The 114,528-nt window shown below is 41.6% G+C and overlaps 1 protein-coding gene across 1 annotated transcript; it reads right to left on the minus strand.

Annotated features, from left to right (window-relative positions):
* Positions 1-10,796: 10,796 nt before the first annotated feature.
* On the minus strand, positions 10,797-80,130 carry CLMN (calmin; the record flags this gene model as incomplete). The annotated part of the gene is made up of 13 exons (XM_082283192.1): positions 80,025-80,130; positions 30,034-30,095; positions 27,421-27,516; positions 25,838-25,921; positions 23,178-23,270; positions 21,742-21,929; positions 19,771-19,964; positions 18,731-18,813; positions 16,241-17,554; positions 14,902-15,080; positions 13,562-13,625; positions 12,481-12,542; positions 10,797-10,950 (listed from the first exon to the last, which is right to left on the minus strand). The coding sequence occupies exons 1-13, from the start codon at positions 80,104-80,106 to the stop codon at positions 10,797-10,799; spliced, it is 2,655 nt and encodes an 884-aa protein (XP_082139318.1). The 5' UTR covers positions 80,107-80,130.
* Between the last annotated feature and the right edge of the window lie 34,398 nt (positions 80,131-114,528).

The raw sequence follows: 114,528 nt of genomic DNA on the forward strand, positions 1-114,528 counted from the left end.
CATTCTAAGAAACAGATATTTGATGTCATATATTTGTGTAATCAGACCTAACCTTCACAGTTTAAGCCCAAATTAAAAATTTACTTTTAGGTTGATTTCACAAATTCCTTACAAAGATTTTTAAAGTAAAATGAACTCATCAATGCAAGATGCAACTCTGAAAAATTCCACATATTTCAAACTGGTTGGCATTCAGAATTTGGTAAAAAAACACACAACCAACCGTAAAAGCAAAGCAAACAGGCTGTGGGATGAAGAGGATACACTGCCCAACTATTAAAATCTGGACAAGAGTAAGTAACAATGTACCAAGTAACAGCCTTCCCCATATCTTTAGTACTAGAAATACTGATATTTGCTCTATGGGGTAACTTATTAGACAACAAGAAAATAGAGGCATTTATCTCCCTTTAAAAAAATCAGTAATGGATGGGAGGCTTTTCTGTTTTTTTCTGTTGACTATGATTAAAAAAAGATTCTGTTTGGGTTAGAAAAGAGGAAAACTGACATTAAAAATCACTTTGTCACAATGAATTGTCTTTGTTCATGCTACAGAACGCTGTAATCACACCAGTGGAAACCAGGCTCCATCAGGTTCTAAAATGGACTCTGAAGAGATTCCTTCCTGCAAGACAATGGTGACCTCTGTTGTTCCCTGCTGTTGGTACCAGCCGTGATGTCTTCTGGTCTTGTGTCACCCACTGGTTCAGTAAGGCACTTTGAAACAAGCTGGCAGTTACTGAGGAAATACGTGCCCAAGTGTTGCATTCTAGTTTCTGGCCAGGAAAAGATGTGTCTATTCTGTACTCCACTTGGGAAACTTTTCCTTGAGGCTTTCCTCTCAAGAAGCCCCTAGTCTGACTACCAGGTTTTCCAGCTCATAGCTGGGAATCACTGCAGGAAAGAACAGTTGCAAACATTAGACCAGAGTGCTAATAATAACACCTGCAATGTGTTATGAGAAAAAGCTGCAGGTATGATTATAGAGAAGGAAGTTGGAAGAAAGAAAGAACCTATTTTGAACAGATTTCATTCTAAAACTGAAGCTTAGATTTTAACAAGGTGTTGGGTTGCATGAATCTTTGTCTCACCCTAAAATGCATTTAAAAAAAAAAAAATTTGGCATGCTTTCCCACTTTAGTGACCCAGACTTCATAATTCCAAGGGTATTTTCCCTAGTCCAAGAGAAACTTCAGTAATTTTTTTTTTTTAAAACCTCTTTAAATTGCTGACATGAGGATATGAGCTGACATAGTTTGGAAACTGACTCCTTTCTCTCTTGGCAACATTTCCCAGGCAAAGTTCCCTGCTTTTTCCTTGGGTTTCTCCAGACTGATGATGTCCTCCATCATCTACTTACTGTCTCTAGAGTGTCTCTATCATAGGTAGACACATCACTAAAGAAAGCACACAAATTCAAATCACTGGTAAGGAAGAAGGATGGAATAAAATAAATGTTCTGTTAGGAAATAAATCCCTTTTTGACCTCCTATAGTTACCAGTGGATGAAAAAAAAATGGGGAACAAAATTCAGCTCAGCCACAAGATTTGTATTCAGCTCTGAGCTTGTTAATTGTATTGGCTGTTCTGGAATGTCTCACAGAGAGAGAATATTTTGAAACCAAAATTGGCTTCCAACTCTTCTAGAAATAATTTTTGGCTTATTTTGATGCCATCAAACCTACAATGGTTTTGGATGCCGTGGTTAATTTTCCTATAAATTTAGAAATACATCAGAAGTAGAAAAAGGAGAGCACCACAAAAGCCTTCGGTGTGACTAAAAACATCTCCTGAATATGGGCGGCAAGAAGGAAGAATTTTGCCCAGGTTTACTGGTGATGTCAGCCCTTGAAGAACTGAGACTGCACTGTTTCCTTTCAGGTTTGTGCCAGTAGGGAACCAGGGAAAGGCTCTTCCTTTCTACCCTTTTCTAAAAATGCGTGCAAGGTTTCCCTTTTTCCAGTCACTTTGGACTTCACCGGATGGGTTTTTTTTACTGAAAGATGGGAGCAATTTCACAAGCAGCTGCAATGGCACAGTGCAAAAGATCCGTCATACAACAGTTAACAGAAGTTCATAATATCCTTGAGATATACCCTTTTTAATGCTCATTGTTTGCCTGAGAACCAAGAAATACCACTTGACAATGTATAAATCTATATTTATGTCAATTCTTGATAACAAGCAGAAAATACATATCAGCAGAGTGATAAATCAGTTCCCCAGGGCACAGAGCAGCCATAAAAAAAAAAAGTAAAAATAATCAATTCAAAGTATTTACAGCAGATGGAGCTATATATTTTGCTTTGATCATATGCTATATGATAATCCAAGATAAAGTGTAGTTTGGCAAGGACTGTGGTAAGCCAGTGGTACTGTCTCACCAAGGAATGGATTTAGTCACAGAAGGCATCTCATAAATTGCTGCAATTAGCTCTCCTGGAAATCATCCTTGTAACATCAGTAGAAATAGCAACTCAAGAAAAGATTATTGCTGTATATTGGTGTCTTAATAAAGATCACAGCTCAAGTCTGAGGCTTTGCTATATCCACTCACCAGTTTGAAGGTTCTCCTGCCCCAGCTGGCTTTTGTTTACCAACCAGGTAAAATGAGCACTGAGGAGAGGATGAAGGTTTCAGTTTACACTACCAACAAGAATATGTGTGATGGCCACAGGTTATCCTTAGGAGGTCCAGGCTCCTGCACAACCAAAGTGCATACTCAGTGTGTATACTTGTGTAGGGCTTCTTGTTTGAAATGAACCCTGTGCTTGTCTTTGCTGCTGCTAAGATCCAGATGGATCCAGCATCTTTCCTATGCTACATGTGCATCATCTTCAAGCTAAGAAATTGTGATTACACAGCAAGGATAAGGGAGATTACTTTTGAGTTTCTATCAGAATTACTTTTGTCCTAGAGTAGTTAAAAGAAAACCAACAGTTCCTGTCTTACTATGTTTGAATTTGAACTAAAGTTTGGATCTCATACCATTGTAAAAGTTTACTCTGCTTCCACACACTGAGATGACCTATCTTGCCTGTTTGAACTTTACACCTCCCCAGTGCACTTCCAAATTCCTAACCATCGTGTCAGTAGCCAAAAAAAAAAAAAAAAAGAACCCAATTAAAAAAAAAAATCACCAAAGTGTATTTAGAGATTTTAAAGTTTTGGTAATGAAAAGTGCTAGATGCCCTATCCCTGTAAACATTCTGTCAGACTGGACAGGGCTCCGAGCAATCTGATTTTGGTGGAGGTGCCCATTGCAGAGGAGTTAGACTGGATGACATTTAAAGACTCTTCCAGCCCAAACCATTCTATGATTCTGGAAATTGCATTGTTAACAGGACTGGACCCAAATATCCCAAGTTCTCAACAGCACCATGAGTATTCTCTTGCTATGTATGCTTAGGTGTGGGGGAGGATGGTCCAATAGGCAGGTACAGCTACTCCAGGACTGGCTAGAAACACTATGAAAGCATGTGAGATAATTTGATTTTGTAGAAGGATTAGAGGAATATTTACAAGTCCTAAAGTGTGATACCCATGAAGCTTTTAGAGAAGAAGCACTCCTATGCCTTTCACATATGCCATTTTTTTTCTCTGTGTTTATCCAATTTAGATATATTTTTCAGGAGACTCCATCATAGGGCTGATTCTGAATTGTATTGCAACTCTATTGTACTTTATTTTCTTTTTCTCATATACTGCAAAAGGAATTAAGGTGTAGGGAGAAGTACATAGTAAATATGAAATGGTACTGCAACTAGTAATTTGCTAATCCACAAGTCTAAACATGTACAGAGAAACAGCCCAGATAAACTAATTATAAGAATAGTAAATAATTAAGCACAACTGTTTTTGTAAGCTTTCCCATGGCTTGCCTTTATAATGCCAATTTCTATGTGTTAATAAATTAGTAATTCTTCATCTTTAAAAAAATTAAAAATCAGTTTGTTTATTGACCGGAAAAAAAGTTTAGATTCATCCTCCAAAATGAAAAGTCACTTTCTGGGTAAGTGGGAAACTATGCACTTTATGAATTTGCAGTCTTTACTGAGGTCTTCTCTCCTAAAAAGTGCATTTAGTTTCTGGGCACGAAAATGTGTAAATAGAAAAAAATAATACACATATATATATATATAAAATAGATAAAATACATAATAATAACAATTAAATTAAACAAAGAATCCACAAGGACGAACCCACAGGTAACAGATTAGATACAGGAAGCCTGTCCATTTATTTCAAAATTGGAGATTCTGTAAAATAAATTGGAGCTATTCACTAGTAAATACTACTCTTCTTACAGCATAACAGTTTCTAAAAACATTTTCTTCTGGTGTACCAGCTATACAGAAGAATGTAGTTTTTTCTCACAAAAATTAGCTATGAGCAACTAGTGCAAACATCCAATACAAGCCCCTCACTGAAAGTGTTCAGAAGAAATGTATTTAAAAGTACACAAAAATGCATTTCCTTCAGTTTATCTGGACACCACTCAAATCCTCCCAGCATTTGTTCTCATTTTAAAAAGTCATCATTCCTCACCACTTGCCAAAGAGAAACATGTATTTTAAATATTACATTCCTTACTTACAATGATTTATTTACTATGAAGTCCCTCATTAACTCTTTAGCCATCTAGTACTTTACATTTTAAACTAGAGAATTTAAACAAGAAAGGTAAAACAGTTTATTCAGCTTTTTACACAGCGGTATACAATAGCGCAAAGTGGTATGCCTACTAAAATGTTTTGTTCAAGACAAAAGTACAAGTTGAATTTTTTATTACAGTAAAAATACTTATTTGACTTGTGTAATTTTTTTGGCATTAAAATGTGACTGCATTGTTTCTCTCAAGAACTGAGCAGCATATATGTTGAAATTTACTTGATTCACAGTAATTTTGAAATAAACGAGAGTGATTTTCTGTTACAGTCTTAATAATGGCCATGGACCAGGGACATCCCTGTACAAACTGGTCCTTGGACACAGCAAATCTATTCTGTGAATCAAAGAGATTCCAGGAAGGCCCAGTGAAAATCATGAAAAATAAATTACTTACTTGGGGAATAAGATATTACCTGGCCTGAAAATAGCAGTGATGGCCAGGAACTAGCCTTTCTTGGAATGGTAGGTTTTAGTATTTCTCACTAAGGTAAAATAATTTTTATTGGTCCTTCTAACCTTTTCATGAAGAAAAAAATATATTAATCACTCAGGGGCCAATTTTATGTTCCAGATACATAAACTTAGACATTTCCCCCACTATGGGGAGAAAGTAAGATGGTTCTCATTTTCCAGTATCAGCAGTAGCAGCTGCTTGGAATGGAATTGTCAAAAGTGCCACTGATGTGGAAGGAGGTTTTCCATGTCTTACATTTAGTGGAGGAAAGAAATCCTTTGATGCTCCACAATTTCAGTTAAGATAACCCTGCAATGACTATGGCACTTGAAAAAATAAGGGTTAATTTTTCACCCTTTGTGAGCTTGAGTTGTGTGAAGCAATGGACAGAGTAAGTGAGCTACTCCACAGAGAACATGACTTTTCTGTATCATTTAATGTGTGTGTATCCCATCCTCCTGCATGAATGGCTTGATGATCTTGGGCTGGTATGGGTGAGGACAAGCCATACTGTGTATCCTGTTTATATACAAACCTGGAAAGTGAACAATCCTAAATTGGGCAGCTGTAAATTAGTGTTATCAGTGGTGTGCCAGGGGACGTTATTTACCTGACAAAAACCTGCACAATGCAGAAATACAAAGGATTTAGTGGGTTTTACCTCCATTCAGATCTGTTGCCTATTTGCTCAAAGGAAACAGCAGGCAACCTAAGCAGGGTATGAGCTTTCAGCTGTAGCAGTTTGGGAACTTCCACGGCCATATTCCAGCCTGGAACCTCACCCTTGTTTTCCAGTTATTTGTTCCCTACTGCTGTTCTCTTAATTCAAGATGGAAGTAGATGTTAACTTCCTCTCTTTGGAGGGTTGATTCTGCAGAATTTAGGCAAACAAATGCTCTGTGTAAAATGGAGGTAACTGAAGTGAGTGGTGTATGGTTGGTGTACATTGGATTTGCATGGGCATTGCATAGGCTTCAGTGACTTCCTGGCCTATGTGGTTGATGTTGATTTAAGTGCTCTCAGGGCCAGATCTGGTAGTGTGTGCTTAGCACACAGATGTGTTGCACTGACTTCCACAGAAGTAGAGGAACTGAACACATCTCTGGATGCATTCATGTTTGTGCTTGGCAAGAAGGGACTCCCAAGTATTTAAAGCTAGCATAAGTGATAAAGCACTATTACAATTATTATCATGTTAGATGGCTGAATGTGATACCACATACAGTGGCCAAATTAATCTCCTAAAGCTCAGGTTCTGTGAGGGTTAGTGTAGAGAACCCTAAAAACCCCCATTGGATATGGCATGGTACCCCTGTAAACTCAATGGAGCACTACTTGAATAAAGAAGTTACAGTCATACTGAGCAGGAGTAAACTGAGAGTGTCCAGAAAACGTAGGGGATTTAAGTGTGTTTAGACACCAAATATCAACATGTAGAAATTTCAGCCTCAGGAAGTTTTAATGGAAGAAAGTAGCTCACTCACTCAGTATATTTTGCAACTTTAGCTGAAAGTTTAACATCACAAAATGACATATTGCTATGCAGCTTTAAGAATCACACAAATGTATTCAATCATTTCCCCCACTTTTCAAATCTCCTGTTCATTAAAAGCTCTCCTCCTGTTTGCAGTTTCCAGTTTTCAAATGGATGACACAACCGATGCATAGCTTAATGTTCATTCTCATGAGTCATAATTAATAAATAATTGTATCACATACATAGAATTTTACAGGTACTCTTAAAATGGTTTTACAGTTCTATTAAATATATAGATAAAATAATCACTGCTATATAAAAAAAAATCATTTTAAAACAGCTGAACTCTCAAGCTTTGCATAAAATTCTGTAGACACATTCATTACAATCTAGAAACTCAATAAAAATACATTTTAGAGCTCAATCTCTCAAAAATATTCATGGCATTGAAAATTGATTGTCATTTTTTACTGTAGTCTGTGCTTGCCCTGCCTTTGCACTGATAATTTCCTACAGTTTGGCAAAAGCTATATTCCGGTCAGTTTGTAGATTATGTGACTGTTTAACTCATTTCCTCAACTCTAAGTCATCTGCCCCATAAATGTTTAGCGGGGTTCTGTCTTTAATAGTGTATCTTTCCTTGCACTTTCTATAAAATCACAATGAAACACTTTGCAGTTAAGTTACATGACTACGATGACATTGAACCATCCTATTACAGTTGCCACTCAGTCTTTAATGCTGCTTCTGTGAACACCAAACATCCTTTATCCAGTGATCCTCAAGGCACTTCCTGATGCTTACACTTCACAATGCTCTGCTACCCACATTTGCTCAAAACAGGTAGGTTTTAGAAAGAGTCTTAACAGATCAGTACCCCTGTGTATCTGAATTCAGCCACTAAATCAATATACCAAATGTGGTCAGTTCAAGCTTAGCATTTTTCAAAAACCCAGGCAAAAAATCAGGAAAAATTTCCTGTATTCAGACAGTGCACAGATCTGTTGGAAAATGGGTAGACAATAGATTGCCCGCCAGCCTTTAAACCCTCCACTACCGCCAGCCAGTCCCCTGGGCAGCGAATTAAAACAGGCTTTGCCATAGTGAGTATTTCAGAATCAGGCTTTTAGGCAGTAGCTCAGAGTAGGCCACAAACCCCAAAACGAAGCAGTGTTTTGAGAACAGGGCACTTGCATTAAGGGATTGGATCTTGCACTGTGGAAGAAGAGATGCAGACTCACGAGTCAGTTTAACTGAGGGAAGCTGCTGCTTATGCAGATGTCACTCTTTACTGTTCCAGGTAAAGGCAAAACTCTGAAGAGTTCAGTCTTTTTTTTAAGCAAAGTTGACAACATCAGTATAATCACTTTTTTTAGTGCTTCACCCTGGATCTTCTCACCCATGGAATGGCTGGGTAAGGTACACTGCTTCTGTTATAGCACACCCACAATAAAACAAACCCAAAAAATTGAAAGCAATGTAATACCCACTATCATGGAATGACTTAGTATTTTTTTAATTTCATCTATTTTGAATGGAAGAAGCAGTCTCTCAATGGGATAGGCTGGAAAGTGTACATCAACTGAAACACTGGCTGAGATGACCACTACAATTGCTGGATGCTGTCTGACATTTAAACTGCTCATTTCAATGTTTCAGTTACTGTTCATCAGTGGGAGGTAACAAAGAAAACCTTGGGTTTTCTCCTTCTTGGACAAAAATAACAGTGTAATGACATTTCCGGCATCAGTGCATTCCTGTTCACCTTTCCATTCTTCATGGATGTCAGTTGTTTAGATAAGACATCCAAAGAGCTCCTCATCCTGATTAATTTTCTTAGGAGGAAGGAAAGAAGACAGAAGGGAGCATATTTTACTTGATTGAACTTTGATAGCTGTAAAGCCCTATAAAGAAACTGTAATCCAACTCCAAATAGCCTCTGCTGAAGATTAATAAACATGGAAGAACCAGCGTAAAGATACAAAGGGTCAGAAAAAGTTATCATAAACCAAAGAAGCCTATGAAGAGTGGAACATAATGAAAAGCTGTCAACAGTTTTGCTCCAAACTAGTGTAGTACACCGCTGCTTGCTGCTATTAGATAGATGCTGTACCCCAGCCTGGTATTCCCTGGTTTTCAGGATAAGCATAAAATGTTTCTTGTTCTAAGTTTTATTCTTTCAGAGGAAAAAGCACTAACCCTTCAGCTTTTTATTTTAGCCTACTTCCAGAAAGCACCTTCAAAAATTCTAATATAGGTTTTCTTTTGGAAGAAAGTATCACTGTCTTCTACAACAAGCACAAAAAGGTTCATGAATCACAAAATCAGATGACTCAAAATGTTGATTGCTTTCATGAACAAGATGAAAGAAATGTCTTTTTTTTACTTACACTGATTTAAACCAAATTAAGTTGGGACATTTGGATCTCCTCCTCCCAAGAACAATGGATCATGTTTCTGGGTTCATGGGGTGAATCCAGCTCTAGTCAACAGTGACAGGACAGAATAGGAAAGATTTCAGCTTTGTTGAAAGGTGTTCATAATTTTATCTTCAATGTTTAAGATCTCCTGACATTCCTGATTTCTATTGAATTCTAACTGCAGCTCAGGAGAAAAATCCCAGGGGAACAAAAAGCTTATGAAGAAGAATGAAGTGTGGTGGATGGTTACGATTACCCCAGCAGATAACATAACTACAGACAGGTTTCTAATACCTGCAAATAAATTGCTATATATTCTGATGTATCTTGATCCCAGGTACTATTAGTTCATCTGAAAACTTAGCCAGGGTAGGGATACATCTTATGCTACATAAAATATGTAAAACTTATAGCCACGTGATTTAATTTTCACTCAGTGTAAAATTATGAAACCCTTCATTTAAGGAAGTACATTGCAGTCAACCTTCCAAATTTTCAGGTGGAAGCAGCAATGTGATGTAGTCTCATAAAGCATACTGTGAAACTAAAAATGTGCCAATGAGAAGTAGTGACTTCACTAAAAGTCGCATGGAGAAAAGTTAACTGCTATTGAATTGAAGACTTCTCTTTTGTCCTACAAAGCATGGATTACACCTTCTCTGGCAAAAATCCTCTACCAAATATCCTAAAGTGATCATTGATGTGGCCAAAAATTACAAGAGGGAGAAGTAGCTCAGCTGTGCCCATGGACAAGCCACAGGAGTCTCTTCAGTTGTGCTAGGACGTCAATACTGGTTGTCAGCATTTCTCTGTATTTAGTTTTACATCTGTCATTTCTTTCTCAATTGATTTAGACATTTAAAAGATATTTCTAATTCTTTTACCATGCCCTGGTGCCTTAAGAGTAGCCTCAGCAAAGAAGGCACCTATTATTTTTTGTATCTGCAAAAGAGAGAAATCGTTATGCAATCTGTAAGTAAAAGCAGCAGAGAAATTAAAGCAGAAGCAGACTCAGAAGCACTGAGGTACCTTTAAAAAACTTTAGTTTCTGGCCTGAGATTTCCCATATAAACTCTCCTAAGAAGCAGCTAGCATGTATGTTCTTCGCATTTCTCCATACCCAATTTACTCCTGCAATCAAACATACCAAAAGTTGCAGGAGAAAAATGACTTTAAATCCTGAAAAAAATCAAACTTCCCTACCCCAAAACCCTTAACCTGATTTTGTTGTCCACTGGATTTGCTACTGGAACTGTAATCAAGTCTTGATGTGTGTTAGCTACCTGTAGTTCTGCTCTGCCTCCAACTCTTTCAAATAATTCCATGGAAAATGTGAAGAAGCATTTCTAGCCTTGCCCTTGCAGGTGGTCAGATCCAGAGGTAACTCAACACCATCCCTCTTCCGCAGCTGTCAGGCCCTACATAAGAAAATTAAGCCAGAAGAATAATTTTTGAAGACTAGAGCTCTGAATTGTTCATACTTCTACTGATAATTATCTGGTTTTATTTAGCATCTTATAAAGCAAGGCACAAATGTACAAAATTGCATCTACTAAATCGGATAATTTTTATATATATTTACACAATTACCATAATATAAAACGTGCTTTGACACTGTCATAGCACAACAGTAGTGGAATTGAGGACAACCTGATAATAAATACAAATACCAGGTCCTGGATTTCTGTTTGTGCTTCACCTGAAGGAACATATTCATATGCAGGTACACAAAGCAATCCAGCCACCATCCTTTATTTTCCACACCTCACACAGATCAAACTTTGTTGCTAAGAAGCTGTGGAAGGAGTAAAAGGCAGTAGACCAGCACCCAGAAGAAAATGACGAAGTAGAATAGCTCTGGCTGCTCAAAAATAGTCATCTCATGAGTTGGTGCTGGAGTCTCGCTTTCTTCCAAGTCCTTTTTCTTCCTGAAAATGGGAGAATTCAGTAAGAGGCAAGGAAAAGAAGAAAAAGCCTTCAGTGTTAATAATTACTGTGAAGATCACAGGGTGGACTAAAAGACAACAGTTTAATGAACCTTTTCAGTCTAGTCAGTTGGAGGGCCCCAGCTGGACTAGGAGGGGCATACTGGGTGTTAGCAGTGTGTTCCTTCCACAGTCAACATATGTAAGAATCCATCTTCTGAAAACTCCAGACAAATTCTCAGATAGTTTAAGTACATGCCATTATACCACAGCCGTCTGATTTAAGATTTCCACCAGTCAAAAAGATACCCTTTTATTTTCAGAACAGTAAACAGAGTGCTGGGCAACATGTCACACTTCCACAATTTCGTTTATACACTGGATCTGAGTTGATATATTTTCCCCAAATCATCTACTTTCAGAGTTCCTCATACTAGGCACTAGAATATTAAACAGAAAAAGCCCAAGACTTCCAACCAAGAAACCAGCTAGCAGTTGGGGGTTTGCAGGACAACTCCAAAATGTCAACTTTCCAAATTTCCAGCTGTGGTTCATAAGAGCAAAGCCCAATGGATTCTGCCAGCACCACTGAGCTCTCACCATGACAAGGAAAGGTCTTATTTGAAAAGGCACAGGATGATACAGTCATTTTATAATTTTATATTACTGTAAGAAAAACACTCTGGTAAACTGTTTTTAATCTACTTTTGGAGAAAATTTGTGTTTTTCTGGCTTGGGGCATCTGACTGGATATATACCTGAGTATTACACAAAATTAGCTTAATATCAGCAAATTGTACAACTGATACAACTGTAGCCAGCTATTTGTGTGGGTTTTTTTTAACAGAAGCATAAGTGAGACCAGGCCAGTGGATCCTGATAATATTTTGTATGTTTTCTGTATCTAAATATAGCAACCATTTTACCTAGAAGTTCTGAGAGGTACTATTCATACCATGTATACTATTAGTATCAGCTAAGAGGCAAAACCTAAAGCGATCCTTGTTTCTTATAGATATTTAGACCCTAATACCAAAGGGATGCACACTCTGTGTTCATGACGTGTCACCCTAAGTCTAAACTAAACACACATAAAAATTATCAAAACTCATAGATGCTCCAGCAGAGGCCAGACCTTCACTGAAGTAATTGACTTTCCCTGGCACTGATCTCACTAAACATTGTTTTGACAGTCTTCCAAACCTGGAAGGAGTCATCGCTGCCAGAGGGCCTAACATTTGAAGTTTGCCCACTCTTTTCTCAGCCTGAGATAACCACCACGTGGGGAAAACGCTCAGAATCTTGCTTAGACAGCTGAATCTTTCAGGTCAAGAAAAAGCAGTTTAGTCAAGGGACAGATTGAGCAATAGCGAAATTTTGTATCTTACACCTATGGGAAATGTGGACTCTGAGCCATTACAGAAGACAGTTGCTACCACTGTAATTAATTTCCAGCTCCCTTTGTATCACTGCTAGTAGTACCTAGGAGTTATGGATTCCTTGAAAAAGTCTGTCTGAATAAGAACCACTCACCCAATGATTAATGGATTTTCACCCATATCTGTCATCTTCTGCTCGTTTACACCATAGGTTTCCTTAAACAGACCAGGAATAGATTAGATAACAAAAATAAAATTCAGCATCTCACAAAGGTGGTAACTGTGTATTTTATGCAAATTGTATCTAATGTTTGCTCAAATAAAATGAAAGTGTGCTTATAAACATATTCCCCGTCAGAACATCCAGTACTGCAGTCTGGTGCACACACAGAAAAGGAAAAAAGTTGTGAAATAAGATTTTTTTGCTTTCAACTGCTTTCATCAGTTGAATAAAGCTCCCCTCATTCATATGTATTTCTACTAGCTCTGACAGTAGTGCAAAACTGAAGCATCTGTGTAAAACCTCCCTTTCATTGAACACTGGTGGCAGCATTTTTTTTTTAAAACTCCTACATGGTCAGAATTTTATTTTTGTGTTGAAAAAAGCCATATTCCTACCCTTGCTCAGCATGACCAGATTGCTGATGCTGTCCCTTCCTTCTGACTTTAAAAACAAAACTCCAGACCTCAGCTGTATAGAGTGCTCTCAAGAAACCAGTATGAATCGCATCTGTCGTTAGGGGCGCAGTTGCATGTTACAACTAAAATTCTTTTAGGGTTAGCTGCTGATAATGTAATACACTGCTACTGTGAGGAAAAGGGACGGAGCCCAGTTTTTCAAAAACAGTGCTCTTCAGGAGACCCCCAGCATTTTTGCAGGGCTGAGACCAGGGCACCAACATCATACAAAGAATTAAAGACTAAAAGAAACTGGGGCAGCAAACAAAGGCAGCTTCAAACAAGCAAAATGTTGCAGTTATACAGTTATGATGAAGTAAGATTTAAAGTTACAATAGATTTAACTGTAGTATTAGGTACTCCTTTGTGAATTTGTTCAACGTTCAGTTTAGTATGTATTTAGGAGAGTTCAGTAAAACTTTGCAACTATGCCTGGTTTTAGCACTAAAATTAGAAGTCACAAGACTTTCATACTGTCACAGGCCTTTTTACAGTGTGTGAACTTCTGGAGTTTAAGAGAACCAGAGAAACAGCAATAAATCAATGTCCACACTCACCTCCTCAGAAGCATTATGAGAAAACCTTTTTCGGAGATGAATGTTGGCATCACTGTCACTGCTTCTGAAATGTATGTAAAAGCAAAGTTTTTAAATTCATAAAGCTAAGTTAAAAAGAGACACTGCAAATGGACATGACAGGTTTAAGCTACACAAAACCACAAATATGCATTGTTGCATGTATTAGAATATGGACTGGAATTTATCAGTAACATGATAAAAGTGGCTTTGGGAAAATCCGACCCACAATAAAAAATTCATATGCTCAAAAAGAAATCTTTTCCGAAAAATTGTATCTGAGAGCATTTTTGCACCTTTGACATCATTAAGAGAGAGTATACCCAAGTTTTACAGCCATTGATATAAAAAAAATTTGGACTGACAGGGAACAGAAAGCTTGAAGGGGAGAACAAGTTTTTCTAAGCAAACTCTCAAATTCATTAGAGTGCTCCAGTGCTATGTTCATGGTTCATGAATAATAATTATGGTTCATGTCCCACTCTAATAGATTACCTAAGAATAAATTAGAACATAAGAAAAAACAGAAGTGAATGGTCCAAAATTAGCTGAGTGTCTCTGTACTGGGCCTGGCTGGGCTGCAGTTAAATTTTCCTAGAGCAGCCCCTCTAGTGCTGTGCTTTGTACTTGAACCTAGAACAGTGCCAGTCCCACCCCAGTGGGCCGGGGCTGGGCAAGAGGCTGGGAGGGGACACCGCCAGGAGAGCTGACCCAAACTGACCAAAGGGCAGTGACACACACACACGTTCTTATATCTGTCTTCTGAAGCAGCCACTACACCCTGCTTCCCAGAAAGTGGCTGGACATTCCCTGCTGATGAGAAGCAGAGAACAAATAAATTTTTTTTGGTCTTCTTCTAATTTGCTTCCTTTTGCTTTGCCTTTTCATTGAAATGCCTTTACCTCAACCCATGAGTTCTTCGTCTTATTTTCTCTCTAACACCTCATTTACTTGTTCATAACCAGAAAAAACATCCAAAAAGTATCTACTGGAATCAATCAGTGTCATGCTTCCACATAGTGTCACAATGCACATAGACTGTTTCATCTACATTACAAAATAATCTCTCTGTTGGAAAAGCAGTTATAACACTTCCATGCTTAAAATGCACTGGGCTTCCACTTGGGTTTTATGTGGCAAAGTTTGTAGCACAGTCAAATCAAGTCCCACTGACTCACTCAACATGTTTAAGAGAAACACAGAAAGAAGCCAAGGAATCCCAATACTTCTTCCTAAAACAAGACTACAAGAAACATCCAATGGACAGGGCACATTTCAAAAGACCTGTCAGGTGTATTTAAGACTAAATTAATGTAAAATACCTGGTAAAGTCCTGGAATTCAGCATTTTGTTCCAGGTTATCTTGTGATAGAGTAGTAGTGGCAACTTCTGAGATCTGCAAATCTTCTTCAATCATATTTTTCCCTTCCTCCTCCTTATTACTATTTTCTTCCGGTGTCTTTATGGCTATTGGTAAATCCTCTAGATGTTCTTCTACGGCCTGTTGAAATTAAGAAACGTTTTGCATTAGACAACAAGACTGATTCCCCACCCTTCCAAATATCTTAGTGGTGCAGCCTACTCAGATGTTCAACTGCAGGTAGTATGAGACTGAAAGTCTCACTGAAGAGAATAAAAAAGCAATGCATTTCTTGAGAATCTTTTGGAATACACTGAGCTATAAAGTATCATCAGTCTGACATACATACATACATACATACAGTTGGAAAGTCAGATCTTTCTATTAAAAAGTCATGTCATGCCATGGCTCTTTGAGGCAATTCACGACTTTTTTAAATCTACCCCCAAATAGTCTTTCAAGTTAACAGCAAACTGACTTCATTACTGTAGTTAGTGTCAGGACCAAAACATGTTCAAGCAACGTGTCTAAGCAACATGTAGAGCAGCATTAAATGGACACTCATTACTGAAAGACACTGTCAAAAATTACTGCACTGGAAAACATGTAAGGCACTTCAAAGCTGGTGTCTGCAAGAGGACATGCAGGAGAAAACTGCCTAAACCAAATACCCTCAAAGTGCCCACTTCTTTCTCCTCCTCTAGTGCAGACAAGCCTTCATTTTACTGACGTAACATATGCTACTCAAATTGGTTTTTCAAGTTTTTGTAAGCAAACTTACTTGGATTGAGACAAAAATTATCATTGCCTGTATCCTTTCTTTAGAAACCATACTAATTTCTGTTCATCTCATTACGGATTATTAAAAATACCCTCTCTGGTAATCTTTTATGCCTATGGATTATACAGTAACCTCAAACTATTTAAAAACATAATAAAAATTCACACTTTTGCCATACTATTAGCTCATCTTTTATGCTTAGGGATTACAGAAGCCTCAAATTATTTTAAAACATAATATAAATTCACTTTTTTGCAGTGCCGTTAGTACTAGGGTTTATTTTCTCTTTTAATGTCAGATCTTCTCAGGGATCTGCAATTCCATTCATACCAGTAGGGGGCTGTGGCAAACAGTGTAATGGAATGGGAAACCAAGTACATTTTAAATATTTCTTCCAAACACTGCAAAATGAAAGCAAATGAAAACCACTGGAATCTGATGCTAAGCCCACATATGTACACAAATAAATGCTGGTAATAAAATAAAATAAAATAAAATAAAATAAAATAAAATAAAATACCTCAGGATCTTGTGGAGTAGTGGAATCTTGATAGTTGGTGGCCTTACTACCATCTTCTTCTATTTCTGACTCTTCTACTAGTAATGGCACTTCTTTTTCATCAGAAAAATTCACGTGACTGCTTGTTTTTGTAGTTTCCTCCTCGCTGTTCTCAGTACCTATTTCTGATGGAGGGGTACCTAGCTTATTCTCCAAGTCTGGCTCTGGAGCGTCTTCCTTGTAGTCCTGTTCTGGTAAGTTCTCGTCATGTAAAACATCTGTTACGGCTTCAGAAGTAGCTTTTTCATTTCCTGTATCATAACCTTCGATACAAGGCTCGAGGTAAGCATTCAGAACTGCTGATATGGGAACATTATAATGTGGATAATAAAACAGATCATGGGGGATCACGGATACTTTTGAAGAACTGGGTAGCGCTTTAGCTGCAGACTCAACTTCATCACAGCTGTCCAGGTCCTCTGGAGTTTTAGGTACATCTGAGAGAGAGTCATCAGATGTTTCATGCTGTGCAGATAGTTCTTGGCTTTCGAGATTAGAACCATTCAGTGAACAAGGGTTCGTTTCTATTGTCTCAAGGACAGGTGATTCCTTTATATGTTCATCTTGTGGAAGTGTCTGTATTTCCTCATCTAGGAGATGGAGAACATACTTCTGCGTATCTTCTTGTTTTGAGGTATCTTCTGGTAAAAGAATTGAAGACTGGGGTTTGCTCTCTTCTACTTTATTAATAGAATCATCTGTAAGTATACCTGAAGTCCAGGATAATGGACTCAAAGAAGAAGTATTGGCTGAAAGGCTCTTGGTTTCATTGTCATATTCAGTAGGGGTTTCCTTAGTTAATTCTTCAGAGTATTCTTCAAAAGAGTCAATGGAATTTTTCTGATCTGTCAGAACAGCTCGAGAAAGGTCATTGTTCTCTTTCAGTGGATCATCAGAGATGCTCCCTTCACCTGGCATGAATTTATCGTTTGGAACCTCCCAAGAGGAATTGGATTCAAAACTGACAGATCCTATAATTTTCAGTGAGGTAGGCCTTTGAGGCTCCTCTTCAGACATTCCCTGTAAATCACCAAACACTTGACTTGGTTTCCCATTACAATTTTCAGAAACGGTTTCTGATGGGATTCTCTCAGGGATATCAGGAATATGGACCTTTGGCGGAGCTGGATGACTCCTTTCATGATTAACAGTATACATATTTTCTTCGCTTTCGCTTAAAATCAAGATTTTGCCTTCCTTTTCTGATGGTGTGTCTTTGATGTGGACATACGTGGACTCAATTGGAAGCTCCTTGTCAGGATCTGTAAAGTCTTCCTGTAAGTGATGATATACCATTAGAAGACAAATCCTAACTCAGGTACCATTTTACATTTCCCAAACACTATGGAAAGAATAAATACCTAGTCTTTCACTCCATTACCTTGCGAATGGCCAATTAATAACTCACTTATTTTGAAAGTAGGATTTTTTTTTTTTTTTGGCAAGTGCCTTAAACAAAGCTCAATGTCAACAACGCACTTGTATAGGAAGATCAAAACGCAGACAAGCCTACTCTTCAGTTGTTAATGTATTCATCTCTCCCTGCTGCACCTGTGAAGACAACTGACTTGGCTTTTTGACATCCCAAACCCTGGGAATAACATAAATCTAACAACTCCAATAAATCCATTGTGAAATATATTGATATACCAGCTTATTTCCTTCCAACACTCTATTAAAAGAAAGTCAGTTTTTTACTTTGTCCATTAAAATGCCAACAAGTCCTAAAGTCAACCAATCTTATTGCTCATCTAATCTAATAATAATAATTAGATTATTACAATAATTTTAATTCCAATTACTTTAGTAATGCCTACCAATTTTATCAGCTACAAAATATATCCCAACTGTAACTTTCAGTCAAGAAATGAGAGAAAATGCCTGATTCTCCAAAAGGCCTTTACCAATTCTTGACACTGTCAGTCCTTGCTTAATCCTCAATTCGTTATTTTTGCATCAAAGTACTGGTCATTTCAGGTGCAGTTTATTTCATGCTTATAATGAGTGCTTTTTACTGTTGTATTGACAAGGTTCAGATTTTGGTATCTTGTGTCTCATACCTGCTAAATTCAGACTGATCATGGCCCTCAAACTTGAGAAGATAAAAGTAAAAATTGAATTTGAAGTCCAATAGATCACAATAGACAAAGGAATAAATTTCAGCCTTATTTAAAACCAATATAGCAAAGCAGTAGAGTCCTATGAAACCAGTTCTAACCTCTGAAAGTTATAATTGGATGTAAATGTATAAAAGCACTGTTCTACCTAAAGCATTTTAGCAATCACCAATGAAAGCCCACTCCACTGGATTTAACAAAAACATGAAAAATTAAATCCAGGTTTGCTGTTTATTTTAGATAGCTTAGAAAGAAACCTAGAAAATAAATCTGACTTTATTACGTACACCAAAGCAAATTAAAGAAATGACAGGAGATAGGAGTAAACACATACCCCTTCCAGCTCTGGGAAGTGCTCCAGAAATTGTGCCACATATGTCACAATTGACTGTTCATCGGGTGACTCCACCATGATATCTGCGGAGACAGACGCAAGGGGCTTGAGCACACACACAGCTTTGGAATGCTCTTGCAGAGGAACAGATTGTCAGACATTTATCCTGCCACTATGGTCACAGAAATAACTTTTTTTCTGACAGATAAGAGAGATGCTCTTCACTGCTGATGGCACTTGACAGAGTTCTCAACATCCTATTCACATTCATTTTTTCCTATTTCCAAACACATACTGAACCCTGATCAGGGTTCCTTCTCATCCACTTTCATACTGCCATTTATGCTGTTGTCACTAGACAGTTGAGTGGTTTTGAGCAATAACACAGAGATTTATTTTTATCAGGATGTCCCAGTCTTCTAATAGGTGATGAAAGTGCAATTGTGCTTTCAATCATGCCATCAAGGCCTAACACTGGTCTAGTAGAGTTCAGTAAAAAGAACTACAAGAAGTCCATTTATACATACTTTATATACACATACACACTTAGGTTTATATTATAAATACGTGTGTGTATATATATGCACTGTAAAGGGAAAACTGGGAGATGCAAATGCATTTGAATGGGTATCTCTCCATTTGCCTGCTATGGCAGCCTCGCACACTTCATCCTGGAGTGACATTTAGTCTCTGCAGATTAGGTGTTACAGAACAGTGCTAATGCACTGAGACACCCCTCAGCACAACAATTAATGCCCTCTAGGAATGCAGATGTCAAAAAGCATCTAAGCATGAACCAGGACCAGTGTACATAGCTAAAAACATGGTAAGATCTCTGTCCCCAAAGAACTTACAAATATGACTGGAAGCATACAACGGCAAGCCACTGACCATTTTTATTTTTCTTATCAACAAGCTCAATACACTAATCACATCAGCAGCCTAATCACTGGGAGGTTTTTGGTAGGTATCACAATGCAATATTAATGAATTCATTATAGTCTGAGTGTTACCCAACAAAGCTGATATAAGCATTTTACCTTCTGGTTCGAGGAGCCGAGGAACACCCAGTTTATTCTGTGCTATGCTGAAAGCATCCTCCAGGTTTTCTCGTGCTGATTTCTCTAGTGCATGTTTCATGTCTACCAAAGTACAATCTATGGCTTTTATGACAGCTAAGAAAGCAAGGCCACTCCTCCAACTACTTGTAAAGTCCTGGACTGCAACGCCATACCTAAATAGAAATACATACATTTTACATGGGTGGTTTGCTAGAAAATCCAAAGTAAAGGCATCATCATTTTCAGACTCCTGAAAGTTAAAACGTAAGGTTGCTGAGTAGCACCTGTCACATCTGAGATATTTTTGGATTTCAAAATCTAGAAATACATTCAGAAAACACATGGTTTCACAAACTGATGTGGCTAACAGCTGACATCAACCTGCTTGTAGGAAGTAGTTAGTGAAAACAAAGCCCTCAAGAATTCAGCAACCACATTTAACATTCACAAAACCAAATGTCTCTGTGATTCCTGTTTCTGTTGCTCTCCAGCATTTTAATGCCATAGCTTGGGAAAACTTCCAAGATTTAAACATTTAAACACACAAGCATATATTATTCACATTCCTGTGTACTTGGCCTTCTATAGCAGAAAATCTGCCAAATGAAAATGGTGTCAGCATATGCATAAACCACAAGAGTTTTAGATGCCCAAAGTTTTGGAGGAAAAAACAGCCATCAAACTTGCAATGGAATACAGCCCCAGAAGAGAAAATTCTGCACAGATCGCGGGGTAACAGGATTACAGTGATGCTATTATGTTTTTAATACTGCAGTTGCAACAACAATTTTCTCTTATTAGATCTTTTCAATTTGCACTCTTTGACTGGGCTGAAAAGTCTTCGGCCTTTACTTCTCAGGTCCTCACTTTTGTTGTACCACCTGTTAATGATGACTTCAGCCTTATTTTGGACTAAAATTGTGCTTCCTCTATGGTCTGTCCTGGCAGCAGTGAACTACAGATCTCAATGGAAGAAGTTTATCTGCTCAACAAGCACCCTTAGTTTCACTGGAGATAACCAAAGGATGATGTGGTCCACAGGACCAAGTATTTAAGATGTAAATTTTTGTCTTCAACACTAGACACAGAAAATTTGCGTTCAAAGGCAGATTTGGACATATAAATCAACAGACAAAAAAGCCAAATATTCAGCTAACCAACCTGTACAAGTAACTTTAACACATGCCCTCTTTAAAACTCTCTGCCAGTCACTACTTCAAATAACAATATATGTAAAATACACTCGAAGTATTTGCATGTGCATGAGACATCTTACACTGCAGTTTTTTAACCTGACAGTAATTCTGCCAGGATAAAGCATTACTACACAAAATGCTTTGGTGAAAGAACCACTTTTTTATTAAAGAGGAGAGAGATGTGTTGTGCAATGGAAATGCACTCATATGTTACAAGTTCAAGAGAAGTGACTTAAGTTTCACCCCCTTCCCCTCTTTAATTCTGAGGAAAGAGGAACTCTAGTAGGGGTTCTGTCCTTCAAGGCACTTTGCAGTACACAGAGAAGCTTCCTCAGGGCTGCTGCTTAATTTAAAAGGCTGCTGATAAAGTCTTTCAGTACATCTGTTTTTTTGGTTCATCCCTTGGTTATACCTAACCTTTAATTAGCAAAAGATGTCAAATAGACTGCATGAAAGCTGGGGTCTGGGGAGTAGAGAATGATCCTGTTTTAAACAGCACCAAGCAGGTTAGTGCAAGTTAACATTTAACACTCAAACCATGGAGCCAGCAGCGGCCTTCAAGGTCAGATGGTTGCTGTAAACACATGGCCATAGTGAAATACCCCCCTGCAGAGACCCTGTGCTCCCAAACTTCAAAAGCAGAAGAAGCCACAGCACATGGTAACATACCCATGGGGCAGGACAGAGAAAAGAGACTCAGCTTCAAAAGGGCAGGTAGCAAGACACTCTTTTGTTCAAGGGTTTGTTAGCTTACTTTCTGGTTTTCCTCTGAACCCAGATTAGAAGGGCCCTGATGGCTTTCCGCTGATCCTTCACTGTAATGGACATGTTTCTCTCCACGCTGGGAGTGCTGGGGGATGTGTCTGATTCTGGACCACTGGGCCCAGAGGACAGGCTGGAGGAGGAGGAGTTCCTGTTGAGGTTGCCTGTCAGCTCCTTAATCTGTAATAAAAGATGAAATACACAGTGTTCTGCTTTATCACTGGCTGCATCATGTCCTTGTTTTCATGCAAACTTTAGAGATCAGTGCCATAACTGAATTTTAAGTGATAATTATAAACCTGTTCATTTTAACTCTCAACTTGTATTTTACAAGCATGGCAGCCAGCAGCAGCCCAGGCAACAGAAAGGGCAAGCAACCAGTTTGGGCTGAACTACGCCAATTAAACAAAAAGCAAAGAAACATGTCCTTGAAAGAAAAATTAGTTTAACTGAAACTGTTCTCTTCACAGGAGTTGCTTGAGTGAAATGTTTTTAGCAAAGAAATGGTGACCTGCAGCAGCATTCCTGTCCTTGATCAGTGCTGACATTTGAGACTCTGCTGCTTTTTGGGCCCCCTGTGCCCTCTGCTGCCAGGGTGACAGGTCCTGGTCACACCATCTTTGCCTGTGAGTCTGCCTGGCCAAACTGGTTCTGTGCAGCACTGTTCAGCCTGAGGAGCTCAGCCAGGGAGAAAAGCCCCAGTGCAACTTTGAGATTTTTTTTTAACCTTATAGCCATTTTTTAAATCAGACCAAGAGATTGAAAGGGCCTCACAGTCTTACAAGAGTTGCAGAACCCTCCCTCCATCTCCCTCTGTCCATTAGAATTTGCATTGTCTAGAAGGTAATTTTCAAACTATGTGTAGGTTAGGGAGCAGTTTTAATCTAAGCCTGGGGATAAATAAACTTTCAGGCTCAAATATGTTTTATCAGTTCCAAGTCCTTTGAGATCTTTCATATGACCATGTACATCAGTTGCAAATTTTTGCCATGTTGAGTAAGTCTCCAGAGAACAGTGATTCTAAATGGAATTTCCCACCACACTGGACTAAATCCAGAAAAGGTAATTGAAAATAAACTGTGACCTGGAACCAAACCCAGGACATTGGTTCAGATCCAGGGAATCTGGAACAGAACCCTGAGAAGGCACAGGAAAGAAGGGAAAGTAGTAATCTGAAGCTCTAATTCAGGTCCAAGTTAAATGAGGGCTTAAATTGTCTCCAATTTACATCAAAATAGGTCCAATGAAGTAAAATGAAAGCAGCTGCAAGTATAAAATTAGTGTATATTAGGAGGGAAAAGCTCAGGTTTAGCATGATTAATTATGTTCTTTAGGATTAAAAATCAATTTAAAAATCACTATTCAGCTGGAACAGATGGATACCATGAAGACCGATTACTTATGGTTAAAGTGTTCAAATTTTATTACCTGAAAAAACAAGATTATATTCCATATTAGTCCAAGTACCAGAGAGGAATTTCCATCTGCTATTTCTGCTGCATCGATGCTAACAAGCTTTACCTGTAGAAGAGATCATAAATTCAGAGCCAAATTCAAAGCAGCAAGCTATATGCAAAAAATGCACTGAGACTGCTGGATATGTCCATACCACTTCTGGCACTGACAGGCCAGCAAAAAAGCAATACTGAAATCTTGTATCAATGAAAATTTGCCCTGATCACAATCACCCTTCTCCTGGAACTCCTATCTGAAACCCCCAGCATAGTCTGCAGAACAGAAGTGGACTCAGCTCTGCATTTTTGGGACTACAAATGCATTTTCTCCATACAAAAATGGAAGACGATGGGGCCTCCTCCAGTGGACCCCACTCATAAAAAGGAGAGTCATTTCTCATACAAAAATCGAAAATCCTAGTAAGTTCTGCTTACTTCTTTTCTCCTATGCATCTCCTTTCTCCTTCCTTATCCCACCTTACAGAGCTTGTCACAGAGTTCTAATTAAATCAGTTAGCAGGGTTGCCTAATCCAAGCAAACTCTAGGCTTTCCCACACTGAGGTTCCTTCCAGCTGATAACACCAGGATGTTATTCTCTTAGACAACACGGACTTGGTTTTGGCAAAGGTCACAGAGGAGGGAGGAAACAAGGAAGCTGTCAGTACTGCACATGGCACCCAGACCGAGTTAAAGCCCAGCAGCCCATTTATCACTGAGAAGTCCCAGACACGGTGAATCACTCAGCAGGGCTCTACCCTGCTGGCCCAGTTCCATAGGAATGGACACTGTCGGGTTCCACCCACTGTGGTTTAATATCTAACCCTGAAGCTCTTGGCAGCCAAGGCATTTTGCCAACACTTCCATCACCACCCTTCACTAACCGGTTTGGTTAAGCTGAAAAAAGGAAAGCAAAATAACTTTTTATCTAGTGGTTTGCACAACATTTTCAGTCTTAGGAAGAAGACACCTCTAGTTGTCATATTTCAAGGATCAGATTTCTTGCTAGTTCCAAAGTATTTGGCATGGGAAAACCTTTGAGACTTAGTACATTTGAATAGCAGTTTCTCCAAAATGGGGAGCAAGTCACATTTATCATTACACTGCTCAGTGTGAGCTCTGTCGTCTTACTGCTGCTTATGTTTGTCACCCAGCCTAGCAGAGATAGTCAGCTAGAAGATACTGGCTGCTTACTCTTGAGGTAACAGGAAATCCATAGGAAAGTGCTTTTTAGCACCACTGATTTAAAAAGCCACTGGCATTCAAGGTTCCTCCTGCCTGGCCTTGCTGATTGAGGACCTAGTAAGATCCTGGCAACCAGATATGCTTCAGCTGCAGCTCTGCCAAGTGCTGGTACCAACAGAGAGAAATAATCTCATCTGCAAGTGGGCCTTAGCTGGATTTGGGTAAAAAGCATCAACTGGGAAACTGTTAAGAAATATGTAAATATGTAAAATATTTCTTAGCAGTTCTACAGCAGGACGTGTAGACGTACACATTTAGGGCTAGATCAGCCCCTACTGATGGAGTTTCCATAGGGAGGCTGGAACACCTGGAAGTTACTGGACAACTTCTTGACCTTTCACATCCTCTCCTGGGGAAAAAGGCAAAGGATGTTAAACCTCCTGCATCTACAAAGTCATAAGAGATGTGCTAAGACCTCACATCATGCTCATTTCTGCACTGGGGTTTGCAACAACTCTCCTGCATGACAACCACTGCTGCTGGAGCAGGAGCTAAGCTCAGTGCAGGGAAGCAGCAAAGTGACATCAGTTGCTGTTGTAGCATCCCATACAAGGCAGGGTTTTGCACACACTGATCCCTCCTCACCCATAAAGTTTAACTTTACTGAAGTCCTTTAGAGGAAATAGCCCAATACTTGTTTTTCTGGAAGTTCTAGGTATACCATGTATATGAGTTGTTACATGGCTGGGGCTTCTCTTGACCCCATTACTCTCAACATTTTTTAAAATCAGGGAGTTTTCAACACACAGGCCACTTCTACAGGGCTTTGGAATAAACCCATCACAGGAGAGACAAAAAAAAGAATGAATCATTTCCAGCTACAGGGTCTGATCACACTTGGTCACGTACAACTGTAGGCAGTGATGCTGTGGTAGTACAACACTGGCTATGAGGGAAGTTATATCCATGTAAGGCTTTGATTCCTGGAATTATGCATTTATATCATGTTCCTGGATTTCACTTTCTCTTACCTTTGACTCATGATCAGCTGCTGCAGCAATCAGTTTACCAGATAAATACATGATTTCTAATAGTGAAAGTATTTCTGAGAAAAGAAAGTCATCTACCATCAGTGTAACTGAAGTAAGGCCACTAAGACCCAGATCATAAAAATTACTTGCACTTCTTTTTATTTTCTTTTAATATTGGGTTCCTGATCCTTTAATCCCATTGAACTTTAACATATAAAATGATCAAATAATCCTTGCTTTAGACTCCGTAGGTGTTCTTGCTGTGCATTTTTATGTGGCTTTTCAGCCTTGCTGCTAAGTCACAGCCTCTTTAAGCAGTACACTCCTCTTACATACATGCAGCACATCAGATTAGCAACAACTACAACTTGCAGCATACATCAAGAGAAAATATTAAGACCAGTCTTTGAAAATACTCACATTACTGTCCTCCAAGAACTTAAGTGCTTTGGCTATGTTGTTCAAACGAAAAATGCGATGGGTCGAAGATTTGTATTCGTGCATCTAGATAAAAGAAGTGCCACACTGTTTTTAAAACAGAAATCACTCACCACATTATACAAAGCTTAAAACACTACAAGCACTGAGGCAAAATAAAGCTAAGGAAATCTATCTATGAAAAATTATTGCCATCTTTTGTGAGCAGTAAAATGTTTCAACTACACGATAGTAGCAAACCGGGTTAGCAACCAGTTTTACTGCTCTCCAGATGTTATCACTCTCTTGGACCTGCCACATTGATTATTTATGTAATCACTCCCCAAGCATGTTTGGTCACAGGATCAGATTTGCCTGAAAATTCATAGTAATAGATTTTCTTTTGTCTTGAATTAAATGAAATTATCCTAATTAGGAAGCATGAGCAATTTTAATAGCAGGCACAGGCAGGTGGGAGGCAAAAACCTTCCCTTTGGCAGAAATGAAAGATTTTGCATGTCTGTCTCCCTGCAATTCTACTTCAGCACACTGTTTTTATCCCATGTGTGCAGAAACAGCTAACAAGAAATTTGGCCAGCTGACCTTACCCCCTTCTCTGACCTCCTCCCTGACCTCCCAGGGCATAGCCTATGGTTTACCATGATGTGTCTTCCCCTTCAATTCCTTCCAAGCCTGGCCCTCAATGCAATCTGTGTGAATGCACATAGAGACACTGCTGCTTCTGCTGCAGCTCTGCCAGACTTTAAGAGTATTAAAAAATACTCTTGACTCTGAATGTGTGAGCACACATTCAGGGGCCATTCCTGCTGCAGGGGTATGCAGGTGGTCAGCCACTACAGAGCATCATCACCAGGTGCATCTGCAGTGGTGAGACAGCTGCTTCTCTTACCCAAGTGTGATAGCCACACACGGGAGAGTTCTTGATGACAAGACTGATGGAGAAAGAAAACATTAAAGTCAACTGTAACTGGGCATTTATATTTGCACTGGGTGTTCCATTTCTGGTACGTGGAACTTTACAGAGCTCTTACAAAGAAAGGAGGAGAGAAGAAGTTTCTGATTAGTAAACCTTTGCCCTGCTGATTTAGACCACCATATTCGTAAGACTAATGAAACCTGAGCCAGGATACCAGAATTAAACTCAGACCTACAGCAGGCATCAGAAGACCTATTGAGTGTCATAATGATCTTAGACAAAATAGAAACAGAAGTTACGGATTAAAAAAATGATACAGCAAATATGTGTTTTCTTGGTAATGTGACTTGGGTAATCTCCAGATGGAATGTGTGAGCATTAAAGTATTAAAGCCTTAAAAACCCTGAGGGGTAGGAACATTAACACTGATCACACACCATTTACACCTCATTGTTATATATTTCCTTGAAATCTACATTACAGCTCAGGACACCTGCCTGTAAGGAAATGACAACAAAGTTGCTGAAATTCTTACTACTTTATGCAAGGCATGGGCCCAAATTCACCCTTATTCCTTGGATTACCGGACACTGTTGCTTGTAAGATACTGAGCTCCTATGTGTGGAGGTTTCTCCCTGTCTGTACATACCAACTTTTGTCCTGAAAGGACTTCCAGGAGTGCCATCAGGATTTTGCCATCTTGTATATCAATAAACAAGTCTTTCACTTTCAAAGGGGGCTTGCACTGTGAAGAAAAGAAACCAGGTAATTTTTAAAGCAGTACTGTTTGATAAATCACCATGATTTCAGAGAGATGGAAGGAGAATTTTACAAGACGGAGATACAAGAAGTAAATCATAGCCTGCAGGGAGAAAGAGCTGACTGTTCTTCACATCTGTGGCAATTCTGTCCTATGAATGTTGGAGCTAAAACTGAAATCATTCAAGGACTAATTCCAGATTTCCCATAACAGAACCTAACCCTAAATACTCTGCCTAAGAAATAATCACCCAAGAGTTGGGTGCTGATCCCTCAGACTAAGACATGTCCAGCAGAAGCAAATACCACTTTATGCCCATGATCCAGCCAGCCACAATGTCCTTCTCATGTGAAAGGCTTCTGGTGGTTTCATTCTGTCTCCCAGCATTTTTTAAGTACTTTAAAAAGCAACTTCTTATATTGTGTGTCTCTTTTCTCAGCAAACTCCTCCAAAAGGAACCATCTCCTCCCTTCACCACGGTGTTGGTCGATGTGTGCACTTCAAGGCACACAGCCAAGTCAGTTCAGCCCTTAGGGGTATTCCCAACTGCAGCAATTACACTCTGCTCAGGTGTCCCTCACTCAGGTATCCCTAAAGAGCCCAATCTTTTCATCTTTGGTTGGGAAACACACTTCTGTTTGATTAAGCACTGCTCCTGGCAAATGGGGCCACACATTTTCATTACTGGTCTTCAATCTAGCCAAGAGTACTAAACAATGCTCCATGAGAGAAAGCAAAGTATCTTTCATTTCAAAATTAAATAACTTCTCTGAAAGACTAAAATGCAAACACTTTCTATTCTTTCAGTACTTAAAGCAAGAACAAACAGAACTCAGAAATTCAGACTACTCCCAATTATCCCATGACCAGCAGAGCCAGAGCTTCTCAAAAGATGACCCAAGTGGGATCACACCAAAAGTTTCTTGAAGAAGTACAAGAAGACTTCATTGCTGTCTTTAAAAAAAACAAGCCACTCTGCAAGAAGTGCTTCTTTGAGGATAAAGGCAGAAGCCACCTTTCTCAGTGCGTGTCCTCAGGGAATCACCCGTAATTAGAGACAGCTTTGGTGAAGCTCTCATTGTTTACATGGTTATGTTTATTATGCCACTTCCAGGAAAAAACATTAATATAGCAGAAGGCTTTTGGTCGTTCTCCAGAAAAGCATTTTTATTTGTTGAATCAGAGAGGAAAAAAATTTGTATGCACCCCAGAGAAAGCTGACCTGCCCACAAAGGTTCTAAGACTTCACATGCCTGGCACAGCAGAATTAACAGCACCCTACAGCCTTTTTCATGATATAATTCCTTCTGTAAATCAAAGACCTTCTTTACAGTCACATATTTGACAGCCCTTTCTGACAAGTTCCAAAACTGCAGTTAGTTCAAAGCCCTAGAGCCTGATTCATGAAGGCATCATGTAACACTGTCTTCATTCTGAGAGGCCTTCGGGAGCAATTGCTAGTCAAAACGTTTCCAACTAGCCTTATTCTGATTTTCCAGTGAGATTTAAGAGGATCCCTTTATGCCTTCAAAAACACTCACTGCAGAGTAGTGGACTTAAGCAACGATAGATGTGATGCCTTTCTTCTAAAACCCCTTTACTTTACTGTGTCTGAAATGCAATCACTTCTCAAGAACTACAGGAGCTAAACTGAGAGTGAGCCCAAACCTAGTCCCAATCTGTACTTTTTGAAATTTAGCCACACATACTAAGGCATTGTGAAGATTAAGCACCAGTCCAAGTTAGGGCTTCATCTAGATCAGGAAGCTGGTCTCATTCCTTGATCCTGCACTAAGCATTGCTGCTGTCTCAGTAATATTAGGAATTTTTTTTTGCTCTTTTCAACCTTAACAGCAAGAAAAATGTTCTCTGCCTGACACACTACTCAGGAGAGGTAGTCCTTATCAACTATCAATAAGAACAGTAAATTAGGTTTAAAAGCTATATTATGGTGTCATTAAGAAACAATTGCAACTTAAAGATATGATGTCCACACATTAGTTCTCTGATGTAAGTGTATATGTGAAGATCCCATCATATTGCCCCCCATAACATGTCTGACAAGAAATTACTGTCTTCCATCTTCAAATCTGGGATGAAGACAAGTTCTGAAGAACACCTGTCTTTGGCCTTGATTCCTCAGATGCTCAGACTTCCAGTCCAGGGAAGAACACAAACATCGTCACCTCAGAACCTCAACCTATTTGATTTTATGTGGGTGCATTCTGTGGGAATATTCTACCCTTATGGTAACAGTCAGTAGCATTAAAGATTTAAATGGACCTGAGATGATAAATGCTGGTCAAGCATTCATTGTGCCCGAAAACAAATTTTAATTAATCCAGAAACAGGCTTTGAGCTTCCCCTCATTCTCCTCCAAATGTCCCTATGCACAGAAGTCAACTTTGTTTCCAAATTTTAACTGCTTGAAAGGGAGTTAACTGCAATCTGTCTATGGCTATGTCCTTGTATCCCAATATCAAGATTGTTTGTCAGTCTTACCTTTCCCAAATGCAGGTTTATCCATCTGGTAAAGGTCCTCTTCTGTACATTTTCGCGTTCGACTACAAATATCAAAAACAAAAAACAGCATTTAAGCTTCCAGAAGAGGGAAAGCTGGTAGGAAATTTCAGAAACTGTTGCACGAAATAGTTAGAATTCATGAGAACTCTGTGAATAAGACAAATACATTCTAAATCAGGAGATACAAGGTTGAATTTCAATGTTTTATTCAGTTTCTTTGCCCAGACATGAGCTATATATTTGTAGATGCATTTTAAAGGCAGGAGGAAGGAATTTCTCTTAGTTTTGAAGTCTTCAGTGTTCAGCTTCTGAGAGGTGAGCATTTATGTGCTGTGCACAGCTCTCCGCTGTTGTCACCCTCTGAGCAGGCAGCTTGACCCTTTTATGTCAATTTAGAGGATTGTTGCTCTGACACCCTCTTGCAAATTGGGCTGGCGTGGATTCCAGTCTACTTACTTGCATGCAAAAGGAAACAGGACCAACACAACAATTTTGTCTTCATATTTATAAATGAATGGAAAAGCTTCATGAAATCCCATCTTCCCAGTCTCCTAACTAGTGCATTTAAAATCAGAATTCCAAGTCCCTAGACTGAAGAATCATTTTATTTATATTGCAATAAGTCTAGGAGTGCTTGTTCTTTGCCAGAAGTGCTGTGCACTAGGTGCTGTACAAACAGCTCGTGGGCCAGCTGAAGAGTTTTTAATCACATCTGCCATTTCCTGAATCCATTTCCATACTGAACTACGGCAAGAGTGTAAGGGGAATCATATTACTGACCAGCTTTCATTTACCTTCTAATATAAAAAAGTAAACCATATATTTAATATAAACGAAGTAGACTGTCAAAGTAATATTTCACTTTAAAGACAATTATTCTCAAGTGGTTCTCAAGTTTCACTTGAATTAAGGAAATCTGGCAATTTATGAACAGAACCCATTAAAACTAGTTATATGCTGTATTTCAATTTACTCATAGAGCGTATCAAATATATTTTAAAACCATTTTGTTTCTTCAGCCCTACAAAAACAGCTAACCTATCTACTGGGAAATCACATTCTGTAAAAGTCTGGGTTGTTTTCATTGGTCAGACTGATTATAGGCCAAGCAGTAGCTTCCGTAAATCAAATTTTAATATTGTTCTTTTTGATCATTTTAACCAAAGGGTCAGCAGCCTCCAATTATATGTATAATTGTTTTCCTTATTTTGATGCATTGGAATAGAGCTTTTCAGCATGAAGTACATCTGTCACTGATGGCCATTCAGGCCTTTTAAGTCATCTTATTCCATAAAACCTGATTTTCTCCAAGATTGGTTAAAAAAAAGTCATTACCCTTTAAGTGCTTTCGAAAACATAGAAAATGCCAAACTAATTATTGCTGTTGGCTTTTCTTTTAAAATGTCTTAGAAGAATGTGCAAAGATTTGAAACAGCTCTCTACAAATGAAACTGTAAATTATATTAGGATTCCAGAGTATCTGTAAAACACCCACAGCATTTACCACCTACAAATCCCAAAGTACAATAAACTGAGAGATGTGTCACATATTTCTTGGGCTTTGCTTCCTTCAGCACCTCAGCCCAGAACTGGCTTTCCATGCGCTCACTCCCACAGCCATGGCTGAGCAGCACAAGTGCTGCGTGTCACCCAGGGTGTAACTTCCACAATCGAGCTGTTAAAATTAACCTTTGACAGTGGGTGGAGGTTAAGCCAGAATCATTCCCAGATATACTTCTTTCTGTTCAAATACAGGTGCTGGTGCAAAGGGGAAGGCAGAACAGGCACAGGAGCTAGCAGCAGGTAACAGGGCCACCTATTAAACTTGTCTGAAATGCTCAGGAATGCTTCAGTGGGCACCAGTGCCAGGCTTCAGAAAAGAAAAAGGAGACCTTATCCAATGGGCTGGATATACAGACTTGCAATGTCAACTAAAATCAAAAAGGAAACACAGAAAGTTCACAGAAGCAAATTTAATGTTTTCTGGTATCATCAGAGGCTTGGTTTCTTGTCATATTTTTCACTAGTCACTCTGGCAACCTTCACTTTCAGTGTAAAGAAGGATGCAAAAGAGAGCTGTGTTTATTTACAGATCATCCATAAAACTGAGCACATGCTGGCTCCTAATTTTGCTGCAGAAATTCTGCCATAATGCAAATTAGGAGCTGCACATATGCCTCAAAGGATGGGTGAGCCGGTATTACTGCTTCGGGAAGCTCACACACCAAACATAAAAAAAAGGCGCATTCAGGAAAGCACTTGCATACATAGACAGTTTTCTGAGATGAATCTGTCTCTATGGCAAACAGCTTCTTTCCAGGAAGAGTGATGACCCCAGAATAGGCACTATTTGATTCTATAAAATTCTAAAGCAACAGTAACTGGAAGGGGAAGAGGAAAGGAGAGGAAATGTGTTTATAAAATCCCTAAGGCAGACAAACCCCTAATGCAGTCCATATGCTCGATGGCAGAGTTAACGTGAAAAGTTCAGCACAGGTATTTACTGATGTGTGCCTTTAACTGCTGTTCTGCTCCGACCTTGTGGACCTCCCAGTTTCAGTACAGCCCCTCTTCTCCACAATCTTTTCATTTAAGACGATTGTAGAGACTCTATAAACTTTATGCAGTTTCTATAAATTAAATCAAATCTTTTTTTCTCCTTCACACCTACTATTATATAAAAGTGAAGAAAATCATTCAAGTCCAAAGTTCCTATGCTTACGTATATAGTTTACTAAAACTGCACTGTGTTTACTGGGCAGCTAGAGAGCAATAACACTATTATAAAATAATAATTACACCCACCATATGGCTGGCCTGCACACAAATCCTACAGTGGAAAAGAAGGATGCCTGCTGTGAGGGTTGAATTGAAAGATGTAATGCTGGAAGGTAGTAAAAAGTCAGGAATTGCCTTTTTGATTCAGCTCAGCTCAGACCTTGACATAAGAGAAAAATTATAGAGACAAATTCTGACCACACACAGAAGCTGGGTCTTCTACACTCTTCCAGTAAGTCCACCTACAACACGCTTTCACAGGAGGGTGTAAGAGGCACAGCATTTGTATCAAAGCGCATGGGTATCAAAGTGCATGGGCTGAGACAGGCATCAACTGCAATAGTTTAGAGGGAAAGAAGGCACTGGAGAAGGAGAATGTGTACTGTTAGGATGAGGAGCCTATTGTATAACCCACACAGTTCTCTGCCCCACAACTGTGTCCTAGAGGACAGCAGAATTTGTCAGAATTTGGCTCAGCCCCAGTAACTGCACCCTAGTCAGTATTCAATATTCACAAAAATATACTGCTTTGTAAAATCTTACGGCAAAGGCAACTAATTCCTTAAAGAGTAAAATTAAGATAGTTCAAAAACCACTTAGGCAAAATTCAAGGTTAAACTGCTAATGCACAAGGGAGCTCAGCTGCTTTCCTGTGTGGCACTATTTCCTTCCCCACCAGTCTAGAAACTCCTCTGGCATTTACTAATGCCATTTCTCCCCCTCTCAAATCTCCTCAAAGGTCACCACTGTTTGCATCACTTGCAGGAAGCTGATCCCTAAGAGCCTCTACGTTCAACAGCAAATTTGAGATAGCAAATATTGATTTGCTTTTAAATACTATTTATTCTGTTGTTGTAGAACCAGTTATGAATAATCCTCTGAGGCACACCACCATGGGGCTGGGCACTTCAAGGAACTATGAAATATGGAAGCTGATTTGAGTAGAACACTTGTCAGTGTGTAATTACATAGCTTGAGGAAACTGCTTGATTTGCATGTATGGATATTACTCCCAAAGCAAAGCAGAAGGTGACTTAAACTTGCTTCTAAACCTATTAGCATTTCACCTAGGATACATCATCAAGTGATGTTACAGGCCAAGCTGGCCTGTAGATCCACTTACAACTTACCTTCTGGACATCTTGCCAAGTTCCAGTTTTGTAATAAGCACAGAATCCAGCTTCCTTGTTTCTACCACAAGCTCAGCCTCTCTATAGATATGCTTGCTATTACCCAGAAGCAAGTCTTCAAGATGGAAAGCTGGTGTTGGCCACCTAACTGTGATAGAGGGTGCTTTAACCACCCTTGGCTTCAGAGGCAATAAATTGCCAGGATAATCGCCCCATATTCACTTCGTAAGTACCCAGTGGCCACCACAGAACCAGTTCATAATGTGCACAGCTCTGGATGTATCCCAACATTTACCAAAGTCTTTGATCTGGAGAAAATGACACTTCTTATTACACAACAAAAATATATGGGAAAATGTATGGTAATTAAATACTACAGCCTAACTCTAAAGTGCAACATGATTCAGACAACCGAGGTCTTGGGAAATGCAAATTCCTCTCCTTCTGCCTTCCTCACCCCCAAGCCCCCACTCACAGAGTTAAGCAATCAATCGGTCTCTAATGAACACCTATTGAACAATCCACTTTTGAACTCCAGGCCACTAAACAAAATGAGAACTGGGATTTTAAACTGGGCTTCCTGGTGTTCCTGCACTGTGGTGCAGCCTAGGTATTTCTGATTACCAGGCATCATACTAACAAATCTGAATACTCCTTTCTCTGCAAACAGTGTTCACAAAGGAAGCCTGACTGACATCTTAAAACTTGGATTTTACCTAAAATTGCTCATTTGAGATGATGATAGATGCAAGCAGTTGCCTACAGGCAAATAAAGACCATGCCATTAGTTACAGTACATGGTCAGGCACATACAGGATGTTGATGACAGATACCGGATACTGACAACCCTAAGGAAGCTTGGATCGTTGTCTGGGAGACCTTCTACTGTTCAAACACGATAGGTGGGACAAAGTTCAGGTGCACAGCCCAAGGACAGAGCACATGCAAGCAACATGTCTGACATGGGAAGGATGATTAAAGGTGTACTGTAACAGAAGTAAAAATGGGGTGAGCAAGGGAGACTGGGTGCAGGGTGCAACTGACAGCAAAAGAACTGGAGAGTTTAAGATAAAATGTGTAAAGTAGGGCAGGGGAAAGTGCAATTAAATTTTGTACTTTTGTCTCATCTCAACACAGAGTTACATTAAACACATTGAACTATGAATGCTCAGAGACATAATCTCTATTATATGTTTTCACAAGAGAAAGAAAAAATAGTTCACAACATTCCTCTCATGTATATGGTGCAGTCCAGCAACACTGCTCTGTGAGCACTCAGTACTTGCACATAAAAATCTCCATATTTGTAGGAGTGTGAATTTTAAAGGCTTAATCAAAATATAAGGAATAATTTTAGCCAAATTGCCCACAAAATTAATTTTATAAGCTTATGAATTCCTGCAAATTCTCTATTTTCCTTATGCTTAAGAAACCCCCAAACAGCTTAGAAGATTAATATAAATTTTCTGTTTGATCTATACAGGGGTTGAAGGCTTTGTTGTGTACCATATGCCAATTTGATGTAATCTGGAGCACATGAAATATTAAATCTTAAAAACTCTGGTTTTCTAAAGGAAACATTAACTACACTATATAACATGAGTATGCTCTCAAGTTACCTCTTATAAACAGGGCCTCTAAGCCCTCCAGATGAAGTTGTTAATTGTTTGTTGAAACTGACCCATTTATTAGGGTCCTTATTAAATTTCTATGGCAGGTGTTGAAAGCTTGAGGCTTTTTCATTCCATCAAAGTTGCAGAGTCCAAGTCTTATTGGTTCAAAATTCTTTAAAACTCAGGTTGGTGCTGCAGAACACATTGTAAGATCCCAAGCGTTACATTTTCATTAGCTGCAGCTAAACATGTTTCTTTTGGACTTCAGTGTCTGGTTATAGCAAAATATTTACTGCTGCAATTGGTATATTAAGATTACATGCACCAGACAAATATTACAGGATGAATATGAGATTTCTAAAAAACTCTTAGTGCTTCAATCCTCATAATGTCTGAGACAGATGTTTCTCTTACCAAAGAATTAGATGAATTTACTTGTAAATTCTACTGGGCTTTGGAAGAGAAATCCTACATAAAATATTACTATTAGAGCTGATCAAAATAGCTTCCAATAAGAGGGATTTATATTTTCCCTTGAAAACTAATTTAGTTGTGGCAGATGGTAAAGATTCCCCTCCATGTACCCTTCAATCACAAAGCAAACATCTTTGTTCGCACGACTCTTTATAGACATGGGAAATGTTATTGAACAGATTAACAAAATTTCTCATTTACATACCAGGAATGTTATGAAACAAAATCTGACAAGGTTAAAAAAGAGAAATATAATCCTGTTCTGAACACAGAATGAAACAGACATCACTGTTTACTGTGAACATTGCTGGACCCAAATAAAGTGTTAATTAGGTTAAATTCAATGGGTTTGAAATTGATCTAACAAGTGACTTAAGTGTTGATCCAGCTAGGGATTTTCAGGCTGTGCAGAGTACCTCTTGTGGTTTATTACACACTGTTCGAGGATCATAATATCTCCTTCTGTATATGAAAAGAAACAGGACTTGCTGTTACCAGAAATTGCCATTAGGAGAAACGCAACAACAACTAATACTGTTGCGGTTCAAGAGCTGTTCCTCATGCAGCTCATGATGTTCCAGTCCTGTTTGCTGCACTAGTACAGATTTCTCCAAATGGTTCACCTCCTGTGATTGCTGATGTTTCCTGAAGGGACTGTGGTCCCCAGCTCTGCAGTGGGCAAAATATCCCATCCCTATCACTGCTGGCATACTGAACTCCACTTGAAAGCACAATGCTTAACTTCAATTTCAACCTTTTGCACCTTGTCTACCTACTTGAGTATAGCTGGTCCAATTCTCTGCACTCTGCACACTCAAAAATAAAATCAGGAGCATCCTTCTGAAACTAACAAAATCATAGTTGCCACATTCAGCCAGGTTCCAGTTAGTCCTATCTTATCAGTCAGAGAAATGGCTCTTGAATCAAGTTCACATTGACATGGTTTTACTAGCACAGTTTTTTCCTCCCACATGGAGAAGAATGTCCCACAGCCATATCAGTATCTGCACCAGTATCTATGTATCACTTCTAAGTGGTTTCTGGCAAGATCTCCATTCTCATCCTGTGGCATCTAAAATGAAAAATACATCAGAAACCATCCTACATCCCGCAAATAAGGGCTAGTCACAGAGTCCAGTCCATTCCATCTCCACTTTGCATTTACCTTTACTTGTTACGGCAAACATAGAAAGCTTAAACTGTGAAGCATTCCTTATTCTTCACATTTTTTCATTTCCAGAGAGGAAAAAAACTCCTTTTGGCTGGTTAACTTTGTTGAGACATCACAATCTGAAATGCAGTGAGATATTCTGCTATACATCAGATCTGACAACAGTGCTAAAGCCTGAATAATTTGAGATGAGCAAAGAAGCCAAACAAAACCCACGTTATATGTCAGGGTTATTTCTTGACATTCAGAATCAGATGAGAACTAGCACGTGCCCAGAGTCCCACTGTTTCCTATATTTGTCAGTTAATAGGGTGGTGGTTAACTGTACTTTTATGTATTTGAAACCACTGTAATTGAACTTGCGAGTAGAATGAAGAAAATGCAGGCGCAGGGGACCAGCAACGCATCCACTTTCCACAGAAGAGTCCCAGGCAGTTTCCTGGGCTTCTTTAGACAAACCAGTCTCTAATACAAAATTTGAACTTTCGCTATTATTAACCAGGATCTTTAAACCACCACAGGATGGTACAGAAAGGCTGAGAAGACAACTGCCAGAGGCATATAATCTTCTTTGGAATTTGCCTTTACCTGTGGGAAACTTAGAAGACAGTAGTTTCATTTTCTCAAATCAGGTAAGGAAAGGCAACAACAAATGTGTCACAGAACTACCTTGCAGAAGCCCTGAAATCACAAGGGTGGGGTGCTGATGGCTTCTGGATTTCTCTTTTCTGCTTTCCCCACTATCCCCAAACACCTTGAGATTACCCAGCCAGTACATTATTCAAACCAAGGAATGCTTATGAAGCCTTCTGGACACCATAGCACTAGAAGAGGTTCAGAAGTAAAACTTAATTATATGTGTGTAGTACTGCAAGAGCAGTAATAAAAGCCAGAAAGAGTAACCCAGTTCAGGGACCACCAAAACCTACTGGTGTGCTCAGGAAATGGAGCAGCCATGGATGGGTCTCCCAGGCGAGAAATACACAGAATCCAGAGTCACACTGCCTTTTGCCTCTCTCCCACTTATTCATCCTTTTAATTTCTCTTATCAAAGCCAATAAGAGCACAGAAGAAATAGAGTGAGTATCATGGTAATCAGGTGAATATTAGAAACATGCAGAAATACATGCAACTCTAAGAGCAAAAGATTGAAGAGATTTATGGAGATTAATATTAACTAGAAAAAAATCCTCTGGCTTTGGAGGAATAAGCAGATGCTTTGTTCATTGTGGGCCAGACACATGATCTGAAGTAGAGGGTACAAGACTCTTTTGGAGGGACAGAGAGGAAAACAAAACCAAAAGCAACATAAGAGGCAGGAGCTACACTATATAAGGTGCTGTATTGCAGGGCAAAGCAACCACCATTCAAAAATGGATGAAGGCAGACTGTAGGCTGCCACAGTTAGATTAAAATGGATAAAAAGCTGAACCACAGTAGAAATCCTTCTTAAGATGCATTTTACAAAATGCAACAGCCTAGCAGTGATCAGTGCATGCTCCTAAGGAGCTGCCATTTGACGTAAATGACCTGTTGGGAGGTATTCCAGGAGGCTTCAGGAGAGATACTCCTTCTTTTCTATGAAAGGGTGGCTGCCACAGAAGAACTTAAGGGCAGACCAAGGATGGCAAAATTCTGAGCGTTCAGTGAAGTCAGTCATGTAGTCTCCCCCACAAGACCCCAAGCCTGGCCCCTCTAGCACTAACACAGGCTTTGTGGGCAGCACAGCAGAAAGCCTGGTCCCCTCTGCACCCAGGTGAACACTGCTTTAGCACAGAGAACTGTGAGCTGCAAGTCCTGGGCATTATTCTGGGTGATGCTATCCAGCTATCAAAACTGAGCAGAGAAATTATTTTTCTGAGATCAGTAGCAGTCTTTCTTTTGCTCTAGCAGGCTTTAAGACCAGGTTATAATGTAAGAAGATAGTTCAGAAATAGTATTGGCACAGCTTACCAACTAGTCAAAGCTAGAAAGCATCAGACAAAATCTTGGACTGGGTTTGGATTAAGGCCTGCAGTAACACTCAGAATCCCAGTTTTTCCTGAGTCTCCCAGAATGCAGAAATGCAGCCCTCAAGTGACTGACTGATGCTCTTGATGGAGCTCCACATTTTTAGCTATATGCCTGAAGGCAGGTTTCAACAAATCTGCCAGGATGAAAATCCAAGGAAGAGCAATGTGTATATGAACTCTCTTGTTCTGAGGATCCAACAGTAAAACAGTACCATTTTAGGGCATTAAACCAGTGAGCTGTAGACATTTCATGCATCTTCAACACCGACACTGACATGCCTCCTCCCTTTGTTATTAAATAATTCACCTGTAGCTTCCAGGACAACTATCACCTCTTTACCTTGCTATTTTTTGCAACTCTTTTTCCAAATTTCAAATGAGAACATGGCAGGAACCATGAAAATTCACACTCTGTCCTTCATAGCCAACATGGAACATCCACTCAAAAGGAAAGGCAAACATAAAAGGATTTGGATTTAAGTGCCAAGCAAATATTTGTGTTGTTTATGGCCATTTCCAGAAACAAAATTTATCAGAAAGACATTCCTCATGTACAATATTACCCATAGCAAGAAAAACTTCTTTCAAGCAAAAACCTGTTACGACATAACTATACTCTGTGTTTGCACTGTACCTTCAACCTAATCAGCTCTGTCATCCTCCTTAACAGACTTTTCCATCCTTGGGGACAAGACACAGCAGTGTCTTCTGTTACAAAGAAGCAAATAGGAGCAGCAAGAACTTCAGGGACCAATTACCACACAAGCAACAAGCCCTTCCTTTAATACACTCCACAGTGCTCATATGGCATCATCACATCTTTCCAAAAGCCCAATTAAAAAAAACCAAACCAAACAAACTTATGGAAAGAACATGTATTTTGTTGCTTTGAACTGTGCCCAACATGTGTAACAGTCCCTCCTGAGATGTGTTTAAGAGATACACTTCAAAACAGGACTCAAGCCTTTTATTTGCTACATTAGCTTGTACTCAGAAGTTAATCTGATATTCCAGAGAAAGGTAGACCTTCCAATATATGTCATAGTCCCTGGCGAGAGGAATAAAGGTATTTTGGCAAGAGAGGAGGGCTAGCATAAGGGAGGGTATCAAGCCATGTTTTGGCAGCAGAGCTGGCCCAAGAGCACTGACACATACCAACACTATCACATGAGCTCACTCTTGCTCCCCATGTTGCACTGCCTTGCATCTCTCACCCCAAGCTCTAACAACAGGATTCTGGTTAGTGCATGTTCCTCCTGGTTTTTTATCCATTTGCCGAATCAAATCAGGAATGTTGTGCAATGGGAATAATGCAGAGCATGAAGGCTGACAGCATTCCTGATGCTGTAGGAGTCAGAAGAGCTCTAATCAGTCAGCTTCTGTTCTGCCTCTTTTTCCTCTCTCTGACAGGCACACCTGCCAATTTCAGCCCAGAGGAATGCCAGTATGTGCTGGATATGGTTAACAGGTGATACCTCCACCTTCTTTAGGCCTCCAGTTACCTTGAGAGCTGGAATGTGTATGCTCTCCAACAGGAAAAAATCAGTACCTTAGCCTCCATTTTTCTTGATCCATAGGACATAAGATGGATGGATGAACAACAGAAGAGGACAGTGAGGACGCTGCCACTGTCAGGACTACACACTCCAGTTCCTTATGGCAACTGAGCTGGACAATCCAGTAAAATAGGAAAAGACACCAAAAGCATAAGGAAGGCTTCACTGCACACAGACCCCGATGTCTGAACATCTTGTCACCAACACTGAGATCAGGTGAGCTAGTACAAGCACGGGCATTGCACTGCGGGTGACGGGATGACAAGATTTCCTCACTCAGGCCCTGTCTATGCTCAGGCCTAGAGACTTCAAAGCTGTTTTAGGACTGTTTGTACATGACTTGTATAAGATTCTTTTATAAGAAGCCCAGGTATCTCACAGAGCTGTGTTAGAGCCAGGACAGAGCCATTCTGCCTTTGCGTGGTGCTTTCAGCTGAGAAGCCTCTGCAGGTGGTCATGGTCCTGTGCAGCAATCAGTGCCTTGCCTTGCTCATGCCATCCAGCAACTGCTTAGTTTTGAGAGCCTGGTTTTAAGTTGAGAAGTTTAACTCTTGTGAGGAGTTGCTACTCTTTATAGCTGTATGAAATTATTTAAGGCAAACGAAACATTTCAGAAATATGAGACATGATTCATGGATTTTGAGAGACAGAGTTCACATAAATCTAGTGTGTGTCATTTTGAGATCATGGAAAGACTTACATTAAGTATTCCAAGGACTCTGGCAGGCTTGAAGTGTGTATGGCAATGAGCACCATCAAAGCACTTGCAGCACCCATAGTACAAGCCAAGTCAGACCAGAGAATTGAGTAATCATGACTAAAATATGATCATACAGTCAGTTCCCCTCAGGATTAGAAACACAGTGGAATCTTCACAGAGAAAATAAATCAGGAATGCAACAACCTGATTGCAGCCTCTTGCATGGCAACAGGAAAACAAGAAGTCTTTAAGCAAAAGATGCTACTTTGAAACTGAGGTATCATTAAAAAAATAAAATTACTCTCAATGCAAAACAGCATTTAGACTCTGCTACAAAATCTTGCTAGGAAGGTCATGGATACCAGAGTACAACCTCTATCAAAAAATCCTATGTAAAGTACGTCAAGAAGGCTCAAAATCTTAAATGCCTGCAGGAATTCCTTTCAAACCTTGGGCAAATTTTAATGCTCTGTGCTTCTCATCTGTAACAGTGGAATCATTCACACTTTGAAGCCAACTTGAAATCGAACCCACAAACACTGACTGCAAAGTCAGGCCCTAATGTTTAGAAAATAAGGAATTCATAAGATGATTTTCATGATGCATCTATCCAACAATACCACAACTGCTGATCAATAACATCATTTGCACAGCCAACAAAGGAATGCCAACAGGACTTGACAAAACAGTGTGCCTCTCTTGTGCTAGTTTTGTTTGCATCTGGATAAAGATTGACCCCAGTGCAGTAAAGCTGTAAAGACAGAAACACGTTTTACCTACTAACCCTGGAAGTTACTGATACTGGAAGTAACAGAAGAGAAAATGTTACAACTGAACTTCATCAGCAGGCCATTCTTCCCTTGCTCACCAACATGACATTCATGAGAAAGTCACCAGAAAAGTCAGGATTGGAATTTTGTTTTAGTGTAACTTCACAGAGACTTTTCATGGTTACCCTTTAGTTTATTTTTTCCATTAGTAATTATGACTGCAATTTAGCTGTAAGAATGGCTTTGAAAATATACCTCCTCTATTTCAATTTTTTTCTACAGCTGCAGAATGACACTGTTTAACTTTTCTAAGTGGATTTCCTTTGGCTTTGGCTCCCATTTAATAAAGCGACGAGTTTGCTGAAAACAGCCTTTGCAGTTTCAGTGGATTAGTATGGTAAAGCCTAACTTGATTGAAAAATAACTTTGCTCCATGTTGCTTTACTGCCAGTCAGCTCACGCTGTTGCCTACAGCTGTGTCTGGCCGAGAGACTGGCAATTTCACTTTTTGTTTGTTTTCAAATGGTCAGCAACAGCAACACCAATAACATGCACACTCTTCATTTTCACGTTCTGTGGTGTGTGCAGAGTAGGTGGGAATCCTCGAAGTGGAGACGCATTGTCAGAAGAGAGTTTTGCTACTCTGCTGGAGATCAGCAGTTGATAAAAGCAAAGAAAGTGTGCATGGACCAAAGAAAGCAATATAATTACTTACAATTCTATGCCAGATGAAACACGTGGGTGGCAATTAAGTACAAAAAGCTTGTCAGAAATCCCTAAGCACATAATTTAATCAGGATTTGATGCTATGACACCACTACATGCTGCACACCTCTTTAAGGCCTGCAGAGCCTTCATCCCTCACTCATGTCAGATCCTGCAGCATTCTGGGCACAGCTGTGTCTCACAGAGGCTCTTCCTTGACAGCACCCACGGATCAAGATAAGCATCAGGATTTAGCTTTCATTTGTCTGCTAAAACAAACAGATTTACTCTGTAGATCATGTCATTATAAATAAAATAATAAATAATAGTTACTTTGTTCTTTCAACACTGAAAAGGTTTAATTTTATAGCTGTTTTTTGTAGGATGGTCACATTAAACCTCACACGTGTAAGCAAACAAAGACTCTTTGACATTAACAGATGAGAAGAAAGGACCATGGATCATTCAAATTCTCAAGACAAATCTTGTATGCCTTTCCTACCTTGGCCAGAAAATTAAAAATGGAGATAACTGTTGACTCTTACAAATGACAGTATTGGCTCATATGTCTCTGCTGGAAAAACAATAACCAATTGATTTACTTCTGTGACCACTGAACATAGGATTTCAAAACTTAATTATATAAATCCTTCCACTTATACACTTTCAGACAACTTTCTCCATTGAAAAAAAAATTTAAAAGATACCATCAGGTATAGAAGTACAATTATATAGCAAAGGACATATTTTTGTCACAGACAACATCCAGAGAAGTAAAAACTTCGAGTTTTTGAACAGATTAAAATTCACAAACTAATGACAAAAAGTACTTAGACAAGTTCATAGTATTTACAACTTCAACAGAGATCTCCTTGCATAAAGAACATAAACTTTGCTCACTGAGATACAGCAGTCTTCCAGAGAACTTCCCTGGTAAGGAAGCTGCCAAGGGGTTAAGAGATGAAGTCATCCAGTTTCAGAAGGAATTACCAGTCAAAGGAAAAACTTTCTGCTGGTATAAACTGACCATTTTCCCCTGGATTTTTAGACTCTTATAAAACTGATCCATGCAATTTCAGGGCCAAACGTAAGAAATTATCACTATACTGATTTTACAAACAAGTTACATTTGATGGATTTGTCTGATGTCATACAAGAAGCCAAGTTACATCTCAAGCCTTGCTCTTTTAAATCACACTTTGCATGGTATGCCAGGATATGCTTTGAAAGCTCTGATTTAATTTGATTTGATTTGAGTTGAGTTGCTGTGCAAGAGATGGATCTTTAAAATGCAGCTTGTGTGGGCCCTTTTCTTAATGAAATCCACTGAGATACTGAACTCCACAGTTAAAATAGGTTTTACCATATAGGTTTGAAGCAAATGAATTTGGAGCAGAATGTACTTGCTATAAAAAGTAAGGGGAAAAAAAAGTCTTCAAACTTAACATTTGTCCCAAGAGTCACATAAAATTTCAAGTCTCAGGGTTGTCTTCCAGGGAAACTAATGTTTCCCTGGAAACATGTTTCTAAATACAGCTGCTCACTCACATCTTGTATTAACAGTTTGTTCAAGTACAGAGATGGGCTAATCAATGCTGAGTTAGTATCCCTGAAACTTGCCCACTCTAGTCAAATCCTCCAATTTCTCAGGATCCACCTATTTTTAATAACATAACAACATTATGTAACAAACCTAACCTGTGGTTTAAGTTACTTCCAAAACTCAATGCATGCAAATCCTCATCTCATATTTTTGCAGTAGCCCTAACACGTTTTTAACCTCTGGCATAAAAATAGAGATGCCCTACTGCTAATTACTCTTCAAGTCTGAGACAGCTGGTGCTCAGCCAGGTACCAGCATTCCAGGCATTCCAGGAAAGGGACTGTATCCTGACTTCATATCATGCCTGGCACACTGGAGCACCAATCACTTCTACAAGAAATATCCAGAGCTGTTCCAGCTAAGCTACGATGAATTAAACATTTTGAGGAGCTCCTGGGAACCAGTGGGGGAAATCTGTGAAGTCACCATGGTATGTGGTTTCAGGAAGAGGAAATCTGTGAAGTCACCATGGTGTATGGTTTCCCTCCTTACCCAGGCACTAATATAAGTATTAGTCCCGGTTTCCTCATGGATAAAGCATAAATGCTGGTGAATATTTCACTTCTAGAGTGCAAGAAGAAGGAGCTGCATACTTCCAGCATTCCTTCTGGTTACCCTGCATTGAACTTCTTGCCAATATCCACCTACAACTAGGAGGCAATGCTGGTCCTGGCATGTTTCCTAACAAGATCTCCAAGTTGCAGTGGGTTTGGCAGAGTTTAATTGCTGTCTTGTGTCTCTGCCTAGGAAGAGCTGGCTCTGAAAATAAGTGGATGGGTGATACCAACCTTTGCCCTGTCATCTTTATGCTTTACCAGAACAGAGGCTCTAGAACACATCATGCTAATCTCTTGTGACTACTTACCTGGCAGATGGATATTTTTGACGACAAACAATTCTTTTATCTTTTGATGCAAGAGTGGTGGCAAGAATAAGATTACTTGATCTGAAGAAATGAAGACTTAAGATTTGACAGAATAATTTTTTCTCTTTGTGTGAGGTGTCTCATGAGTGGCACTGAGAGACTAATTTGCTGTCTTTCCCAGCAAAAGAACTAAGGAACATCTGATGAAAACACCAGGACACAGGTTTAAAAACAAAACTAAGGGAATAGCCTCTTCACATAGTTGCACTGTTGAAGTCCTCACAGCCAGACGCTGAGGATTCAACACATTAAGTGAGAGCTTCAGGGGAGACACAGTCACAGAAGGAAAATTCTCCAACAAATTCCCTCCTGGCTCTGGAAGTCCCTGTTTTGCAAATGGTTGCAGACTAGATGAGTTAACTAGGTACCCCTTTGACAATCCTCAGAGAGAGATACTTGGCTGAGCAGACCTTTGCGTGAGTCCATGCCTCCAGCACATTCTCCTGTAAGGTACTGCAGTGGATGAGTCTCAGCTGTGGGACAGGTCAAAAGAGAACCTGGACTGAAGGCACTCTGACATATTCTAGGCTGAAGCAAAAGACCACTTTGGATAAAAGGCCCTGGGAGGTAGAGAAAGAGTGAGAAACCTTTGCATTTTCATGCTCATATAGCAATGGGAAGGCAAGAGGCTTGGGTTTGGTTTTCCTTTTCACTATTGCCTGCTCTGTCCACTCTAGAGTAGGACTTCCACTGCTGCAGATAAGTAGATGATTGTTACCATACTTGACACCTATTTGCAGTCTTCTTTGCATGACCTTGTACGGTCCCACCCTTAGATGGACTGAAACATAAAAAAAAAAAAAATCAGGGAGAAGGAAGGACCTGGATAAAACACCCCTTTTGGCTACCTGCTCCAAGAGCCTTTCACTCACCTTTACTGATAAAATGTAACACGCCTTGCTAAAGTCAACTGCTTTAACAAATTACTTTATTAATTTAAAATGTACTAACCTACTTATAAAACAGCTGGCCTTGTTAAACCCGCTGTCTGTTAATAAAACAGCCCTGAAAAATTTCTGCAGTGTATGTCTTAGAGGGTCTGTCTAGCTATCACAGAGCCCATGGGCGGGAGAGAAGTATTGTCATCTCAAGCTGGACACACAGAAAAACCCCTACAGTAAGCATAAGAACCAAAGTAAATAAACAGATCTCCTATCACACCCTGAAGGTTGCCACCACCCAGTGCTTGCCAAGGAAAGCACATTCCAGATACAGGGCCCTTCCTGACTGCCACAATTACTCCCAGAAACAGGTCTAATTCATCAGACTCCAGATCTCTATGGGAAATCAAAAGCCAGAAATAAAGTCAGGAAAGTAACACAAAATTATTCTCAGACAGGTCACCACAGAGAATATTTTTACCAGAAACAGTCTGCTCAATGTGGACTAGAAGCAAAGAGCAGTTACTTTCTCTTACCCTCATAGTGAGCACTATTTCACTGATGCCAACATCCTCTGGAGATTCATTTCTCCATCTCCTTGCAGATCTGTTTATCTTAGCCTGACCCCTAATTGCTTCCTGGAGATCAGAAAATGCCACTTCTGCCTGCTTTGCCTGGGGCTGTCCCTGCTTTCCCTTGGGCTGACTAGGTTGTATGAACACCCCTCTTCTTTCCCTCCCTTCATCAGGAGAGCCTCTTGTAGTGAAGTGCAGGTTTGCTGAGCAGCTAGGGATATGTAAAATGCTGCTATTAAAGGTTTTCCTAACAATGTAATTGCTTGACAGACAAGGTCACTTGCTTTACACATCAAATGAGTGTTTCGAAAGAAACCTGCTGCTTGCAGGGATGTCAGCACCTACTGTCCGATGTTCTTGCCTTTGGCCTGTAAAAGCATCCTGGGACTTTTGGAATAAGCTCTGGGCAGAGAAGTTATCAGTCAAAGACAAGAAGAAAGAATTTTAAGCAAAGAATTTGACTCATAAAGTCAGTGGGTGTGGTGATATATGAGAATGTTCTTTAAATTCAAAGCATCTCATTGCTGCCTCTGTTCTTTTCTGAGAGGGAAAAACGTGGTGTTTCTTAGCTGGTATTTTTTTCAAGAATTGCACCTGGAGCAAAAGAGAATACCACAGTTATCCAAAAGGACTCTGTGTTCTTACTGAGGAAGCAGCTCAGTCCCCAAGCACTACAACTACTCATGACCTACACACAAGGTGCATATCCAAGCACTTTTCCCACAAAGCCACCTGTGCTGCACTCCCAAGGACACATTCCCTTCAGTCTGTCTGCCACCCCTTGCAGTTCCTGGGCAGGAACTTCTCATGCTGTAGTCCTTAAACCTCAAACGATCTCCACTGGTCTCGGCACACTCATCAGCAGTTTCTTACGGCTTGGAGACTTGGTATTCACTTCAGACATAGAGGTGAGAAGGTAGAATTGTTTTGCACTAAGGAATACTGTCAGCAATCCATTTTGAAGAAGTCCTTTCTTTAAAAAGTTTATAGTTTCTCAAGTTGTAACACAGATCAATGAGAAGTTGTGCCAATTATGGCACACCTGAATTTTTGCCTTCAGTTTGGAAGCACTAACTCATGCTTTACCTTTAAATGCCCTTCTGGTTCTTGCTTGAAATTGTACAAAAACGTTCCTGAAATCAAGTTAGACTGTCTGCAGTTGTCTGTACTGAAGAGCTTCACAGGTGTCTAGCTAGCTCTGCACACCAGTATGCTCATTCTGGGTAAATGCTCATTCCAGTGAAACCCTCTGCTCTGAATAGAGCTGGTGATATTAGTAGTATCAGACATATCAGTCCTTGGAAAGGCTCCATTTTGTCTTCTACACTGCTGCTTTAGAGAAAAAAGGAATCTCCTTCCTCATTATGAAGTTACAGGCCCAGTGAGGCCTAATTCAAACCCACACATCTTCTGGGTGCCTGTTTGCAGATGCACGTCCTTGTGCTCCACATGGCCCCTGCCAGCGTCCCACATCACCGTCCCAGATTTGTACCCTCCTGCCAATTCTTCTCAAAACTCAGAGGTGCTCACAGGTAACCCAGTTCTGTCTAAATGATCCCCATTTGCTGAATGAACCTGTGCAGCCACAGCAGCCAAGCCATGGCAGGAGGTCCCGGGGTGCAGCAGCAAAGCGGCTCCCGGAGCAGCAATGGAGAACCAGCCTGCCCCGAGCCCAGCATCCTGGAGCCTGCAGGCACCAGGGCTGTCCCACGGGACTCCTGCCAGCCTCTTCCTTCCTTCCCCTTTGCCCCAGCTTGCAAGGAGTTTGACTCGATACTTCGTGTGCCACTGTTTAACACATGCACACTGGATAAGATGCTACTTTTTCTGTCTTTATTAATCCCTTCAAGCTCCTTTAATTGCAGCCTGGAAGCTTTTTCCAGACTAGTGGCTGGCATTATTTTATCCTTTCCCTGAAGAGTTCAGCTGCCTTTGCAATTTACAGGCACTTCTCTAGGGCTGAATCTCAATATTTCCTGGGATATGGAGTCACATGTTCCAGAGATTATCCCACCATCCATCCTCCTTCTGCTTCTTGAGTCAAGTCAGAAAAGAAAAAACAATATGCATACTTCTCTCTCCCCAAAAAGTATATTCTATCCCATTAAAAATTTATGCAGCATGTACTTCGAACAGCAGAAATAAGTCCTGCAGATTCACCAGCTTGTCATTTGCTCCCCCATTCTACCACTAGACAATAATATTAAGTGAGGTTTTCTAATTATTTTCTTTGCCATGGTCCTCTCTGCAATCAGGCTCTGTACTTTCTCCACATGCAAGCAAGGATTATTTGCCAAGGAGCGTCTTTTTCCACATAGTTTCTTCGGGATGCACAGCCCTTCTAGCTATTGTTACTTTGCTTTCCTATTCTATTCCTTACTTGTTAAATTGATTATTTGATTCTGTTACACATATCAATTACCAGAAAATATAATGTTGCAGAAAAGATCAGAAAAAGCTGGTTTCAGAAACACCTCGGCTAATCCCAAGACCATCTTGTCTTGTGTCTCACTAGGTGCACGCAGACTTGTGGGGCTCTCCAAATTCCTCCCCTCTGAAACCTGAGTTTCTTCCTCAAAGATGAACGCAAGCTGCTCCATGTTGCTTTTGAGGAGTTCTTGTGTTTCCTCATAAACACACTACATCTCTGTTTCTTATCCAGGTTTGATAATTTGACATTCAGTAGGAATGTAACTTCACACCATTGTATCAAAAATTCACCTCCTTTTATTTGAAGGGCAAGGAAAAAGCGTGGGTGAAAATCACAGGCACTTTTATTTTTTTCTTCATGCGTATGAAAGGCAGATGGAACATCAAGCACAGCAGACCAATATTGTAAATAATTCAGGGACATGAAAGGTTCCTCTACAGAAGCATCATTATGTTTTAAACTGCTTTCAGTTTAAATGTTTTCAACAATTAGGAAACAGCTGTGCAGGCCACTTCCTTTAAAAGCATCACTCTCATCAATAAGCACAGTATCCCTCAGCTGATTAAATGCTGTTTGTTAGGATTTCCAAGAGGACCACTGACTCCTGTTGTATAATTTTGGTATGACTCCTTAACAAGATTAATCAGCAGCTCAGAGCTTGTGGGAAGTGTGCAAGTGTGATACATCAAAAAGAACCATGCAACTGCAATGTGATAGCCACTTTCCATGCCAAAAGGATTCTGGGTGAAAGGAAGGAAGGAAAAAAGAGAAGGATTCATGTACATTATTAAGCAAATATCAGGCTGTAGATTTTATCTTTGGAGTAATGTCAGCATCTCAAGATATTTTTGTAGCTCCAAAGACATAGCATCAAATTCAATTCACTGAAGCATTAAGCTTCTGTAAGTTTTGGTTAAAGTCACACTGAGCTGTCAGTTGTTTTTTGAAAATGCAGAATGTACTGAGTTTTACTGAATCATAATCCATTAGATCTGTTGATTTTCTAAACTAGTTCATTCTCTCTACCTATCAGAATGAATGTTTTTATTACAAACCCCCAAATCTAATACTATTACGTGCAAAATATCCTTAAACTGTGACTAGGATATAAGACCTGCAGCCACATCTGCAGAGAGACACCTGAGACTCCTCTCCTGGCACAGAAGCAGGAACACGATAAGGAGGTGCCACAGGGAGACTCGTGGTGTTCACAGGAAAGGACAGGTATCCTGATGTACCTCTGGAGCATTATTTGAAGATTTCAGGTTACCTACATGTTAGGAGCCCAAGCAATATACCTGTTGTCTAGCAAACCATTGACATTACTCACTGGGTATTTCTTTAGTAAGCTGCCAGTGTTTTCTGGATGTGTTTGTTTAATTTTTTTAAATAGGATTACTTTGATCATCTTCTATTCCTTTGTCAGTGTAGCTTTCATGCTGCATTCTGAAACATCTGAAGTACTTGCTTAAAGCTTTCAGAAAAATGCACTCCTACTCTTTCAAAAAATGTCATTTTTAAACATTTATTGATGTTCCAAGACACATGACAAGAAATGCAATTAGAGACACTGTGATTTTCCCCCATGCATTCAATTTCTCTATTCCCCACCATAACTTGCGTCCCAAGTGTAGGTTATGTAATTTTCCCAGAAAATCATTCAAAAAGATACTCTTAATGCTGGGTTGAGGCTGTTTTCTCCTGCCAAGAGTTTGCCTCCTAAAACCTTTTCAAAGCAAAGTCAATTTTTAGTTCATTATCTTCAGAGATAACCATAATAACTTAGTAACATAAGCAGCAAAGAACACCACTGTATTTCAACAGTACAGTAAATCCATGCTAAAGCTTGTTGGAACCAAATTTTTTTTAAAACCCACATCATACAAAATGCCAAACTAATACAATATTAACCTAGCAGCTTTATTATGTAAAAAAAGTTGCAAGTTAATTTCGTATCTCCAAGTTTTAGATCACATCAGTCATTGTCTGGTGTTCTGCAGCCAGCAGGTCAGCGCAGAGTTGTCAAACTCTTCACTGCACATTCTGGCAAATGCAGCAAAGTAAATGTGATGCCACATGTGATCTCGATTACTTCTGCATTGTTTTATTGCACAGTAAATTATTACAGTAAATTATTGTACAGTATTGTGTTTCCTCATAAACACACTACATCTCTGTCTCTTTTCCAGGTTTGATAATTTGACATTCAGTAGGAACGTAACTTAAGACCATTGTGTCAAAAATTCACCTCCTTTTACTTGAAGGGCAAGGAAAAAACGTGGGTGCAAATCACAAGCACTTTCATTTTTTCTTCATGGATATGAAAGACATATGACAACATATAATCAATATTAACAGCAATGGGCTAGGTAGTGTTAAAATAACTCCTGGTTTTAATGAGCTGGGACAGTAGGATACACTTCCCTCATGAGTTAGGCTGCCACCCGTCAGCCTGTGCATCACATCTGGGCACCCACCAAAAGGAGGGGAACACTTAATAACAAGTCTGCTCTTGGCTCATCATGTATTTTAGCACAGACAGTTGCAATCCAACCCAGGAGAGCCTCAGATTCACTTTTACACACACTGGGGGGACCTGAATGCACAGCAAGAAGAGCAGATTCTGCTTGTCCCATTTTGCCCTTAATTCCTTCCCCATGAGGGTCTGTAAGCAAACTAAAGCCCTTATGCCTGTAAATGGAGTGGCTGTGGAATGCCTGGATCAGTGCTTATTTGCAAGGGAAGTGATATTCTCACAGTCTTCAAAAGCAAAAAATGTTTTGTTTGCTACTTTTAATGTGAATATCGTATTTGAATACGTTTATAACTCAATCACATAATTTATTATAGCCTATTCTTGGAAACAGAGGTTGTAACTAAAATACTACTATTTCTTTAACTTAGAAGCATTCATGTAGATGGATTCAAATCTCCATCCTACAAAGCAATCAAAAGCAGAAATGCAGAAATGGAGAAATGCCTGCCGACAGCAGGCTTCATCAGCCGCATAACATGTATCTCATGACAGAGCTGCAAGTTTGCAACACCCCATCAGGTAGGAAAGACCCAGAATGACAATTTCCTTTCTTCTTCATCCTTTAGTGCTACATGACTAAACATGACGTGTAGTGCCATACCTATTTTTCCTTACCTTTATCATGGATTCACAGTTTACACACCCAGTGAGAGCATGCAGATAGCTCTTCTGCAAAGATTTGCTTAATGTTCTCCATCAGCTCACAGACTCAAATGGCTGGGAGTTGGAGATAGGGAAGAGCTGTCTAAATCCTTCTGTAATTCTATGGGAAACCAGATGCAGGATCTGATGCCAGCTAAAGTTAACCTGATGGACAAAAGGGTTTATTTTAACTTGGTCACTCAATCCAATTCACTGCACAGTGACACAAACACTTGTGCCTGTATGAGCCAAGGGGGAAAAGGGTGTGTTATAGCTCTGCCTGTCTTGGCAGCAGCACTGGCTTATTTCTATTTAAACTGTATGTTAAAGTATGTCTTAAGAGCCCTTGAGCCATTTTATTTAGTCTCTTGAGTCACACATACATCACACAGATTTTTGCTGCTGTCCAGACTGGAGACACTTCATAAACAAAGCATGAGTCCTCATACAGGAGGGAAAATTATGGCATGTCTAACAAAATACTCAGTGATCCAATGGCTGCATACAATGGTTGTATTTTCAGAAATAGTTGCAGTTTGGTAGTTAAAGCAAAGGATTGCTGAGGTATGCCACCATCATAAGAGAAGCAAACAAATGAATTTGTTTTCATGTCTCAGTCTCCCTACCTTCCATAAGCACTTTGTAAGGTTTCAGGATGAGAACTAGCATTTTGATTGTGCGTATATGAAAAAAACAGCTGACAAAACCTTTTGATTCTCAAGATTTTTAAAAGCATTTTAAAATGTAACATAAAGCTGTGATAAAAACCAGGTATGTCTGTCAACAGGTTGACTGTCCATTCTCTCCTGTGTATTTGCAGGGCCTGCACTACAAGAAAAGTCCTTATCTTAAGAGTTTGTTCATTTTCTCTCTCCCTACTACATACCTTTACCTATGCAGTGATAAGCCACAGAAAAAAGCACATGTACTGTTGATTTATAACATTTAAATTTTGCATTTTGTTAGCTGCTCATCCCAGTCCTACTCCCAATGATGTAAATGAATTAATTTGTTTTGCACAAGTGGCTGGAGACATAAGGATCAATAACCACCTTCCTCCTTGACTGCTTTGCATTTATCATTCCTACCTCTCTGTTTTGCTGGTGCTGATTTCCCCATTCAGTCTTTGATCTTGGCTGTAATCTTGGCACACAGTTATTTGTTCCTCTTCCCTTCTCTGTTCATTCTTTCCATCTCACAGCTGATAAGTGGCGCAGCTCTATAGAGGTAGTTCCCTTCCTTACCAGACAACAATTTGGAAAACCAGAGCAATCACAACCCATTCCTGATGCTGCTCTGTGATAGCTGCGGTTAGGGAAGCATTACATATACCTAGTCACTCCAGCTATAACATTTCAGGCCAGCACAAGATGAACACAACACCCCTCAGGCATCTCTGCATTATGCTGCCCAAAGGCAGCAGCTGATGCACCATCTCAGGAGGCCTGATAGCAGCATTCAGTCCTCGCTCATGCATTAAATATCAGAATCACAAGGGGCTGCTACCTTTTAAATCCAGCTCACCATAAAAGGATCCTCTCTGTTGGTTATTTCATAGCTGAAGGAATGAATAATTAGAAGGCAGTAGGTATTCTTCACCAGAACTAAATCTTTAGTTAGGAGCAGAACAACATCCAGCAGATCCAGACTTTCATTTATAAGAGCTTAGAGGAGTCAAAGGTCCCTTGGGCATATGCAGAGCAGGCTGGCAGCAAAGGTCTGATGTGCAGAGCGCACACCAACTGATCCTGAGACACTATGGCTCTCAGCTGGGGAATGTGTTTGTCACACAGGCATCCCTGCCTTCTGCAGGACTTGCACAACTGTCCTGTTTACACCATGCTGGTGGCAAATTACAAGCAAATGAAGATTCCCTCCTTTTCAGTTTAATTTTACAAGCTGCTCCAGGATGAAATGCGCCACATGGTTAAACAAGAGCTGGGCTCGGGGTGTGGGATTTGACTGGCATTAGCTGCAAGGTGCCATACCAGTGGAAATGAAACAAACTCATCTTGTTCCAGTGACTTAATGCTGCACAAACAGAAGCTAGTTAAATATAGACCATGGCTGAAAAATCATTTTCCATAGGTGAAGCCTACTAAAATCCGTGCTCTCAGCAAAGCTGCAAAGCTTGCTGCTAGCTGATGTCCCTCGTAGCTTCTCCAAGGGGCCTTGGTGCTGCCAGCTATGCTGGAGCACACTGGGATGGACTGGGCACACATGGCACGATCCACACCTACCCAGGTAGGATGGGAGGTGCAACAAATGCTTCTCCAGCCCAGAAATCTCTGTGTTACAGCCCCACGATGGAGGCTGACTCTGCTGCCCACAGACACGTGCGAGGTCTGTAGTAGAGCTGGCAGCTGCACTTTCCTCCTTAACAGCCTAATGGCCCTGAAGTGCCAGTGGCACAGTCAGGAGTCCTCTTACCCTTATTAGTGCAGGAAAAGTACTATGGATATATCTCAGGCTAAGAGGTGGATATATCTTTTGAGGTAAGGATGTAAAAACAAGAAAAATAAGAGAATAGCTTTTGATGACAGGGTCCCTTTGAATACTCAGCTTGCTAAACAGAACTAAAACACCTGAAGGCTTGGATCATGAAAGAGTCCTGTCTGCCTCCACTTGGGAGTCCTTGCTACTGTAGGATGAAGTGTTGCAGCATCAGTCACAACCAATATTCTCCAAGGAGCGACCACATTGCAGTTGGCATTTGCAGGCTGTGGAAGGGCAGCCCAAAGGGCAGTGGGCACGGGGCTCAGCTGCAGGTCCTGGGCTCTAAAAAGAAATTTCTGAACACTTGCAGTACTGTATATCTTCCAAAGAGGGCAGGAAGTTCTGTAACACTAAGAATAGCATAAAAATCACTTTTATTTTCTCCTTCAGTTCTTTTTATAAGCTGGGCTATTTTAGACAGAGAAAAGCCATTGTTTTAATGATTGGTCAATACCCAGGCATTCCTGCCTTAGCATATTCATCTTTTTTCAGGTCTCCAATGGAACGGCAAACAGGCACACCTCAAGTAAAACTTCAAGGTAAAAACAGACAAATGCAAGTGCTCAGAGAAATGCAAGTGTTCTGGAATGCACCATCTCTCAGGCAAGTGCCCTTCCACAGCCAGTAAACGTCAACTGCAGTATGATCGCTCTTCGGAGAAGATTGGCTGGAACTAACACTGAAACACAGAAGGCAATGACCTTCCCAATGTAACCTAGAAGAGGGCTTCACTTATTTGCAGTCAGGGTGCATTGTTGGGTTGTTTTCAACTTTCAGATCTACTGGCATTTTTTGGCATTCATGGTAACACCCACATCCATATCAGCTGGACTACAAGTCACACACAGTTGCTTCCCAGCCTCTACCACTGCGAGGGGTTGGTCCGGACAAGGTGCAGACCGTTTTGCTTCCTGAACTTCACAAGCTTTCTGTTGGCCTAGTGACCAAGTTTATCCCTGTGGATTTAGGTTCTCTCATTTGATGTTGCTACCCCTAATTTAGTGTCGTTCACACATCTGAATAAGACACACTCTGTGGTGATCAAAATGTTGAGCAACGTGGACTCCAGCAGAGTACCCTGCGCACTACTTGGTGCCAGCTGGATGTGAGCTCTTTGATCTCCTGAAGTCCAGCAGAAGGTGGTCCCAGCAGATTTCAACCCACCTAACAATCTGTTCCACCAGATTGTAACTGAAGTACCAGAAAGGCCATTTCCCACTGGCAGAATTTGGCAGCTTCGAATCTTTCCTACACTGGCAAGGATGAAAATATGCAGATGGAAAGAGAAGCCATGGTATCTCTGAATTAAATTTTTAAAGTCCATCTGAGACCTGGGATTGCAAAGGTCAGCATTGAACTGTACCACAAATTTATTAGCACAAGAACAGCCGCCTTTGTGGCCTTTAGCTTACTGAAAAAAGATGGTAATGTTCACAGATGAAATTGAGATCCAGCACAAATTCAAGCGCATGTGAGGCACAACTTGCAAGAACTGATTAATTCCCAATGTCAGTGACTGTGATTTAAGCATTCTTCCAAAACCAAAGAACATCTCTTTAGTGGGGCCTCCTTAACAGTTAACAAGATCATGCTTTCCAGAAGATCACAGAACCTGTGCGAAGAGATTTTGTAGCTTTCAGTGAAGCCATTAAAAAGAAGGTCTATCATGCAATCCAAAACTGAAGTAAAAAATGGAAGCAAAAACACACTGACTGACTCCAGTGAGAACTGGTTGTTCAGATGAAGAGATTACCATTTTGGGTGTACATACACAAATTAGCAATTAAGGGTAATTGCTTTCAGCTGCATTTTCTGTTTAAAAAAGTATTAATAACTTGTAATTAACATTAATTTAAGGACAGATGAAAGCCCATGTTGGTGCTGAGAGTAGACACGCCTGACAGAAAACAGCTACCTCATATGCAGTGCCGGTGGTTGTCAGCTAGAATATTTCTTGTGTGTTCCCAAACCAAAATTACAACAGCTTTAATCTCTCTGTCTTCTCAGGCACTTCCTGCCCACTAATCTCTCCCTTTAACCATGGTCAGATCTTCAACAAAAGTACCACAGAGGAAGAAACTCATTGTGTGCAAGGCTGCCAGGTATCAGCCAGACACTGCTCCTCGATACCCACCCAGACCTCATGCCGTGGCACCGGACCTGCCGTGCCCGTGTGAGCTGCACCACTGAACTCCAAGGGGAGGCCTGTGAGCCACACTGCCCTGCCACACGTGCTCTTCTACCACCACGTGAAGAGATAAACGTAGCCAAGATTTAAGACTAAAAAGAGTCTGCTGGAAGATTTCCTCGTAATTTGCCCTGACAGTGTTTCCTGCCTGGAAATAAAATCTGTCCAGCCCCAGGCAGCCCTGGTTGTGTTCCCCTGCACATCACCACGGGAGGCAAGCCCATGCACAGGCAGTACGACAGGCAGGGCAGCCCCTTGGCTGGCCATCCCCAGGTGAACCTTCCCTTGTGCTTCCAGGGCAAACTAGTGAAGGGCCAGGGTGATGCTAAGGAAGAAGTTACTGGGCCATTACAGAGGTGTGGCTCCGTGGCTCCCCTGAGGTCAGTGAGGAGGTACAGGGCACAAGGCACCCTGCCTGGTCAGCACTTCAGCCACAGGCAAGTTCATCTCATGAGTGCCCCTCCCGTAAGTTACAACTTTGAAGTTATATTTCCAAAAGTTTACCTATTTGTGCACTTCACTCTGTAAAAGTACATGCCTGTTACAGGCTTTAATGCATCAGGCTTGTAGATTTGTTCTAAAGAATTGTGCTCCCAGCACCTGGTTACCCAAGCGATAAAACCCTTTTGCAGAGTGGTTTAGTATGCACTTTTCTGGACAGAATGCTGGATCACACCTAAATCTCATCTAGGTCAAATGGAAGTGGACTTGGTCTCGTCAACCGTAGCCAATAGCACATATTTGTCAATACACAGGACAAAGACCAACAGGGACAGTTTCTCAGCTGAGCTCCAGACTATAAAACACTAGGCAAGGAAAAAAACCTCAAACCTCAAGATAGTGCTGCACCTGTCCTATATGGCATACCCATTTCTATCACCTATATTCCCTCCTGTTGACTACTGTTGAATTTCTTGGGGTTTTTTCCCCCACTCTAATCAGTATTTATATTTGGTCAAATGGGCAGCCTTCAGGAGCATTTTTCAAGTTATCCAGCCCCGCTTCCTCAGCAGAATCACAGAATATTCTGAGTTGGAAGGGACCGATGAGGATCATCGAGTCCAGCTCTTAAGTGAATGGCCTGTACAGGCATCAAAACTGTGACCAGGCCATTATTTGCACCGTGCTCCAACCAACATGGCTAATTCCAGGGTCAGGTACTGACCTTCACCACTGGGGCTGGAGCTGTGACTAGAGTTCATTGCCCCATTTCCTTCACCATTCCAGTACACCGCTGGGTTCACCATACATCACCTTCAGTGGTGGAGCTGGGCAGATTGAGGTCCCTGCCGTATAACTGCTTGTGTAAGCGTCATGTGACTTCTTAAAAAAAAAAAGCCCTAAAAATAATAATTATTGTTATGAAGCCCCAGCCAGGCATCCATTCTTCCAACAGTGGAGAAGCTCAGAGATCTCATTTCATCTCAATTTCCTGCAAATCTATTTCTATAGTCTGAGGTTCAAGAACTTTTTATCAATAAAAGGCTAGTTCTTTATAGTCACTCCAAAGGGCACAAACAGACTCAGAATAGAATTCAGTCAGTTCTATCACCAAAACTTAACAGCAAACAGGTTTCACTGTAAACAGGATTGGCAATACACTATTTAGACATTTTTCAGCTTTTTGGAGCACAGGAACCCTCCCCACTTCTGATTGTGATTTTCAGTTTAGTTCTGGGAAAAACATTTAAACTTTCCACACTCCCTCTATTCTACTGATTGTGCAAGGAACACCCCCTTACCTGTTACAGACCATTAACAAAGTGCCCTTTTTGTGCTTCCTCACCCTCCCCCACGGCATTTGAAGAAATGCTGCAAAGCTGTGAGCCTCCTCAGACTCCACTGCCTGTTGTCCAGGAGCTGGAGAAGGCAAAGAGGAAAGTGTCCTCTGAGCAGGGGTGCAGGAAAACAGGAATTTCCCTTTAGGGATTGGCTGCAGAGAATTACCTGGTTGCTTAGAAACATGAGATTAACTACAGCTCATTTTCCCCTTCCTTCACACATCCACTTAAGCAGAGGCCATAAATCAGCTTGATGGGAGACTCAGGATGGCTAGTCTGTGAGGTGAGACGCAGGGTCACCACGCAGGGTCACCACACAGGGTCACCATGCAGGGTCACCATGCAGGGTCACCGCACGGGGCAGGTGGCAGACAGGGAGGAGGGCATGTTTTCTGCTCCCCAGGCTGTGTGAGCTCCCTTTGGTTTGCAGAGAAAAGTTTCTCATTGCTGAGTTTCAGCCGCCAGGATGAGAGTTAATCATGGAGCTCCCGCAGCCACATCACCTGTGCCAGGATTTCAGCTTTAGTGACAATCAGTTGAGGGAATGCAGTCAGGGCAAAGCATCTGACAAGAAGAAGGAGATGATATTTAAAGCAAATGATATTTTAAGCATAAACAAAAGTTATGTTAATTCCTGCACCTCTTAGTAATATTTTCTATGTGAGCTGCCAACGCATCAGTGATTGGTAGCAATAAACATGCTCGCTGCCTGTTTGCATCTTTCATTTCTCAAGGAATTGGACAGAGAGGGTGATTAGCAACACAGAGACCCAACTACTGCTTTGCTTACCCACCAGCACGTAACACAGAAGAAGGAAAAAACAATCTAGATAAAACAGACGTGGACTTAATCTCATATAGTTTATGGTCAAACCAGTTTAACATGAAAAAGCACCACTGCTAACACAAACATGAGAGCATAGCCCACAGTGTGTGCTCAAGAGCTTTAATGAAGTCTCTGCAAGAATACTCTTCAAGCCTGACATAACAGGTCAAAGGACAGATGAACTGGTATCTGCCTATAAAGTATTAGAATTTGGAAAAAGATACCGGCAAGTGTGCCTAATTTAGACTCTTTCACATTCATCCACATCCACAGACATCAGCTCCCAGACACAGTGTAGAAGGGATATGCTGTGCAGTACATACCCAATAACCTTGTGGACAGGAGCCAGCAGTGTGGTTATCATTATGCTGGATAGTTACTACAAGCTGAGGGTTAATTATTAGCAGAACTTAAAATCAAAGAGAGTTTGATCCAGGCTGCATAGCTACACACACACACAAAGCTTCTTCCCTGAAGCACTTCCCGTCTCTTTACAGGCAAGCTCAGCATAGTTTAGACACGTCCAAGGTGGCACACCATGCCAAGGTAGCAGGGACAGGGAGACTGTAGCCAGGCAGCTCTTGAAGAGTCAGCACCTACAGGAATGGGTTTTGGGGGGCTTTTCACTGGGTGGTTTTTTTGCACTTCAATGGTTGTTTACAAACAGCATGACTAGAACAAAGTTATGTTTTGTGTATTATTTATAAGTTCTGCACACAAAAATTCTCTCCTTGACCTTGGAAATATTTTTTTCAGGGAGAAAGGACTAGGGTTACCTTCTGCTCTGCATTTGCATCCTTAACAATGAAAAGCAATGTCCTCTGCAAGGAAAGGCTTGCAAATATCAGGACTCTGATTTTGTCAGAGGTTATTTATTGATATTTAATAGTGAATTCAAGCTGGTGGGATGGGGAAGGCCAAGGGAACAAAGCAACAATCAAAAACTGCAATCATCTTACAAGTTTCTTCTTAGATTAACAGAATTTCAGATTTGGTAGAGTTGTTTGTTCTTTTTCCACAGCAAAATGCTCTTTGGGCCTACATGAGCAATCATACCCAAGGGTTTCTTTCACTTAATTGTCCTGTTAATTCAGCATTAACCTGATGGGCTCATTTATAACAAAGAGTTGTACTTGTGCATAAGCACTTGATATTCAATCTGCATTCAGTAAGAAAACCAGGAATGTGGGTAAGCAGATCAGATTGAGTTCAGAATACGCAGTGACAGGGGGAATTGCCTCTTTCAGTCTTCACCTGGGATGGTGCAGATGTACAAGGTTTCTAAGGCAGACAAAATGGAGCAAGTACCACATGCAATTAACAGATGGTACACACTCTTCTACCAACGCCACAGAAGAAAAAGAAAAGGAGTTTACCCTACCAAAATGAAATAAAAATGACGAGCCAAGCTGGCTAAACAAGGCAGTGTTTGTGTAGGGTGGGGGGGGCTCAGCTGACAACACTGCTCTTTTATGTGCTCTCATACCGTGTTCGGTGCATAAGCATGGGCTGACGTGACCAAGGGCTCCCCGCGAGCGAATGAAGCAACTTTCCCCCGGCAGAGAAGGATTAGTGTTTGCTGACCCTGTCAAAAGGAAATCGGGGTGACCTCTGTCTCCCCCCTGCTAGTCCTGCCACCCCGGTAGCTGCAGGGCTTACACTGTAGTCTGCAGTGTTTACATTGCTGGCCTCAAACCTTCTCCTGTGTCTGCAGAGTTACAGCAGAGGCTGAAATTGAGCCTAACTCTCTCACAGCAAAGGAGAGTGCTTTCCCAGCCTGGCATTTAGCATTTCACATTCTCGTGTACTGCAAACAACCATCAAAACCAGGGAGAAATCACGGCTGCAGAGGAAGTCTGCATGACCAGCTGAGAAGGTCCAACTTCCAGTTGGTTAGGGTTTAAGAGAAATGCCACCCATTAAGCCAAAATTGTAAAGAGAGTCTCGGGGGTCTTATGAGACAGGGCAGCTAGGTTCAGGGATCACATCCAGCCCCTGCAAAGTGCCACAACTCAAAGTGTTTGTGTTAAGAGTCGCAGCTGTGAGAAAGGCACAGCTTTAATGAGGGCTAAGTCAACAGGAGGGACTTTCCGGGCGTGTAACACCAGCAGCTACGGTGACTGCCGATAGGAGTATGCTGTACTGATCAAGGAAACATTTGCTGAAGTAGTTTTGAAGTGAGCAGTCTAAACAACCTCCCTACCATTTACACCAATGTCCTCCCAAACATGGGGCTTTTGTTAGTACCTCAAATCTTGCTTTAGTAAATTAAAATACATTTCCACTTTGCTCTGTTAGCCACTGCAAGAGCAGAAAAGGTGAATTAAATCCTAACACTGTTCTTGGGAATGAATGATCCTGGGACAATGTCAACAGCCTGGCAAGAGCTGAGGAAACACTCAGGCGTCTCCCAGCCTTCACTCATACCCCCTCCCTGAAGTACTCCTCAAGGACTTTCCATGCATAAATAAGCTAAGGTAGGATGAACTTTAAATAGGCCTCACCCTACCCAGTCAAATAAACTAGGGAACATGTATATCTGATTTGTAATATTTGAATTTCAAGCAGTGAAACTTCTTGTTTTGATACATTATACATGGAATTACTAGCAAGCTGCAGACTCGATAGGTATTTTATGTGTTGCTTTTTACCATGAAGCACAGATGGTTGACTTTGCTCAGGGACCGGGCATTGCTGGGAAAACTCAGGTTATGGCAGTCCAGCTAAACAGTGTTCTCCTGCTTACAGCTGTAGTTTAATTTATCCATTCACTACCTCTCAAGGCCAAATTTCACATTTTGCATCTGCAGTCAGGCTGGGCCTTGGTCATGCTGTAGTTACTTGTCATTCTCAGTCAGTCAGTGCTGTAATCTCACTTATTTGTAGTCAAGCTGTTGTTAAGTACAATGATGTACTTTCAAGAGATTACTCTGTATAAATAAAAGAACTTAATTTTTTTTTCAATGGTCACAAATTAGATAACAAAAGCAACATAAGCAAGGCAATAAATAAAATGGGTTTATACAAATTAACATTGAATTTGTTTGTTTCATAGTCTGCAGTCTGAAAACATGACCGCTTGCACTAGGCTAGTGTCATTGATTTCTCTTGCTCAGATAAGCATGCCACCAAAAAAAGTCTGAGGTGAGGTGGGAGCTTTTATTAGGCCGAGAAACAGGAGCTGGAAAAACAACAAAGCAACTTATCAGCCAGCCTAAAAAAAGACATTACCTCTCCCTACAAACCTTGCCTTGCTTATATCATGGCACTAAATTCACTACCCAAATATTTCTCATCCTAACAATTAAATTTTACATTTACTAGAAGTCCAAGAGCAGCAATTGATTTTGTTAACTAAACAAGATTTTCAGTGCAGAAGGGCAAATAAAGCATGAGAACACTGGTACTGGAAACACAGCTTGTGTAATTTGGCCAGCAGAGTCTTTGAATCTGTGAGTTCCCCCACCCCCACATGCTGCAATCCCAGCATCCATGGACAATCCCCAGCAGCAAAATGATGGGCCTTGGGACCAAATTACCTCCCAGCTGACACTGCCCAGAATTACCATCGCTAGTGTGGGTGGGTCTGTATCCCAAATAATTGATTTGAGAGACGAGCTGGCTCCCTTGCAGGCATGCAGGATTCCTTGGGGACTCCTGAGAGGAGGCAGCAGCAAGCTCCTGAAGTGGCTAAAAGTCATCTTTCATTCCACACTCACTGCCACGGCACTGAATTAGGAGAGCATTTTCTGTGAGGCTGGAGGAATAATTGGATCCCATGGATCAGCAGATGAACAGGTAATGTATAGCCATGGGTCAGTGTAGGCATTTTTCCTGGAGCATCCTCCAAGTCTAGAGAGGCCTAATAAACTGCTTACAGGAACCATTATAGGTATATAGCCATTAGGTATATAACCCTGCTTTGTCAGCTGCAGAGTAAACATACCCACACACATGTGGTCCCTTTCCAGCATCCTTGTTATTAAGAGCAGCTCAGGCATCCCCAGTGAGCTTCTTGTTGAGACAGAAAGGCAGGGAAATACTCTTGAAATTAATTCCTAGCCTATTTTTCTTTAGAGTAGCCACACAACTCCTCCTCCCTGCCTCAAGGCGATGTCAAAAGCAAAAACCAGAATTACAGACAAATGAGCCTCAGCCCCACTGCTCCAGCAGGACAGGGCTCTGCGCTCAGCCTTTCCAGCTAAACCACTCCTCTGCCTGCCCCTCCCAGCACAGCCTCCAGCACCAGCGGCTGTGAATGAGCCCAGCTCCACAGGTATTGATCCTGGTACAAGGCACATGCTTAGCTCAACTGGCTGGACTCAGGGCCCTCTCTCTGCCACTCTCACTGCTTTCTCCGCATCCACTTCTGTTGTCAGGACTTGGGTCGACTTCAAACATGCAATGGAAGATCTGCACTGCTAACACCTTGTCTCAGGTAAAATATGAGCAGAGGCAGGAAGTATCCTTAATTCAGTTTACATTTAACTATGAAGAGCTGAGGCAGAGCCACCTTCATTCTTCAGAGGAACCACTACACCAGCATCCAGGCTGATTAGGAAAGTTAATTCTCATTAACTTTTGAGGGTACTCATGTTGACACAGTCTATGTTATTCCTTAGCTGCACCATACCAGAGTGGCAGTGACCACGTTTATGGCTCCACAGTGCTGTAAATAAACGCTAAACCTGTGTTTTAATGGTGGCAGGCAGGCAGCAGCTGTTGCTGGTATTGCTCTCTGGACTCTCAGAAGGGAAGGCACTGAATAGCCTAAAGATATTACTGTCTGCAACGAGCATTTTCTTTCATAAACACCACCTGAAAAAAAATCAGCCAGCCAACCAGCCAAAGAAGTAGTATGTTGGAAAATAGATGATGAAAAGGCTTTCCTGTGCCCCTGCTCTGGGCACCAGGCTGTCAGATTTTATGTGAGGGGAAAGTAAGATATTACTTGATCTGAAAGAGCATGTTAAAGAAAGGAAAGGCAGGATACGGAATAAAATGCATAATTCATGGCTTGTGAAAGCCTTGAGGCAAGACCTTTTGGACTTGCTAATTGCTTTGCTGAGAAATAGGCCAGAAGCCATAAGAATGACTCCTACAGCCAGGCAAATGAATGCATAAAGCATTGCAACATCCACTCAGGGGCTTCCACATCACCCCTCTTGCACAGGTGTGCTGCTGGCTCACCTGGAAACATGCCAGCCAAAGACAAGTGTATGGGATATCAGGCTGATCCAAAGATCTAGATTTAATTCTGGTATGTAGTTCTGTATATCCAGGTTTTTGAATTGCAGGCAGATACATTCATATAAACTGGCTGCAGCCATATTGTAGCCCTTAGAGGACCCTCACTGTGTGCTCAGAGCCTTAGCATGCAACTCTGTGCACGTGAGACAGGCAGAGATGAGCACTTCCTCCACTGCAGTAGCCAGATTTAGCCTCACTGAGCTCAATGGCCAAAAATTCAGTGGGTGCAAGATCAAATCCCAGTTGCAGGCAAAGAAATTCATATGACAAGTAGGAAGGATGAAGGCAAGCTTAACAGCTTACAGTTACTGAGGTTTGCACAAGTGCATGGTTTGGTGGATTTAAGTCATGGACAAAGCATCAAAATCTTTTCACTTCTTATGTTATAACTACCTCCTCCTCCATGTCCCCAGCAATCAGCTTTGGATTTTCTCATCCCAGCAGGCAAAATCATAGGATTTTGTCTACCTACATGTTCAAGTCTCTCTTATTGACATTCTCTCCTTTCAGAAAATGCTATTCAAGCCAATTCCCTGATAATATCCTGCTGACCACCACCAGCCACTGCTCTTCTTTGTAAAACCACACCAGAATTTTTCCTTAAGGACCTAAGAAAGGCTTTGCTATTGCTGTTTCAAATTTGTCACCGAATTCAGTAAGTCATTCACTGTGTGTGAGAAAAGATGGACTTGCCCCCAAAGCATAGGGATCAGGCACCCTCCTGCTCTGCCAGCTTGTCCAGCTTCCAGCCCCTTCAGCCCCCTTCCAGCCCCAGCATCTTCTTGCTGTGCTGTTTTAACTGTCTTCCCTCACTGTGTCCTTAGAAGAGTCTAATCCCTCAGCTGATACTCTCAATCCATCAGCAAAAAAATCTCTTTTAGAGCCCTTTCCTTCCCCTTTGGTATTATTTACTGATGTATCAAAACTACTGTAAAAACTCATTAATAAAACACAGATCTGTATCTTCCATAAAGCAGCTTATCTCCATGAGATTGCAGAAGTAACACTACTGAAAATGCAAGAAAACAGAATCTGTGCTTTAACTGTAGTTCTCTCAGTCATACTACATCAATTAACTTACTGAAGCAGATAAAATTTTAATTTCTCATACACTTATTTTCTTACTTAAAGACGTTCCATCTATTTCTCAGGGTCAAGAATATGAAAAAGAAGAACTTGACAGAGATGAAGAAAAAATAAGATGATCAAAGATCCCTGGGCTTGACAGGCTTCATGGGGAAACCATCAGTACCAGCTTGTGAGTATGAATGAAGCTATCAGTTAGTATGATAGTGGTATAAAGTTTCAGAGCATATAAAACGTTTTTTTGTAGTACTTCAAATTACATAATGGTAAAAAGACAGACTGCTTTGCAATACCTTCTATATAAGAATCCTAACTATTATTCTATAATTATAAAAGGAGTCACAATGAAGGCAGGAGAATTTAAATAGCAGTTCAAACATCAATGGTGAAGTACAGTGAAGCTGTGGATACCCAGACAGATCAGACTAAAATGCCATTGCTAGCTCTGTAGGCAAATAACATTTAAACTACTTTATAACTAATGTGCAACATGATTCAAACCAAGCTGCAACACATTCAATGGGCAACTTTCTCCTACACCTTTTAAAATCTGCCTGTAACATTTTAACTCTTTATGTTACTGTCCCTTAGGTTTTGATATCTACAAGGGGCATACAAGGAATTCACAGTTTCCCCAAGGCCAGAGGTTCCAGCCCAAATAAGCCAATGAATGTCAAAGCATAGAGAAGTGAAAGTGGGAACAGGAGAACGTCACCTAATCTTGTGAGTTCCACCTTTAATAAATGTTGGTAGCTCCCACACTGGGTGTAAGGTAAATATGCATTAGCAGTAAGTACTGTCTGGTATAGATTTGTTTTGTTCTGTGACCTATGCATTTGGTCTAAGAGAGAAGGCAGTAAAAGCAGAATGGGTCCATTGCAATCACAACACAAAGAACAGTCTTTCACCTCATGCAAAGAATACTAGCACAGATGGTGAATCCACATTCTGCAGGAAAATCCATGTGCTTCCACATTAATGAGACATGGGTTAGAAGAACACAGTATTATACACTATCATCATTATGTCAGAAGTGATTTGTTGTCCAAGCTTAGGTATCCAGATGGTGCCAAAAATACTCCAAACTTTCTATAAGCACAAAGCTTTCACTATAATTAAAAAATGGTTTCAGAAAATGTACTGATTTCTCTGAGTATTTCTAGTTCACTTTTAACTGCTGAACATGCCCTGTATTTTGCTTACAGTACTTTAACAAGGACATATATGCCCTGGAAAACCTCAAAAGGCAGAGCTGAGGAGTGATAGCACAGGATAGGGGAGATGGGCAGAACCATCACGTTCCAAAGTGCAGAAAAGAAGGAACCAGGAAGCCAAGAGCTATGTGGTGCTTCCTTGGTGGATATACTAGCAAGGTCTTCAGAAAAGTACTGGCCTCTGGTGATGCAGGATGGCACAAAACCAGAATTACAGAACTAACTGTTCCGCATTCATACTGTTAAGATTAGCTCCTGGTCCCTTCTGATTCAGATCAGGTTTAACCCCTTCTGTCCATGATGGGTTTATCCATACTGGAGCCAAAGCAGCTGGATTTTATAACTAAGTCCCATTATTAGCACACTTTATTTTCTGATAGGAGCCTCAAAAATCTTCATAAAAGCTTGCAGTGAAATAATTGTTCTCTTTTCACTTCACTCTAGCTGACTCCCACAAGTCAGACTGTATTTTTCTCTTCAAAGTAAATTGTACAGCTTCTGTTAAAAAGCTCACCTTTGAAAAAAAGCCTAGAAAATACCACGCTAAATTTGACAGGTTTTCCTTATGTTTCAAAGCCAGGGAAGGGTTTTTCTGGAAAAAAAATGACACCTTTTCTACTCAAGAAAACTGAAAATCTGCAGAAAAAGAATGGGTGGGGAAAAAAAGAAAGAAAGAAATTGCCAGGACAGTATGTGGGTGACAGGATTCAGTCTTTAATCTGATAGGTGTATGTCAGCACTCCTTCACAAACATACCCATAGGGGATCTGATTGTTTTCCTCCTGTTATTGTACTGTTTCCTAATGATACCCCCTGTTTTTTAGGTTAGCTTTCTTGCCTGATGTCCAAAATGCGAACAGGTTAACAAAACAAGAAAAGCTGACACCTTTCATCATCAATCTATTTGCTCTTCTGAGTGTCTCAAGCAAATGCATCTTGAAATTAAAAATCATGTTGTCAACCATGCAGTAGACAATGTGGTCCAAAGACAGATTTACAGACTGGTAACTAGGTAGCAGACAGAGGAGGTGGCTGCTCAGCTGATGGATATAAATAGTAAAATCCTAGTCAACAGGATATTATTGTTCTTTGGGGCTCCCAAAGAAGCCTTAAGTGATGGATCAGCTCCTACGCACATATTGATAGCAAGCCAGTGCCCATGTGCAGTGGGGAGAACCTGCCCAGGGAAGACATGGGGCTATTTCACGGCTTACCAGGCCGCAGCACTTCCCATGCTCTGGTGGGAAGAAAGATTGAGAAGGTGGGGGTGAAGTGCTCAGCAAAACACCTGTCATTTATTCATTCCTCTTAATATGAGTAACTCATCTCTAAGAATGAGGCTAAACAGAAATGCTTTCCTCTGCTCATGCAATGAAACCAAGCCTAGATGGAGATGACTAAACAAACCCCAAAGAGCTTGAGAAACTGGGAATAGAGAACAAAGAAGGAAAGGAATCTTCCAGGAGCAGGTCAGAATGGCTTATTTATCAAGCTTTAACTCCACAAGACACCAGCTTCAACTGGCTTCAAACCAAGGCAGCTTACGTTCTCAGATATGCAGAGCTTCCATTATAAACCACGTTTAAAGGTTAGGCAATTAATTGCCTCATTCCTCTATGACCTTTGCAGTACAAAAACATAGAATCTGATTGATGTCCTATTTCTAATTTTGTTTTTTTAACTCTCTGATTTCTTTCTCTTGCAGAATATATTCCTATGATCATCCAGGGCAGACACACATCCTTCGATAGGTATTTCCCCACATCCACACAAGATAAATATGCCTCATCCATGCCCTCGGCAAGCTCTCCCTTGGTCTTCCTCTCTACCCCAGCGAGCTCTTTCAGACCTATGCACAAGAAAGACAGGGTTTCAGGACAATGGATATATCACTGCTCTCTGTTAAAACAGCATTTGGATAATTCTGAGAACTGAACTGAAGAGCATGAATTGACAGCAAGTTCATGCTGGGATAAAATTTAATCTGATTCATTTATGCATGCAAGCAGAAAGCTTTTATTAGCATACATTTCTCAAAGAAAACAAATTATAGTTCCTGGAGATGTTCATCATTAATTACCCTCTTCCAGCATCTAGCAGGAAGTTTTCTTCCTTCCGCAGCTTCACTTTATCTTCTTTCTAGAAACACACACTCAAAACAAAATAAACAAAACTTCTGTAACAAACTCAGTGAACTGAAAGCATAGTACAAAGAGCCAGAGAGAGCACAGCTAATTTGGATCTTAACTGAGGTAATTCCAAAGCACTTGAAGGAAAAAAAAGTTTCTACGTGAAGTTGATAACTAGTAACTCATAAAGATGGCCAACATACAACATCAAAAAATACATCTTCACAAATGGGGAAAAGTAGAACAAAGCAGATTTATTTCATTCTACAAACATTTTGTTCTTCTTGCATTTAAAAAACCCCAAGTCAAGCCAAACTGAAATCTGATTGCAGTTAACCTTCACACCAACTGGTGTGCACTGCACACAGCACCACCAAGCACATGCAAACCCAGAGGGGAACCACCGCCACCAAACATGAGAACACCACATGCTGGGGTGAAAGATGGGACTGTAGCTTCATGGTAATTATCAGCTTGTAAAGGTTTACTATAGAGAAGGCAGTATATACATGTTACAGTTCACATGAATTGTTAGGGGACATTGTTAGCTTTTGTTGTAACATAATGAAGGAGACAAGAAGATGTGAAGAAAGGAATTTGGTGAGGTAGCTCCAATGGTCAACTTGAAAAGAGAATACCAAGATTCAAGGCCTGCTCCACCAAAATTTTCCATGCTCTTACATAGAAGAGCATGTCATTAGGTTGTCTGGATAACTTTGAAATAAATCCTCTGGATTTCATGTGTCTTTTATCCTCAAGCCTAACTTAAGGGTGTCATCTATAGAAATACATTAAAACCATGAGACACTTAAACACTAAAAAAAATAGAAATAAATAGATAGAATACATTAGGAACACATTTCAGTTTTAGTCAAGATAAACACAAAGCAGTAAGAAGGAAAGCCTATGGGCATCAGTGTTATCTGAGTATTGGAACTCAAGTTGAGCCTCTCTGTAAAACAAACAATTGCTAAATGCTACTTCCACATCCATAACAGCCCCTTCATTCTTCTTTAAGGGTGCTGCATGCAAGAAGACACACGTGTAGCAGGACCAGAAAGCCAAGAAGTGGGCAACCTCCGCCAATCTTGCTGTCACGTGGTTATCACATTAGCACATTACGCTGTATTTTCCATGCAGCTCCTGTGTTTAGGCTCCAAAACTGATCATTAGTATGATAAATTAAATGAGTGGAAACTTTGGCTCAAAGAGCCCAAACTGCTGCAGCTCTGAAGTCAGTCACTCTTCCTAAGCTTTGGTTCATTAGTGAAATGAGAATACAGGAGGTCAAGTGAACATTCAGTTCATAATTAAGTGCCTAAATGACAAAGCTGTTTACTGGCTGGAGTGACGCAGCACAGGGGTCTCATCAGCACTTGCTGTGGGCATCCAGACCACTTCTGCAACTGGCTTTCGTAATCAGTCTCAGCATAAAAGCAAAGGACTCACTGTGCATGAAAAAAACTGAGATCCTGCATGAGAAAAAATTGCTCTAGAGCCATCTGTGGGATAGGCAATGAAATAATGCTTTGACCTTTCCCAAAATTAAAGGGTGTAAAGGACTTGAAAAGTACTAAGATCCAACCAGTGGAAACAAGATCTGAATATAACTTGCCGTGTTAATTAGTTTCCAAACAGTTTTGAGACAGATGGGTATCAGCTTCCCAGACCTCCTCAGCTGCACCAGGATCTCTCAGCACCTGTGGAAGGCCCCTCTCAGCTATGCCTGGGTGTGGACAGGAAGCGTGCACCATCCTTCTCCTGCAGAAATGGGCTCCCATCACCAGGGTCAACCCATCAGCCACTTCCTGACTTCAGAGGAGTCACACTGGTGCGACCTCCAAATTCTTAAATTAAAATAAACTCATGATGAGTGATACTGTCAGCTGCAGCTTAGACAAAGGATTTTACAGCATCCTTTAGCTGTGCTAGCAACCAGAATATGGTGCTTCCTTTCTTCATACACACAGTTGTTGAACAAAGATCTCCTATCTTTTATCTTTCTGATAAGGATAAGGATGTTTTAAAGTTTTGAAAGGCCAACATTGAATACGTCAAAAAGACTGTCTACCTTCACAAGAAGAAATGCAGTTTAGCCAGTAAAAATTCTAACTCTGTCTTCTTTCAGCCAATGTCAATAACCAAACAATTTCTGGAAGAAGACTGAGCATAAGTTCTTTATCCCACATTAGGTCCCTTAACAACTTTTTTCTCTAAAATGGGAAGAAACAGAAAAACTCAGGCAAGAGTCTCTAAAACTTCAAATCACTCCTTGTCCTGTATCCAGAGAGATCTTAAAAAAAAAAATAAACCAACAAAACCAGAACAAAAATGAGAGCAACAGGAACTAAGTGTTGTTCAGTGGCATTAATCATCAGGCCAGGAAGTCCCCTACACAGCCTGAAATCTGATAACACAGAGAGGGACCAAATGTTTCCCAGCTACTCTTAAGAGTCACTTTTGGAATCAGGTTTTGTACCAGAAACAGGCCTACGGAATACCTCATCAAAAAAGGAGAGTCAATGGGAATTTTGTCTCTGAAAGATCATCTTCTCATTTGGGCAGGATTTTTATGTTTCACCAAGTTCAAGTATGACATGCAAATGCTGGCCACAGTCCCTCCTGCATGATCTACGTTTCTGAGGACCACACTCTTCCCCGCGGGCCTGCTTCTGTTTGCCTTGTTACTCTCCCTGGGCAAACAGCCCAGGCAGATTTATGTTTCATTCCTTGTATTTAAGAAAATAAGTCTGAAGTGGACATTTCATACTATGTTATTTATAAATGCTGTATCTTTATTAAGTTACAACTGCAGTTCATGTTTATCATGAACATCAGTAAGAGCCAGAAAACTTTAATCATGTGTCCAAATGCAGTCACATGAAGGATCAGATTTTAAGTTATCTTCATTGGCACTGCTTTCATTTGTCACAGAGCCAGGTCTCTCTTGCCCTTCCCATCTTTCACTGAGCCAAGAGAAGCATAATCAGCCCTCAGTTGTGAACTATCCTGACTGCATACACCCAACACCTATTGACATACATTAGGGGGTTCTTCACAAAGACTGAAACGAAATGGCAAAGTACTTCTATCTGGCCATTAGTGCACAACAGAAGGACAGCCCGTGCATGTAACTGCTCCCTCTGCTTTGGCTGCAGTTCAGAGCTTCAGCTGGAGTCCTGTCAAATGGACACTTCAGGCTGTGATATGACTCTCACAACATATGAATAACACATGGCCTCCCAATTGTCAGGGGGCTTAGTGCACTGTTACGTGTATCTCTTGAAGAAAAGTTAGGAAAAAAGGGCTGGAAGAGTAAAAATGTATCTGGGCCATTCCATGGGTATGGGTAAAGCATCTCTGACCTTAGCAGGGCTCAAGAGTAACTCAGACATATGGAGCATCTAAACAGATGTGTTTTCTGGTAATGGACACTACATAAGATCAGGGACTTCTTTGCTCAGCTTGGGACACCACAAAATGCACTCATATCCCCAGTCTTAATTATGATAAAATGAAGATCCAAAAGTATGCATGCATTAAATATAACGAGGACTGGAATATAAATCTTTATGTTTAAAATGAACCCTGTGACAACATATTTCATGAGCATTTATTTTGTAAACAACTGGAATTATACTACCAATTACACTACCAAAAGAGGACAAACATAATGAAGCAAATCAGCACTAGATTTGCTAGAAAGTCTAGAAAGGTCTCATTTCTGACTACTAACAGTAAAAGATGCTAACATTCAAAGTATAAAAAACAAGGTAACTCATTCTTCACAAATATACTAGGTCTGAATTACATTGACATCAGGAGTAACTTTCAAGGTATGGCATAAAATACATTTTAATTTACGTCTGAAATTAATTAGTGGAAAATTAATAGAATCCCTCAAAGTATTACATTATTATAACAAATACATCTTGAATCATGCCATCAAATTAAGTAATGGGCACAGGATTAGAGTTATCTTTTAATTGTTTTTGATAACATCTATTCAGATTCAGCGGGATTTTTGGTTTTATAATGAAATCCTCTGCTTATAGCTTACAGGTCCACAGGCATTCACTCTGCAGATATCCAGGCTGTTGCTATTAAGACCATCCCTAGAAGATGCCAATTTAAACTTTTGTTCATGGCTGTAGAACCTCAAACTACAGCTAAAATACAGCTCAGCTCTTTGCACAGAAATATGCAGCAATTACAATGAAGTAAAATTCATCCTGCAATCCTCCACCTACAGTCCCTGCATTTAACTGGTTGGGGAGATATAAAAATAGAACAACAGGTACAGAGACATGTAGAAAAAGACAATTATTTCTTACAAGGGGCTGTGATGCCCTTCACCACCCCAGCACGGACCCATATCTCACTGCTTATCTGATAATTTCTACTCGTGAATACATTTTTGAGTTAATTTTGACTTCTACATGACAAGACAGATATTTGGCTCTTCCCCCTTAGACATGTGCCCTTAAGAATCGTTCTGAAATAACAGTAAGGTTCAACAACTTAGGACATAAACAAATAATGGTTAAATGGACACTGACAATCCAAATGCCCAAGGTTGCCTCTTCTAGTCCAACAGAAGTCTGTCTTTAAAAGTGAAAAAGGAAATCAAGTAATCTCTTTGTAATATTTTCAAAATAAATGCTACACATCCTTCAGAAGGCAAGTGACAGAACCTTGAAATTGTCCTTAGGAGAAAGAAAATTGTTTGAATTTCTGTCCAAATCAAGTAGACAAAACAAAAAACAAGCAGGAGAACTATGAAAAGTTCATTATACTTTAAAATCATCACTAGTTTTAACACAGTGTTTTGCAGACTGCCATTTTTAAACTATGACTTCAGGTATGTAATCCAGTCTGAGGTGTCACCAGCTCTCCTAATGCTGAGGCTGGTCAGAGCTTGAACAAAAGTTCACCCAGGGAAGACAGAGAAGGTGATGTTGGTAAGTGACAACACATCAACCCCATGCCTCGAGTCAGGTCCATGCAGTTGCCAAACACAGTCTCTCTTAAGACAAATTGTCAGTACATGAGTAGGTTCATGTGACTGTGGAGCTACTGGGCATGATTTGAATTTGGTGTCACTTCATCCATTCAATGGGACAGAGAGCCCAGACTTCTAATTTGTTAGAGAAATTAGGCACTAACCTTGTTAAAACTGCATGCTGAAACATGCAATCTGCACTTTGTCTCCCCTCTCGCTGCTCCTTTATTTCAGTGCCAGGGTTTCCTACATCTGGAGCAGGTAAGTCTTCCTTCCATTGCTGACAAATACTGTCAGGTATGAGACTGCCCTTACACAGACCATCCCCACTAGGACACTTAGGTTTCCAGCATTAACTTTGGCTTCTTATACCTGGATCTGAATCTTTATTTTGGGGGGTCATATTTATAATTCTCAGGCCTATTTAACTTTACTTTTAGATAGAATAGGATCACTTTGTAGTTGTACAGCACTTTGCCTAAGGTTCTCCAGACAATTTAATCTTTCCAAATGTCACCTGAATCTACTAAGAACTCCACTAAATGAATCTGCCTACAGGCAGAATGAAATCCTCCTGAGTATGGTGAGAAGTTATAGAAGAGTTGAAGTAATGAACAGTTACAGCACCTTACTTTTGTCAGAATGAATGGATACATTAAAAAAGGTTTCCTTCTACTCATGAAATTTCCATGTATTTGAAAAGCATGCCAAACTATAGCAAACAAGTTGAATGCGGCTGTATCTTGCAATTAAAGGAAAATTATTACTCTGTGTAGTTAAGTGCAAAAGTCATAAAAAAGTATGCTTCACACATAAATTAAAAAGAAAAATACGGAGAAAAACATTTTCAAGACTGACTATAGTACCTGCCTTTGGTCATCCATCAGAGATGCTTTAGCCCCCACAAAGTAAAGATATATAGATACTCTCACTGCCAGAGTTAACTTCTGTGAGTTACGCATTTGTGTTACTTCTCAAGACAGAGGCTTCCGAATCTGTTACCTCGTAAGATGCTGAGATTCATGTTAGTGACAATTATAGTTACTACTGTCCAAAGCTTACAAAATCTAGGTCTCAAGGATCCAAACAGGAAGTAAAGCAAAATCAGAGAGTGCTGGGACTTTATGACTAAGTGATCCACCCAGAGATATAAACTATGGCAAGGATGGGGAACCGATGCAGCTGATATTGTTCAGGTTATTTCTTCTGGTCTGTCACCATTTTTTTTCTCCATCATTTCTGACAGTGCTACAATACACTCCTGCATAGCCCTCCAAATACTTCTGCAGGCCATGTACCCCTCAGCAGAGCAAGAATGAGACTCAAGAAAGTATTTAAATCTACAGAAATAAAGGAATAAACATGTAGAGGTTCCTGTGAGTTCTGGATCAAAACCCTGAATGAGTAGTGAAATAACAAGCAGCAGGACCTTGACTCATCCTCTGATAGCAGAATGGTAGAGTTCTACCATCCCAGCCCATCTACTTTATTATAAATGTGCAAAATGAACATTCCAACTGTAATTATTTTTAAGTTGTGGTAACAGCACTTGTTTGCCAGAGATGAGCAATACATCTGACCGCACAATTATTCATCTCTACATATTTCATTGCAGGGAATGTAAGGAAAGATATGTACTGCTCAACATACATTTAGACTATTGCAAAGCACACAACCAACATACGATCTAAAAGAGGATGAGGATGTTGCCTCTTTCTAGAGAGTGCAATTCACCACACAAGGAAGTATATTTTTGATGATCCTAAATCAAGCTTCCAGTAGGGAAGATTTTAAAATATTCTTGTATTGTAACAAAATGTTCCCAATGGTGTTGTAATGAAAGAAAGAAAGAGAGAGGAAAAAGCCCAGCTCCTGGCAGGAAATTAATTATTGAGCATTCCACTGCTTGACGATGCGCTCCTACATTCTGTGCGGGGTTTCCATTTTTCTCTCTCAGTATGTGGAGAAATTCACTATGGAGAATACAAAAACAGAACAAAGAGCACGAGGGTATCAGTTTATTAAATGCATTTAGAAACTAAACAGAGCAGAAGAGAGGAACTTAGTTTGTGCATCACCACACCTAGTGTTTATTCCCTCTTTACATTCCTCTCCCTTCCATTAGATTGTCACTTCTGCATCTGTTCTCTGAAATCACCTCTGTTGGGAATGGAAGCATTGTGCCTGCTCTTAGCATCACTTAGCTGACACAGTTTTGAAATGTCACTTCCTTCTTTTAAAAAATATAATAGAAAATCTCTTGATGGAAAGGGAAAATAGAAGCCCACCGTTATATGCCTAAATATCAAGATGTAATTCCATTTTTAAAATAATTCTTTTTTTCCACCCCCAAGTCCAGCCCATTTAGTAAATTTCACCCCTTGCTGCCTATGAAAAAGCTGAAAAAGCCACAGAGGCCATAATTTCACCCATTAGTAACATGACAGAACATATAGTTCCTGGAGCTACTTCTGCAGCCAGCACATGAACCTAAAACTTCTTCTCAATTTGGTGGGATCATACCACTGTAAAAGCATCTTCATGAGAGCAGACACTTCCCAGTAATTGGCATCTTGGATTCTTCCTGGATATGGAACAACCAAACTAGAGAGGGAAGATGCAACAGACTGAAACAGCATATGCCATCTTCAAATACAATTCTATGTCAGCAATGCTCTATAGCTTAGCTAAGACATAATGATGAACTTTTCAAGATAAATAAACAATTTTCACTTTTAAAAAATGAGGCAGAAAGGGTACAGAAAACTACTACAGCAGATGGCTGTATGATTCCTGCAGAAACATTAATACCAGCTAGGCTGCTCAGGACCCTTTCTCACAGTCATTAGCACTTGGGCTCTTCCATCAGCTGGTGCTCAGCATGGCTCACACACAGCATGGCTGTACTGCCTCTATCTGCCTTGCACACCTCATGTTTCTCTGGCTCTGTGCATCAGCCCAAAAGTCTCCACCTCTGCATGCAGACATGCCAGTGTTTGCATGTGTTGTTCATATCTGCAAATATTTAGCTGCTGCCTCCCATCCTCTCCTTACGCCTTCTTGGGTCTATATTAATGTGATAGACTCCCCAGAGACCAGGAGGCACCTCCACATATGCAAAATGTCCCACTGAATGGGAGCATTCTGAATAAGACAAACCATCCACTTCACATTCTAAACACAGCTGGTCTTGCAAGAGAGTGCTGCAGGAGCTGGAGATGCAGCAGCAGATGGGGACCTTCACTGCATGAGATCCTTCATGTGGCTCTGGGCAGCAGAGTCCTGCAGGGGGTCTGATGGTGCTGATGGAAACTCTGTATTGTCCTCACCCACTTTTTCATCCTAAACTCTTGACTTTCTAGCACATCAAAGCTTTTATTGATTCTGCAACTGATAGAAAATGATACTGGCGATGATTCAGATTGCATTGTTTTGAGAGGAGATATTTAATTTTGAATTATAAAGCAGAAGCAAGTTTAATTACTACATACGAGCATATGCTGCCATTTTACAAGAAACTGTTCTGAAGAGAAGCACCATGCTCTGCCACCAAGCTCCCAAGCGACAAAAATCACACTCTCACGAGTATCAGACTCGCCATCTGTAAAATGTTTTTCATCTCTAGAAGATAATGTGAGAATTATGTGTTACAAATCATACATTTTGTGACAGCTATTATCACTTGTTTTGGAGCAGCACCTTAGAACAAATGCTTTTTCTCCCCTACAAGAGCTCACATGAGGCATGAAACTTCTTAAAAACCTATTTGGTAGTGCAAGCAAGGTGATAACTAATATATGTTTCAAAATTTCTCTTGTGTAGTAAGAAGGGAACAGGAGGGTTTTTTCATGAACATAATGCCATTCAATGGAATTTGCTCTGTAAGATGACATTCTCCTACACAACTACAGGAATTTTATATAAGGCTGTGTGCATCTGTATAAATGCATTTTAAGTTTCAGAAAGGGAAATTACCTTAAACCTTCTCTCACAAATGACTGAGTGGCAAAGCCAAAAAAATATTACTCTTTCTAAGAACAGATTACTTTTGTATTCCTTCTCAAAAAATGCCCATGAATTAAGGATTAAATTTGATTTAATTACTATAGTTTTGAGCAACAAGAGATCAGAGGCAGTCCAGCCATATTAACACAGAGAATCAAAAGAGACTCAGACAGAAGCCAGAAACATAGAACTACAATGTAATGAGAGACTGTCAAAACCCAAGGGGAGTGCAACCTGGAATCAACAGCCCTGACTGTACTCAAAATCTGAATTTCATTCAGAGGTTAGGATGATGCAGGTCAAAATGATGTGGAGTGACCCCATCAGCAGCTAACTGCATTAATACACCAGAGCTGAAAGAATGGCTAATTTGACTCTCTTTTCTGATAAATTATACATCTTCTATAATCAATCCAAACTGAAACTAATTTCCAGCAATTGCACTGCTCTGCCAGTAGACAGTGCCTTAATATAATTATGCATAGACAGGAAGAGATAATGACCTCTGATTCAAGTCTATTATTTTTACAGGAAATGAAGATACATCGCAGTATTATGTGAGCTATTGATTAAGATCAGTATGTTACATTAAACAAGTTGTTCTCCCATAAACCACTGCTGTTTTTTCCTCTTCCATCGAATCTTGCTGTTCTTTCCAATCACGAGGAGTTACCTGGTGAGGGGCAAACATAACTTTGGAGGAACTACTACTATTACATTGATACCGACCTACATTCAGAGCCAGGTATTTGCATCCCTTCCGCCTGCACAGCCTGTGGCAGAATAGGAGAGCATCTCGTAGATGATTTATCCAAAGATTCTGTCTATGTTTATTCAACAGTAGCTTATTAGAAGATACATGAAATTGTGTCCTCTGATAGTCATCGGCTTCCCTTCAAATCGCGGTGGTCCGGACCCGGAGCCGTGCCCTGACCGCGGCCGAGTGACCCCAGATGTCCAGACGGGAGCGGCGGGCGGGCTCTGCCCGCAGCTGGGGCGCCTCGGCCGGGCCCCATGGGGACCCCGCGGCGCGGCTCCCGTTACCCCACGGCAGGGTGAGCCCCGGCGCCGCCCGGCCGCCCAGATCTCCCCCGAGCCCAGCCGGAGCCCGCAACCCCCGCCCCGACGGCCCTCGGGGAGGTTTGTGGGTGGCAGCACCGCCCGGGGGGACACGCCGGTGCCACCTCCGCAGCATCCCCAGTGCCGCGGAGCCCCCGCTCCCCGTCCCTGCCCCAGCGCCGCTCGCCCCAGCGCCGGGGCTCTCCGCGGCCGGACGGGCCGGCGTCGCGCTCGGGGGAAACTTTGGCCCCGCCGACCTCCTCCCCCGGCCCCGCATCCGCGCCGGCCCCGCTCCGCGGAGCTGCGGGAGCCCGCGCACGGCGGCCCGGGGGGCGAGCGGGGGAGGAAGGACCGGCGCGGGGAGCAGCAGGGGCAGGGGAGCGGGGCGGCGCGGGGGCGGAGGGAGGGGTTTCTGCGGAGGTGTTGGTTTACCTTGGAGGTTCTGCACTCGGATGTCGCTGATGTGCCCGATGAGCTCCTCGCGCTGGAACCAGTCCCACTCCTGCCCGGCCATAGGGACGGGGGGCCGGGGCCAGGGGGGCGGCGGGAGCCGGCGGCACCGCCACCGCCGCCTTCACCGGCACCGACGGCGGGCGCGGAGCGCAGCGGGCGGGGGGACGGCCCCTCTCCGCGCCGGCTGCGCCCCGCCCCGCGTCCCTCCCTCCCTCCGCTCCCGCCCGCCGCCTCCCTCCCTCAGCCCGCCCGGCCGGGGGCGGCGGGCGCTGGCGCGGGGCGGGGCGGGCGGGGGTCCGGCCGTGCCCCCCGCCGCGGGTAGCGCCGGCGCCCGCCGCCCCTGCCTCCCCTCAGCGCCGGCGGCGGCCAGGCCCCGCACCGGCCCCGCGGTCTGCGGCAGGGCCCGCTCCGGCCGCCCCCTCGGGCGCAGGCGGGTCCGGCCCCGGCGCGGCGGGGACCCCGCGCCCGTCCCGCCGGAGCGGCCTCCCTGCACTCCCCATGAACACGCGTTTATTGCCGAGGCAGGGGGGCCGCGAGCAACGCCGAGCGTGTGCTCGCTTCCTCCTGCCGTGCCTGGGGACCGGAGAAGGGTCGTCCCTAGAGTAAGTGTCATGCACCACGGCGGTAATGGAAGAACAAAAGTATGAGCAGCAGAGGTGTTTTCCTCTTGGGGATGAAATCAGTGCCACTATACATTAAAAGCACTAATAGTTGCATACTCATTTAGCTTGCTGTTGGTAGTCTGTTCAGGCTCTCAAATTTCCTTTGAGGTGAATTGAATGTCTTCATGTACACCGTTTTTCATCCAGCTTGGACAGTAATTGTTACCAAGGCTCTTCGGTGTCACTGAGATCTGTTCTCTACAAACCTGATGAACAGAGTGAGCACTTCATTTCCATACGAGGCGTTTCATTGCAATATACCACTATTTGTACCTTCGTGCCAGTAAACAGCAAATTTTGACATAATCCAGTCAGACCAGTATAGCATCAAGAGTTAGACTAGCAAAACACACAAGCAAGATCTACAAAGTTAAATATAAACAAACTGGGATCTAGAAATTGTGGCTCTTTCAAGTCTGAAGTGTTTATGTGATCCCAAGCAAACACTCCACACAACCAGTTGTTTCACCCAGCTCAGGAATGCAATGCTCTTCCCACAGCCTGCTCTGGTGATTTTGCTATTACGACTCAAAATCAGATGGAGATGGTAAGAAGGCAAAGTCATCCCTGAAGCATCTAATAAGGATTTGTCACCACTATAACATGCAGCAGTCAGCTATCCCAAAATGCAGTCTCCAAGAGTCTGAGGCAGTCTTCAGCTGTTTATATATCAAGACTGGAAAGTTTTGCACAGGTGTAAGGACACATGAATGCCATGACAAGGAGTTTATAAACCTGAATGTAAGGAGTAGAAAAAACAGCTTGTGGGAAAAAAAAAAAAAAAGTGTCTGAACTCAGATTTGCACAAATCACAATGCCAGGCTTTGACTTCATTTTACACTGGGAGGACCTGTTTTTTTTCCAGGCATTATCCAAGTGGGCTGAATGCATCAGTACCACATTTAGAGGTGGAGCTGGAAACTGAGTGAGTGTGGCTGTGGGAAAAACAGGTGAATGACTTCACAGCATCAGTTGAAATACTGTCTGCCAGAAGTGGCTGGAGATCCCTCATCCATACTGCTGCTCAAAGCAGGATTATTCCCAGCCCTGGATGGGGAGAGCTGAGGCTTTGTCCCATTGTGTGTGAGCATCCTCCAGAAGCTGGGGTTTCATGAGCTCTCTAAATAGCCTTTCACATTCTGCACTGGCCTGCTTGTGAGACCTCTGAGTGGCCATTTGCTATGGTCAGCACACCAGCTGGAAAAAGGGAGGTGGTATGAGATGCAGGTGAATGAGAAGAAGCAAACACATCTGCAACCTTCAGCAGCAGAATCATAGGCTCACAGATCTGAAATTTTTTAGGATGGAAAAGACCTTTAAGATCATCAAGCTCAGCCAACAAACAAACACTGTCAAGGCCACCACCAGACATGTCCCTAAGTGGCACATCTGCAAGTCTGTTAAATACCTCCAGGGATGGTGATTCCACCACTTCCCTGGGCAGCCTTTTCCAATGCTTGAAAACTCTTTCAGTGAAGAAATTTTTCCTAATATCCAATCTAAACCTCCCCTGGTACAACTTGGCAGTATTTCCTCTTGTCCTATCACCTGTTACTTGTGAGAAGAGAACAACCCTCACCTGGCCACAATGTCCTTTCAAGTGGTTGTAGAGAGCAATAAGGTCCTTCCTGAGCCTCCTTTTCTCTAGGCTAACCCTCCTAGCTCCCTCAGCAGCTCCTCACAAGACTTGTACTTCAGACCTGTCACCATCTTCTTTGCCCTTCTCTGGATGTTCTCCAGCTCCTCAATCACCTCAATGTCTTTCTTGCAGGGAAGGTCCCCAAACTGAGCAGGATTCAAGGTGCAGCTGCACCAGTGCCAAGTATAGCAGGATGGTCACTGCCCTGGTCCTGCTGGCCACACTCTTTCTGCTGTAACTCCTCACTGCCAGCCCCACCTGACCTGTGATGTTACAGCTGTCATTCATTGTTCTTGCAGATTTCCCTAGAGCTGATTACTGCCTTCACCCTCCTCCTTGTCCTCATGCAAGACCTGCCTAGCTTCACTCTCATGGTGGTTTAGGGTGCAGCCTATGCCACTGACATCTCCAGGTCTTCCAGGTAGCTGCACTTGACCTGCACAGTCTGGGTCTCAGAGTCAGGCTGGGTTTAAGATGTAAATGATTAACATTGTGGGAACAGGGAAGTTAAAACTTCCGCTTAGAAAGAGGAGAAGGGCATTAAACCATTCTTACCTAGGAAAACACCTGCTCTGTGCTGCCCTGTCCTCTGCAGGCACAATAGCAGAGGCTGGTGCGGTCCAGCAGTGGCTCAGGCTGGGGCTGCCAGCTCTTCCTGTGCCGAGGGAGGCAAAACCATCAGCACAGCAGCCTGCCCTTCTCTTGCCAGCAAGTCAGGCAGAACTTCAGCCTGGGGTTCAGCCCATCCGCCAGGTCTGATCACACCAGCTTCTAGCCCAGCACATCAATATAAGCTGCATCAACCTCATACATTAATACCTTGGCCCATGAGGTGCTGTGAATGAAACCCTGATCCAGTTTTACTTAGCCGGCATGCAGCTGTGTGTGGGGAAGGCAGCAGCCATGTCACCTGCATTTGTCCATCTAAGACTTTCAGCTGGCTCTTCAGCACCTTCCCCCAAACAGCTTTGTGGTTAGCAGAAGCCCTCATATGTAGAACCTCCTCTGAGATAATTGTAAAAAACACTACAATGTATGTAGAACCAAGTGCTCTAAAATGGAAAGGTAAGCCTCTAACGTCATAAGGACATTTAAAAATTGTGAGATCCAACAGAGCATCCTGTATAAACATTTTTCTAAGTTTTCATCTTCTTCCCTGCAACCTGGGGTCTGTGATTCAGCTCACTAAGAAAGTATGAAATCTGGATTCTCATATAAAGCTAGAACACTGAATGTTATGTTACTTGTTGTAAACTCTGTAAAGGCTTGTGGAAATTATCTGTGAAAATACTATATGCCTTCTAAGAAGTAACTGATTGTATGCAGTGAGGAGTAAAGAACTTCTCTTTAACAAAAAGTGATTTCATATTTTATTAACAAAGTCCACTTGCCTTTTGATGTTTAAGGACTATTCTATAACTGAAAAAGCAGGTTAGATTTAATTAAGTCCCTTGGCTCAGACTTGTTACTTAGGGCAACGCTGTAAACACTTGGCAAAGACTCTGAACTTTAATAGCAGGTTTATTAAAGAAAGAGTTTGGTCACGTATGAGAAAGCAGGGAGTCTGATAGGAAGTTCATGGGGAACATACCACTGTTCTGCATAGCCTTTATCTTTTTTTTTAGTGTATGCAGAATAAAGATGTTAAAAAGCTTTTCGTTTCCCATCCTTTGCCTATCTTACCTGTGAGTTAATGAATTGAATTCTCTGTTTGAGAAGAAAATTTACACTTGAAGGTTGTGTAATAGTAGGAACAAAGCCATCAAATTCTACAACTCAGCTTTGTGCCTGTCCGTATGGAGGGTACCTTGTAGTTCCTGCTAAAATCGCAAGGGAAAGTATCTGACACAAAGGAAGCTATTTCTGAAATTAAGGAAGATATTTATGCCATTGTAGCTAATTTACTTTGCCTTTATAAACAGAGTTCTCCATATGAACAGTCATTCTAGGAATGGATTTTTTTTTTGGTTTTGTTTAAAATAGTTCCAGACCAGTGGTGACCGGAAAAAGGGGTTGTCTATCTTGCAATAGGTGAAAACATCGTGCATTTCAACCCAAACCTCAGAGGAGTGTAACTTCCTACCCAGCCATGCCTCAGCCATCCATGGCTGCTCCGACCCAAGAGCTACAAAAACAACTTTCCACTGATCCTTTCTAGACCTCCCTCTGCCTACATTCCCAAAACATCCTTGTTGAATATCCCAGGTCTGCAAGGTGTTTCTCTGCCCACAACAAATAGTGTTTTCGGAAAGGTGGTGGGCATTTGGGTCCTGCCCCTGAACTACTGGCATAGTCCTTGAGTCTTTGCATGTGCTTCTGGCTGGTTAAAGGGGCTGCAGAGAATGTGAGGATCTCACTCAATTTTTAATCCTTTTTCTGAAGTCTTACAGGACGAGGACTGAAAATGTATGCTATCTTACCCTGTACCTGAATGAGAAGGAAGGAGGAAAGTTAAAGTCTGTAACACACAAAAGTAATCCACATCCTTATTTAACTCTCAGACACATTACAACCCAGCTTGAGTGGTCACTCCATTTCAAGGCAATAATCATGCCACTGGAGGTCTCATCAACATTTTATTTTCCTTGCTTAGCCCGTATCTGAAATACTGAGGAGGGCCATCCAGGAGAAAAGACTCATTAGCTCTCCCAGATGAATAGGTAAGTGAAGATTTCATTTCTATTACCCTGTCTGACAGCAGCCACCCCTTAGTCTGGCTCCTCTGCCCACACACATGTAAACAATGGGAGGGGTACCATGTAAAACAGACTTTCAAAGCAAAACACCAAAAAAGTCAGGAGAGAAAAAGACAGTCCAATCCCAGCAAGTAAACAGGAGACACTGAGAAAAATGTATTGTAATAAGAGGATTAAGCAACTGGAGGAAGTAAGGTCATGAGCAAAAAAAATTAAGTAAGCTTTGAAATATAAGTGCTTTATCATTTCTTTAAAGGCAAGGGAACGTACACTAAAATGTGTGTTCTACTTTTCCACCCAAAGTGTGATAACTAGCAATGATTTAATTTATAAAATGTATATAATCAATAAAATGAATACCAGCTTAGAAATAGGAGTGTTGTGCCCCACTAGACCCATCTTCTTCTTAGTCCCCTTCAGATGGTAAGAGAGGAAGAGGGGTGATGACTCTTGGCCCTTCCTCAGTGTACCACTGAGCATATTTAGAACTCTGGATATTGACCAGCCTCCCTCTGCTCTGCTGTGTCTCCTCCTCCCTTGACTCCCAGAAATCCACCACATAAGCCACACTGATGAACCACATTTATTCACAACAACTGTTGCCACATAATGGCAATAAATAGACTATGGAACTTGCTGGAAGGTCTTTATGTGCTGAGTATAACTTTCATCACACAGTCCATGAATAAGGCCAGGAGTTACAGTGGCTTCTAACTTGGAAGGTGAATTTGTTTTATGTGCTTGCTACCAGGGTAAAGTTTGTTTGGACCAGCTTAGTAACAAAATGCACTTGGGTATTTTCAAGTCTGGGTCTTTTGGGATGACGGGGTAGCATCACAGGGACAGCTTTCACGTGCTAGAGGTGTAGAGGTGAGGTCCTTCTGATTCTTCATCAGGGCAGCTGGTGTGGTGGGGGCAGGGTTGCTTGGGTCACTCTAAGTCCTCCCTCTGTTGGTTTTTCATTCTCTTTGGTAAGTGTGGTTTATTTTAAGGTGTGATTTAGTGAGAACATGTGTGCTTTATTTGACAGAGGTGGTGGGAAAGGCTGTTCTCTGGTCCTCAGACTGGTTTTCTTACATTCAGTTTGGTTTTCTGTAATTTTTTCATGCAGATGAAAATTGGAAGAAAAGGAGAGTAGTTATGTAAAACTCATTTGAATGTTACATACTTGTGGAGCTGATTTCTTTCTGTTGCCATGAGCCTTTCATTCAAAATCTCCCCCCATACTAGGGCAAAACCCTTCCTTGATTCAGAGAGGACTTGACACAGAAAAAGTTCCATCTAGTTTTTGGAAACTTGTTTGTTATTTTTTCCCTTTATTCTGCTTCTATTTTCCTTCTGTTTCTGATGGATGCGGGATGCAGTTGTCTCATCCATGTGACAGTATTGTGTAATTCTGCCCCTTTGAGCCTGACTTGCTCTCATTCGTCTGTGACCAGCTGAATTCAGGACCTTCAGATTCCCGTCTGTGTGCTCCAGCACGCTATGAAGATTTGTTGCCCCAGTAGATACTGAACAAAGGTTGCAATGTTTACCAGCAAAGGGATCATTTTTCCAGCTCTGGATGTTGTATAGCACCCTAAAGGCCAGGAAAAAGACCCAAGAAGCAAAGCTTTCACCTTTAAAGCATCTGAGCATCTCCAAAAAGTTTCCATCTCTTCAGAACCTGCTCCCATAACATGAGTTTCACGGTTTCATTCTGTCTGATCTCCCTGCAAAGGTAGAGATGCCAGCCTGGTTCCAGCAGCGCCTTAAACAGTAACCCAGGAAACAGAGGGGGCAATGCTGAGTCAGGGCTTACTGCATGGAAGGAGAGAGGGACAACAAGCAGTGGCCTGGTGTGTGGATATCTCTGTGGGTGATGATGATGGCAGTAGGGTCCCATGGAGCTGTGTAAGCTGGTGAAGTTGTGCAGGAAGAAGCAATCCACCTGAACACTGCTCAGGGGTGGCCATCTCTGCACAATGTTCAGCTTCAAGTCACCCTGGCTCGCCTGGTTGCCTTCTTCTGCATGAATTATCTTGGCTAGAGAAACTTGTGGTACATTCGTTGTATATCCCAGAGATACAAGTCAAGGCCTCTGCAATAGTACTCACTGGCAAAGACTATTTCTGGACATAACTACAAATATTTAATACAGTGTAAATTATAAATCAGCCTTCTCTGACACCAACCAGAAGCAAATGCTTTAAATGAAAATGGAGATTGCCTGGTCTGTTTTTTACCCCATGAATATTAGGATTGGAAGAAGGGCAGCAGGTAATTATTAGTGTTCAAGCACTGCAGTTGCAGTTGCTATATAAACAATGCTAACATCACTGACTTTTATACACAGCTTTCCATCTGCAGATTTCAAATCTCTTGTATATTACAATTTTCTATAATTTCCTGGCATAAGCTGTCTGAAACAAAATCTACAAGCCCTGCAATAATATTTGATATTACAGAAAACAACCGGTATATTTTTGCAATAAAATGTTTGTGGAGGAATGAATTATGTGTGATCTATTCTGCGTACTTCACCATAGTAACAAAATGAATTGGTTTCTTAGAAGCCAGCAAGCAAGAAGGCTTCTTTTGAACTGCCTGACCTCTTTCCCAGCACTGGAGATGTCAAATATTCTTCAAATACAACATTCAGCTAAACTGCCTATCAATGCAGCACCCTTCCAAAGCAATTCAACCTCTTCCTATTTGTTTGTTTCTGTTTGAAGAAGGGGTTTCAATTTTACATCCAATGTCAAGTCAGTTTGATTGTGAGAGATGTGAGAAGAGATTCCTTCCCTGACCTTCCCAAACAATATTAGCTTTGAAAGTAACAGAAATATATAAATGCTCCAAATGTAGGGGCTGTACCTTGTAGCTGATAAATAAACTGATGGTTTTTTGAGGTAAGAAATGGATGACTCTGATGCATAACCAGCCAGACAGAGGCTTTTGCAGTATGAGATGCACTCACTAATGTTTCCAGGCTCTTTCAGAGCAGGCATTTTCAAACCTTACTTATATTTCACTTAATATTTAATGTCACAGTTCTGCCAGAAGCCTCTGAAAATAGGGAGAATTAAAAGCCATCAGTCATTCCTTAGCAGAAGGAAGTTGATGATTTAGAAAGTTTCTCTTTATCATGTTTCCAAGCGTGACCTTGAGGAGTGCTAGGAATGTCAGACGTCCTTGTGGTGCCTGTAGAGGCAGTTTAGAAGTCATGTTTGGTGGTATTTCACCTGAGCACGGTTAACTGCAAGCATCTGTCAGGCTTTGTCAACCTCTAACCAATATGTCCTTTAAGACTAATCACCTTAGAAGTCGTGTTAGAGAACACACAGTGGAGCCTTTCCTTAAGTAGGTTTTGATGTCCTTGCTTTGCTGTGGTCAGCAGGGTCCTCAGTGTTGGTTTGGAGATCAGCACCCCGGTCAGGAAGTGTTTCTAGTGAGAGGTGGCTGGCTGCTTCCTTCTGATCTGTTCTTGTCCTCTTTTCTGAATGCATTTTCCAAATTAAGCTCTGGATTTCAAACCCATCCTTTAAACAGAAAAATCTGGAATCTGGAGAGAAGACAAACAGCAGTATCTTGTGGGTATGGGGTACCAAAAAGAACTTTCTATGCTCAGTTTGTAGGTGTTGGTGTGTGCATGACCATGGAAATGCAGGCTGAAGTGGTAGCTTGCCAGTGGTTCAGTATAGGGATTTCATTACTGTTGCCTTTCTCCATGTCCAACCTCCCTCTGCATCACCCAGTCCCTCCTGTATCACAGAGATGGGTTGAGGGGATAAAAAATGGATGGATTTGTATGTATTTATGCATTGTTTTCCCTGTTCTAATAACTGCTTTGCAAAAATGAACAACAGTTAAGGAGGAAGGCGAAAGTATGAGGCATCCTCACTTGGCAGATATTCTTAAGTCAGCTTTGATGGAAATGTTTGTACTTTGCTTCTGAGAGGCTCAGGAATACATCTATTTATATTGTAACTCCCTTGACTTGAACTGGAAGATGATCATAGATACCACAGTACAAAATTCAACTGGTGTAATTTGAGAAGAAATTTTGGAGATTGAAAATACCCTTTGATTTTCCCCTTAGAAGAGCCCAGAAAAGGCATTTGGTGCAATCTCCCACCTCTCAAAACCAACACAGTTGCAAGTGATGCATTTGAATGGAAGTCCCAACAGCAATATTTGTCTCCAGTACTGCAGAACAGTTGAGATAAAAATCTGACAAATTTCCCAATTTTGTGAGGTTCTAGTAAGGCTGCCAAAATGTGCAAAACTTGAAAAATCAAGGATTTTCTTTCTTGTGTTTTTATACAAGTCAATGGCTCATCCCATTTGACCCAAGAGAACTTTTATGGGAGCATTTTGAGATTCCAGGATGAGGTAGAAGTGTGACCACATGTAGTGGTGCTGGAGAGCTCTGCCTTTTGTATTCAGTGATTTTTACCAGCACTTACAAATCTTGTTGCATTTTATTGCACAATTGATTTTAAAATATGTATATGTCCAGGTGCTCTTTCCTGTGATCATTGGTGAGAAACATCCCTGAAGTGTTTCACGAAGAGGCGAAGTGTTCAGGGCTCTTCACACACAGAGTTAATTTTCTTCTTAAGAAGAAAACACCAGGTCTTAAGGGGTTTTAAATGCACGGGTGACAAGAAAGACAAAAACCAATGGCCAGAAGCCGAAGCCAAGATGAATCCAAATGAGGAGATTTTAATAGTGAGTCAGTCATCCAGAGAAATGACGATTTGCCAACTCTTAATGTCTTCAGAGAGAGAGCGTGCCTTTCTAGAAGATGTGCCATACTAACAGTACAGTTTATTCAAAAGTGGGTTAATTGTGTGAAGTATAATGACTTGTAAAATAAAAGCTGTATCAGAGGATCTGCCTAATGGTCCTTTGCCTTTAGTTTTGTGAGGTTTATCTTAAAAGGGTGTTGCTTTTCTTTTAGTTTTTCCAGCTCTTGCACAGAGTAGGTCAAAGAATTTTAATTCCATTCCTTACAGATTTCTACCTGGAAAATGAAGCCATTGAGCAAAGCATAAGTCATAACAGCAACTGTGAAGTGATAACAGTTTGCAGTTAGTGCTCAGCCAGTGGGAACTAATTCACTCCTTCACAAAGCTACAAAGCTGCTGTCAGACGGCATTTTTTTTGTCGCTATCAAACAGATTGTGATTAGATCCACTGACAAAGGTGAATGGTTTAATGGTCATAATTTAATCCTCTTTATCAATTCAGCAGGACAGTCTCTAAATCACACAGTCCATTTTTTGCGAGGTTATCCTGAATTTATAGTCAAAACCATTGCCACAACATTTGGAAATGCATATTGCTAGATGGTTGTTATAGTGCAGTTCATACCTGTGTGTGTACCTAACCTGAACGGCCTCTCTGCCAAAGGTGTGTGTAAAATTATCTGTGTATGTACCTGGACATACACATGAATGGAATTAATAAATATGGGAGTGAACAGAAGAGTGCTGGTGGTGGAACATGAGCACGTGCATGTCTGGTTTGTTCAGTACTGTTTCTGTGAGTCATACACATCTGTGCACAAGACGCTACTGCCTCCTGCTCCTCTTATGTATCTTCATGAAGACTCATAACATTGACATGGTATCTGCAAGAGAGGCTCAGGGAGTCAGTGGGTGCCCTGTTACCAGGTGATACTTGTCAAGACCTTGTCTTCCCCATTCAGGTGTGTTCTGAGAGTTAAAACACAAATAGTGACACACATACAGAATGTTATCAGGATCATTCACTCAATTCAGAGCACCTGAATTTGAGAAGTCTGGATATTAGTTTGGCTTTGGCTGTGTCTTAGGGCATACATGATCATATATAAGTCACTTAATTTCTCTGAATTTATCTTATTTATAGGACTGGATGCTCTTGGTTTACTATGCCCTACTTCTCCCAGCTCTTGTGAACTGCTACATTCGTGTGTCTTCATGTGGAGGCAGTTTCAGGAAAGCTATGTGGTTTCATTATTGCCTGTACAAACAGAAAGCAGTGCCTGTATTTTGGCTGGTAAAAGTGAAGCAACAGTGATCAGAGTTTTTATCTGTGCATGTCTTAAGGTAGGCTATAGGATATATCCATGTTCAGTTCTTTTTTATGTCTTCTTTTTGAGCATCTCAGTTGGTACTGCATGTGCTAAACCCCTCTATGCTCACCAGGAATGGTTCCAAAGTTCTTAACCTAAGGCTGTCAGTGCAGGGAAATGGTGTAATCTCCCCAGATTATGGAAGGGGTTACAAACCATGTACCAGAAATTCTCAGATTTTTGCTCTTGCAAAAGATATTTGCTTAAAAGTCCCTTTGCCTGCCAGGAAGAAAATTTGGGGGAGAGATGAAGTATGTTTTTGCTCCAGCATAGTGGAAGCAACCTAAGAAAATATGCTCCAGTTATATCCTAGAGGTGAAAGGGCCAATAAAACAAACAAATAAAGTAGTGCTTATTGCTTTGAGAAATCTCATCATTTCTGAGCTGATTTCAATGATTTTTCAACAGGTGCAGCCACAGGGATGCTCTGCCTTTCCTAAACAGATGATACATCAGTTTAAAATCAGTTCCCAGCTGATAGGGAAAGGATTGCAATCTGCTTAATAGTGCCATTGCTGCAGACAAGTAGACGTCATTTCTGAAGGAAAAATATTGGGAACACAGCTATTTCCTGAGACCAAAGGAGACAGACAGGCCTGCAGCCATTGGTTATATCTGGGAGCACCATGTCGTGTGTGCAGACTTCACCCCACAACGGTGGCCTTGAGTGCACAACCACAGCCAGTGTCAGCTCTCACCTCATGCATTTTATGTGCTGTAGAAGCCACGGCTTTATCCCCGCCCTGGTTCTCAACTTCTGCCAGCGCAGCTTTCTCGGGAAGCTGGAGCAGCCGCACACAATGCACAATGTAACACCTCTCTCCCTGTTTCTTCCTACAGACCAGCCATTGAGCACTGGTCAGGAGCCATTTGCACCCAGTTCAAACAATGTAAATTCTATGAGAACTCATTGTTTTTATAAAGATCGCATGCAATCTGTTGCCAAGCAGCCTACGCAAATATTTAAAGCCTGCCTCTTTCTTCACACAGTTTAAAAACAAAACAAAACAAAAATAACAAGAGCTTTTACTTTGTAAAGGCTGAGGCAGAATTAACCTCTTCCTGCACAAGTACCAGACACTGAGATGATGGAATTATTGACATGTGCATGTGTTCCAAGGGAATTATGCTGGAGAGGACTTGATTTGGAGGCTGGCTGTGTATTTATATATGTATTGTTATATATTTTGACAGTACAAGATAGGTCTTTCCAAGTCCCTCTTTTCTTGAGAGGTAACATTTTTCTGGCTAACCCTAATGTAACTACCTGATTTCTAAGGATCACCTCCTCACCCCAATTATCTCCAGGGTCCAGGCCCACCTAGGAAGAATAGCCACATTTGATCATGATTTTCTCTCTCTCCATTCCTGCTGTCGTTCATATCTGAACACATGCTCAGCTGCATTGCTGAAATCGTCAGACAGGAACAATGTCCATTCTGTCAAAATGTTATAGGAGTGCCAGCTCTAGATTTCTGTGCAGAAACTTGGAAGTAGACACACATTTAAAAATACTCACTGTTTTTACTCCTATCACACTTCAGGCTCACCAATATGAGTTATCAGGCTAGGTTTTTCTGTCTCTGGGAACAGTGTCCAGGCACGGAGCTGTCTAGTCAGGCAAGAATTATCATCAGTATCACAGTGGATAGACTTCATGAAAAAACAGACCAAGTACAAATATAAGCAATGGCTCAAATCCCAGCGGCACTTTTCCATAGGAATAGGCTTTCATACAGTATGTACCTTTGTGTGCAACTGGAATAGTCTAAAGGAGTCATTTCCCAGCCAAATGAAGCCTTTATCAGTGACTCCAGGGCCTGATTGCCAAGGAGACATCTATGATCTGTGAAGAGTCAGGATTATGAAGGTAATTAACATGCCCCTAAGATCTGCCTCAGAAGTTTGCCATTCATTCATGCCACACATACCTATCCCATAAGAAAAAGACTGTTTTCAGGACATTTTCTGACCACCTCTTTCTTGCATTTGATTTCTAAGGTTCACTTTATTATTCTGCTTTTTGAAACCAAAGTTTCATGTTCAGAGCAGAATCACATAAATGTGATCTGAGCTCCCTGAGGCTGTAAAATTTCATGATACATGTTATATAAGTTCTAAATCAATTCCTCCAAACTGATTTCAGAATTGCCTGAAACACCATTTAGTATGGCCTGACCTATTTTTGCTAGACAAACTTTAAAACTGGTTGGAAAGTATCCCCATTTTAGCAATGACCTTGTTATTTATAACCAGGTCTTGATCCTATAATATCTATTAATTATAATAATTTTCCTCAAAATGTCATTTATCCACACGTTCATGAGGACATAAAATCCTGCAACTCGCCTAACTAAGATCTGAAAGACCTTATTGTGGTTTCTTATCGTGGCTATAAAAATGCAAATACCTATAGCTAATGTGCCCCGATGGGGTTATCGGGGTGGTAACATCAATTATATGCATAACTGTTTTCTGCATCAAGACATTAATGTGTAAAAGCACAAACAATTTTCAAGACTTATCTTACTTTTAAATGTATTTACTGACTGTGATTGACTATATTTCCTTCTGTGAGAACCATACACCAGTAGACAAGTTTTCCTTTCATTGCCAGTTTGCTTCACCTGTGGTTCTCATGCATTGCCAATGAGATCTGCAGTACCCACAAATGAAAAGGATAATTTAAACTCACAAGAAGCAACTGAAAGTAACCAAGAAAGAGATATTTAGAATAATTTGGGTTGGAAGTGACCTCTAAAGGTCGTCTAGTCCAAACTCTCTGCAATGAGCAGGGACAGCTTCAACTAGATCAGGTTGCTCAGAGTCTAGTTCCAGTTGGGCCTTGAATGTTTCCAGAAACAGGGCACCCACCCACCTCTCTGGACAACCTGTGCCAGTGTTTCACCACGCTCATTTCTTCCTTATAACTAGTCTAAACCTACCTTCTTTTCTTTTGAAACCATTACTCCCCGTCCTATTGCAACAGGCCCTACTGAAAAGTTTGTGCCTCACCATAAAGGTCCTTCTTGGCCTTAAAACTTGCAACTCCTTAGGCAACGGCTTGCGCTGCAGGCGGGGGATTGAAGATGAATGCCTGTGTGTCTGGTGGCTCATGTGCCGTCTGACCGTCACGGGCAACATGAACCGCAGCGAAGCAGCACATTTGAGTGCCGATGGCTGATACAGAAAATCTCCTTTAATGCCCTGCGTGGCTCGGGGCTCGGCGGGGCCAGCCCCCGCTGCCGCCCGCGGTGCGCGCACGGCGGGCAGCGCCGAGCCCTGGGCACCGCTGCCCTCTCCTGGCGCCTGCCCGCATCTCGGGATGAGCCGGGGGCCCCTGCGCGCTCTGGGATGGGTGGGAGTGTGACAGCCGCGCCGCAGGGCCGCACGGGGCAGAATAGAATTAGGTTTCCTGGATATAACCCAATTTACAGGTAACTATACGGGGTTGTGGAAGACTGTGGCAATAAAGATGGTTTTAGTGCTTCTCTGCTTTAGGGGACCAGTCCCACCCATGCTCCCCTCCCTGCCTTGCACTCCCCGGCGGGACAAGCCAGGGTGCCTGCAGCCTGCTGTCCTGCACCGAGGAAGGCAGTAAATGGGAGAGCTTTTCATTAGTTAGAGCCCCTAATTTAGGAATTGTGTAAAGCTTTTTCCCATTCCTGTAGTTAACCTGAAACCTCTAACACATGCACTGCCAGTCTCAGTGGAAAACAAATCATATGTTGAGTGTTGCAATGCTCCACAGAGACATCGGGGAGAATTTGTCAGCCCTGGACCCTAGAGATACACAGGGCCTTTTTATTATTTCAACTTCGAGCAGTCATTTGTGACTGAGTCCAGAGAGCATAAAACTGCCTCGTTTTCCAGGCGCTTTGCATAGGCACCTTTGCCTGTATGAGATGCAGGGAACTCAGAGAAGGGCGCTGCAGATCAGTCTCCTCTGCTCATCCTCTGAAGTGCAGGACTTCAATTTTTTCCACATCTTTTTTACCCTTTTCTCATCCATCTCCATTCCTGGCGAACTTCTAAGGGTACAAGAATGTTGCACACCTGCAAAACATTCATTGACTTTCTCTCCAGCCAAACTCATGTTCAAGGTTCCTCCCCCGGCTGGGGCAACTTTCCCTTGCAATACAGGGAATAAAACAAAGACAGAGGGGAAAGTCCTTCAAACCTTTTTCGGGCCAGGGGTGGAACCACAGCAGCAGGAGCAGCCTGAGCATTTGAGAAAGATCAGAGGAGGAAAGGGAGAAAAATTCCAAAAGTGGTACATGGCTCTTGCATGCACCTCACAGCCTTAACCTGCTGAGTGGTAAAAGAAATGTTCTCCACTCCCTCTGTTTTTATTTTCCTTCTCAGCATAGCTGGAGGAGGAAAAGAAAAATAACTGTCTTAGATATTATTCCAGTACTTTAATTTCTGTTTCAAAGAATCCAATTTATTAGCAGCAGTACCTGGGATTATACTCACCAAACAAATTCTCAAAGGAAGCCTCACCATCTAGGTGTATTTTTCATTATACAATAAACTCTGAACTCCACCAAAGGTGTTTTCTCGTAATGTTAAACTCAGTGCCTGACAATTATTGTCCAGCTCCATTTGGTGCCAGAAGTGCATTCAGTGGAGAAGTAATAAATCCTTTCATGCTGTTTAATAAAATGAGAAAATGTGTTACTCACACTTGGATGCTAGACTTTATTACACAAACACAGCTAAAAAAATAAATGGAGTATTTCCTGTTTAGAAGTGCCTACAAGTCACATGATGTTGATTTTCTCCAGGTGTTGCAACCCTAAATGAAATTTTCACTTAAGTTATTCTTAAAGAAGTGAGTTATTTCAAAATGCAATAATCAACATGTTGTTAAAGGTGCAAAAACCATTGTAAAAACCCCCAAAACATCCAATGTGCTGTAATGAAATTAGATGTGAAGCATTGCGGTTGCCAAATTATTCAAGACATTTGTGAGACACTTTGCCATCCACTTGAGTGCTTTTCTGAGTTTCTACTGAGAGAAAAAAAAAGCAAGGAAAAATCCTATGAGGTCTGAGAAATGCTTTCAGCTCCTCAGTTGGTTTTGTCTCTTTGTAGGGAGCTGGGGTTATTTTCTGCTCTGGTGGCCTGATCTTGGTTAGAGGTGCCACTGCCATTGTAAAATAGATGCCTGATATAAATAAATATCTTCATCAAGGTGAAAGCGCTATGTGAAAACTGCTCCTTAAGCAGGATTGTCTGTTCCTTCATTTTCACTTATTTAAATGAAAGAAAAAGTCAGCCACACTTTGTCTTTTAATAGATGAATCCTTCAGTTTTGGATGTGTTCCATACTGCTCATACTCGCACAACCCATGTGAACCTCATCCTGTGATGCTTTCAAGAACATGATGAATACCTGTCATGCATGCCTCATTTCTCCTCTCTCTTGCCTTCCATTTACAGGCTTGTGTGGGCGAGTCTCTCCCCTTTGGGGACGTGGTGGGGGGCATTTAGAGGTGCTCAATAGTCTGTATTGCTGTGGGAGATGTGGAGCAAGAAGCACTGAGCATTAGGATGGGTCTAACATCTTGCTGAATTTTCTCCCACAGCTTCTGAACAACCACCAGAGTGGAGACTCCTCTCAGAGTAGCTCTATGCACATGTAAATTCCCTGCACACCTGAGAAGGATGGACCTCGCCCCAAAACTTCAGAGACATCTAGACAAATTCTGAGCCCTAACCATCTGTTATTCCCATCCATGATAATTTTTTGATATACCATTATATGAACTTAGCGTTGTCTCTTTCATATTTAATAGCTGGAGTTGTATCTCTCTTCTGTTAATCTCTTGCTCAAATCTCTCCCAGTTTAAAATGGCTGAGCACACTTACGCCAGTGGGGTTAATTACTCCAGTTGGTGTTTCTTACAGAAAAAAGCAGATCTCTATCATTGGGTGGCTCATGCCTTTTCTGTAGACTAACACTAACCTCAATACCTCTAAGAGGTACTGACAGTGCACCTCTATAAATGTCAAAGAACAACAGCACCTCAGATATCATCCAAAAAGCTCTTGTACCTGAAAGAATGACTCAAAGAGCCACCATTTCATACACAGTGAAACAAACAGGTCAGAAGTGACTGCACAAACTTGCCAAATGATGCAAACTTTGTAACAGGCCCTCAGAGCACACGTTGTTTCCTTACCAGCTTGACCAGCTGATGACTCTGCAGTCACCAGAACAGGTGGGATCACCCTGTCCTCCCACCCTTCCATTTTCTGGGCCAGCACCTGCAGTCATATGAGCCAAGGAGCACACCTATCTGAAAATTATTGGGCTTTTTGGAGGATTGTTTTTTGTCTAGATCAGTTTGCTGATGCAGTTGGCCAAACAACTTAGCTGGTTGCTGTGGTGGGGCAGTATGGCAGGGAAAAAAGGTGGGACATACCTTTGTAACAACAGTGCAGTCATCAGATGGCTGGAAAGGCTTGTGAAACCATCTCATAGGGTTTTGCAAACCTAGTGTGGTTTGCATCTCCCTGAGGTCCTTTTCTCCCAGAGGCCCCAGTTCAACATTGCAGTTAAATGACTGAATTTCAAGCTCATGAGTAATTCCCAAGGCATTTCATATTTAATTTCAATTTAATTGTATTCTTAACTTAAATTTAATGATAAGCATAGATTTACTTGCATGTGCAGAGTTAGGTATGCGTTCATGTCCTTCTCAGGAGGAATATCACAGTTGCTTGTATGGAAAAAAGTAATTGATTTTTCCTAATGGGTGATTCCAGTTATGAATTTATTTGGCTCATTAGTTGAGAGCTGATTTATTCATTCTTTCTCTTTACTGACAGCAGCAAGTTTCCTTCCACCTGGGTGTAACTCCAGGACGCAGAACTTTCCACTTAACTCCCTCTGCCGATGTACTCAAACTCTTTCTTATCAGAGTTGGTCTTACAAGAGGGTTTTTGTTGCTTAAAAATTTCGAAACTCAGCAGGATCAAATGTAGGCTTTTAAATCTGCATTTGAGCTCCTCCATACACTTTGGGGGCTGTGAGCTTCCCACGTCATTTCCAGTGAGAGATAAAAAAGAAAACCTCTGAGTCTCTCCCTGTGACTGTGGGGACCAGAAGCACCAATTTGCTGCAGTCCTTTTTCCTGTCAGGCAGTGGGGTCATGGCACAATGCAGAGAACATCTCTGTAACCTTGTGAGGTCAGATGAGCACAAGTGACGCAGGGAACAATGATAATAATAGAAAAAGAAAGGTGAAAATAGTTGGGATTTAAAAGGGATTGCGAAGACACTCCTGGAATACTAAATATTGGTATTACACAATTAAGTGAAACCTTCTGCTGGTCTAAAATATATATTAAAAAAATCGGTCTGAGTTGAAATGTGATGCCATGCTGCTTACATTATATATGAATAGTAATTGGAAACAGGACATCTGCAGAAATTAACCATTAACTGTTGAGCACTAAAATCTCTAATTGAGTTTGTAAGCCCTTAATGGCACAGTTAACCTTAAACATAGCTTGGTGCATGCACTACCTGGTTAACACTGGTTAATAACTCTAACAGCTGATAATATTTCACACCCATGAGAGCACCAGATTAGCAAGAGACTTGCTGGAATGAGCTCAGCTCGCCGCTCTTTTGGACCACAGACATAACAGCTTAACCTTTCTGAGCTTAACCTTTCTGCTGTAACTGGTCTTTTTGGGTTTTCTTCCTTCCAGACCTGCGCGTGATGAGAGCACCCCTGCACGTGTGGCTTGGTGAACTGCACACACTGCTGTGTCCTTGGAGCACTTTGTGGCATAGCAGCAGACGGAAGCTGCATGGATAGTGATGGATAAATCCACCTCAGGTGGGCTGGAAGAAGCATCTATAACTTGAAGTGTCCTTGAGAGGGAGTGGCACTGTAAATTACACAAGAAGGGCAAATTCTACCCCAAAGTATCAATGGGAACTGGAGAGATCAAAGTTGTGAGGAACAGTCCACTACATGCTTGACTGGGGATTCATTCATAAATCTTAAGCCCACATCCTCTACCGTTAAACCCATTGCCCAGGAAACCCTAGGACTGTGCAGCCCAGGCAGACCAGCTTGGGAAGGACAATTTCAAAAGTGTGCGTGGTTTAAAGTGACTGGTGCAAGGGGCAGAGCTGACAAGCAGGTGGAAGAACTGTTGTTGAAAAAGCACATAATTCTTTGTTAGCAATGGAAAGTAAAACTTGACAAGTGGATTCAAGGGTCTAGCACTGTCGGCTTTAGGTGGCTTGTAAACAAAACTACTTTGTTACTGCCAACTTCCAACACATATCTAAGCAAATTAATTCTGTGGATATTTCAGAAGAAGTATGTGTATGGACATATATATATGTGTGTGTATATATATACTTTTTTTTTTAAGAAGCAAAACCCCTAAATGTGAATTGAATACATTTTTGAAGAGACTCACAAATCTCAGCTGCAGACTTGTGTAATGTGTGGCAAGAGCGTGTGCCACAGCTCCTCTGAGGCTGGCATTCATCTGGAGAAAACCAGGTGAGGTCTGCACCTTGGGTTGTCCTGAGGGCATCCCTGCAGAGCCCAGGCAGGACTGTCCAGCGCTGCCCTCACCCACTGTTGCTAGAACGAGGGGCAGCGATGAGAGGAGTGTATGCAGACCTGCCCGTCTGCAGCAGGGCGTGCTGGATTGCTGGCAGCAGGAGCATGTGCAGCTGAGAGGCCAGCCTGGCCCTGTCCTATCCTGTCCCATCCTGTCCTGTCCTGTCCCATCCTGTCCTCTCCTGTCCTTTGTGCCCCCCAGGCAGCGGAGCAGCCGCGGCACAGCCCGAGATCGCAGGTCTTCGCCTTTCGACGGCAACTGCTCTTTTATGGCTGTGACCTGCAGCATGTGACTGAAGCCAGGAAATGAAAATCACCTTCTTTTCTCAATTTACTCGCCTTAAAAAATCGTGCTTGTTCTTATGAACCCTTCTTTTATATAATTTTCATTAACAGTACTTAACATGACAATGACTTTGACAATAATTACCCATTTTTCTGGCAAAACTATTATGGCTTTTGTGGTACGTGAAAATTCACAATAAGGGGGTACAGATCAAACCTTTGAGCTAGCAGATGTCTCTGAAAACAATTTTTCCTGTGCACTTATGATGGAAATTCTCTAGCATTTTTTGTACTTAACAAGAAGTTTTGCTGACCAAGATAAATAAAACAAAAACCGTAGCTCCGTGCAACATGGGGTTTGGATTTAAAGTAAATCTTTCTCCCATGCAGAGATTTAGCCCCTCCGAGGCTGCTGTTTTGTCACCTTTTACATCCTTGTCTCCTAGGCACCCTCAGAGTTTACTGCAGCTGACATGGCTTCCTGTGGACTTTCGCCTACGCACTGCCTTTAGGTACCTGCAGGAGTTGATCACTTTGCAGCCATTACTCTTTTCCTATTTTCCCATGTGTTTTTACGGCAACTTGCGGTGATTTTCTAGACTAGCTGGGGTATCTGGGGCTTCTTTGTGCCTTTGTTAGATGTTTTGTTTTTCTTTCTTTTTCCCCAATGGCAGTTATTTTATTACATCCCAGCCTGTGTCTCCAGGCCTCACGCTCTGGGATTCTTGTTTGGTTTTCTCATGGAGCAGCCCTTTTCCCTTACCATTTCCCTGATGCCTTGTATTGCATTTTTATTACAGCAGAGGCTGTGTCTACAGGTCCTTCAGGCTATTTGTTCTGAGACTTTTATTGGATTCTCAATAAATATGTTTGCCATTGGGGGTCCTTAGCTGGTTTCCTTACCTATTTTTATTGAAGCTGTGATTCCAGACAAAATGTTAACCAGCTATTTCAACAGCAATCTGGTTTCTCTTCTGAGCCCTTGCACAGTTTCTTACATGTTTGCATTGGCTGAGCTACATCTCCTGCTTTTTTTTCCTTTTTTTTTTTTTTTGATGTTTCCCTCATGTTAGGACCTTTTGTTGATGCAGTCTGGGTGCTTTTCTGCAGCCGTCTCCATTTTACCTGGCAGCACAACTACACCTTTGTGGCAGGCAGCAGGTGGAATGAAAACAGTTCTCTGCAAAGCTGAGAAATCCTAGGCTTTGGGTAAACAAAGACAAGCAGGTCACATTCCTGCAAAAAGCTGCTCTTTGCTAAATTGACCTGATGGTTTTTACTTGGGTAATCCATGCTTCACTGAGGTACATCAGGGTGCATCGTCTTCATTAAGAGAGATGGATTTGGTGTCTTACAGGATGGTGAGTGTGTTGTCCTGGTGAGGTTTTCCTGTGAGGAAAGACTGACAAACCCTTTCAGGCATGTCACCAAAGTACTAAAGCTGGAGGCTCCCAGTCATCTCTGCCATGAGGATTTTAATCCAAATTTTCACAGAAATTCTGATCTGACATTTGGTTTTGTCCCATTTCCATGGTTATTTGTGGTATCAATACATAAAAGTTAGGGGGCAGTGGCATTCCCTGGAGAGACTGTGTGGAAAGGCTGATGTGGCAGCCTAGATACACAGAGCAGGACTGGCAACTTTTCCTCCCTAAAGGCAACAGCTGCAGCCCTGTCCTAGTCCTTTCAGGAATGGGGTTCGGGTACAACGGCCTGGCATTCACGTCTCAGAAACCACTGCCAGGGCTGGTGGGTTACCTTGCACCCCATCAGCGTGCTGAGCCCAGACAGCAAAACACTGATGGGTAATACTGGAGAGGGGGAAAAAAAAGCCTCTCTCAGCCTAAGCCTAAGCCTTCATCTTTTAAAGTAGTTTTTGTGCATTTCATTGGTTTTCTATTTTTAACTTGGGTGAAAAGGCCTATGTGATCAATGATTTTCTATTTTTAACTTGGGTGAAAAGGCCTGTGTGATCAACATATATGTGTGTGTTTGTGCATCTCTAACTGCTCTTCTCACAGTAACTTTTGAACTTATGGGCCAGTTTGAACCAGATTTGACCGAGGAGAAATCACAAAGATAGGATGCTCCTGCAATTTCTGTCTTAAATAAACAGCGGGGTAGAGGACAGAGTATCAGAGAATCCACACAGGAAAGAGCCATTCTAAATACTTTAACTGCAGGAAAAGTTTAGATCACAGTCCATGCTTTATTGGACATAAAAATCTACCAATCATTCAGGTTGTCTTTCCCAGATGAAGACCATATCCTGTGTGTAGTAAAAGGTAATTCTGATTGAGCTTTTTCTGGTGCTATGGACATTCATAAAGTCTTCTCTCACAAACACATGCTGCAGCTTTAGGCTGATGCAGCTTTTAAAAGAGAATCAACTACAAGATGCAAATTAATTTGAAACCAGGACCTGCTCCTTATGATACAGATAGACATAGATATTTGCTTAGAGCTAGTTATAAAGCTGTTCTGTGGCATTTATTTTATCAGTACTCTAGAAAATATCAATAGATATTTTCCATTTAATGTGACACACACATTAATTGCCTTGTTTTTGAGAGGGAGTATTTATATTTTGGGACCAGAGGATTTGTCTCAGAACAGTAAGACATTGATGGCAAAGAAATTAAGACAGTCCATATCAAACAAGTCCCCTGTCTGACCTTGGAAGACCATTTCTCCTTCAGCATGAGGCTGTTTTCCAGGCATAGAGAAAGGTGGAACTATCTAATGCTACACTATATTTTACCTCAGAAAAGGAAAACTGGGACACTGTGAGACTGATACCCTTGACTTTTCTGGAGTCTACAGGTGACCTGACTGAACCATTCCCAGGTCAGCAGTAAGACTGGAAAGACCCTGGGAGTAACATCCACCCAGACGAAGCTACTGGGACATTATTAGTAGGGAAGAAGCTCATTAGAAAAACCCATTTATTTGCCTGTTTTGGACATAAGAAGTAAAACTTGAACTGAACAACATAAATGAAAACAGAAGCTGTAAATTCTTAGTTTTTATCCACTGTTCTCAGATCAACAGGAAGAACTTTGTGATGCACTGTTGGAGGTGCAGTGGTTCTTCAACATTTTGCCAGAAACCCTGCTCCTGCAGAAGCCATGGGGATTGCCTTCTAATTCCTTCAAGAGAGTCCAAAACCAGGTTTGTCCAAAACCAGGTTTGTTTTGCCCATGGCTGGGGGAGATGCAGGCTGCAGTGTGGCACAGGGGGCAGGAGGATTTGGCATCCAGGTGCCGTACCAGGCATCTCCCTAGAGCATGAATGGCCTGTCTCCCTGGGGCAACATTGGCTCCAAAGGGATGTCGGGCTCAGGAAAAGCTCTCCCACCCCAAAAATTGGATTTCTTTTGAAGGACCCATCACACCAACTTGTCATTCTGAGGCCCTTGAACTGCCAGGTAACCCCCTGCAAGGCAGCCCATGGCTTCTCCTTGTCCCTCTGTAAGTGGGGACAGTGACACAATCCTTGAATGAGATCTTCTCTCAAGTATTCATGGTTATTTCCAGGAACATAAAGAGCTAGGCATGGGTCACTCCATGTCCTGCAAAAGAACTTTCTGGCCCAATTTGCAATGAGAAGTTAAGAGAAGCCTTAATCATGCCAAAGCCAAATTATTTGCTGCTGGAGTGGACTGTTCGTCCACATCCAGCTTCATTTGTCCAGCGTGTTGAGTAACAGCCTTGACTTGTACTAAAACATACTCAGATTTTGCCCTTTTTCCATGTGTCAAAAGGATGGGTGGGAGTTGAGGCTGGAGCTGGGAAGAGCCATGGACCTCAGCCTGGTGGTGACACTGGACTTCTTAGGCCAGCAAAAGCCTGAAACATCTAATGTGAGTACATGCAAAAGCTCAGCTTTCTTTGTGCCAGAATTTGGGGAAACCACAAAATGACAGCAGTTACTGATACGACTTTCTCTGGGAGCATGGAGCTTGTGGGACAGCCATTAATGACCCGAGTGTGAATGTGGGGCACTCAGTGTTTCAGCATGACGCTGGAGAGGTGATTGTAACTCACTGTTCCCAGAAAGAAACATCTCCTTAAAAAATCAGAACATATTCCTGCATTTCTTGGACTCTTTCATTGCAAACTCTGTTTCTTTTTTTATTTTCTTTTGTTGCAAACCTGCAATTGTCTGATAGAAAATGCACCACACATGGATGGTTGGTGTTCCATTCATGGGACTGAAATGCCTGAATGTTTTACAGCAACAATAAAAACCTGAGTACCATTATGACTGAATAAAATTTGGGACACAATAACAGTAGCAACTTTAATTCTTTCTTAAATGAAAGCAAGTAGCAGTATTATTAAGGGCACAACTCCAATTTATGAGTTATTTTGAGCAAAAAAAAAAGGCTCACTCTCTTAGCCAAAATAGTGGATGCTTGCTCACTCTTAGCAAAACTATAATCTTCTATTATTGTATCACTAAATGCATCATGAAGCAAAGCCCTCAAATCCAGGTTTTGACATCAGAGGCCAACATACTTACTTGAATTTGGGATTCTGAGGTGCATTTATAGTATTACTTTTTGCAGTGACCTTTCCCAGTGCATGGATAACCTGTTGGGATGGTCCATGGCCTGGCTGCAGTTGATGCCAACCAGCATCTTGTAGCTGGGCTGGAGGGAGGGCTGGTCACACCTGTCCCCAAAGGCACTGGGGTGCAGCCACCCCCTTTCAGATTGCTTCTAGCATTTGGGGGTTATTGTTTATCAGGAATTATTGTTGTCTGACTTTGGCCTAAAGTTATTCCCTATCAAAGATGCAGACTTTCATGTTGTATGAGTTGTGTAGCAGTACAGCTGGCCAGGAGGACTTGAGCTATGATGAATTTTTAAATTAGTTTCTAACTTCTTGAAGTGCTTGTCCCAAAAGCTTACCTTCTTTTCACTGTTGATTTGTTGCAAAAAGACACTTCAGATGGTATGAATTAGAATAGCTCTGGAGAGACTTAGGCTCAAAAACGATTGTCTCATGCCTTCGTGGCCTCCATGAAATCAACAGCAAACCTCAAATGTATTTTAGTGAGAGAAGGAGAAAGCCTAACACTTTCCTCACTGGGGAACAGGAAAGCAGTTCTCAAAGAACTCTAAGTTTTTCTTGCTGAAGTAAATTTGACATGAACTACTGAACAAGCAGAGTCCTATGACTAAAGGCATCCTGAAATGTGATAAGGGAAACAGAAGAGAACTTACTGCTTTTCAAAAGAGCACACTGGAACTACACAAGCAGAAAATGTATTACTTGATAATGGACACGCTTTTTGGCAGGAATATCTCATGAGTCTACAAGGTCATTTATGTTCTGCAATAGTTGCTTTATAATGAAGAGGGGGAAGAAAAGAGTAATTAGATCCCCACGCTTCAGGAACGCAACAGATCCCTCTTTACTGGCAGATTTCAGATTCTTTTATCCTCATGTGAGTGCCTAAAATCCTCACATTTCTTTTATATTAAGATTCTTCTCCTCATCCCTTCCACCTTTTTTTCTTACAGGGAAATGCACACAGAACTTTTATCTGCTTTTGTCTGAGCTAAGCAACTTGATTTCATTTTTTGTACTACTGACAGCTGTGCGTGACACTCCATGGTTTTGGAGTGCATGGAAAACGAGGACTCCATCCCACAGATTATCTGTGACACTCTCAAGAATTAAAGTAAACACTGTTTTGCTTTGCTATTTCAAACGAAGGAAGAAATAGCAGCTGGTTTTGGCTGGTTGAAACAGAAGAGGTTTTTCACAATGTAATGGAATTTAAACACAAATGTTTCAGGCTGTGGTATAAAAGGGGCAGAGGAAATGGAGTCTGCCACCTTCCCTTGGGAAGCATGCACAGCCTTGTCTGTGCATGCACACACACATGCCCCAAAGGAGCTTCCCATAGCAACAGTGCAAATTAGAGATATAAACTAGGAACTCAATTGCATCCAAGGTCAGCACACGGGGCCTTCAAGGAAGGTCCTATCAGACAAGTCCTCCAAGCAAAAATAATTAAAAAATCAGATCATGTATTATTCTGCAGGTCATAGTCCATTCCCAGCTGCTCTCATCTGGCAGCCTTTTACTGAGTGCATGCCCAACACTCTGGGATTACACCTCTCTGGAAGGGATCTGGGCTCCCAGGCGGGTGGCCCCAGTACACCGACCTCAGGGACTTCTCTGCTTGTGAAACTGCCTGGCTTTTCTCACTGTTGCCTGCCCAGCAGGCTCCTCATGGGTGAGATGTGACACAAATGGGTTTAAAACCAGAAGTGATCCTTTTTCTGCCAGCTGCTGGCACTCCTACCTGCACTCATCTGGGCAGGGAGAAAGCAGCACGGCATGCATGTCTGGCTGGGATTTTTGTTAGACTTTAGATATGCTTTAGGTGCCAGGAGGTAAGTTCTGGCTTTCTTCTCTCTCCAATATCAATAAATATGCACAGAAGCAGGAGCTCTCTGCGCTCTAACCCAACTAGTGTCCATTTTTATGGAACCCAAGTTTTCCTCAATATAGGCAAAGACATCCAGGGCAATGTGACATCCAGACAGCAATAACGTGAAACCTGTATTCATGGTAGCTACCTTGAGTTACCAGCTTGATCCAACACAGCCCTCCAGGATGTCAACTTCCATTTTCAGAGGCTGGGAAAAAGTGGCACCAAAGAAAACGCTTACATTTCTCCAGCTTATCACAAATTTTTTCCTCTTGACCCTGTTTTTGTCATAATAAATGAAACCATTTTTGCTGACCTGGAGGAATCGCCCAGCAATGCACACATTGGCTGTTCCTTTCCTGCATGACCTATCTGCCAGCTCACAGGGTCATGCACTCTGCCATGTGAGGTGACTGTGGGACAGCACTACCAACACACCACTAAATATTGTTCCACTGTGTCTGGTTCTTTCTAGTTGCTGCATTTGGCTCTTCCTACAGCAAAACCAAGGTGATTGACTAGTGGTTAAAATGCGTAAAAATAACTCAGACAAGGCGTGGTTTTTATCAAGGACAAATACAGACCATTTGTCACTGTCTGAAAGGGCACTGCATACAAGAACAGGAATAGCTCTTTTCAAAATTTGGCCCCAGGAAGACAGCTGTGGCCAAGGTTGCTCATTCTGGGGTGAAACCTCGTGTTTTGAGACTGCTCTGAAGTGAAAGAAGATACCCAGATTCCCCAGCTGCCCTTCCAGCACAGCAGGCAGGCACTAGCAGTGGTTAACTACTTTCATATAGAAATTTACCTTACTCTCCATCAAACCTTTCCCTCTAGCTTTCCTGAAGCTTTGCCTGGTGCCCTCTGGAGAGGACTGTGCTGCTGGAAGGCAGCTGTGCTGCCCAGCACTGTCAGAGGTGGCTGGAGACAGTCCAGGAGGCAGAGACACAGCCTGTGGGTGCTCTGTGGCAATGGGCATGACCAGAAGCCAATTTTGGTTGGTTTCTGCCTTCAGTATAACACTATCAAGGTGGTTTTGGAGGGGAAATGGGTGTAACTGCTGCTTATAAGAATCCCTGGCTATGGGTTAGTTCTGCCAAACGTCTGATGAAGATCTGACCACTCACAGGTTCCCTGCCAGCGTGCCTGCACAAGGGGCTGGGGCCAGCTGCTGGGCAGCCTCTGGCTCCTCTGCAGGGGATTGGGCATTCCCCTGTGCCAGGAGCATTTTTTTCCCCACCAGCTGCTGTAAGAGATCTGGAGAGCCAAGCACAGCAAGAGAGAGAAGATCAGTTTGGAATTTCTTACCATAAGGAATGTGAGTCTTGACTGGAAATGTTATTAAAGAGTATGTCTAGATGTGATTATTAGCAGAAGGCATTTGGCTTTTCTGCTCAGCACCAAGGAAACAAGCTGAGGTGTGGGCAGCAGATCCCTGGCATGGCTGTGCCCCTCCGGGCTGATGGCTGTGCCCAGACTGGGTCTTCACTGCCTGAGATGCTGCCTTGCTGCCTCCTCTGCCCTTTGGAAACCCGGCATGGCTTCTGGGGTGTGAATTTCATAAGATCCATAGGGAGGTCTGACTGCAGAGCCCTCTTAATCTCCTTTTTGCAGATCAGCCCCTGGAGATCTCACCTCAGCTGTGCAGGGTGGGTGGGAGTCGGCACCAGCATCCCCCAGCAGCACCAGGATGCAGCTCCCATGCAGAGTGGCTCACATGGCTGTGCCTGGGACTGTGCCTTGATTTCAGCCCTGCCTCTCGTGGGTCTCCTGCAAGTCAGGTACCCACAGCTGGTCATGGAAACATCAATTTCTCCCAATTCCTCTCCACTTATTTAAAGCCATATTCCCAAAGTGTGAAACTGCCATTGCATTGTGAAATGAAAGCAAGCCAAAGGGAGTTCTGGCGGTGATTTCCTGGGGAGAGTAGGATTTGCCCCTGGTTTTCCCTGTCACCAGAAGACACCCATGACCCAGCTGGAAGCAGAACAGGAACCTCAGGCCTGTCCAGTGACTACACAAAGGGCGAGTTGTGTCTTCAGGCAGTTCTCTCTGCATCACCCTCCCACTGGACCAGCCCTGTGCTCAGTCATGCGTAGCCCTATCCTTCCTGCCCACTGCCACTCCCACTCCCACTCCCACTCCCTGCCAGGTCCCTCCTCTTCCTCCTGGAACAGCACTTTCATCGACAGCTCACCCTGCTTTCCTCTTCTCTTTTTTAGAAAGCTGCCATTTTATTTGTCATTTATGGTTTTCCTTTTCCATACATAAATGATATTATTATTTGCTTTTAACCTCACTGCTGCATCTTTCCTTTATTTCCATTTTCTGGTTTAGCTTTGGACAATTTGGGTTTTGAATGATTTTTGGTTATCTTTGAATTTGATTTTAGTTTTCTGGGACCAAATTTCCGCCCTGTGTAAATTAAGTGATAATGCCAAAGCAGTCAGTCACATTTCTCCCCATTATCCTGTTTTTTGAAGAGTAGCAAGAAGGGCCGAGACAGAGAGGAGCCTACACTGGTTTCACTTACTAATCTCTTGCATAGACAAGCCTGACACTACAAATTTTGCTGATCATGGGTATCATGATATATATATATATATATATATATACAGGCACGCAAAAAAAGCCTGTTGCATAGATATAATTCCACTAATAAAAGCACATTTCTGCTGACATCTGGAAAATGCACATTTGTTGAAAAGATACAGTTCTGCTGTACCAAGTCCTGTCACTGAATACTTTGCTAGTATTGCATTAAAAAATACATTCAGCATTGTGGGCACACTGCAAAATATTTCATCTTCTATAGATGAGAAGCTGTGAGCAAAAAAGAAATACAATCGTCATTTCTTCATCCCTAGTGAGCTGTGATGGTCAAGTTGAGAGCAGTAATGCAGCTGTATTAGCAGTATTTGGCTCACTCAGTCCCAGGCAAGCACACTTGGCTTGCTCTGCACAACTGAGGAGCTGTGACTCCTTCTCCAGAGGCTGGAAGCTGCACTGTTAATGCTCAGCTCTTCCCCAGCCCTTCCTCAGTTCAGGCCCCACAGTGCCCACGTCAGTCAGGCAAGGTGAGTGTGTTTGCCATCCTTTGAAGAAGAAGGAAAAGAAAGTGGTTGTGTGTGTCTTCTTCACTTCTGCACTGGCTCAGAAGAAAGATATTTGAGGGCCTGATGCATTAGGAGGAAAAAGTTGGTGCTCGTTCCTACAAGTGCAAGGGGCTGCAGGTGAAGGGCTCAGTGCAGCACATTACATTGATTTCAGACTGATGGCAAAGTAAGCTTCTCCTCTGGAGCCTTGCTCCTTCTCTTGCCTTCTTTCCTCTCCTCTCTGTTCCCACAGAGCCCCCCAGTTACTGCATGGAGGAGAACATTTTCCTCCTTCAGCCAGAGCTCTTGATCAGATATCTACAGAAAACAACTTTTAGAAGTTTGCAGCATTTCCCTCTTCTGCACGGTATCACTCTATGAAGAAACCCAAGACCTGGTGCAGAATGAAAACCCCTCAGTGGGTACCAACATGACCTACAGAGTAAACATGAACCCTGCCAGCTGCCATGGACCAAATTCATTCCTGCTGCAGCTTCGGTGACATCCTTGGAATTACTCAGGGAGGAAATCTTATGCTTACAGCCACATAACCAAATGGCTGTTCATGAGGATGTGTTACTAATTACAGTTACTGAATATTAACAGCACTACAGAAATATTGAGAGTGCCCTATATAAAAAAATATTTTTGTAGCAGCTAAAGTCATAAATGAATGTACTAATTTCAATTTAAAAGCAGAAGCCAAGGGTCTGTAAGTTCGCTGAGAGGCCTCTTGTGGTCTAACACAAATGAAGTAGGGGCTGCTGGCACTTGGAAAATAACAGATGAAGAAGAAAGGTAATTGCCAGTCCTGACCTGTCAGAGCTGCTCCTTTGTGCACCAAGTCCAACTTCCCCTTACACTTCCAAGTTATCTACAGCAAATTTTCTTCCAAACTAAACAAAATCAGAGGCTTTTAGGAACTTAGAAATGTCTGCTTAATTTCAGTGTCGATAAGCCCCTGCTCCAACTCATTCTTAATGTATCAAAATTAAATGTTTTAAACACATTTATCTAGTTGCTATGGCTTTGCCTGGTGTGTCAGACACTTTATCCATCAAATACGACAATTGAATAATATTTTTACTTTTAGATATGGATCACAGATCCTTCTCATCACACTATTCCCTTCCCCCTTTCCTGAGTTTTGAACTCACTGGAAAATCTGTTCCATAATACGGTGGGTAAATGAATTACAGTCACAGATGGCCTCGGGAGATTTCATACATGCTGCAATTCATTTATTCAGGAATGGAGGAAAAAAAAAGAGACCCTTGTCTTGTGAGGGTATTATCAGAGACAGCAGATCAGACACCGTAATGCTGCCTTGCACTCTGGATTCGACCCATTTCCTAAGCTTTTATGACTCGGCATTTACTATTCCTGGATTTGAAATTTTTTAAGAGGAACATCAAAATCCTCAATGAAAATGATTAAATGCAAGGAACTGTGGCCGTTACAAGTTACAATTTATTTTTACAGTCCTGAGTGAAACTATTGTGTTCTGTTGTAGAGAGATGCTCAAGAACAGCAATCTTCAGCTCTGGCAATAATATTTCAGCAAAAAGAACTTAATGCACAGATGACTCTTGAGAATTAGTCAAACCTTGCAGTGGGCCTTGAGATCCTCATAAGGACAATGCTAGAAGAATAAGAAATATAATATAGGAAGCAGTATATAATGTTACTGTTTGGGTGTCTTGTTCAGTGTAAGTCATAAAGCCTATTTGCAGGCAAGCATTAGGGTCAGGCCCCAAGACTCACTTTTGCCTCTGAATTCAGGCCAGCGATTATGGGAGAAAGGGATGGGGTGGTTGATGCATCAGCCATCGGGGAAAAATTAATCCTGCAATAAATGCAAAGAATTTGCCTCAAGAGTGGATCAGACAAACTCATTTCTGTTTGTGCAATGATATAAAAATACTACTATGTGGTCAAATGTAGCATGGTGATTTAATCATCTGCACTGACACACAGCTACTCCATTGCAGGGTCAGGCTGCAACAGGCTGAAAGAAGGGACCATTTATTTTTTCTTGATACTTACTCTGCTCTTGTGAGACCCCACCTGGAGCCCTGTGTCCAGCTCTGGGGCCCCAGGATGTGGATCTTCTGGAGTGAGTCCAGAGGAGGGACACAAAGATGATCAGAGGGCTGGAGCACTTCTCCCATGAAGACAGACTGAGAGAGTTGGGGTTGTTCAGCCTGGAGAAGAGAAGGCTCCAGGGAGACCTTTGGCACTTTCTAGTACCTAAAGGGGGCTTATAGAAAAGAGGGAAAGGGACTTCTTATATGGATAGATAGCAATAGGATAAAAGGTAATGTTTTTAAACAGGATGAGGGTAGATTAGATATTAGGAAGAAATTCTTTACTCTGAGGGTGGCAAAGCACTGGAAGAGGTTTCCCAGAGAAATTGTAGATGTCCCATCCCCAGAGGTGTTCAAGGCCAGGCCAGGTGGGGTTTTGAGAAGCCTGGTCTAGTGGAAAGTGTGCCTGCACATGGAAGGAGCAGGGGATCCTGGATCGAGATGATCTTTAAAAGCCCCTTCCAACCTGAACCATCCTATGATTCTATGAGTATTTAGCTCTTTCTGAGGGACATTTCACACTTTCATCTCACCCTGCAATTAGGTCTCACAGCTGACACAGCCCACTGGGTGCTCTAATGAGCTATTTGTCCCAACACCAGATAAACCAGCCAACGCTGCCACTCGAGTGGAACAGCATTGGCCAAGAGGCCTCGCTCTGTGCCTGGCGATGCTTTGGGTTGGAAAGAAACAGCTCAAAACCTTCTTCCAGCATGTCCACAGGCCTGAGGGGAGACTGCACATCCCAGGGCGACTCCTGACCCCCTCCCCACCTCTGCCCTGGGGATGAAGGTCCCTTTGAGGAGCTGGGTCACCTACATCCCTCTGGGACAGAGGCAGCACCTGCTGCTGGAGATGCAGAGTGCCCACAGGAATGCCTTCACTCATCCACCTCAGCAGGACTTGAGGGAATCAGAAGGTTAAAATGTCAGCTGAATCCTCCCAGGGATGCCATCCCCCTCCTTGTAAAGAAGCAGCAATTTAACAGACTTTTTGCCCTGAGGTTTAATGGATGTCTCTGGCTGCAGTGCTTGGGGACCCTCTGACAGGGCGCTGTGAAATGGCAAGGGGGGACTAATAGCTGCTGTGTTTTCCAGCAGCCCCAGCCAGAGATAGCTCTGCATATAGCTGACAAGCAGTCAACGTCTGCTCCCTGTCTCTGTTTGCACTTCATCGAGTTATCTCCTTGCAAGCAAAGAAATCCCAGCTGATTGAACAGCACATTCATCATCTGGATTTCCCCCATATCTTTTCCTGTATCAATGGTGCCATAAAAAGCCCACCAGAAAAGTCAACGGAAATCTGCTCTATCTTCCATTAAAAGCTTTTGCAGAGATCTGAAGTAAAGAAAAAAATCAAAACAAACCCCAAACTTTTTTCATCCCTGAAATGTCAATCAAGGAACATTAAACAAAAAGATTAGTTCTGCTCTTATTTGTTTGTAAAACAAAAAGCATGAAATATTTAGCAATATTGTAATGAAAAGCAGATGGGAATAATGCCGGCTTTCAAGGCCGCTGGTAACCACCTCCTTTTCATGCCACGGCAGCAGCAGGATGAGGCAGGCAGCCCATTAGGACAATTTATGAACTGGACTTCCACAGAGGGAGTTCTAGCAAGAGGTCCACAGCTCGTACAGAGCAACCCTGATAACATCTGTTAGGGTTATTCATTGAAGAGGATTATATTACAATCCCTCTTAATACTACGAGTGCTACAGTAAAACCGGATGAGCCTTCAGTTTCATTTGCTCCAGCAATATGTGTTTATCAGAGCACTTTTCTGAAGTTGGAAACCTAGGCTGCACTCATGGTATGTCACAGAACGAAGTTTAGAAAGCTTGAAATATTAACCTAGAAAAAAAACCTCAGTCTCTGCTTTTAGTCTCTCATGGCTGTATTGCTCAACTTCTGTGTGCAGCATCAACACACCATCAGCCTTTTTCCATAAAAAGCCACTCCCCATTAACTCTCCTGGGCTGAGATTGATTTTATTTAAATAGTTCTCACTCGCTAACCTTGCTCCATCCTTTATTTAAGACTTTGCTAATGATGTATTTTTTTCCCCTTAATTTACCTAAGCATATAATGAATGCTCACATCCGAAATGACCTCATTATACCAGCAAGGACTTCGTGCGGATACGATTTAGTGCACAGACATAAGGCAGAGAACTCTCTAAATGGAGAGGTTTTAAACATTCTGTAAAATCCCTGTTGACTACAAGCCAGATTCTTACTGCTGTAAATTGACTTAGTTCCAACAGCTTCAATGAAGCTACACTGATTTACTCCACTTGAGGGTCTTACCCTACTATTCTTATTTATTGAACTTCCCACCTTTTGCTGCTACAACCTAAACTTCCATCCTCTAGCAGCAGGGTTGCTATCTAAAACAGGTGTTTCTCCAGTAATATATGACTTAAGAGATTTATAACTGCCTGGAGTATTTCATTGTCCCCTAAAAGTGTTTGTAATAATTCTTGTTGACTGTCCCAACTCTCACCAATCGGCTGTAGAGCTGTTGGCAGACTGAACCTGGTCAACAAAATATCCATTCCCCATACAAGCATAAGCTGTTTTATCTGTTCATAGGCACTTTTTCTCCCTGCTGGACAAAGGTCTTTCCTGGTCTCTGTACAGTGTCTGGGACAAAATGAAGCCCCAATATTTTTTGCTGGTTCCAGAAGAACCAGCAAATATACACAAAGCAGACTACTTTTTGGCTCCACAAAAAACAAACTGCAAGATGAAAAAATGCACTGCAAAGGAAAAACAAAAACCTGTAAAACCAGAAATTTCTTTTGTGCACCAATTGTAGCCCTAACGGGAATGTGACTGTCCTGCCATCAGTCTGCTGCTCCGACA

This window comes from Coloeus monedula, assembly GCF_965178545.1.
Source record: "Coloeus monedula genome assembly, chromosome: 6".
Taxonomy (NCBI): domain Eukaryota; kingdom Metazoa; phylum Chordata; class Aves; order Passeriformes; family Corvidae; genus Coloeus; species Coloeus monedula.